This window comes from Taudactylus pleione, unplaced genomic scaffold (assembly GCF_031769625.1).
Source record: "Taudactylus pleione unplaced genomic scaffold, aTauple2 ptg000671l, whole genome shotgun sequence".
Classification (NCBI taxonomy): Eukaryota; Metazoa; Chordata; class Amphibia; order Anura; family Myobatrachidae; genus Taudactylus; species Taudactylus pleione.
In genome coordinates this window covers 9510246-9646316 of record NW_028285073.1, presented here as the reverse complement: position 1 = coordinate 9646316, position 136071 = coordinate 9510246, and the positions used below count along the sequence as shown (strand labels likewise).

At 46.2% G+C, this 136071-nt stretch overlaps 2 protein-coding genes across 3 annotated transcripts; both read left to right on the top strand.

The window, feature by feature from the left end:
* The first annotated feature begins 38733 nt into the window (after nucleotides 1-38733).
* Nucleotides 38734-72711, top strand: RCN2 (reticulocalbin 2). 2 transcript variants are annotated; one of them, XM_088455747.1, is made up of 8 exons: nucleotides 38734-38919; nucleotides 60708-60886; nucleotides 61385-61490; nucleotides 63035-63231; nucleotides 66699-66812; nucleotides 67512-67608; nucleotides 69081-69214; nucleotides 71677-72711. In XM_088455747.1, exons 1-8 carry the CDS (start codon nucleotides 38910-38912, stop codon nucleotides 71827-71829), a joined length of 990 nt encoding a protein of 329 aa, XP_088311873.1. In that variant the 5' UTR covers nucleotides 38734-38909; the 3' UTR covers nucleotides 71830-72711. The 2 variants fall into 2 exon arrangements, with proteins under 2 accessions (XP_088311873.1, XP_088311872.1); XM_088455746.1 differs by having other exon boundaries at nucleotides 69072-69214.
* A 9504-nt stretch (nucleotides 72712-82215) lies between these two features.
* Nucleotides 82216-97562, top strand: PARK7 (Parkinsonism associated deglycase). Its single transcript, XM_088455772.1, has 6 exons — nucleotides 82216-82413; nucleotides 84324-84425; nucleotides 88690-88749; nucleotides 90854-90923; nucleotides 94271-94357; nucleotides 97191-97562. Exons 1-6 carry the CDS (start codon nucleotides 82324-82326, stop codon nucleotides 97349-97351), a joined length of 570 nt encoding a protein of 189 aa, XP_088311898.1. The 5' UTR covers nucleotides 82216-82323; the 3' UTR covers nucleotides 97352-97562.
* The last annotated feature ends 38509 nt before the right edge of the window (nucleotides 97563-136071 follow it).

The following is a 136071-nucleotide window of genomic DNA, read 5'->3' as shown; positions in this document are numbered from 1 at the left end:
TGCTGCTGCTCGGCGGGAGACGCGGGACCAGAGAGGCTGAGCACTGGGGAGTGGCGGGGTTGTTGTCTGATGACTCCTCGATCTCTCAGCCAGTGATCCGGGAACTTATTCCAGACTCCTCGGATCACTGGCTGTGAGATCCGAGGAGTCATCAGACAGCAACCCCGTCCCCACCCCAGTTCTTCCACTGGGACTTCGGACAGCTGCCACCAGTGACAGGTTTTTTTTTGTTACTCTGAATCAGGGCTTTTTTTAATTTTTATTTTATTTTTGGGAGCCGGTCTCCTGGCCGCTCGCTAAGCTGTGGGTGGACACCCACAGATTTTGCGAGCAGCCAGGTGATGGTCGCGACCATCGGGCTTGCAACGAGACCCTTGTGGTAGGGTCTTGTCTGCCGCAAACCCCAGTGAGCTTTCGGCTCTAATAAAGCCGGAAGCTCACTACTGACATCACCCACACATAGCCACGATAATCCCACGTTCATGACTGAATGGAACAGTATACTTCATGACTGCTCCAAATCATTGATCAACTTAATCATTAGACATCATAAAATAGACCTAGCCCTCTGAGACAACCAAATAAACACGCTTGACAAAGACCTGGATCCATACAAAGGAGAGGAAGAATTTAAAAACCTTGTGACACTAACACGAACCAAACTAAACAAAACAGAGGAAGCCATAATCGAGAAAAAGATAGCCAAAATCACACGGGATAAACCAGGTAACCACCACCACCCCAACGCTCACAATCCAAACATAGACAAACATCACAGCTACAAAACCTCCAGTCTCACCACCACAAAGATACACGCTTACACCGCACCAACATCACACCACCAACAGACAACCGACCATACCACCCCAGGCACCCCGATATACAAAAAACTAGGCTTAACGTGCCAGCAATACATGTCCAAGATCCACAACACAAAGAACCCATCAAACACACATAACAAAGATAACGACACAAACGACCAGGAACAAGACTCAGACTGCAACACATCATTTAGCATTTACGAAATAGAAGACCCATCCGAGTCGGAACACTACGAACAGCTAGCAAGACAATCGCTCAACCAAGGGTGGGTCAACACACTCAGAGGGACACCAGACCAAACAGTAACACAAACAGACAATACACAAGACACAACCCGACCACCACAACCACCACTGCCACCTCCATGTACACCCATCCACACAGACAAACAATGGTCACAGCATTTTATAGATCTGGAGGCAGGCAACCGCGCCTGCCTACCACGTACCCTAACACACACCCCAACAAGGCCAAAACGCAAGCTAGAGCAACAAGACGAGGATGCAGAGGCGGACAAACCACCAAAACCCAAACACTGACCAATCCCACACCACCCAACAGTACAGGTATCTTCAATCTAAGCAGTCGCACCCTCACACCGAATGACATCACCGTACTAAACAAAGGACTTAAATTCGCCCCACATAACCCTCTGAACAAATTCGAAGCTTACCTTGATTTAAACAGATTCATCCGGAAAACTCACCCTCAAAAAATACTTCATGTCCAACCCCATCACAAAAGAACCCATTTATAACCAATACAAACACACTACACTCAAACCCCCATCCAGCTTCTTCCCCAGTCACCTAAAAGGCCACCTCATACACACCTTCGAACATCTGGTAACAGAGGACATCAACAAACTCAATACCCCTAACAAACGGCACAACCCAAATCTCACCACTAACTAAAAAAGTGCACTGAACAATCGGACAGAAACCTGATAATCAAACCAGCAGACAAGGGGGGCATAGTGCTCCTGGACAAACCCGACTAATCGCAGAATCACACCACATCCTTCAAGACAGAGACACATATGAGACACTCAATTCTGACCCGACACTCAAGTTCAACCAAGCACTCAAACGAATACTACTGACCGGTTTAGACACAGGCATCCTCAATAAGCAGGAATATAACTTCATCCATAACCCAAACCCGGTCATATCCGTATTCTATTATCTCCCCAAGATACACAAAAGCACGACACACCCTCCAGGTAGACCCATCATTTCCGGCATCAATTCCATCTCATCTAATCTATCACAATACATCGACCACTATCTTCAACCATACGTCAAACGTCAACGCTCACACTTACAGGACACAACACACATACTGAAAATACTCGAGGACACCACCTGGGGGGATGACCACTGGTTAGTCACCAACGACGTCACATTCCTATACACGATCATCAATCACGAACAGGGTCTCGACAGCATCAAACACCATCTCAATCACGATGATACACTGGAACCAGAACAGATCGCATTCATCCTCCAGGGCACTGAATACATTCTCTCACACAATTACTTTTGGTTCGATGGGGACTTCCACCTGCAGAGGACTGGCACCGCTATGGGGACCAAGTTCGCGCCCAGTTATGCTAACCTGTTCATGAGCAGTTGGGAGGACTCCCACATATGGACGGGTCACGACTGGGATGCGAATTTGGTCCTATGGACCAGATACATAGACGACGTCCTCTGCATCTGGAAGGGTCCCCTACACACACTGCTTGACTTCATTCAATACATCAACAATGACAGGAACCTCAAATTCACGACCAACTACAGCCAATCCTCCGTCAACTTCTTAGACCTAGAAATATACATTGATAATCACCAGATACAGACCAAGACTTTCCAAAAACCCATAGACATTAACAGTTACATTCTCTCCAGTAGTGGTCATCACCCCTCCTGGCTCAGCAATATCCCCACAGGACAGTTCAAGCGGATCAGACGCAACTGCACAAAACTCACGGACTATCACGAACAAGCCACGACACTTAAACAACAATTCACGGACAAAGCATACAAACTGGACACATTAGAAGCCACACTCCCCCGAATAGGAATGGAAGATAGGAAACCACTTCTGGAATACAAACAACAACCACAAAACACAGACAACCACGTTCCCTTCATCACACAATTCAACACCCAGGCAACACAAATAAAAAGAATTATCAACAAACACTGGCACTTACTTAAGGAATATGCACAACTGACAAGCATCCTACCCAAAGTGATCTACCGCAAGGCCCCCAACATCCATAACAAACTCGTATTCAACCACATTCCCCCCACCCCCCCATCCGAACACAAAGCACTCTAGACAACTCCAAACTCACAGGGGGTTTCTTCCACTGCGGCTCATGTACCAACTGTACCAACTGATTCACACTAAAATATAGAAGCACCACACCCATCTACAACATTCTCATCCACACAGACAAACACCACGTATAAAATTAAAGAACACATTTCATGCAACACTAACAACGTAGTCTACCTCATACAATGCCCATGCAATCAACAATACATAGGCAGGACCACTAGACCGCTAAAAACCAGAATTGCCGAACATCTGAGAAACATCACCAAACAAACAGAGAACCATAACATACCCGTACACTACAAAGAAACCACCATAGCAGCATACAAGGCACCACTTTCATAGGAATCAAACACATGCAAAAAAAAACTGGAGAGGCGGAGACCATAACAAAATCCTCAACAAGGAGGAACTTAGATGGATATTCATGCTGAAAACATTAACCCCCAGGGGACTTCGCTGATTTTTGGGGAAATCACCCTAACACCCACAAAAAGATGCTGACATGGGGGATCACTCTGGATACCCCCGATTAGCCCTGCTGAAGGTTTTTGGGGTCTTAAAACGGGCTTGATAGCTGCTAACTTGGGAATTTGGGAAGGTGGTGAAGAATAGTATTTAGAAGGTTTTTTTGCAGAAAATAAGTAGTCCCAGCAAATTTTGGGTATTTGAAAATGGGGGTGAGCATATTTAAAAGTTGTTAAAGTGAAGTTTAAAAAAATGTGAAAAATCCACCTGCCGCAAGCACCTGCAATTAAAAAAACACCTGGGGCATACTTGGGGACCCTCCCAGATTGTAGTTCGCTAGTTTTAACTTTGTACCCCACAATTTTTTTTTTTGCCCCCAAAATTAAAGTGCTTTTTTTGGGTTCTTCTGAGGTATTTTTTTTTTTTTTTTTGACACAGTTTATCTTTGGTGGACTGTCTAAAGGTTGCAGGATGGTTTCCGAAATGTTGCACCCCAAAACCCCAATTCTGCACTTTTTTTCGCCACCCATTTCTTGGTGATACTTTTTCGCAGGGCCGAATGCAATATAATTTTCACACCGGCGAAAGGTTTTCAAATTGAATACGATGTAAAAGTAAAAGGGGCGAAAATGACGTCATCCGAGCGAAAACGTCGCAGAAACTGAGTTTTCGCCCCATATTGAATACCCCTAATAATATATATATATACACATACATACACACACACACACTGCCTTTGTCTTCGTCCCCTACACTACAGGCCTGGGGGTCTCCGTAAATGTAATGCATAGTGTTTTTTTACATATTATTGCTTGGAGGGGTGTTTGTCTATTTGACAGCAGTGGTTGTGCAACTGGGTACACACTAGCCAACATATCAGCCGTTCAATTGGTCGATATATCGTATGCATGTCAGCCAGAGTGTACAGACGATATGTCTGTGAACGTCGCTCACAGACATATCGTGGCGGCTGTGCTGCACAGCTGATGGCAGATATATCTGCTCATTGTGCTGCGTACACTTGCTGCAGTGGCCGATGGGGAGAAGGGTTGTGGCGCAACCCCCAGGCTAGCAGGACCTGTGGCCAGAGGCAGTGATGGTGATTCTCAGTGAGTATGAACAATCATCTGCTGATATATCTGCAGGTATATTGTTCCAGTGTGTACCCACCTTACGACACCACCTCCACACTTTCACTTTAGGGTCCGAAAAGTAGGTATGGGAAGGGGGGGGAACGTAGGTAAACGTTTTGCCTAGGGTGCTGAGAAACCTTGCACCGGCCCTGGAGGCGAGGTCAGGATTATGCCATTCACAGAGATTTGCGTCATCATGGCTCTGCTCACCCGCTTCACTGCAGAAGTAGATGGGATGTGGGAGTGTTGTCTACTCTCTGGGGCTTCCAGACAGAAGGCAAGTAGGACGCTGCATTTGCTGCATATAGCAGACAGTGCAAACGCAGAGATCCAGGCACAGTGCCACTGATAGACAGGGGTGGAACATGGCAATACTGGGCCCCATGGACAAGGGGGAATGGTCTGTTTATGCCCTCAAACAGTGCACATGCATCAGGCCTGTGTATGTACAGAACAGGCCCCAGGTCTGCTCTTTTAAGACCATAGCAATGGCCTCAGCATTGCCTGGCCAGACTCACCTCTGTGCCCCATTGTAGCCATACCCTCTACTGATACCCTCTATGAACATTGCAGGCATATGTAAGGGACCCAGGAGTGGCTAACTGTAGGCACTTTTAATAGTCCTAAAGACAGGAAACATGGTATGCATATGACAAAGTCTTCCACCACAATCACTGCCTTATGTCACATATTATAATTTGTGAGGTGCCCCCGAGATATATTTCATAGATATGTAATTGCAAACGTTACTATTAGTTGCCTTATGTAATGCAGCAAGTGAGCTGTAGTGGCCCTTTAAGGCTGGTGGTCGCCATGGTAATGTCAGTTTGTTTTCAAACCGGCCGTGAGCTCTGATGCCTGATGGTGACGCATCTGCCTGACCACTGAGGAGCTGCACTACTGGCTAATTATCTCCATTTATTACTATATTTATCAATTTTTCTTATCTATTTTCATTATATAACTTTTTATTACACAACTAATTATTAATATAACACTTGCATATAACATATTATACATATATATAGCTGTTTGGTGGGGGTATAATATATATATTTCTAAATTTTACTAAGTTTACCAGCTAAACAGCTTCTATTTATAATGTAGTTTTGCTAATATAAGATTTAAGTAAATTACAGTGTACAGTGTAAATCAATTTAAAATATTGAGATTTACACTCTATTTGTTGATTTAAAATTTTCTTCTCTATTTATTGTATATTGTTAAATAGGCCTTTTTTTAAATACATTTCTTGTTTGGAGTCGTTCTCTGTTAGGTGTCAGGGAGGACAGTAGCAGAGAACTGGACAGTGGGTGAGTGCAATAAGCCAGTCACTAAGTATAGTAGGTTATAGGGTTATAGGAAGAGTTATGGAGGGGGTAACGCGTGGAAGGGGCTAAGGGGTTTGTTTACTAAGCCTTGGATGGAGATAAAGTGAACGGAGATAAAGTACCAGCCAACCAGCTCCTGTCATTTTTCAAATACAGCCTGTGACAAGGAAGTTAGGAGCCGATTGGCTGGTACTTTATCTCTGTTCACTTTATCTCCATCTAAGGCTTAGTAAATAGACCCAATATATCACTAACTAGGGAAATATAGCACTTGATTACGAGATTTACGCAGTGGCGATATTTAGGCAGATTAACCACAGAGGATTCACTCGCAAAGTCAGTGATAGGAAATCAGCTTCTGGGCGAGGTAACAGGGGTTGGCTCGGCAAACACAGGTGTGTCGGGACCGTTTAAACTCCGCTCATGGGTGCATATACTGTATAAGCAATTGCCATCTCCTTCACAGCATGAGAGCTGCCTGCGTGTATGAGGCAGGTCAGACGTGACTTACAAGCTGCAAGGCTGGCCGATCTGCATCACTGTTACCGATGTTTGCACTATGTTCGGCTAAGCTTTGGAAGGCATTAGCCTGTTATAGCAACTGCGATCCGTAAGAAGATGCAATTGCATTAGCCTAAATCTCGGAATTAGGCCAATAATGTATAGATTTGGACCTAACCTTGTTATAGATATATATCTAACACGGATGCTTTATGTTTGTTTAGTGAGGCGGTTTCTGGCCAGATGATGATGGGTGGGTTTTTGGGAACTGGGACATCCCCCTACCAGTAGGTGCGCCACTGGCATTATAAAAATAATCACACAAGAGATAGAGGACACACGATGTAAACAGTCTGCTGCCCTCTCATTCTCATAATCACTGTAACACATAAATCAGGCTGGGGCATGTTTTGGGAGGAAAAGATAATGAGAAGTAGATGCTATAAAGTGTTAGGAGGATATTGAAGTTACATTAATACTCTCTTCCACCTGCGCGTAGTCAGTTCGGCTTGTAGTCCTACAAACATAGCTGCATCCCCATTTTGTAGCAGCAATTCCCCCTGCAGTATGTGGCACTCATGTGCTAGGAGAACATATCGCTGCATTTTCACACTAGACTATGAATTGCAGGCGTACATTTATGGATGACAGATCACTTGTCTAATCTTTCATTTATAAATAAGTATTCAGTATTACCATATATAAAAGAGAATAATTTATCACCGTAGGACGAGCGCAGAGATGAATCCAGCAAAGAGAAGCCTAGACGTCGGTGGAGAGGACGACCAAGGCCGACAGTTTCCTAGGCCAACACCAGAGGAGAAAGCGGCCTTTTATGAACTGCTGGGTACGGCTTATTGCTTTACCATTTATTCGGACCAAAAACAATGCCTACTGTATAAAAGACCCTACTGTTACAGTGACTTTACTAATCACCGCTGTACAGATGTAGGAGCCCCCCTCATACCTGCACCCCCACATCTCAGCCAGAGTGTCCAGGATTGGGGCTAGGGAAAAGTTTGTCCTGTTCCTGGCCCTGTGGTCTGTACAAATAGCATTCCCATGTGAGTGTTGTATCTACAGCACACAAGCATCAGGCCCTATAACTCATGGGGGCAGAGTATGCCCATCCCAGCACAATACGATTTCACCTTTAATATGATACAATTCCATTGTATAATTCTGCCTAATATGCTACATTACTACATTTAGGGTATAAGGAATAATACTCTATGTGTAACTGTGTACAAATATCAGTGTCCATTTCATCCAATGAGATTCTATCATTTTCTAGTAGTATATAAATGAAAGCAAATGTCTGATTGGCTGCTGTGGGCAACATCAACTCTTCTTCACAGTTACCTGCAGAAAAGTCTATATAATTATTGCCCACTATATCATATAACATGGCACCATTACTGCTTCTCATTGCAGAGGAAGATTGCACCAAGAGGTTCCTGGAGTTAGACAGCTGCAAGGAAATGTCAGACAAGGTATTTATGTTACTGTTACTATTGAGTCTCCCATATCCAAAATGCTTGGGACCAGGGTTATTTTGGATAACAGAATATTCCGTATTTTGTAATATTTGCATATCATAATGAGATATCTTGGGAATGGGACCCCAATATATGCACAGAATGCATTTATGTGTTATATACACCTTATACACACAGCCTACAGGTCATTTTATACAATATTTTTAATAATGTGTGCCTTAGACAAAGTTTGTGTACATTGAACCATCAAAAATCAAAGGTTTCATTATAGTCATGCCAAAATTATTCAGTTTTTCGGAATATTTGGATATGGGAGACTCAACCTGTATTTCCTCATATTCATACTCAGTAGTGTGTAATAGGTGGGAAATAGGACTGCTGAGGTATGTACATACACACGTTTCTCCATTCTGACTATATAACTGCTAATTCTATCCTAGTACCTGCTGGCAACGGCGTTGGTGTATTTCCTGAGATCCGGCCTGACTGTCAGTGAATACACCTGGCTCAATTTTTACAGCGCACTGTAAGTATTTCCCTCTGTGATTAGTCAGATACAGCTGGAGATATATCCCCGAAGAACTTATTAGCTAAGTTATAGGTTAATTACTCACATAAATACTAGTGACTGTCCACATAATAAAGGAGACAGGGCCAAATGTAATAGGATGTGATTTGTTGATATATGCAATTGGATTTAAAGCAGAGATTCATTAGTAAAAACCTATTCCAGGTTGTTTGTGCATTTAAGAAAATTTCCACTTTAAGTCTACTGCAAAATCAATGAAGAATCTGCACTTTTGATAAATTACAGACTATTACATTTAGCCCAATGTGTACAAATGATATATCCCACATTATACAGAAGCTATGAGTGAGAAACTTTCCGCAGCTCCTGCATGATAGTCAGTACATTCTGTAGGTGGTATTGCCTATAGCAGCCTATGGGAACCAAAGGCTGATTACACAAGCTCAGGCCCCCGGTCACACATGCACAATAGGACTCGTGGGTCATAAACCCAGAAGTCAGCACTTTGCCGGGACAGCTGTACATCAGAAGAGCTGTCCTGGGAGATAAGTAATGATGCATACCGGTGTTACTAAATGTCAGTATGCATATTATAGGGAGCAAGTATGTAATACTTGGTACATCCCATCCTATGAGAGATGTATCAAACCTTCTAAAGACTGTAGGAGTGCAGAAGTGGAGAAGTTGCCCATGGCAACCAATTAGCTCGTACCTATCATTTTATTGAAAGTACTTAATAAATGCTAGCTAGAAGCTGATTGGTTTCTATGGTCAACTTCTCCACTCTTTAGAAGGTTTAATACATGGGAGAAATATTTCATCCCTTCTCTCCCCAAAAGCACATGTTGTACAATGAGGTATATGTATCACTGAGAAACTGCCCACAGCCATACCTCTCATGTTTATCACTGTTTATCATGGCAGTAATGATGTTCTTATTACACTGATGCCCCGATTCAGAGCCGGACGCTCCGACAGAGCGCTCGCTCTGAATCAGGGCCGGGCTTTTTTTTTTTTTAGAACGGCCTCCTGGCCGCTCGCATAGCTGTGGGTGACCACCCACAGCTTTAGCAAGCGGCCAGGAAGATGGTCGCGATGGTCAAGACCATCGGGCTTGCGACGAGACCCTTGTGGTAGGGTCTCGTTGCTGCAAGCCCTAGAGAGATTTCGGCTCTAACAGAGCCGAAATCTCTCCCACTGACATCACTCGGCCGGTCCCAAACGGTAAGCGTTCACATAGGAACGCCTCCGTTTGGGCAGCCACCCCCCCCCGGCCCGCCCACCAAAGGGGGCGTGCTGTCGATGTTTGGTACGAGACCCAGAGTGACAGAATGCCCGTCGCTATCCGAGGTCTCGCGCATGCGCACGACGGAGGCGGCTCTGTCGTGCGCATGCGCTCTGGGCCACCATCGACCTGGTTGCGAGCGCTCAGCACTTGCGACTGGGTCTGAATCAGGCCCTGACTCCTCACTCATTTGTCACAGTGACAGCTGGGCAATACCCAGCCGCCATGGAAATAACAAGAGATATGGTAAGAACTTACCTTTGTTATCTCTGTTTCTACGAAGTCCATAGGGTCCACAGGGTTGACCTTGGGGTATAGCTTGGATCTGGATCCACGGGCACCATACAGTTAAAGCTTTAGCTCCCAGGATGCACTTGGGTCCTCCTCTATACCCTGCCCCCGAGCCACAGGCACCTCAGTTGGTAAGTAGCCTAGGCCGAAGGAGGAGACTAAACAGAGAGAAGGAAGACTGGAACACACAAGAAACCATACTCACAGAAATGGGAGACGGAAACACCGGTGACCAGTACCACAGCCCATTTGAAGCCAGGTGCATCAGGGCGGGCGCCCTGTGGACCCTATGGACTTCGTAGAAACAGAGATAACAAAGGTAAGTTCTTACCATATCTCTTGTTTTCTGCTTCAGGGTCCATAGGGGGTCCACAGGGTTGACCTTGGGGATGTCCCAAAGCAGTTCAACTAAGGGCGGGGACGCTCCTGAGCAGAAAGGAGAGTCCTGCGCCCGAAGGATGCATCCTGAGAGGCAAAGGTGTCAAACGCATAAAACCTCAAAAATGTCTGAATTGAAGACCAAGTGGCCGCCTTACACAGCTGAACAGCGGAGGCACCACGTCTAGCAGCCCAAGAAGGGCCTACAGACCGAGTGGAATGAGCCTTAACCGAGGCTGAAACAGGCAAAGGTTCCTGTATATAAGCCTCCCCAATAACAGAACAAAGCCAACGGGCTAAAGTTTGTTTGTTGGCAGGCCAACCCCTCTTATGGAAACCAAAGAAGATGAACAACGAATCGGACTTCCTAACAGAGGCCGTCTGTTCAACATAAATTCTGAAAGCCCGGACCACGTCCGGCGAAGCCTCGCCAGCCGTAAGACCCGGAGCCTGAAAAGCTGGTACCACAAGTTCCTGATTTATGTGGAACTTAGAAACCACTTTAGGCAAAAACTCAGGACGGGTGCGAAGCACAGCCCTGTCCTGATAAAAAATCCGGAAGGGGGGGCTACAGGAAAGTGCCCCCAACTCGGATACCCCCCTGGCCGAAGCAAGAGCCAGGAGAAACACAGTCTTAAGTGTTAACCACTTGAGGTCAACCAACTCAAGAGGCTCAAAAGGAGGTCCCTGCAGGACCCGAAGAACCACCGCCAAGTCCCACGGAGCCACTGGAGGCACAAAGGGAGGCTGGATCCTCAGCACACCTTGGAACAAGGTGTGAACGTCAGGCAGTGAGGCAATCCTTCGTTGGAACCACACTGACAGGGCCGATACATGAACTTTTAGGGAAGCAAGCTGTAAGCCCAGGTCAAGACCTGACTGCAGAAATGCCAAGATCCTAGAAACTCTGAACACCTGAGGGTCATAGCTTCTAGACTCGCACCATTGAAAGTAAGTGTACCACACTCTGTGGTAAATCCGTGCAGAGGCAGGTTTACATGCCCTAAGCATGGTACTGTTGACAGAGCTTGAAAAGCCCCGGGACCTTAAGACGGCTGTCTCAAGAGCCACGCCGTCAAAGACAGTCGACCCAGATCCGGGTAAAGGCAGGGACCCTGAGACAGCAGATCCCGACGTTGAAGCAGAAGGTACGGAGCGTCTACAGACAGGCCCCAGAGATCAGAGTACCAAGGACGTCTGGGCCACGCTGGAGCCACCAGCAGAAACGTGCCTCCGTCCCGTTTGATCTTTCTGAGTACCCGAGGGAGCAGGGAGATTGAAGGAAACAGATACGCTAGGTGAAATGACCATTTCACTGACAATGCATCCACTAGGCTTGTGCCCGCGTCCCTTGTCCTTGAGCCGTATATGGGCAACTTGTAATTGTAACGAGAGGCCATCAGGTCCAATTCCGGCAGTCCCCACTTGTCCACGAGAAGTTGAAACACCTCTGGTTGAAGCAACCATTCCCCGGGATGCACGTCGTGACGGCTGAGGAAGTCTGCCTCCCAATTGAGGACTCCCGGGATGAAGACTGCCGATATTGCTGGAAGGTGGCACTCCGCCCAAGTCAGGATTTGGGACACTTCCGACATCACAGCTCAACTGCGAGTTCCTCCTTGGTGATTTATGTATGCCACCGTGGTGGCGTTTTCTGATCGCACCTGAACTGCTCTTCCGAGAACGGTGCCTGACGCCAGAAGAGCACGGTACACTGCCCGTAGCTCTAGAATGTTTATGGGAAGGACGGCCTCCTCCGCCGACCAACGGCCCTGAAGAGACAACGAGCCGGTCACTGCCCCTCAACCCCGGAGACTGGCATCTGTCGTGATCAGAACCCAGTCCGGAATCCAAAAGGGGCGACCCTGGCTGAGATGAGCTGACTGCAGCCACCACGTCAAGGACCGACGCACTTCCAGGGACAATACCAGCATCTGGGATCGGATCCGGCGGGACAACGCGTTCCATTCCACAAGAATCTGCCCCTGCAGGGGTCTGGAATGGAACTGGGCGAACTCCACCATGTCATTTGCCGACACCAAGGACCCCAGGACTCATTGCCGAATGTATTGACACCCTGCCACTGCTTAGGCAACCGTGTATCCTCAGTTGTAGGGAGGATACCTTTTCCAGAGTCAAGAAAATCCTTTGTTGACTGGAGTCCAGAAGTGCTCCCAGATGGACCATCCGTTGAGATGGGATCAGAGACGACTTCTTCCAATTTATTAACCACCCATGTGCTTGAAGACAAGCAAATGTCAGGTGTAGATGATGAAGAAGCACCTCCGGGGAACTCGCCAGCAGCAGCAGATCGTCCAGGTACTGTAGCAGCCGTATACCCTGACCCCGAAGGTGGGCAGCCATGACTGCCATCACCTTGGTGAAAACCCTCGGAGCCGTGGAAAGACCGAAAGGCAACGCCCGAAATTGGTAGTGATGGTTTAGGATAGCAAACCTCAGGTACCGCTGATGTGCCGGTGCCACGGGCACATGGAGATAGGCGTCCTGGATATCGAGGGAGACCATGAAGTCCCCTGGTTCCATCGCCAGGATGATGGACCGCAATGTTTCCATCCTGAACCTGGGAACTCTGAGGTACTTGTTCAGAGACCTTAAATTCAGAATAGGGCAATGAAACCCATTGGGTCTCTGCACCAGAAACAGAGATGCGAAGCTTTGGACTCGTCCAGCGAAGGAATCGTGCAAAAAAATTGGTGGGGCGGCCTGCACCGAAACGACAGGGCGTACCCCTGAGAGACTACTTCTCGAACCCAAGCATCTGTGGTGGTACTGAACCAACACTGGGCGAATCTGAGAAGTCGGCCTCCCACTCTGGGGACCCCCAGGGAGAGGCCCGTCCTGTCAGGCAGCAGGTTTATCCTCCTGTTTGGAAGAGGGGCGCCAAGCATTCCATATGCTTCTTGTGTTTGGATGAGGCTTTGGTCGCTGAATGTCTCGGGAAGGACTGGCCCTTGGCCTTACCCTGAACCCGAAAGGACCGAACGGCAGTGCTCCTCACCCTAGCCGGCGCAGAAGCCGAAGGGAGGAAAGACGACTTGGACTTAGCCAAGGTATCCACTATTTTGTCCAAATCCGGACCAAATAGGAAATCTCCATTAAAGGGGAGAGCCTCCAGACCCTTTTTAGAGTCCGCATCAGCCCTCCATGACTGCAGCCACAAGGATCTCCGAGCAGACACAGCCGCAACTCTAGAGGTTAACATGCTTGCGTCCAATGTCGCTTCCCCAATATAGGAAGCGGCATCCCTCATTTGTGCCACTAATGCTCTCTGAACATCCGGAACATCGTCCATAAGAGAATCCTCCAAGGCATTGGCCCAGTTCTCAATGGCTTTAGCCACCCAGGACATGGCCATGGACGGGCGCGCCACCGCTCCGGAGAGCGAGTAAATGGACTTCTAACAAATCTCCACTTTCCTGTCCGTTGGATCCTTTAAAGAGGAAATAGACGGCAATGGTAGCGTAGCGTTTTTAACCAAGCGAGTGACATGTGAATCCACCGCCGGTGGAGTCTCCCATTTCCTGCAATGATCCTCAGGAAAGGGATAATGAGAAGCCAACCTTTTCTGCGGTTGGAATCTCTTGCTGGGTAATTGCCAGGCCGCCGCCATATGATCCGCCAACTGATTGGACAGAGGGAACACATTAGAAGTAACCTTTGCTATCTTGAAGTCAGGGAACTTCGACTTAGGGACCGGTGCCTCCTCTTCTATATTGAGAATAGCCCGCACCGCCCTAACTAATGCTGGAACATTAATGGAGGACCTAGGCTCAACCTCCTGTCCCACAGCATCCAAATCAGAATCCTCATGGACCTCTCCATCATCTGAAGAGGGATCCGATTCTGATACCTGCGCAGTGAGTAAACTCACAACCGCCTTCTGTGGCACATCACCCTGCAAAAATGACTGAAAAGCCGAGGATGAGGCCGCCAAACTCTGTACCGAGTTGGAGAGAACATCCACCCAAGGCGGAGGAGCCGACTGAGGGAAGCTCTGAAAGGGCACTACAGACTGTTGTGATACAGGGAGAGGCTGGACATACACAGGCAGCCCCGAATACTGTCTCACAGTCTGGGCCCCGGAGGGAGACCGCAATACCTGTGGAATATCCGGGGAATGGGAGATAGAGTGCTGGGACAATGCCCCAGAAGGGGTCACTGTAGGGATCGACATCTGCAATAGATGTCAGTACTTGTGAAAACATCGCCCAAGGGGGGTCCTGCTGCATAGGGGGTATAGAGGGGCCTGGTGCCAGCTGGCACTGCCCGCAAAGACCATCCTGAGATAAATCCCCCCCTATTAACACCAGCAGAACAGCGTCTGCAGGAAAGCAACACAGGAGCCCCGGAGTGCTCAGTCTCCTCATCAGACATGATACAGTAATTATGCAATAAATACTTATCAGCAGAGGACATACGGCGTTAACACCCCCGCACTCACCAGCATGCAACACAAACAGGCCCAAAAATATGGTACTGTGTAACACACAACAGTATGTGACTGACCTCACAAATACATGATTTATAAAAGTGAGGTTAATAGAAAAACGCCCCTCCCCCACACACCTTCGGGCTGTAGGAGAAGCAAAGGGATAGATATAAGCTGACAGCAATTAGAGAATAAGTACAGACAGCAGCACTAGCAAAGTCACATACAATTCAGGAAGATTGCACTTACTGCACCAATCGCTACCCTCAACCACCCAGATTCAGTGTCTGGGGGGAGTTATAGCGCTGTGTACACTGTTCTTTAGGTAGGGGAGAGGTACACAGGGGGACCTGACCATGCACCTGCCTGGGAGCCTGCGTTATAGCCTTCTAAAGATAGCCGTTGGAGAGCTCTGAGGAGTGGCCAGCAGAGGAGCAGCTCAGTGACGCCAGTACACATGAGAAAAGGCGCACTGAGCTGAGGGGAGGAGCCGCTAAACCAGGGAAGGCTGCCTCCCCTGGCTAGTATTTAACTCCAGGGATGCCGGTTCCCCTCCGGAACTTATACCCTGGTGGTCCAGCGGAGCGCGGGGTATGCCTGCATGAGGGGGAGCCCGGCGCCGCTACTAGCGCCGCCGGTCTGTCCCCAGAGACCGGCGGCAACTGACTGCATTTATCCCCGCGAGCGGCGCTAAGAGCGCTGCTCGCGGCTTACCTGTTCCCCGTAGAGTCCGGCAGCAGTCAGAGGGAGGTCCCGGAGCCATGCTAGGACTTACTCCGGGGTCCCGCTGCGATCGCCAGATCAGTACTGGCGTCGCAGCGCCAGCGGGGTGTTGGAGCGGCAACGTGGACGTCCAGAAGGACAGTCCTATGCTGCCGCATTAAGTGTAAAACAAGAGAAAAAATAAAAAACCTTTCTTATGTAAAAATAAAGCTTAGGGGCTGCTCCTGCAGCCCCACTGCACAGTGCAACCGACTTCGGCCGGCACCAAACTGAAACTGACGTGCCTGTGGCTCGGGGGCGGGGTATAGAGGAGGACCCAAGTGCATCCTGTGAGCTAAAGCTTTAACTGTATGGTGCCCGTGGATCCAGATCCAAGCTATACCCCAAGGTCTACCCTGTGGACCCCCTATGGACCCTGAAGTAGAAAACATCCTGAGCTGTCACACGGTCACATTTTTCTTCAGATCTGAACGATAACGATTTAAAAAATCTTTCAATCGTTCATATCTGAAGGAAAATCTGACATGTTTGAACGATGCACGTTTACGATGGTCAGGTAACAATATCTGACATCTGATGTGTTTGCAGTCAGTTTTGGACGATTTCAGTCATTTTAATGCAGTCAAAAATCGTTCATAGTTCAAATCGTTGGTCAAATCGTTCAGATTGCTCAACTGACAAATCTGACCGTGTGTATGCACCTTAATTGTTACTGACCAATCTAGAGGCCCCCATTCTTCTCTGAGCATGTACTGGGCGTGGTGCACACATGTACAGATGCATCCTCATACATCTACCTCAATATGCCACGCAGCGTGACTAACCTGGCGTAAGTGAGCCACCACATCCCGTGCAACTCTGCTAGCGTCTAGTCTTTTTTTGCTGAAAATGTGTCTAAACTGTAATGAGACTAGGACGCACTAGACTGTGCTGATTAATTTGATATGTGACACTTGTATATCTGTGTGCTACTGAGTGTGTATATGGAGCACAGCCAAACTTGGAATGAAAAAAGCTGCGGCTGTATGGGGACAGCGGGCCATTCCGCCAGTGGAAGGTAAGCAGGAGATATCTGTGATACTAGTGTATACTAGTGTATGGGGACAGCGGCCATTCCGCCAGTGGAAGGTAAGCAGGAGATATCTGTGATACTAGTGTATACTAGTGTATGGGGACAGCGGGCCATTCCGCCAGTGGAAGGTAAGCAGGAGATATCTGTGATATCTCCTGCTTTACTTTCTTGATGAATGGCCCGAGTGCTTAATTTTTACAATTGCAGGTGAAAATGTTCATTGATACCTGCTTTTGTAAAAATTAAGTGACGGTGAATAGACCCCTATATATAGCTTTGTATGTTACAAAACAGGAGCTGTGAAAGGTCCTCTTTAATAATGATACATAGAACATGTTATGTAAAGTTGGTGACTATACGACACTAACCTTACTCCTCATGGTCTGTTTCTGTAGGTATCTTGCAAACCAGATGGAGGAGGATCACCAGCAAATGGAACGCCAGATTGTCCGGTTTAGACCACTCATCAAGAGGTTCTGGAAGGTGAAGGACGCCCTGTGGCACAGAATGCAGTACTGAACATTTGTGACTCAGGAAGAACTGGACGAGGTGTGTGACACGGTACAATGAGTGTTGGAGATATGTGTGTACAGGTGCAGTGTATGGCAGAGTTATCATTTATTACCAGTTATTTATATAGCGCACACATATTCCACAGCGCTTTACAGAGAGTTCTAGAGCATCTGGGAATAACATAATAATTGTGCTTTGTGCAGGTTATAGATTCACTGCATCAGCTGCAACATTAAAAAAACATGTTTTCACTCTTTTCAGTCCCTGCTAGTTACAGTACGCTAATACCCTGTGGATGAATTGTTTATGGGAAAGCCATTTATATGGCCAATGCTCTACCCACAGGGTATTCAGAGTACGCTGAAGAGCTGAGACAGAATCCTACTTACAGATAGGCTGTGCTTCCTTGTTTTATACTCATCAGTGTAAGGTGGGGAATTCTATGCATGTGACCTGGGCAGCAAAATAGCACAGTGGTCAGCATTATTGTCTCACACCTCTGGGGATATTAGTTTGATTCCTGACCAGCTCCCTGTCTGTGCAGAGTTTGTATGTTCTTTGGTAGCTTGTATGGGTTCCTTCCAGGTACTTGTGTTACCCTCTACACTCCAAAAAAGTACTGGTAGTGTAATTGGCTGCCAACTCTGTAAGCTCTGATGGGACAGGTAGCGTTCCCGCTAGGCTGTTTTAGCGGGGCGCGGCGCCCTGCCCTCCTTCTGGAGGGCAAAAAGCGCCCTGCCCTCCAGGAGGAGGGCAAAAAGCGCCCTGCCCTCACAGCCTGCGGGAGCCGTTCTCACCTGCGGGACGCAGTGTCCCGCGGGTGGAGAAACATGCGGTGACCCGGTCACCGCCGGAGAATAGACGCCGGGCGCATGCGCCCGGCATCTATTCTCCCTGTCTGCAGGGCTTGGGGGCTGCCCGGCGTGTCCGTAAGTGCCAGGCACGCCCCCAAGAGTTACGAAAAGGGGACGCGTCTTATAGACACACCCCCTTTTCCGATGACCACGACCCCCTTCTCGGTCGCACGCCCTCTCTAGCTCTGGCGCCCTGCCTCCCGCCGGAGCTAAAGGGAACACTAGACAGGGATGATGTGAATGACAAATACTCTCTGTACAACGCTGCGTAATTGGTGGTGCTATATAAATAAATGATTATAACTATTAAGAAGACAAGGGACCTCATTCAGAGCCGCTCGCTATTTGCGGTCGTTCGTTCAAAAACAAGGGGTGGCTATTCAAATGAACCGTTCGCTCATTGCGGTCTGTTCACGCCTCTAAGTCTGAGCGAGCAAAAGATGCGGTCGAAATTTTGAAAAATACGCCCCCTTGCCGCTCGCACCATACGTCATGTCCGCTATTTATTAGATTAATCGAGTACATCGAACAGCGTATGAACTGCTCGCTATTCTTGTGGCTGGTTTTTCCTACCACTATATTGCGAGCAGTTCTGACTATAAAACAACCAAGTGACGTGGTCAATGATGCTGCTGTTTTAATTATGCACACCCATAAAACGCCCGTTTTGACCTTTAAGCACGCCTGCGTTCTGAATTCCACTCACCGTTTTCAAGCACCTTCCCCAGTTACCACCCACATACGCCTCCTCCTGTCACTCAAAGTAGCAGGCATTCGCTATATAGCGAACAAACGATTTTCGGCCGCACTGACTGGTTCGCGCATGCGTATTACATCCGTACGCATGCGCAGTTGTGCGAACATCGCTCAGTGCGAACGAGCGTCCGCTTACGAGCGGCTCTGAATCAGGCCCAAAGTCAGTAAAACAATGAACCTCTACCCAACATTGAGGAACATTAAACAAAACAACACTGTCCCTCTGTAGATGGGGATCTCTCCAAAGGCCCATTTATTATTTAACTGGTTTTAATTATAATTTCTTATCATGGCAATAAGTAATGATGTACCAGGATGCATTACATACACATGCAGGGACATGGGCCTGGTAGGTGTCTGTTCCGATGATGTGTAAAAGTAAAATGATTGCAAATGGGACCTTCTCCTGATACATTGTTCTTTTCCCCAGGGGATATCCTGCAAATATTCTTTGATAAATAGGCTCCTTATTATTTGCAAACATCATGCTCTGAATGTCTATAGAGTAAAGCATTGGCTTACAGGGCTGGGCATATTGTCACTGGGGAATACTGTAGGTCACATGTGTGTCAGTGAGGTTACATGTATTTTCCTTATTATGCATGGTAACAAATTCCCAGCATTTCCCTATTGGCAATAGGGACAATTGCAGAGCGCTGGCGCTGACCTTTTCTAGCTGGTGCAGGCCCTTTGTCACCATGCGGTATGGTGATATGGGATTCAGTATGATTTCTAATCCCGACAGCAGCAGCCCGACAGAGGAGGAAATCCCGGTCGTGCTTAGGGTAAGTATAACTAACCTAATTCTCGCCCCCCTAACCCACACTTAGGGGTGCCTAACCCAACCCCCCCCCCCCCTCCCAAGTGCCTAAACCTAACCCCCACTTCCACGCAGCCTAAATCCCATGGAGGGGGAAACAAATTCATGGCCCCACAAGATGTGTATCATTATTCTACAGCGGATCTGGCCAACCTGTGGCTCTCCAGCTGTTGTGAAACTACAAGTCCCAGCATGCCTTGCCACAGTTTTGCTATTAGGGAATGCTAAAACTCTGGCAAGGCATACTGGGACTTGTAGTATTCACAACAGCTGGAGAGCCACAGGTTGGCCAGGCCTGATCTAGAGCATCTAACCGCACAAACGGTGTAATAGCGCTACTGCCTCACAGCGCGAGGTCATGGGTTCGATTCCCACCACGGCCCTACCTGTGCGGAGTTTGTATATTCTCCCTGTGCTTGCATGGGTTTCCTCCGGCTTCCTCCCACACTCCAAAAATATACTGGTAGTTTCATTGGCTCCCAACACAAAATTAACCCTAGTGTGCATGTGATAGGGAATATAGAGTGTAAGCTCCACTGGGGCAGGGACTTATGTGAATGGCCAAATATAATATTCTCTGTAAAGCGCTGTGGAATATGTGTGCGCTATATAAATAACTGGTAATAATAATAATCTAACAAGCTGTCAGCTGATTATGACACTCAAAATCACTTGTGTGGCCTCATTTGAATTACAGGTGTGTTTTTTTTAAACTAGGTGATGAGAGACGACAGAGAAAAATCCACCATGGCTGGGCGATTAGAAAATATCCTGGGCGTCCAATCCCAGCTTGTCAGCTGTGTGACCCTCCTCAGCAGCCCAGAGTCCCCTCCTGCTCACTGCTCTAATGTGACCACATCTAGAGGAGGAAGAAAACATCCTAAGAGCAACACAGGGAGAAGTAGAGTGTGACGGGGAGTGGCAGAGAGCGATGTGGTGAGGCAAAGGGTGGCAGGTGGTGACAATGAGTGGCAGAGGGTGACAGTTGGTGACTAGAGAGGCAGAGGGTGGCAATGCTAGGTAGTGGGTGGATGTGAGAGGCAGTCGGTGTTAGGTGGTAACTGGGGAGGCAGTGGGTGACAGTGAGAGGCAGAGGGTGTTAGTGAGAGGCAGAGGGTGGCAGGGGGTGATAATGAGTGGCAGAGGGTGACAGTGAGAGGGTGACAGTTGGTGACTAGAGAGGCAGAGGGTGGCAATGCTAGGTAGTGGGTGGATGTGAGAGGCAGTGGGTGTTAGGTGGTAACTGGGGAGGCAGTGGGTGACAGTGAGAGGCAGAGGGTGTCAGGTGGTGATTGGGGAAACAGGGAGTGGAAGGGGGAGGCTGTGAGTGACAGGGAGAGGCAGTGGGGGCAGGGAAAGAGGGAGAGGCAGAGGGTGACAGGGAGAGGCAGTGGGTGGTAGGGAGAGGCAGTGAGTAGTAGGGAGAGGTAGAGGATGACCGAGGGAGGCAGTGGGTGGTAGGGAGAGGTAGAGGATGACAGGGAGAGTTGGAGAGTGGTAGGGAGAGGCTATAGGTAGCAGGGAGAGGGTGACAGGGAATGGCAGTGGGTGACATGGATAGGAAGAGGACGGCAGGCAGAGGCAGGGAAAGTCAGTGGGGGATAGGGAGAGGTACAGGGTGACCGGGAGAGGCAATGGGCGATTACTATGTCTTTGTTGTCTTGTGTGTCTCGTTCCCCCTTGTCTACCCTACTCGGGGACTAGCTACTTGCCGTTGTTGGCAGCGGAAGTCTGGAGGGATTTGGCCTTTTTTTTGCCTGAACTGACGGACTTAGGCCCTCATTCAGAGCCGCTCGTTAGCGGCAGTACGCTCGTTCCGAGCGATGTTTGCACATCTGCGCATGCGTACGGTTTTTAGTACGCATGCGCGAACCAGTCAGTGCGGCCGAAAATCGTTGGTACGCAATATAGCGAGGGCCTGCTATTTTGAGTGACAGAATGAGGCGTATGTGGGTGGTAACAGGGGAAGGTGCTTGAAAATGGGGAGTGGAGATCCGAACGCAGGCGTGCTTAAAGGTCAAAACGGGCGTTTTATGGGTGTGTATATTTAAAACAGCAGCGTCATTGTTCACGTCACTGGGTTATTTTATAGCCAGAACTGCTCGCAAATTTGTGGTAGCAAACACCAACCACAAGAATAGCGAGCAGTTCATACGCTGGTCGATGTACTCGATTAATCTAATAAATAGCGGACATGACGTAGGATGCGAGCGGCCAGGGGGCGTTTTTAACAAATAAACGAGCGTATGTTTTGCTCGCTCGTTCAGACTTAGAGGTGTGAACAGACTGCAATGTGCGTACGGATCATTTGAATAGCCACCCCTTGTTTTTAAACGAACGACCACAAATAGCGAACGGCTCTGAATCAGGCCCTTAATTCGGTTAATTGGCAATAATAATTATAATTCTTTTGTCCCTCAGCAGGTTTTTGGTTTTACCTCCGGTCGAGTTTACTTGTCTTATCCTTGCTTTTCTCTCATAGCCACCCCTCCCCCACTCTCCTACTATTTCCCCCTCCTTATTCCTCCTTTACCCTCATGTGTCTTTATGTTGCTTCTAATTGGCACTGAAGCTTGTCTTGATTAGGGTTGGCATTTCATTACACAATTGTTTGTTTGTTTTTGGCAGACCCTCCTTTTCATTAAGTTTTAATTTAAAAATGATTAAAATGTTTTATTATTTCTCTCCCTCCTTATAGGGTTTAAGTTTGACTATACTCATATGTTGTCTGTGGTGTAGCCAATTGTTGGAGTGGCAGATTCTGGACATCGTTTCTTTACCTCCATACTTTCTATCATTTAAGCTTTTTTAAATGGGATGTAGTTATGTAACCGCCGCACGGTTGAAATCCCGGCGCCGGAATTCCAACTGTGGTCAGAACACGGATATTGTAATACTAACGTCTGTTGAGATGCAGACACCGGAATCCTGACAGCCAGCATCCCGATAGTAAGTATAGCGGGTCGTGTTAGCTGTGAGGGTAGGGGCTAGGTTTAGGCACCATGGGGGGGAGGGGGGTAGGGTGAGGGAGGGGGAAGGTTAGGGTTAGGCTGCGGACAGGGGGGGCTAGGTTTAGGCACCACCAGGGATGGGTTAGGGTTAGATTTAGGCACTAAGGGGAAATGGTTAAGTTTAGGCACTAACGGGGAGTTTTAGGGTTAGGATGCAGGAAGGGAGGGTTAGGGTTAAGGGGGGGAGGGTTAGAAAATACTTACTCAGCCCGTGTCAGGATTCTGAGTATCAGGATGCCTCGGTCTGTATTTTTACAGTCAGCATCCCGACTGTCGGTCTCCCATACACAACCCATTTAAATATTCCTTATGTGTTTAATAAATAGCTAACAAATTATTCTGCCAAATTTATGTCTCTGAGTCTTTATATTATGGTTCACTTTTGAATGCTTTATAATTATATGGTGTATGCACAGGACAGCCTCAGATGATTGAAGGTTTATAAGAACTCAGGTGGTAAAACAGAATGTCATGTGAGAGGACAAGACCCTTGTCTGTTCATAGTGGGGTCTCTGGAACAATGCAGAATAACTGCTAATGTGTGATTTTAATTACATGTCCCATATCAAAGCTATTTTGGGCAGAGAGATTTTCCAATCAAGCACCTAATAATTTTGCCTTGGAAAATGTGCTTCATATGCATAGATTGGATGTAGAATCTGCCACCAGGTCTGCAGTAGGAGTGTATAAACAGTCCTATCTCCTGAAGATTGGACAAGTGTGTACCCAGCTTTAGAAGCTGTCAGTAACACTTCATTACACCACTCGGGTTATCTCACTATAATGCAGGGATGGCCAACCCAGAGATCCCATATCCATATTCTGGAGTGATGTGGGATTGACAATATCATGGGAATAATATTTATATTTTTAATACCATGATATTAATGCAATGACATCACCGCCCAGCCTAAGCAGGAAACAACAAACGCTGGTTTCTCAACATTATGGACTTAATCAATGATCAATTTATAAGCAAATTAAACGGTCCATGAATTTCTGATGTGTATAATCTACAGGGATTGACTGAATTATTTTGGAGTTTGGTACTATAAAAGTTAAAGGCAATTAAATAGCAATACCTGCAATAAATACCTAAAGCATGTATAGGCATTTTTAATAAAGGAATCAATATTTTCTCCAGCATAAATATTATTTGCAATGAAGGACAATCCGCACCAGGATGTGAATTTGCACAAATAAAATATACATTGTTTATTCACAATCCACAGTACCATACCCTGTAACAAATGACACCTCGGTAATCTACAGTAAACAATCGATTTAACACATTACAGAAACAGGGTTAACTTATTTTGGAAGAGAAAACAGGACAAATTGCAGTATGCAACAAGCGTGATGCACATCCAATGCAGCTATGCCAAGCCAAGTCACCACTGAGCCAATGGTTATTTGTATATTAATATACAAGCTTGATACAGGTGTATAGAAACAGGTCAGAGAAATAGTATAATAACCACTATAATATTCAGTATAATAAGCAGGAAATGCACGATTTGTAGAACTGGCCGATTATATGCCATTATGCAAAACGTCAACTTGCTCCCCTCCCCTGTAGCTTTTCAATGGTGGGGGAAAGGAGGGGTTGGTCATAGTAACATGCACTTGCATAGGGCACTATAGTTCCTTGCTACACCGCTATATTTAGGAGCAGCACAGATTATATGCTACTATTTTATGGGGAACGTGTGATACATAACTTGGAATGGAAATAAGAGTAACATTAAACAGATTATGGAGGATAGGGATAAGCCTTTGAGGAGCATATATTTTAAAAATCAGGGTATCAAATTCCCTATATGGGTTTCTGTGCTGGAGAAGTCTTGTATCTGTGCATGGCATGAGGTTATGAGAAAGGATAACATTAGAACTTGAGGTGCGTATCCACTAATAGATGGAGAAACAAGAGCATGATTACGACATTGTAATCGTGCTGTCGTTTCACAGTCTGTGATGTGCCTATATTGAACGTTCAGTGTAGGCACATCCATCATCCCCGTACATGCTGAACCTGACATGATCGTCAGGTTGACCTGCATTTACGGGCGATGATAGATGTCTAAAACGACCAGCGGGCACGCGCATCGCTGGTCGTTTTTGACATTGAAATGCCCGATTTGCGTCCGATTACACGATTACGATGTCAAAATCTTGAAATCGCTCAGTAAAGTCGCGTAGTGGATACGCACCTTTACGGTATGTCACTGAAGATGCGCAAAGTGCAACTTGGAGAATATTTATGGCTAAGGTGAGAAATAAAGGTGGGGCAGGGGAAGGATTGGAAGTGTGTGGGGAGCCAATATAGAGACAGGCAGCTAGGGATTGAAGAATTTGGGGGTGAGCCTTGCAGGAGCAATCATTGTAGGTTCCAGAGGTGATGGCCCACACAAGCATTATTCTGACATCTCTGTATCAAACACATTGTAACTATAGCTTTCTGCATTGAGCATTGGAAGCTCCATTAAAATGGGCAGAATACTGTACTTGGTTGGAGGCAGCTTCTATATATCCATTTCCCCGATGTCCAACTACTATAGCTGCTCAGGGAAACCATAGAAATTATCATGAAGTATATTTGGTGCAAGTGACTGGATCACTGTCCAATTGGTCACACACTGGAAGCCAAGAATCCAGTTTAATTTATTCATGGCTGGGGCCTGTTGGTGCAGTTTGTAGATGGACAAACACACAGGCCTGTAACTGTCACCTGGAGTCATCTTACAGCAATACTGGGGGTAAATAGAGCCAACTATTGTTATTCATTTCGATAATGACATTGCTCTCATTTTCGGCCTGCGCACACGGCAATATTAGGCCAGCTGGCCGTTATTGGTTGCAATATTGCAGCATCTGTGGCCACCATTACCATAGTACAGGTTGAGTCTCCCATATCCAAATATTTTGAAATACGGAATCTTCTGAAATACAGAATTTGAATTTTGATGGTTCAATGCACACAAACTTTGTTTAAGGCAATAGTTCCCAATCTGTGGGCAGGGGTGCCGCGGCCGGGGGCTGGCCAGAAGCTGCCTGTTTTGTTTGTCTGTTTGGTTTTTACACAGCCGGAGAGAGTCTGGGAGTGGAGGTGGGCGGGAGGGGGGTAAAGGTGCGCACACACTAGGCGATCAGGAAAGACAGTACAATTACGACATCGTAATCGTACCGTCGTTCCTGATCCCCTGTAGTGTCTACACTGAACGATCAGTCATTCAGTGCAGGCGCTGTCCATCATTCCAGAACATGCAAATCTGTCGTTATCGTCAGATTGTGCTGCATGTTCAGGCGATGGAAAATGTCGGAAACGACCAGCGGGAGTGCGCATCGCTGGTCGTTTCCGACATAAATGTGCACGATTACTGAGCGATTGCACGATTGCGATGTCGTAATCGTGCAGTCGCTCAGTAATATCGCCCAGTGTGTACCCACCATTAGAGTTGGGTATGTGCACGGGAACTGTCAGTGCCTGGAATGCAACATGCAGTAGGGTGGGCTGCCTGTTGCTACATGGGGTCTGACGGAACGGCCGCAGCGCTGGATCTTATCTGAGAAGCTGAAGTAAGGCCGCAGTGCTGGCAATCTGTAATAAAGGTAAGTAAGAGGGGCTGCATTGGAAACAATAGGGGGGCAGATAGCTACAGTATGAGAAGTGAGAAATAACTATACGGAGGGGGCCACATAGGAAACTATAGGGGGAGGGGCTGCAATGAGACATGGAGGAGGGGTCTGCAAAGGGAGACTGGAGACACATGCAGGGGGCTGCAAAGTGAGACACATGGGGGGGCTGCAAATGGAGACACATGGGGCTTGCAAAGGGAAACATATGGAGGGGGCTCCAAATGTAGTTCAAGGGTGGGTTTGGGTAATGAATGCACCTTTCTGGGGACCCAAGATTTGCAGCCAGCTGATTGGGGAGAAAGAGATTGTACCCACTGGCGTAGACATACTAATTACGTAATTTTGACCCGACCACTTGGTAATTATTTTGGCTTAGGGGTACCTGGAAAAAATCATGGAGACCATAAGGGTGCCTCGAACTGAAAAAGTTTGGGAACCGCTGGTTTAACGCACAAAATTATTAAGAATATTGTATAAAATTACCTTCAGGCTCTGTGTATAAGGTGTATATGAAACTTAAATTAATTTTATGTACACAGATTTTCTTTGAGCCACAAAATTATTAAAAATATTGTATACAATGACCTGCAGGCTGTGTGTATATGAAACATAAATGCATTCTGTGTTTAGATTTGGGTCCCATTCACAAGTTATTTCACTATGGTATGAAATATTCCAAAATACGGACTATTCTGATATCCAAAATAACCTTGGTCCCAAGCAACCTGTAAATAGCAGGTAATTCATTAATCTGTACCTATAGATCCGTACAGTTCCGTATCATCTGTAATTGCTTTAGGATGAGTATGCATACCAGTGTTCTCCCCAGGCTGTTTGTAGCGGGCGCAACGCCTAGCAAGAAACAGCTACCGCCCGGCACTTCGCACTCACCCACCCCCCTGCCCCAGTGCGTCGTGTCCCCTGGTCACCCTTAATATGTTGTTGTTGCCTCCAACATGGAAGTGGATAGATCCCCTTCTGTAAATGTACCCCACTGACGTCATCGCGAGTAGGCAGAGCATGTGAATATACCACGTCACTGCAGCTGCACAGAGAGTCACATGCTGTATTTATTGCAGGCTTTGCTGCAGTTAGCGTGGTGCCGTGCTCTACTTTTCGCAGGCGGCTAGTGCAGGGCAGGTGTTCCCGTGCTAGTGATTGATGAATACACAACCACCGCAGAGATGGGAGAAAGTGGGCGGAATTCAATTGATTATGCGGTCCAGGTCTCCCGTATAAAGTGACAGGAGATCGCGGGCCGCTATTCAATTGATGCCGTTTTTCGCGCTGATCGCGCCCATAGAGGTCAGGTTTAGCCGCGTAAAGCAGCTAAATCCAACCAAAGTGCTGGGCGCGATCGTGAAAAGTGATGTTTGGGCGCCCAAACAGGTCACTTTTCAGCTCTCATCCCCCTGGGGCTGCGAGCTGAAATGTAGTGCTGGCAGCTGATCGCACCCGACAGGAGCAAGAATTGAATAGCTCCGTCGGGCGCGATAGGGGCTGGAATCAATTGAATTCCGCCCACTGTGTCATGTGAGGAATGCAGGCTGCAGAGAGACGCTGGGAGCAATTGAGCACACTGAGGGAAACAGGCTGCAGGAGTGGGGCAGGTCAGGGAGACGCTGAGGGCAATTCGGCACAAGGGAGCATGTGTGGGAGGCAGGCTGCAGGGGGGTGGCAGGTCAGGGAGACGCTGAGGGCAATTGGGCACAACTAGGGAGCATGTGTGGGAAGTATGCTGCAGGGGGGGCAGGTCAGGGAGATGCTGGGGGCAATTGGGCACACTGGTTGCTATTGGGCACACTGAGGAAGCATCAGGAAGACACTGGGGGCAATTGGGCGCACTGAGGGAGCAGGTGTGAGAAGCAGGCTGCAGGCAGCTGGGATGGGGGCAGGTCAGCCAGAGTTTCTTTACTTACCCTTTCACACCGACAGGTGGACCTGGGTTATTCCAGAGTCATTCACTGTTGTGTGGCCACTCCCCATCCATGTGAAGTCACACCCCTTTTTGCATGAAGGCCCCCACCCGGGTGCTAGTTGATGCCACCAGGCTGGCAACATTTTCTGGAGAGAACACTGCGTACCCTGATGCTAAAAAATTGCAAAGTCCGTACACAGTTGGAATGGCGAGCACCTCAGATGCCCTGCATTTGCGGATGAAAATTATTTCTCTACATCATGAAATTGTAGAGTGTTGTGTGCACCGGGTGATCCAATTGAGCAATGTGGTTGGTTTGCACTAATAAAGACATTTGGGGTCTACATTTCAAAGGCCACCCCAAAATAAATGAAATATTCCTGCCTCAGATGTCCTGGTATGAGCATACGGTGAGGCCCTTCAGCCTCCCAGCTGTATTGTGTATGGAGAATTGTGTCGTTTATATTTTGGTTACTGTATTGTAATGTTCTGTGCACCCTGTCCTGTATGTATGGCGCTGCTAACCACTTGTGACGCCCTATAAATAAAATGTAATAATATCTGAGAAACATTGATGGTTTGCATCCATCAACAGCTGTGGGTAAGGATGGACATCGGAAGACCACCATCAAATGATGGCTGGGCTTCCACTATTGATACTTTCGATGTGATGTTAACTAACCATCGCATCAAAAAAAGCGACAGAAAAAAAAAATTCATATTAGTGCATGCACGAAAAAACTGTTTACACATGCACACTAGCACCCCGCGGCCATTCCTAGCGTTCCCGCTAGGCTGTTTTAGCGGGGAGCGGCGCCCTGCCCTCCTTCTGGAGGGCAAAAAGCGCCCTGCCCTCACAGCCTGCGGGTACCATCTTCACCCGCGGGTGGAGAAATGTGCGATGACCCGGTCGCCGCCGGTGAATAGACGCCGGGCGCATGCGCCCGGCATCTATTCTCACTGTCTGCAGCGCTTGGGGCACGCCCCCAAGTATGACGAAAAAGGGGACGCGTCTTATAGACACGCCCCCTTTTCATTGCCACGCCCCCTTTTCGGGCGCGCACACAAAGTTGCCCTCTCTAGCTCCGGCGCCCTGCCTGCCGCCGGAGCTAGAGTGAACACTACATTCCCGATATTAAACAGTTGAATTCAACTGTATTTTAGCATCAGATGGCTATCGCTTCCACACTATTTGAAGGTGGCCAACATCTGAAAGCCACCATCGAATGGTGAAAACACTACCATCAAAAGGAAAACATCAATTGTTGTGAAACATTGGAAACACAATGTCCATCCCTAAAGCTGGGTACACACAATAGACAAAATAATGGACGATTTGTCGCTTTGGATCGAATTTGAACATCAAATCGACTACATTGTTCTGTGTGCGCCTGCTCCCATACGTCATTATTATTATCTATTACCAGTTATTTATGTAGCGCACACATATTCCGCATCGCTTCAAAGAGAATATTTTGGCCATTTGCATCAGTCCCTGCCCCAGTGGAGCATCCCTACCGCATGCTCACACACATAACACTAGGATTAATTTTTGTTGGAAGCCAATTAACCTACCAGTATATTTTGGAGTCATTTGTTGCATCTTCAGATCTGCCTGCAGCGCAGGGCAATCTGAAGAACTGACGGCCGACAACCGTGGTTCTGGATGCGGCGGGGGAACGACACATCAGTCGGTCGTACACTGGATCGTGCAGTGTGCACCAAGCATAACAGTGGGCCAATCAGGGTGGTGCCAGGGTTAGCCCCCTGCAGCCGGGGCTAAACTCCATCCCTTGTGCAGAGGAAAAACAAAATAAAAATCCATCCCTGCCTCACATTGGCAAATCAGCCGACCATCGACGGCAAATCGACAATGGCCATATTCCCTAGTTGTTGTTTTTTTTTTAATGCTGCGTGCTGTGCATACACTTGCCTTTACAGTCCTCAACAAGCAGGACTGTCATGCCAAAAACAAATTCTGATTTACAACTTGAATAAGTGCAGAAGACAAGCAGGATTTACTGAACACTGGCGGTGAGGATTAACAGATAGACAGTAAAGGGGCCTATCCATTAGCAGATAGATTGAACGACTGAAACGATATATAGTTCAATTTATCTGCTATGAATAGGCCCTGGACGATGAAAGGTGCGCACTGCCGTGGCCGATAGACTGAATCTTTCATCTCTCCAACATGTTGGTCAATTATCGCATATCGCTGCCAGATATTAGAAATATCTGGCAGTTTATATGCAGTAAACGTCGAAAGATATTAGCAGCAGCTACAGAGAAAAAAAATCCACTCCCTGAATGAGGTCATGCGATATCGTTCATCTTAGATATCTTTCTACACAGCCACCGAAATTTTCAATAGATATCTTTTGTCTTTCATCTTTCAGAAAAACATCTGCTAATGGATAGGCCACTTAAAAAGGTTGACAGGGTCTGGATAGACACCAATGTTAGACATTCAATAGGTCGACATGTAAGGCCGACAGGTACAAATGGTCGACAGGGTCAACATGAAAATGGTCCACACAAATATTTTTTAGCCCTAATCTTCACCCTAACCCTCCTCTTGGTCCCTAACCGTCAGGGTAAGAGCCTAAACCTAACAAACAAAACCATGTTGACCATTTTTGGAGCGACCTTTTGACCATCAAACATTTATACCTGTCAACCTTCTTTCATAGCGACCTTTAGTCCCAGTCGACCTATTGTCTAATGCGACCCATACACGGTGCGATTTTTTTTGTACGATGTGGACGATTTCGATCAATCGTGCACATCGTGTGTTGATTCTGTATGTTTACAATGCCGATGCGCGTCACCGCTGTCGTATAGCTGGATCGTAGATCTTACGGCAAAACCGTAAGATTGCGATCTATTGTATATTATTATTAACAGTTTCTTATATAGCGCAGCATATTCCGTTGCGCTTTACAATTGTCAACATTGATAGAACAAAACTGGGTAATAACAGACAGATAAATACGTAGGAAGGCCCTGCTCACAAGCTTACAATCTATAGGATAATATGAGATATGGTAAGAACTTACCCTTGTTATCTCTATTTCTACGAAGTCCATAGGGTTCCACAGGATACCTTGGGGTATAGGTGATGACGTCAGTCTTCAGGCACCACAGAGTTAAAGTTTTCAGCCTCCCAGGATGCATCTGGGTCCCTCTCCTATACCCCGCCCCCGGGCCAAGGCATCTCAGTTACGTCACAAGCCATAGGCCGGAGGAGGAGAAGAAAGAGAGAGAAGAAAAAAATCTAGACACTCACAAGAATCACATTCTCACCATAGGGAGACGGAAAAAACGGTGACCAGAATAAAGCCCATCTGCAGTACAGGTGTGACAGGGCGGGAGTCCTGTGGAACCCTATGGACTTCGTAGAAATAGAGATAACAAGGGTAAGTTCTTACCATATCTCATATTTTCTACTTCAGGGTCCATAGGGTATCCACAGGATACCTTGGGGATGTCCCAAAGCAGTATCCTTTAAGGGTGGGGACGCTCCTGTGCTGAGAGGAGAATCCGCCGCCCGAAGGAAGCATCCTGAGAGGCAAAGATGTCAAAAGCGTAATACCTCACAAAGGTATTGACAGAAGACTACGTAGCAGCCTTGCAGATCTGAACTGCAGAGGCACCACGTCTAGCTGCAAACGAAGGACCCACAGACCTAGAGGAATGAGCCCTCACCAAGGAGGGAACTGGAAGACCTTCATGAAGATAAGCTTCTGAAATTGCCATACGAATCCAGCCTGCCAAAGTCTACTTTGAAGCAGGCCAACCCTTTTTACGGAAGCCATAGAGGACAAACAAGGCGTCCGACTTCCTAAAAGAAGAAGTGCGATCAACATAAATTCTCAATGCCCGCACAACATCCCAAGTGGCGTCACCCACTGAAAGTCCAGGTGAATTGAAAGCCGGCACAACAATTTCTTCATTGATGTGAAAACTGGATACCACTTCGGGAAGGAATCCCGGACGAGTGCGAAGCACCGCTCTATTCCTATGAAAATTCAGAAAAGGGGGTCTACAAGAGAGAACCCCTAAATCCGACATCCGTCTGGCTGAGGCAATGGCCAGAAGGAATATGGTTTCAGCTGTAAGCCATTTAAAGTCCACTGAGTCCAGTGGTTCAAACGGCGGTCCCTAGAGAACTCTCAGGACCACAGCCCAATTCCAAGGCGCCACCGGTGGAACAAAAGGTGGCTGAATGCGAAGAACACCTCGCATAAAGGTGTGCACATCAGAGAGCGCAGCAATCCTACGATGAAACCAGACTGACAGGGCAGACACCTGCACTTTCAGAGAAGCCAGGTGAAGCTGAATCCAGTCCAGCCTGTAGGAAAGCCAACACCCTAGACAGGCGGAACTCCCTAAGGGAATAACCTCTAGGTCTACATCACCGGAAGAAAGTATGCCACACACGATGGTAGATTCTTGCCGAGGAAGGTTTACAAGCTCTTAGTATGGTTTGCACCACGGAGCTAGAAAAACCCTCTGGACCTTAGCATGACCGTTTCAACAGCCACACCGAGTCAGGTCCGGGTGAAGACAAGGACCCTATGACAGCAGATTCGGTCGTAATGGTAACCTCAGAGGAACGTCTACTGACAGACTCTGGAGGTCGGAGAACCAGTGCCGTCTGGGCCACTCGGAAGCTATCAACAGTAGCGTACCTCCTTCTTGATTTGAATTTCCGTAATACCCGCGGAAGAAGGGAAAACGGAGGGAAAAGGTAGGCAAACTGGAACATCTACTAGACGGACAGGGCATACACCAGAGACGCCTTTTCGTCTCATGTTCGAGACCCGTACACCGGCAACTTGTTGTTGTGCCGGGACGCCATGAGGTCTATCTCTGGAAGACCCCACTTGTCCACCAGACTCCGAAAGACGTCCTGGTATAAAGACCACTCTCCCGGTTCCTCCTTGCTGGTTTAAATAGGCCACCGTGGTGGCGTTGTCCGACGGGACCTGCACAGGGTGACCCTGGAGAACCGGCTGTGCCCGCTGGAGAGCTCTTGACACCGCATGGAGCTCCAGAATGTTTATTGGAAGCTCCGCTACCGCCCGAGTCCACCTGCCCTGAAACAAGTGTGGACCCGTGACAGCTCCCCAGCACCGGAGACTGGCGTCCGTTGTTAACAGGACCCAGTTCGCCACCCAGAACGGGCGTCTGCAAACACCAGGTTAGAGACAGGCGAACATCCGGAGTGAGCCCCATCGTCTGGGACTTGAGACACTGAGGCAATCCATTCCATCTGGACCGGATCAATAGCAGCAGAGGTTTGGAGTGAAATTGGGCGTACTCCACCATGTCGAATACCGACACCATTGAGCCCAATAATCTCTTTGCCAAGTGTGTCGACACTCGACGACACTGCAGACAACTGCGCACCCTCAACTACAAAGCAAGGATCTTTTCCTCCGTCACAAAGATCCACTGCTGCCTGGAGTCCAATAAGGCCCCGAGGTGCAGGATCCTCTGAGACGGTGTGAGAGTGGACCTCTGCCAGTTTGTCAACCAGCCGTGACGTTGCAGTACCGCAATCGTCAGATCCAGATGGTGTAAAAGAAACTCTGGAGACCCCGCTATCAACAGGAGGTCGTCCAGATAAGGCAACAGTCGGACTCCCTGCGTCCGCAGGAGAGCCGCCATGACCGCCATGACCTTGGTGAATACCCGTGGAGCAGTCACCAGGCCAAAAGGCAGTGCCCGGAACTGGAAATGTTCGTTGCAGATTGCCAATCTGAGGGACTGCTGATGGCGCAAAAAATAGGGACATGCAGGTAAGCGTCCTGGATGTCCAATGACACCATGTAGTCCCCTGAATAATGGACCGCAGGGTCTCCATCCGAAACAGAGGCACCCTCAAGGACTTGCTGAGGGCCTTTAGATTTAGTATTGAACGGTAAGACCCATTGGGTTTCTGCACCAAAAATAGAATGGAATAGAAACCCAGGCCCCTCTGCGAAATTGGAACATGCACTGCGACCAGCATCGGGCGAACTGAAGCAGGCGCCCCCCACTTTGGGGTCCCCCAAAAGGAGGCCTGGACCGTCAGGCCGCAGGTTTGTTATCTGACCTAGGAGCCGGACATCTGGTACTCCAGACCTGATTCTTGGGCTTGGACAATTTCTTGGCCCCAGCCTGCCGTGGACAGGACTGTACTTTAGGCCTACCTTGGGCCCTGTGAGGCCAAAAGGACGACCCACCAGCACTAGAAAGAATCGTAGCAGACAGAAGACATGCAGATTTTGCTGCTGCCAACGTAACTACAATTTTGTCCAGATCTGGACCAAATAGTACCTGTCCAGACCTTCTAATCCCTTTTTGGAATCTGCGTCCGCTTTCCAAGAACGCAACCATAAGGTGCGACGAGCAGCCACGGCTGCAGAGGAGATCCTAGAGGTGAGCATACAAATATCTAAGGCCGCTTCATTAATGTAAGTGGCCGAGTCTCGGAGATTGCCCACCAACTCGGTCTGTTCAGCCGAACAGTCAGAGTCCAAAGACGCCTCCAAATTATCCGCCCAGCGCTCCATAGCTCTGGCTACCCAACACACGGCCAGAGCCGGTCTGGATGCTTCCCTGCAAGGGAATAAACGGCTTTGAGGCAGATCTCCACCTTGCGGTCAGTGACATCCTTCAAGGATGACATCGAAGGCATAGGCAATGTGGCACTTTTGACTAGGCGTGTGACATGTGAATCCACTTGCGTAGGGGATTCCCGCTTAGAAAAATAATTGACCGCAAACGGATAAGCCACGGCTAAGCGTCTCTGGGGCTGAAACCGTTTACCTGGATTTTTCCACGCCTCCTCTAAATGATCCACTAATTGATCAGAAAGAGGGAACACCGTAGCCTCACCCTTAATATCCTTAAAAAGGCATATATGAATGTGGCCACCAAAGGATCAATATCCTCAATAACTAAAGCCGAGCGGACCGCTCGAATAAGACCAGGGATATACACCTTGGACTTAGCGTCCGGCTCTTTGGTACGGAGAGGTTCTTGGTCAGATAGATCCAGAATCTCCCCATGATCTGACGTCTCATCGTCATCCCCATAAGGAGCAGATAAAGACGCCACCGGCCGTTATGAGGCCGCAACACAGACTCCCCCTGTAAAACATCGGACAAATGCTGAACCGATGTAGTTAAGAGTATTAACCCACGCAGGCTCCGGAGAAACCTGGGAAGGGACAGGGAGACTGTGGGGTACCATCAATTGTCTCGGGAACTCCCGCATGGGTGACGACACCACTGACTGCTGGGACAAACCCGTCTGGGTAAACGCAGGTGGCGGAGCTAGCTGGCCCACAAGGGTTGTAAGCGCCTTAGCGAAACAAGCCCAGGGAGTTTCCTGTACCGGGACCGTGACCATAATCGGCCGTGACAGTGCCAGGCACTGGGGGCATAACCCCTCCGCGTTACCCTCTCCCTCCGCTATTGGTACCTTACATTTAGTACACATGAGCTGGAGAGGAAAATCAGTCTCAGACATGATGGTAAGTATGTGACACTCACACCTATACGTATTGGTATAGTGTGAATAACACCCTGCACACCGCGCACCGCAAGGGCTTTGAGCAGAGCAAGATCAGGGACAGTAATAAAGCTGACAGTAGAAAGTGAAAGTACAGACAGCAGGCTAGCAGTTCAGTCACATACAATGCAGAAGAAACAAATCCCTGCACTATTAGCGCTGATTCTCAACTACTCAGACCCTCAGGCTGGTAGGACTCAGTGCTGCATACACTGACCTGTGACAAACAGAGGAGAGGTATGCTGGGGGACCCAGACCGCAATGCCACCGCTCACAGGCTTCCAGCAGTGTTCACCATGCTTTAAAGATGGCCACCGAGGAGCAGAAGATGAAGGAGGCCGGCCTGGGGAGGACAGCTGACACACTGTGGCCAATCAGGCAGAGCAGAGAGGCTGTGTGCAGCAGGGGAGGCGCCGGCTGTGAGACAGGGAAAGTGCGCTCCCCTGGCATGCATTTAACCCCTGGGACGCCGCAGCGCATGCCGCTCAGCAGCGGCCCGCTGTCCCAGGGGGTAGTGGAAGCGCAGGTTGGTCGCCTGGCTCCACGCTGCAGCCAGTCCCCAGGGAGCCCCCTGCCTGGGGACTCAGGACCATGTGACCAGCAGGGACCCACCGCGGGACCCCGCTGCTTACCTGCATCCCCTTGGATCCGGCCATGGTCCAAAACATCTGGGGACACCGCTAGCCGTGACCCCAGATGTCTACCAGCATCCCCAGATCAGTACCGGCGTTCTGGTACCGGCGGGGTGTAGGGGAGACGGCATGGACGTCAGTACTGACTGTCCATGCTGTACTCCCAGATGTGCAGCCAGCGCTGCCTTTAAAAGAAACTTCAGGGGCTCTTCATAGCCCGCCTCTGCACAGTGCCTCCGACTCCGGCCAGGCACCGACGAAACTGAGATGCCTTGGCCCGGGGGCGGGGTATAGGAGAGGGACCCAGATGCATCCTGGGAGGCTGAAAACTTTAACTCTGTGGTGCCTGAAGACTGACGTCATCACCTATACCCCAAGGTATCCTGTGGATACCCTATGGACCCTGAAGTAGAAACAATGTGATACACGGTGTCGGAACTCCCGGAGACAATGGAGTCATTTGCCGCTCCGGGGACAATGGCAGGTGGGGAGTTTGACTGGGGCGGTACACCTGTCAAACCGTAACACAGGTGTCCTAAGGCGAGCTCAGGGAGGACAGAAACCTCCCGTGGAGCAGAAGGGCACTGCATGGAAGAGCGCCGCTGATAAGCGGTCCACCTCCATTGGCGTAACTACGGGCCGTGCAGGGGGTGCACCCCCCATATGCCGGGCGCCCGCTGAGTGTGTTACCAGCGGGCGCCCAGCTCCTTCTCTCCCGACCCCCCCGGCACCAGTCGGAGCTCACTCCTGAGCTCTGGCTGCTGGGTCCCGCAATGCACTATGGGAGTGACGTCATTCCCATAGTTCCGAGGAGAGGGAGCCGGGGACGGACGGCAGCAGCACTGGAGCGGGGTTCAAGGTAAGTATTGTTTTTTTTGTTGTGTGCGTATATGCGCGAGCGGGTGGTGCTCACTACAGGGGGCACTTCAAGGGGCATTACTACTGGGGGCACTACAGGGGCCCTTACTACCAGGGGCACAACTACTGGAGGTACTGCATAGGGGAACCATTACTGGGGGGCACTGCATTGGGGGACCACTACTGGGGGAACTGCATAGGGGGGCGACGGCAGATGGGGCTGGCATAGGTGCTGGGGGGGATGGTTAATTTAAAAAAAAAATTGGGGGGGGGGCACCAAGATTTATCTTGCCTCCGGGCACCTGGAATGAAGTTACGCCACTGGTGACACACATGTATGCATCGTATTGTAGGATCATAACGATCAATCGTACACCATTTGACCAAATCGTATGGAGAAATCGTACAACACATCGTGACGTTTCTAAATCGCACCGCGTATAGCCGGCTCTACATCCGGCGTCTATCTATTGTTGACCTTTTTACTATCTCTACAGTCCAGTACCCAACACTGGCCAATATCAATAACAATGACAACTGAACGTCACCTTTTAAGGCTGATTCATTTTATGGGCAGCACAGACGGTGTAATGGTTAGCGTTACTGCCTCACAGCACTGAGGTCATGGGTTCAATTCCCACCATGGCCCTACCTGTGTGGAGTTTGTATATTCTCCCTGTGCTTGCGTGGGTTTCCACCGGGTGCTCCGGTTTCCTCCCACACTCCAAAAATATACTGGTAGGTTAATTGGCTCCCAACACAAATTAACCCCAGTGTGTATGTGTGTGTACATGTGATAGGGAACATAGATTGTAAGCTCCACAGGGGCAGGGACTGACGTGAATGGCCAAATATTCTCTGTAAAGCGCTGCGGAATACGTGTGCGCTATATAAATAACTGGTAATTTTAATTCTCACTAAACATGGTGCTCATATCCGCCCTCAGTCCCGGGCTTGTCCCCGCCGCCCGTCTCTCTGTCTCTGAGGCAATGACATCACCACAGGCGCCACACACAGAAGAACAAAGAAAGCGCGAGAACAGAAATAACAGAGACTGGGGGGGGAAGGGGAGGCGCGGCCACGCGAGCTCACCCCGTCCTTCGGGAACGCGCTCCGTCAAGAGCCGGAGTACGCGCCGCTGGGCGCGCCACTACTGTGTCCCCGCCCACTGCGAGTAACACCCGTCCAATCAGCTCGGCGGACGTCACTAGTGCAGAGTGAAGAGAAAGCGCCTTGCTCTCTGGAAATCAGTCTCTGTTGTTCTACTAGGCCGCCGCCGCTGGGGTAGATGCGCGCTCCCGCTCGTCTCGTCGTCATGAGAGCAGTTGGGTGTGTCAGGGACGTGGGAGCTGGGCGTGATGGCGTATGGCAGCGGGTTATTAGCTCGGTCTGTGTGGTAGAGCCGAGACACGGCGCTGTGCGATGCGTCACTAGAGCCGCCCTGATGTGGGTGACTAGTGTGAGAGAGCGCTGAGGGGGAGTAACTAGGATGGACTAAAAGAGGCACTCTCTGAGATATGGCTGACGGTAGGGATACCAACCAGCGCCATCTTATGACTGCTGAGTCACGTTTCCCCGCACACCGTCCGTTTTCACTCACACAGCCCGGCCACGGCACCCCGTCCTTCACCGTCACAGGGATTGTCATTATCACTGTAGCTGCACACAGGAGTAGTGAAGCTTTCTCTGTGCTTCTGCCTTGTGTGGAACTACAAGTCCCAGTTTTTTTTTTTGTTTTTTTTTTAGTTTTATATTTTAAGTGTTACTCCACAAAAAACTGTAGTACTGTTGGGTCTTCAACCTTTGGCCCTTCAGCTGCTGTGGAACTACAGATCCCAGGATGCCCTGCCGCAGTTTTAGCATGCTGTTCTATCAAAACAGTGGCAGGGCATGCTGAGATTTGTAGTTCCACAGCAGCTGGCGGGCCAACGGTTGAAGACCATGTGAAAAAGTGGTCCTTAGTATACGTTAGCTGGGTGCACTATATACTGTGACTGTAAGAAGGATATGGTAGTGCTCGTAGTGCACCAACAGCTGCATTACCACATTCTATCTAATCTCACTCTATGGAAAAGATTAGAGATGTAATAGAACTCAGATGGATGCAAAAATGTGTATACTCATACTTTATCTACCCCCGGAGGAGTGGGGGAGGGATACAATTTGTCACGATGTGCCTCTAGGCATCAATGCAAATTCCCAGCTTGATCCAATGTGTAGGCCAACGCAATGTGCAGTGTCATATGTCTGGTCCAGCCATTGAATCATCCCCTATTATAGGATTGGGGACCATAGCAATCAGTGTGTGTATATACTCTGGCTGTGAAGCTGGGTTCACATTAAAGCCCCCATACATCAGAGATGGATTGCAGCAATCGTGCAATTTGCAATCGATTGGAAAAGGGAAAGATTTTTTATACACAATCGATTGCAAATTGCACGATTGCTGCAATCCATCTCTGATGAATGGGGGCCTTTAGACAATGTGTACCCAGTGATGCGGCCGGTACACACTAGACGATCCGGCTCCCGATATGTCTGCACCAGCCGCATCCTGCTGCAAGGGGTTGTCGGTCGTATTGTTATGTTGAGCTGCACGTAGGGCCAACCTGACAATGTGACTGGCGACCAAACGGGAGTGTACATGGCCTGACATGGAGCGTAGAATTGCAATTTTTGCAATATATTGGACAGATCCGTTAGATCGGCTGAAATATCGTCTACGGTTTACCCAACCTAAGGATATGGTGGTACTTGTTGTTTCTCAATAGCTACAAAATTATGGTGCGCACACACGGTACGATTAAAATGGATATGAACGATATCGATCGTATAGTTATCGTTCATATTGTGCATTTTTCAGTGCCCACCTGCGATGCGCGTGATCGTTTGGACGATATTGATATTGTCCATGCATGCCAACCTGCTCGATATCGAGAAGGTTACTATAGGGATTGTTGATCGCGGGTCGCTATAATCATTGGTAAGTTGATGGTGTGCTGGATGATCAATATAGATCATCCAGCACACCAGGGAGGGTGCAGGATGATCAGCCAGCTATATTGTATTGCTGGATGATCGCTCCGTGTGTACGGAGCTTTACATCTTCCCATATCCTCTTTCGGTAAGATTAGGGACTTCCTAGAACTGGAAGTTAACATGTAAGGCTATGGTGGTACTTGCAGTTCAACATCTGCAGAATCAAATCACATTTTACCAAAGATCGGACACTTTGATTAATAAGTTGGTTGCACTGTGTATACTATCTCTTTAAGGGTATGGTTGTACTTGTAGTTCACCAACTGCTGCAGAATTACATCTGGACTAATCCCAATATATGGTAAATGTGGAAACGTCTAGAAATCAGCTGAGCGCACTATGTTTAAACTGCAATTTAATACACTATATAAAGGAGCATGAAGAGTATAAACAGGCTTTCCTAGAGGAATTCCAGAATAGAGCACACATAAATTTAACAGCTAGAACATGTAATTAAAATGATGCATTACAGGGATGTAATTTTCCTGTTTTTGATTTAATGATTTAGATTACATGAATGCCAGAAAGTACTACAAACTGTATTGCTGCTTTTGCTTTTTACTGACAAAATCTGGCGCATACAGTATTGTGTATATTTTTAATGCCTGTTTTTTTTTTTGTTTTTTTTTGGGGGGGGGATGGGGGGATAAATTTACATGTTTATTTTTCAGCTGCATATTTGCTACATTTGGTCCCTGTGTGATACAATTGTACTCTTTGTAGTACATTAAATGGAATGCCAGTAACGGGGATCATGAATGAACTGTGGTCACCTTAAAAGCTTATCTTTGGATACTGCCTGTTCCCAAAGGCTCCTGAGATTTGTTTGGCAGAGTTAAAAATTACTTTATGTAATAAATGCAAAATGGGCAGAAAAAACATAATTTTCAAAGATGAGTCGCTGCAACCTGCTGTGCCATTTTGTTTTTGACCCCCTTGCGTGTACAAATCGTCAGATGTAATAAATTGCAATTGTACAAATCACTGCAAGGGGTGTCTGTGACCAGAGTGATAGCTGCAATCACTGCTACAGTAAAAAAACAAACAAAAAAAAACATTCTCCTTCTTGACCGGGCCTAGACCGCTAAGGGACCTCCTTAGAAGTTCAGGGGGGGTCTGGATATTGGTTTGGATCCCCACACCTAGGGATTCCTGCGCCAGTACTAAGTAGCATCGGTCCCACTCTGGTACTCATGGCTGAAAAAGGTGTATGTCTCTCCTAATCAATAAAATCTTTGTCTTTAAAATAATAATCATGCCCCCTTATCTATGTCTCTGTGCCCTTGTTACTCATAAAATGAGTCTCTGCCCCCTTTTTTTTCATAAATACTATTTTGCCACCTTACTGTCTGAGAATGCCAGTTCTCGTAACTTTAACGTGTGTTTTGAAGTGAGAACCTGCATTCTCCGACTAAAGTAGCGGCCTCGAGGCTGTTAGTGCCACGCGAGAACTGGCATTCTCCGACTTAACTGCTTCCTATCGGAGTAAACATTGCGGTGAATTGAATTTCCCCCAATGGCTACAGTGCACAGGTCAAATGTCAACAATAGAAGTTTTAGGCTTAAAATTGGTTGTTGACTTTATGTACCTGTCAATATTTCGTCAGCGTTGACATTCTGAATATGTTGACATTATTGTGTCATATATATATTTTTTTTTTTATCGTGTAGTGGATATGCACCTGAGTAAACCTAAACTGAACAAATGACATAAAAATAGAAAATAACACATAAATATATATATAATTGACTGTCAACATATCATACTGAAACTGGCTTGACCAATATACAACCTGTGGCACTTAAGCTGGGTACACACTTAGCGCCAGATTTGGTAAGCTATACACACACACACACACACACACCAATCGGACACCATTCAATGATGGAAGACACCTAGTGCTCTCTAGATAAGGGTACTAAGTAGGCAGCAAAAATGCAGATGAAGGAACCCTAGTATGCTTCAATATACTGAATAAACAAATGATAGAAATTGCACCTCTGAAACTGATGTGGATGGATCTAGTTCATCATACTGTGCAGTGGATATTGTGCCCTCACTGAACGACATCCCTCATCCCTGAACATGCACAACCTGTCAATATCGGCAGGTTGGCCTGCATTTTCAGGCGATGACAGATGCCAGTAACGGCCAGCGGGACCGTGCATCGCTGGTCGTTGCCGGCATATTCACTGCACGATTAATGAACGATGGCGATGTTGTAATCGTTCATTTTTAGCGTGTAGTGAATATGCACCTAGGTAAACCTAATCTGAACAAATGACATAAAAATAGAAAATAACACAAATAAATAAAAGAAAACATGCATACAAATTTACTTCCAGTTGAAAACTAATAGAATCTTATTGATAATTTCATGAGGTAGTAGTCATTGTCAAAAATTTTAAATACAGGTTGAGTCTCCCATATCCAAATATTCCGAAATACGGAATATTCCGAATTACGGAATAATTTTGGCATGACTGAGATAATAAAACCTTTGATTTTTGATGGTTCAATGTACACAAACTTTGTCTAAGGCACAAATTATTAAAAATATGGTATAAAATTACCTTCAGGCTGTGTGTATAGGGTGTAAATGAAACATAAAATTATTTCATGTATGTACACAAACTTTGCTTGAGCCACAAAATTATTGAAAATATTGTATAAAATGAGCTGCAGGCTATGTGTATAAGGTGCATATAACACATATATGCATTCTGTGTGTATATTGGGGTCCCATTCCCAAGATATTTCATTATGATATGCAATTATTCCAAAATACGGAATATTCTGTTATCCAAAATACCCTTGGTCCCAAGCATTTTGGATATGGGAGACTCAACCTGTATATATGAATGGGTAGCCAATTAGAGAGTGGCGTCCCACAATTCTAATGCAGAAGATGTCTGTCGGTAAATGATTTGCAGAGGATCTTCAAAAGGTGGTAGTTCTTTCTGCAGCTGAGTAGATTTTGATGTGGGTACCCCTAGAGTGCACAGGCCAATGGACTAGTGTACGGGCGGGGGGGACTGACCGAGGGGTACCGGTGTCAGGACCCTGCACTGTCTATCTAGAGGACAGGTAATCAATGATATGCCTATGTGTAAGCCTCACCCTGATCCAAAACCTCTAAAACGTAGTATCAGTCTGGGGAGGGGATGTCCCTAGTTTTTAAACCCTACAAGGGCTATCCGCCAGGCACTTCCTCCTAAACTGCGTCTTACCTTGGTTCACCCACGGGCGTCCCGACCTCCGTCTCTTTCCATTGCCAATATATTTATAGTACATCGGTGGGTGTGTACATCCGATGTGTCTGCAAACGACGTTGTTCACATACATATTGGATTGGCCCTGCAGCGCAGCAGATGGGTGATATATCTGAAAGATATCGGTCATCTCCTGGTAAGTACGTGCACCCCGCCGATCACCCTTACACATGCTGCATGGACCTGCCGATGAGTGACATGTCAACTGGGCAGGCATTTTAAATGCCTGCCCAGTGATGACGTCAAGCCCTGGCACATTGGGCAGACGATTGTAAGTGTGTATGCACAAACCAATCGTCCGTCGACCTAGTGTGTACCCAGCTTTACCCTGTCAAGGATGTATGATAATGTGATAGATGTGACGTTGCATGCTTGGTTGGGATAGATTAAAAATTTTAGTATATCCATTTCTTTAGCTTCCTCCTTTGCTTTAATACAATGTCTACGCTGTCCCCAATTGCAAAATAAGAATATAATTTTAAAACATTATTTATTTTTTATTACCAGTTATTTATATAACTCACACATATTTCGCAGCGCTTTACAGAGAATATTTGTCCATTCATATCAGTCCCTGCCCCAGTGGAGCTTACACTCTGTATTCCCTACCACATACACACTAGGGTTAACATTTGTGTTTGGGGCCAATTAACCTACAAATATATTTTTTGAGTGTGGGAGGAAACCGGAGTACCCGGAGGAAACCCACGCAAGCACAGGGAGAATATACAAACTTCACACAATTAGGGCCGTGGTGGGAATCGAACCCACGACCTCAGTGCTGTAAGGCAGTAATGCTAACCATTACACCGTATGTGCTGCCCAACTTATCAATGTCAAGCACAAAACAAAACTTCTGGAAATGTGGCTTAAATGATCAGACTAAAGTCGGGACAGGGCAGACACAAAGCATAGTAAATCCGTGTTAAGCTGGCCATCCATTATATACAATTTTCTGTCAGATATCTGTCCAATCTGGCAGGTTGGAATGAAAACCTGGTAATGTATGGGAGCAAATGACAATCGTCCATTTGCTCACAAACACTGGAAAATATCCCAAAATGGGTGTTCAGACAAATAGGTTAAAACACACCAATTTGAAAAAAAAATTTGTCCTTTTTTCAGTGTTTAAAACCATATGATCGACACTCATTTGCTCCCATACATTACCAGGTTTTCATTCCAACCAGCCAGATTAGACCGATATCTGACAGAAAACTGTATAGTGGATGGCCAGCTTAAGGCTTTAATTGGGATAGGCAATAAAAACCTGGTCTTTGGGGGCGATTCAACTCTGTGTGCTGTAAATACCGCCGGGAAGTTCTGGGAGCCAGTCGATTCAGCGTGCTGTTAAGTCCGACTAAAGCCTCTTAAGTCAAAGAATGACGGTTAGCGCAACTAAAGCTGGGTATTTAGTTGCGCTAACCGGCATTCTCCGACTATATTCCCGGCCGCAAGGCTGTTAGCACCGTGCTGAGCCGAAAAACAGCCTCGCGGCCGGCACATTAGTATGATTTCTGTTGCACCCTCAGGAGAGGGTGCAAGAAGAAATCTTTTAGTCGGACTTAACTGCGCTAAATTGAATAGCTCTGGGAACTCCTTACCGGCGCCATTAGCAACGAGCTGAATGAAATCGGCCTTTTAGTATTTCCAACATACAGCATACTATATTATAATGGTGAGGCACATCCATTCAGCTATGTACCTAAAAGTGCTCAATTCAACCATGTGAAACACTATAGCTATAAAAATGAAACTTTCACATTTTGTAATTTTATCTCATGTAATTAATATTGATTTATTCAGCAATCTTACCACTGATCAACACAAATTAAAATAACTTGATAATACAAAGCAGAACGTAATTAATTGCAAAAGTTTTACACTCTTCGGGCCAAATTGAATAGCCCACAATTTGTGAGAGCTGGCATGATTCTGGTTAGTTAGTCGCTAGATTTAAAGCGGCAGTTTAAAGGCAAACCAACCTGGTTATACCTTTATACTATTTGCCGTTTTTAATCTAGTGACTATCTCACTTGCTCCCGCAAATTGTGGGCTATTATTATTTTGCCCTTTGTTTTAATGACTGTTAGCAGTAGCTGAAGTTACAGCTGTGAGTCTCTTTGGATCTCTATTAGCATGCCGGGCTTTGCACTTAATATTCGTGCCACTTAAAATTTTGAGCTTAAACCTGCTAGCAAGCGGCTGTTTCGTATATATACCCCTAAGGGGCATATTCAATTATAGTGTTCACTCTGCCTCCGGCGCGAGGCAGGGCGCTGGAGCTAGAGAGGGCACGTTCGTGCGTGCGCGCGACCGAGAAGGAGGCGTGGTCATCGAAAAGGGGGCGTGTCTATAAGACGCGTCCCCTTTTCGTCACTCTTGGGGACGTGCCCGTCACTCTTACGGAGACGCCGGGCAGCCCCCAAGCCCTGCAGAGAGGGAGAATAGATGCCGGGCGCATGCGCCCAGCGTCTATTCTCCGGCGGTGACCGAGTCACCGCACATTTCTTCACCCGCGGGACACTGCAACCCCCGGGTGAAGACGGTTCCCACAGGCTGTTAGGGCAGGGCGCCGCGCCCCGCTAAAACAGCCTAGTGGGAACGCTAAATTAGAAGTGAAAACTCAGTTGCCAGACTTTTCGCCGTCGTCGGAGGTTTTGGCTGCGATAAAGTATAATGCTCGTCCCCGCGTATCCCCGTATTCAATTTTAAATCGTCGGAAAGGTAATCAGCGAAAAGTGCTGTCATTTATGGGGAAATCAGCCTGACAGTCCCCCAAAAGATGCTCTGACATGGGGGTTCACTATGGGTACCCCCAAATAGCCCTGCTAAAGGTATTTGGGGGTCTTTAAATGGTCTCAATAGGTGCTATTTAGCGTCTTTGGGAAAGTGGTGAAGAATAGCATTTAGCAACTTAAAAAAAAAACCAAGTAGTCCCATCAAATTTGGGTACATGAAAATGGGTACTAGCATATTTTAAAGTTGCTAATGTGAAGTTTTAAAAATCCACCTTCCGCAACCACCTGCAAACAAGAAAATACCTGGGGCATAATTGGGGACCCGGCCTCAGTCTATTTCGCTAGTTTTAAAGTTTGTCCCCCATCTTTTTTTCACCCCCAAAATGAAAGTACTGTTTTTGGGGTGTCCTGTGGAACAACTTTTTTTTTTTCAATTTTGTCACTGATTACCTTTGGGGGACTGTCCAAGGTGTGCAGGGTGGTTTTTGGAAGTTTGTACCCCAAAACCCCAATTCTGCAGGGTTTTTTTTGCCACCTATTCGTAGGTGATACTTTTTCGCAGGGTCTGATGCACTGACTTTTGGCACCGGCGAAAAGTCGAACAAATTGAATACAGGGATAAGCGAAAATGATGTTATCGGTGATAAAGTATCCCCAGTAACTGCATTTCGCAGCCTAATTGAATATGGACCTAAGTGTTGAAAGGTGTGATATTTTAAGGTAATTTCCCCATTAAGTATAATACATTGACCATTCTAGTCTCTCCACTGATCTTTAAGTAAAAATAGCGTAGACTTTGCACCTAATGGGATAGACACCAAAGTGTGGCCATACTGCTTGCAAAGGGGACGAGTTGCCAGCAGCGGTCACAACTCAGCCTTTTCTCTCTGCGGACTTGCAGATTTTTGTACACAGACCTGTCAGACAGACAGATGTCAGGAGTGTTTTATGCATGATCTGTGTGAAGCCATGGTTAGTAAGTTTAGGAGTTGATGGTCCCTTTTAAATGGGTTTCCTATAAAATGATTGTGATCTTTTCTTATGGGCTCCTCTTAGGAATATTTTGCCCTTTCACATTGTCCAATATAAGGTTTGCTCATAGTCACCATTAGTGAATAGAATTAGTGACTGAAGATGGTGAAAACGGCCATTTGGTTAGGTTGAGATGTGGTAAGGACCATTATCATTTCCATTATAACCTTATGGGAAAATAGGTGGTAAGGGCCATTACCATTATATATAATCAGTAATTTGGAGTTGTGCACCTGTGATTTATCTGTTTCTATGCCATTACCATTATACCCTTATGGGAAAATAGGAGTTTGATACATGGTACTATACACTGAAATGCCAAAAGCCATGTGATAGATGCCTAGTATAGTTTAGGAACCCCTCTAGACTGGGGAAGTGCAGCAACTTGACGTGGTATTGATTCCACAAGTGGATGGGAGACCTTTGGAGAGATGTTGACCCATACCGTCTTGCTAACTTCCCACAACTCTGATATTTGTAGATGCAGGATCTTGGGTGCAAATTGACCTCTCCACCACTTCCCATAAATGCTCCATTGAGTTCATGTTAGATGAATGTGGTGGCCACACCATTTGTGGGAACCCTCCAGAATGCTCCTCGAACCAATTTTAGGCAACTTGGGATTGATCACATGGTGCATTATCCTGTTGGAATATTCCATTGTTGTGGTGGTACATGAAGTCCCTGAAGAGCTGCAAATGGTCATCAAGCAATGCAACATATCAATATTGGTTACCTGTTAATGACATGTTCAAGCGGACCCAACCCATGCCACGTGAACACATCCCACACCATTATGGAACCGCCATCAGTCTGCATGGTCACTTGTTGACAACTGGGGTCCGTGACCCATCGGACCATGTCGCAAGTTACCAGTCCTCCAGGGTCCAATTAGCGATGTTGCAAGCCCAGGTGAGGCACAATGTCCGGTGCCGTAGCTTTAACAGGGGCACTCTGGTGGGTCTTCTGCTCCCATATCCCATGGAAGCTAAAGAACGTTGCACTGACCTGCTGGATGCGTCTGGCACCTCCTGTGTTGAATTTGGATGTGATTTCATCTCTTGTGGCTTGTCTGTTACCACGGACAATTCTGGCCAGATGCCGCTGGTCACGATCATTAAGCACCTGTGGTCGGCCACTGCGCTGTCCACAGTGGGTGGTGGTACCTTCCATGAGGAATTTATTCCTGGTACAACTGTAACCCTGTCTGCACAACTTTGGAAATGGAATGTCCTATCCATCGGACACCCACTATCATGCACCGTTTGAACTCCGATAATTCATATCGCCTTGCCATGAGCAGCCTCGCTGGTGTTCAAACTGACTCACGAGATGTCAGATTACAAATGATGCAGGTCTGGGCATTTCCAAGATGTCACAGCAAGGTGAAGCCACCTACCATTACCTTTTACATACTGCTATCGCAAGACTTTTGGCACTTCAGTGTACACTGTCTTAATTCTCGTCTTACATTTGCGAAGGCTAATGCTCATGAAGCCGGGCATAACAAAAGCTTTGCTCATCTCAGCCTCCACAGAAATCCGATGTAACAGTCCAAAGTCAAGGTTTTAAGGATATCCATGCTTTACCATAGGTGACTTAATTAAAACCTCAGTCAATTTGATTTAACCACCTGTGGTCAACCATGGATATCTCTATAACCTGAACTGTTGGGGTGCCTCGAGGACCGCGTTTGGGAACCACAACAACCTCTTATTTCACTGGTGTTAGCTTTATTTTTGTGTTCTATTAAAGACCTCTATGGGTCATCAGACACTCCAATAGATCTGCCTTACTTTTATTACTAATACATCTGTTGTAAACTGGATTTTCTTGGTTGCTGCAATAGGGATCATTATTAGATTGACCAGATATATCTGTGACCGGCTACTATGAGGAAAAACCCTAGGGTCAGCACAGTCCTTTCCATGACTGTTTGTTGGGTCTAACTGGGCCATAGAGCAAAAGCAGCTCTTTCAGGCACCATTGCTGCCTTACAATGATAGTTGGGTAGGATGATGGGGGAGCAGCTCAGTCTCCTCACAACCTGCATTTCTATTATGATTTGAGAGATTAAATTTTTCAGCTGAAATCTCAATTTATTGCAACCAGGGAAATAAGTCACCTGCGAACACTGAATTAGGTGCTATTAAATGAACATAACGTATTGTGAAGAAAGCAAGTTTTATCTATGGCGTAGTTCCCTTTAATTTGCTGTAACACAGTTAGGAATGTCTGAACTGGGTCCAATGTATTGTGTCCTGTCATTGAACCTGATGGGTGCATATAAAACTCTCCACGACACTGCCTACAGAGCACTGGAAGTGTATAGTAAGTAGTGATTTCATCTGCTACTTCTATACTTGGATGTACTATCTCCTCTATGCACATTTATAGTTTCCCAGGCTGTATCTTCTATTGATTTTACCTTCTTGCCTCTTTGTCTTATTTCTCTGTGTTGGTTTTTTTTGTACTTTTTTGTTCACAAAAGTAAAGGGCAATAGAATATGTCGGTGTTGGGTATATAATTAAATGTTAGCAATAAATTATTTTATATTTCTATCCCCATGTTTTTAATTGTTTGCTCTGATTATATTCTTGGGTGCTGGTTATAAATGTTTTCACTTTATGGAGGCTATTTATTAAACAGTGTAAACCCATAAATGACTTGGTATGAAGTTACAGATGAAGCATGGCGCGGATCACTTGTATCGGACCTCCGTGTCTCGCCTTTTTACACAGGTTAGCGTCCTGAGCCACCAGCAGCTGCATGCAATGCCAGTATTCGGCGGGGTACCCGTACATTGTAGTTTTGTCACATTTGCGATGTGATTAAGACATATATTGTGAAAAAGTCTCTGGCGGAACAGGGCAAAACACAGAAAACCATAAGATGACCCAATCTGTCTTACTATAATATTTACATAACTTTGCATAACTATAGTTGGCTCAGAGAATTGGCAGCCGTCCCTCCCAGGGTAATATGTATTTGCTACTCCCAGGAGAGCAGGTTTAGAGCTGTGTAATAGGTGGCACCATTGTAGGGGCGGCTTACCCCCAAATTCCTGGTTAGTGCTACCAAACAGTAGTTTTGGTAGCCAAAAACTCAACTTTTCATGGATTTCTTGTCGCCATCTCAGGAGGGTGGGAGCAGAAATCTGGGCGCCCGCTGCACTCGCGTCCGATCGGAGCAACAATTGAATAGCTACATTGGGCACCCAATACTAACTGCCGCCTAAAAAACAATTGAATCTCCCCCTTATAGTTTTTACTTTCATGTGGCAAGATTTTGACTGCATATCAATCAGATTTCTTACGTAAAGTTCCAAATATTACGCTGTTCGTGTACACAGATTTTGGACAGCCAATTTTCTATTTTTAGACTAACTTGGCCACAAATTGTGGGTGAGCTCCAAAGTGACCAGCAGACGGCATTTGGTTGGCTGATGACCATTAACTGCCTATGTGCAATATTTGAGTGACTATATTTCTTCGGTCATGTAGTAGGCTGAATCAGCCAGTGAATGAACGGTTAAGGGAATTCTCAAATTTAAGGGCATGGTGTATGTAGAGCATACTTGCCTACTTTTGAAACGGATCTGGTCAGAATGCCGGCAGACGGAATACCGGACGTCGATATACCGACGCCAGAATCCCGAACACGATCAAGATACCGACACCACTATGGCGAAGAGGATGAAGATACCACTTAGGGGGGACAGAGGGAGGGTAAGTGTACATACCAGCCCCTGTCAGGATTTTGCAGATCGGGATGCGGCTGTTGGTCTTCTGACCGCCAGTCATCCATACCCATTCCTTTGGAAAAAGAATTTCAGGGAGATTGTAAAAGCAGCACCTATGAGCGGGCGGTAAAGTGGACGTGTACTGCTACATCTGAGAGGTGTGCCATAAAGTTTACTTACATCCAAATGTCAACGAGACCCAAAGCAGTCCGTAAGATCTACTTGTTGATTGAAAACACTCTAATACTTTTCAAGTCTTGTTCACGTATTGTGTTTTACAAGGGGTTCCATATAAGTATCCAAGAGAAACTTTATATGAAAATGCATGTAGCCATAGGGGTCATTGTGCCTTATAAACAATGCAGGGAAATGGCACTGATAAAACCAAATGAATGTATATATGTTCGATATATTTGTTTCCAAGTTTATAACAGCTATATAATGGGGGTAAAGGTGCCCATCCACTAACAGACATGAAAACGACTGCACGATTACGACATTGTAATCGTGCAGTCGTTTGCAGATGATTGATGAGCCTGCACTGAACGACTGCTCATTCAGTGCAGGCTCATCACAGACTTTCAAACATGCTCAACCTGACGTTATCGTCAGGTTGACCAGCATGTTTGCACGATGATGGATGTCTAAACGACCAGTGGGCACCCACATCTCTGGTCATTTTAGACATTTTTCCAAACGATTTATAAACGATCGTTATCGTTCAATCACTCAACTTAATCGTCTCGTGGATGGGCACCTTAAGGTGCAATCAGGGAGATTGCTAGACTCTTTAGGGAAGCTGGGAAATTGCTACTACGTATTTCAGGGAGTCTCCCTGACAATCAGGGAGAGGTGGCAAGTATGATGTAGAAGATATAACATAAAAACTATTTTGAGGCATGTGCCATCATTATTACTATGTATACTTTTGAAATACATTTTTGGTTTAAAGATTGAAGGAATAGTTAGAGTTTCACAATAAAAAAACAGGAGAGGTGTAGAAATTACCAGCAAATTAATCCTAGCAATTGAACTGATTAGCACAGAAAATGAATATGATTTACATCAATAAAACAGTCAATAGATCTAATCTAAGATTGTGTGTACTAAAATTTAAAGCCGTGTATCCACTAGTAGACATGGAAACAGCACGATTACGACATTGTAATTGTTCTGTCGTTTCCATGTCTAGTGATGTGCCTACACTGAACGTTCACTCGTTCAGTCTAGGCACATCAATCATCCCCGCACATTAAGGACCTGATGGGATCGTCAGATTGACCAGCATGTACGGGCGATGATAGATGTCGGAAACGACCAGCGTGCACGCGCATCAATGGTGGTTTCTAACCAAAATATGCGCGATGCATGCGCAATTTGCAAGCGATTGCACGATAACGACGTCGTTATCGTGCAATCGCTTGGTAAAATCGCTAAGTGGGTACCCTCCTTAAGATTACTATATTAAACCTGAAAAATGTTCATTCACTGGTAGTATTCAGATTCAACCTATCTGATCCTTCATTCAGAGTTTTCATCCCTCTTAATACTGCAGGCAGAGAAGCTTCTATTTCTGTTATACACATGGTTCAAGAATTTCCTATTTTAGACCTGTTATTTGGAGCTGATGTAAGTCTCCAAAGTGGACACGTCCAGGTCCATAATAGACAAATTAGCTGCTAATATAAGTGGCATTTGTTTTATAGAGCAACAAATGTCAACCCAACTGCATCAGAAATGTGTACATCCTATGTGCCAATCCTAGTAGCTCGTACACTTAAGGAACTGTTGTTAATTTCAGTACTGTCAGTAGCTGGTAACAGTGAGGTTTATATGTGGAGTAATTTTCCCCTCCTCTCCGATGTTATCTTCAAAAAAAAAAAAAAAAAATGACACTGGCCAATGATATCGTTCATCTGCTTTGACCTCATGTTACCCAGTGATTGAAGTTAGTTAAAATGCTGTTAATGATTGAAATAAACCAGTTTTGTATAGTGTTTTAGTACAAGACAACTAAACTAAAAAAATGGCATTTATATATCTGTAAAACTATGAAGGTACAGTACATTGTCAACCTGGTTTTTCAACGCACCTTGTTGAAATGTCTAATATGCCGTGTTATTATTATCCTACATTTATATGGTGCCACAAGGGACCTGCCGTGCCTTACAAAGTACATACCGTATATACTCGAGTATAAGTCGACCCGAATATAAGCCGAGGTACCTAATTTTACCACAAAAAACTGGGAAAACTTATTGACTCGAGTATAAGCCTAGGGTGGGAAATGCAGCAGCTACTGGTAGTAATAACCCCCCCCCCCCGGTAGTGCGGCCACTAGTAAACCCCCCCCCCCCTGGTAGTGCCCCCAGTAGTAATACCCCCCCCTGGTAGTGCCCCCAGTAGTAATACCCCCCCCCTGGTAGTGCCCCCAGTAGTAATACCCCCCCCTGGTAGTGCCCCCAGTACTAATACCCACCACTTGGTAGTGCCCCCAGTACTAATACCCACCACTTGGTGGTGCCCCCAGTAGTAATACCCCCCCTGGTAGTGCCCCCAGTAGTAATACCCCCCCCTGGTAGGGCCCCTGGTAGTGCCCCCAGTAGTAATACCCCCCCCTGGTAGTGCCCCCAGTAGTAATACCCCCCTGGTAGTGCCCCCAGTAGTAATACCCCCCCCTGGTAGTGCCCCCAGTAGTAATACCCCCCCCTGGTAGTGCCCCCAGTAGTAATACCCCCCCCTGGTAGTGCCCCCAGTAGTAATACCCCCCCTGGTAGTGCCCCCAGTACTAATACCCCCCCCTGGTAGTGCCCCCAGTACTAATACCCACCACTTGGTAGTGCCCCCAGTACTAATACCCACCACTTGGTGGTGCCCCCAGTAGTAATACCCCCCCTGGTAGTGCCCCCAGTAGTAATACCCCCTCCCTGGTAGTGCCCCCAGTAGTAATACCCCCTCCCTGGTAGTGCCCCCAGTAGTAATACCGCCTCCCTGGTAGTGCCCCCAGTAGTAATACCCCCTCCCTGGTAGTGCCCCCAGTAGTAATACCCCCTCCCTGGTAGTGCCCCCAGTAGTAATACCCCCTCCCTGGTAGTGCCCCCAGTAGTAATACCCCCACCCTGGTAATGCCCCCAGTAGTAATACCCCCTCCCTGGTAGTGCCCCCTGTAGTAATACCCCCCCCCGATAGTGCCCCCTGTAGTAATATACCCACCTCCCTGATAGTGCCCCCTGTAGTAATATACCCACCTCCCTGATAGTGCCCCCTGTAGTAATATACCCACCCCCCTGATAGTGCCCCCTGTAGTAATATACCCACCCCCCTGATAGTGCCCCCTGTAGTAATATACCCACCCCCTTGATAGTGCCCCCAGTAGTAATATCCCCCCCCCCTGGTAGTGCCCCAGTAGTAATATCCCCCCCCCCCTGGTAGTGCCCCCAGTAGCAACCCCCCCCAGTAGAGAGAGACGTAATAACAAAAAAAACACTTACCTGAAACCCCGCTCCTGGTCCTGACGCTGCTACCGGCTCCTCCGGCCGCTTTGCATTATGGGAGAGACGTCATTACATCATGACGTCTCTCCCATTACCCACTGCGAAAGCCGGAAGATGGCTCCCGCAGTGGGAGCAGCAGCAGCCGATGAGAGTCTGACAGACTCTCATAGGCTGCTAATTACAACAAACACACAGCTGCCAGAGCCGGCGGCTGTGTGTTTGGCACTGTGTAGTGCTGACCGAACTCCGTCCGGTCAGCACTACACACGCGGTGCAGCTGTGTCACACACACACATGGGGTCATTCAGACCCGCTCGCGAGCGAAGGTCTCTCGCAAGCGGGTCGATGTTGGGCGCATGCGCACGACGGAGGGAGCTCCGTCGTGCGCATGCGCGAGACCCGGCAAGCGATGAGAAATACGTCGCTCGGGGTCTCGCACCAAAGGGGGCGTGCTGTTGATGGTGAGTGACAGCACGCCCCCTTTGGTGGACGTGCCGGGGGCGTGGCTGCCAGACGGAGGCGTTCCCATGGGAATGCCTACCGTCTGGGTCCGGCCCCACTGACATCACTAGTGATGTCAGTGGGAGTGCTTTTGGCTCTGATAGAGCCAAAATCACTCCAGGGCTTGCGGTCACCGAGACCCTACCGCGGGGTCTCGTCGCAAGCCCGATGGTCGCGATGGTCTTGACCATTGCGACCATCATCATGGACGCTCGCTATAGCTGTGGGTGGTAACCCACAGCTACGCGAGCGTCCATGGGGCCGCTCCAAAAACGGGTAGGAGGGCCCTGATTCAGAGCGAGCGCTCTGGTCAGAGCATTCAGCTCTGAATCAGGCCACAGTCTGCACCGCGGCCCACATGGTACGCAGCTGAGTGAGGCGCCCTCCAATATGTGGCGCCCTACTCAGCTGCGTAACGGGAGAACCGGAGCATCACTCGAGTATAAGCCGAGGGGGGGCTTTTTCAGCAAAAAAATGTGCTGAAGAACTCGGCTTGTACTCTAGTATATACGGTAAACAAAATGAGCAAGGTAAAAAACAAGTAACTAATGGTGCCCATTGTAGGGCGACTACCCCCTCCATCTTAATGGGATTGTACATTGCATCCCAGATCAGATGAACCTGCGGGAAGATCTGGGGATGCGATGTACGATCCCGCGGGAGCGTGCAGCACGATATCCGGTACGATATTGTGCCCATACACGGTACGATATAGCACCTATATCGTGCTGTGTATGGCCAGCATTACAAGTACAGTACAGTACAAAACATTGCAGGACATGGTTTATAAACATTGCTGCATAATATTCAAGCACCAGGGTGACCGAAACCGAGGGCTAGGTGTAGGCAGCATGGAGTAGATGATAGTATAAGTAATGGAAGGGAAAGCACATGAGGGAAGAGGTCCCTGCTTGTGAGAGCTTACATTCTGAAGAGGAGGGGCAGACAGACAGGGGTGGCACAGATGGAGACCGTGAGCATGGAACAGCGGGTTAGGATGAGAGCTGGAAGCCTTTGATGGAAATAGTGGGTCTTGAGAGCCTGTTTGAAGTTTAGTAGAGAGGAGGAGAGTCTGATAGTAAGAAAGTTCCATAGGTGGGGAGCAGCAAGGGCAAAATCTTGGATGCAGGAGTGGAGAAAGTAATCAGTTGGCGATATTAATATGTGGAGTGAGGCTAGTGGGAGTGTGAAGGGAGATAAGGTCAGAGATGTAAATAGGAGATATCTGAAGTGCTCCCCACACCTTTAGGGCAAATGAGGATATGTATGACCCGGTGTTATGGGGTTCAGTGGTATCCGCGCACGTTATTTGCAGTTATACCGCTTCTCTCCAATATTAATGTGGGGTTGGGTGGTAAATGACGGGCACTATGTGCCCCTGTTATTATCGCTGCTGCTATCTACAAGAGAGCGCGCCAATGTGCCATCCAATGAATGAACGGTCAGTGGCTCTGACCATTCCGACAGCTACAGCTGTCGTTCCCCTATCACCACAGCAAGGACAGCACTGTCCCTGGCTGTGGCGGCTTCGGGCTGCACGTGAGATCTCGCGCATTCCCAGTGGAGCTGGCCGGGAAGGGAGACACTAGGCTGTGGGCTCTGGCGGGGATCGCCCAGTCCAGCAGACGAGATGTTAATACATCTTGTCGGTACTTCTTCCTGCTTCTCCTCCGCAAAGAGGCGAAGCAGGAAGAGTTATAGCGGCACAATCCGCTATAATACATCTCCCCCAGTGTCCTAATGAGTTTTGATACAGGTCAAACATCTGCATGCCAGTTGAGATCATGTAACATGAAAGCCTCTGCTATTCTATGAATGAATCTCTCTATGGCTAACATCGTGTCATGCTGTAGAGGGGTGATATAGAGCGCTATAGACATATTTATGTATTGACATCTTTGTTATTTCCTGTATAGTATTCACAGCATAAAAGTATATCAGACAAATTCACATACAGTACAAGCTTTACTAGGAAATGGCCATACTTATGTAACCTCTATAAGATGATCAAATCGATATTATTAGGTGCACTGCGTCTTCATCTGATATACAGTACAGCATTTTTGGAGCATTGGTATCAAGTTGAATGTGACAGAGAATTGAATTAGAATATTACCATTTGTTATTATATTAACAAATATGTACACGCAACAGTGATCCATATAGGGTTTGTTATTGAAAAATACAGGGTCTGTTTTCACTTGGCTTTGGTAGGAGAGATTAGGAAAGATCTGGGAACAAGCCTTTACACAGATTGATTTGATTTCTTATGGTAATAATTAACAGAGATTTGAAAATGTAGTAATTGTTTCTTGTGTTATTTATTACCAATGGATTTTAGGTCATGTCACATGATTCCTTTCAAACAATAGCAGTACAGGTTGAGTCTCCCATATCCGAAATGCTCGGGACTAGGAGCATTTCAGATTTTGCATTATTTTGGTTTTCAGAATACCTGGAGGGAGGGGGAAAATCTTGTGGGTGCTACGGCAGGCCCTGCATGTGCTGCGGGGGGGGGGGATCTAGTGGGTGTCGCGGGTGGTCCGGCGGTTGACTCGGGAAGGGGGGGGGGGGGTGCTGCGCAACTAGTTATTGGCCATTGATACTAATGACATCAGGTCATGTCATGACGTCACAGCTGGTGTACTCACTAATGTGCTTGGAAAAAAAATATATAAAGTGGACCCGTACCAATTTATAAAGAATACACAAATTATCTGAGATGTATGTGTATATATATATATATATATATATATTTATATATTAGTGTTTGTGTTGAGTTTGAGGAACCAACAATTTCAGCCAAAGTCATAGGTTATCACGATCACTAGAATAAAAGACAAAAATAAGCAGATTGTAATACCGTCAAGGTGCAGGTTGAGTCTCCAATATCCAAAATGCTTGGGACCAGGGGTATTTTGGAGAACGGAATATTCCGTATTTTGGAATATTTGCATATCATAATGAGATATCTTGGGAATGGGACCCAAATATACACACAGAATGCATTTATGTGTTATATACACCTTATACACACAGCCTGCAGGTCATTTTATACAATATTTTCAATAATTTGGGCTCAAACAAAGTTTGTGTACATACATAAAATTCAGTTATGTTTCATATACACTTTATACACACAGCCTAAAGGTAATTTTATACAATATTTATAATATCTGTATTAGACAAAGTTTGTGTACATTGAACTACCACAAATAAAATCAAAGGTTTTATTTTCTCAGTCAAGCCAAAAAAATTCTGTATTTCGGAATATTCCGTGTTTCGGAATATTTGGATATGGGAGACTCAACCTGTATAATACATACCAATAGCAAGTAATAAGTTATTTGTACATTTAAAAATAACAATTTGCACTTATCTGAATTATATACAGGAACTCAGCCAAATAGACCAGGTCCAGTCCCCAACGCGTATCATCATGGCACTGTGTATAATGTCACCAAGACATTATCAGGGGCACATGTACAGAAAGAGACTGAGCCAGGTTTCTATAGCAGCTTTAATCCCATTCAGTAGTGATTAGTAAAACAACCTTCACCTGTGAATCGGAGAATAAAAATGGTGGACACCAGATATCTGTGCAGTCTGCTGAGTGATGCAAGTTGCTCTTCTTTTGTTTACCACAGAAATCACACTGCAGCATTTACTCCTCAGCGACAGAGGGAGGCAGTCGGGAAGCCGACTGCCTAAATACCGGCAGCCGGCTTCCCGACTGTCTTCTCCCGGCATGGGTGAAATGCCGGGCGTCTACATATAGACGCCTGCATTTCCCCGGCGCCCGGCATCACGATCGTACTGATGCCGGGCGCCGCGAGCGGACAGCCGCGGGGGGGGAGGGTTAGGTTTAGGGCTCCCGCGGGGGACTTAGGGTTAGGTACCCCCCCGGGAGGGTTAGGGTTAGGCTAGGGGGAGGGAGGGTTAGGGTTAGGCACCCCCGGGGGTTAGGCACCCCCCCGGGGGACTTAGGTTTAGGCAGCGGGGAAGGGGGTGGTTAGGGTTAGGCACTTGGGGGGGAAGTTAGGGTTAGGCACCCCTAAGAAGGGTTAGGGTTAGGGGGGTTAGGTTAGTGGATACTTACCTATCCACGATCGGGATTTCCAGCGCTGTCGGGCTTCCGCTGCGTCGCACTCTGCTCCTGTCGGGCTGCCGCTGACGGGAATCGAACCGCCGGCCATGCGGCTGACGGTATTTCATACCAATTCCGCGACAGATGGAGGAGACTGAGCATCGACGGTCAGGAAGCGTTTATTTTAGTTAGTATGAGAAGCAGAGAGGAAACCCACACAAATATACACTGAAGTGCCAAGGCCTAGTATTGTGTAGGACCCCCTCTTTCCCGGCAAAGTGCATCAACTCGACTTGGCATCAATTCCCCAAGTGGATGGAAGACCTCTGGAGAGATGTTGACCCATGCTGTCTGGGTAGCTTACCACAGTTCCCTGATATTTGTAAGTGCAAGTCTTGGGTGCGAATGGACCTCTCCACCACGTCCCATAAATGCTTAATTGGGTTCATATCGGGCGAACATGGTAGCCACACCATTCGCTGGAACTTTCCAGAATGCTCCTCAAACTAATTCTGGGCAACTTTGGCACAATGACAGAGTGCATTATCCTGCTGGAATATTTCATCGTATCATTGTGGGGATACACGAAGGGCTGCAAATGGACATCAAGTAATGCAACATAACAGTTACCGGTCAATGATGTGTTCAGACGGACCCAGCCGATGCCACTTGAACACACCCCACACCATTGTTTTATCACCACCAGCCTGCACGGTGCCATGTTGGCAACTGGGGTCCATGGCTTCATGGGGTCTGCGCCACAACCGAACACTATTAGCACAAATCCACTGTAGTTTTAACAGGGGGTCTCTACTGGGTGTTCTGCTTCCAAATCCCATGGAAGTTAAAGAACGTTGCACTGACCTGCTGGATATGCATCTGGTGCCTCCTGAATTGAATGTGGATGTGATTTGAGCCAGTGTTACAGTGACACCGTAGATCGAGGAATGTTGAATGTTCGCACAACTTCGGAAATGGAATGTCCCATCCGTCGGGCGCCCATTATCATGTCCCGTTCGAACGCCGATAAATCACGTTGCTTTGCCGTGAGCAGCCTAGCATGTTTGCTAACTGACTCACAAGATGTCAGATTACAACTGATGCAGGTCTGGGCATTTCGAAAAAAAAAGTCACAGTACAGTGACGCCACCTACCGTTACCTTCAGGTACTGCTATCCAATGAGTTTTGGCACTTCAGTGTACATACAGATAGAGCTCAGGTTGCAATCATGACCCCAATGCTCTGAGGCAGCTAACCACTGTGTTACTGTGCACTTCCAGGCACAGTGAGGCCGCAAGGGTGTAACACAAACAACTATCTTCTATTGTCCTGTAAGGTGACACCACAATGAATATAACTTTGACCTTCATTGTAATGGTTTTTTTGTTTTTGTTTTTCTTACAGTGATTCCATCAAGAGTGAAGATGCATTATTACATGACTACATTAGTGGTTTTCCTGTCTGTGTGCCTGACTCTCAGTAAGTCACACCTGCACAGATCCTCCAATCTTCCAGCCGATGACCACTATGAGAACGAGGAACACAATAGTGACTATGACAAGAAGATGTTCCTGGGAGGAGAGGTACAGTGAGACAGAGCAATGCTTTTGTTTGGGCCACTTGTTACATGTGAAGAGCTTGTTACATTGGGGAAGATGTATCCAGCCTTCTAAAGAGTGAAGAAGTTGCCCATACCAACCAATTAGGTTCTATTAATCATATACTTGATAAATGCTACCTCAAATGTGAAGAGTGGTTGCTATGGGTAATTTTTCCACTTGTCCACTTCTACACTCTAGAACAGGGGGTCCTCAAGGTACACTAACAGTCCAGGTTTTAAGTATAGCCATACTTGAGCACGGGTGTCTTATTTTGATTTAACCATCTGTGCTCAAGCATGGACATCACTATAACCTGCACTGTTAGTGTGCCTTGAGGACCGAGTTCGGGAAACACTGTTCTAGAAGGCGTGATACATCTCCCCACTATATATCTGTGTTGGAATGTTATCCAGGCAGTTTAGGTTTATGGTGATCTGGTTTACAGAGAGTCTCAGTCTTGTACTGTTTGTCTGTATTTAGGAGGAAGCAGAAGAGTTTGCGGAGTTAAATCCTGAAGAACAGCAGAAAAGGCTGAAATCTATCATTAAAAAAATTGATATTAATGCAGATGGCTATCTCACCGAAGGTAAGGTCAATTTCTGTTTGTATATAGCATTTATAACCTTAAAGGGGTTGTCCAGGTGTGGGTGCCCTCCCCAACCACCTCATGGTGCAGTAAGCTACCTTTGCACTTGACAGTCACCTTGCATCACATTTCATTACACTGGAGCAATCCATGTTCTGTTTGTAGTGGTTGCAGTGTGTGTGGGTTATGTACGAGCCAAGTATAATAGTGAGATGCTGCAAAGCTACTCCTGAAAAAAATTTTCTTTTTACTGAATTTTCAGTGGACTTTTTTTTATTTCAATTTTTTTGCATCATCATCGTCACACGCCTGAAGGACAGATTGTAATAGTGTGAGCCTAGACTACTGCCTATTATAGTTTCCTAGAGTTGTATAAGAGGACCATCACGGTTAAAGCTTTTTATCAAAAGTGCTTACATCCATTGTTTAACACCTCTGTTTTCTGGAAAAGTGTATACTTCTGTTATATAGAATGTGTTTGATATATAAGATATGGGGGCTTATTTATTTTAAATACGATTTGCGGGATATCTCCCGAAGACACAAGTTTTCAGGGGGTACCTGCAAATGTTAAGAATCCCCCAGATCTCCAATATCTGATGTGACCCCTCCATTTCCAACCATAAAGTCGATGCGATAGCTACCTCCATCTGAAGATGGCATTATACTATAGTAGCCTGTGGGTAACGTTCCCGCTAGGCTGTCTTAGTGAGGCGCTGCCCTCTGCCCTATTTTAAAAGGGCTGAATGCACCCTGCCCATTTTCGCGACGCCCTGTTAAAACAGCCTGCTGGAGCCATCCCCACCCGCAGGCCATAGTGTCCCGCGGGTGGGGAAAACTGCGGTGTAGCGATCACCGCCGGTGAATAAATGAGAAGGGAGAGCTTGGGGGCAGCCCGGCATGTATAGAAGTGCCGAGCACGCCCCCAAGGGTGATGAAAAGAGAGCGCTTCTTAAAGACACGTCCCCTTTTCTCGTGGCCATGCGTCCTTTTCGGACGCGTGGGCCGGAGTGCCCTTTCTCTAGGTCCTGCACCCTGCCCGACGCTGGACCTAGAGTGAACACTATATGGGCTACTGTATCGGGTTTCCTTTATAGAGGGATCCTCAGGATCCCGTTCTGTCGCCTTCCACTGACTCGTGCTCCTACTGTTGGCTGCACAAGGTCCCGAACCAAGAAGCAGAGTGATGGCATAAGCTGTCACTCAGACTCCAGATGTTCTCCGGGACGGGCTCTTATCGGAGGCTGTCTCCTGGCAAGAGGTTGAAGCTAAATTCAAATAAAAATTACATTTCAATTTTGTGAATTTAGGTGTAAAATATTTATCATATCAGCATTAGAAATACAGATTGTGATAAATGTCCCATGATCCTTATAACTGCCCTGCATTCGAGTGTATGTATATCTGTGCATTTAATCAACAGGTTTGCGTAGTAAACAATTAGCTCTCTGCACACTTGTATAACTTATCTTACCAACATATGTGGATGCCCTGTATGTCATTGGTGTACTCACTGATGTACTCTTTCTTACCTGTGGCCTAAGAGGAGCTCAGCCTGTGGATCCAGAATTCCTTCAAGCATTATGTCCTAGAAGACACCAAGGAGCAGTTTGCAGAAGTTGACATGGATGGTGATGGAATAGTTACCTGGGAGGAATACAATATGCATATGTATGATAGGATAATTGACTATTCTGAAGATACTGTTCTTGAAGATGTCGAGGAAGAATCATTCCGTCAGGTAAGGAACAGAAGAGGTGGGCAATATTACAAGATAGCAATTTAGAACTGTATGTTTAATGATTGTAACTGCTCATCATGTGGGTAACCCTACTAGATATATTGTTCGATCGAATGATAAACTATTTATTGGTAGCGAATGAGCGAGTGTCTACACCCGATATGTCTGTGAACTACATCGTTCACAGACATATCAGGTTGGCCTTCCTGCACAGCTGAAGCAGATATAGTGGTGCATCTGCATGTATGTACAAGCGATTTGCCTACCACCTGTACACTGGCTGCAGGGACCGCCAACACTAGCATCACAACTGCGTGCCCAGTTGTGATGTTAGGACAGACATATTGAGCGGCCGATAAGTGTGTACGGCCGATTGGTAAGCTGTTAGGTTGGGTAAGTGTGTACCCAGCTTATGCAATGTAACTAAATCCCTGTGATATTTTTATATCTTCTTGGCAGTTGAGCAAAAATAAATGTTTGTATTAATTTTTATTCTACTTGTCTAGATCTTAAGTAAATGTTTTTATATACTCTATTATCCCGATAATAGGCAGCATGCTAATCTAAATAGGCTTTTCATATAGCTATTGGAAACTAAAAGGCCCACTCTTTATTTTCATTGTAATTCTCCAATTCTGTATATATACCAATCACCAGTGTGTACTCTCCCCGTGTCACACTATGACACCAGTGTGCACTCTCCCCATGTCACACTGACACTAGTGTGCACTCTCCCCATGTCACACTATGACACCAGTGTGCACTCTCCCCATGTCACACTATGACACCAATGTGCACTCTCCCCATGTCACACTATGACACCAGTGTGCACTCTCCCCATGTCACACTATGACACCAGTGTGCACTCTCCCCATGTCACACTATGACATCAGTGTGCACTCTCCCCATGTCACACTATGACACCAGTGTGCACTCTCCCCATGTCACACTATGACACCAGTGTGCACTCTCCCCATGTCACACTGACACCAGTGTGCACTCTCCCCATGTCACACTATGACACCAGTGTGCACTCTCCCCATGTCACACTATGACACCAGTGTGCACTCTCAGCATATCCCACTTACACCAGTGTGCACTCTCCCCATGTCACACTATGACACTAGTGTGCACTCTCCCCATGTGCACTGTTCCCATGTCACACTATGACACTAGTGTGCACTCTCCCCATGTCACACTATGACACTAGTGTGCACTCTCCCCATGTCACACTGACACCAGTGTGCACTCTCAGCATGTCACACTATGACACCAGTGTGCACTCTCCCCATGTCACACTATGGCACTAGTGTGCACTCTCCCCATGTGCACTGTCCCCATGTCACACTATGACACTAGTGTGCACTCTCCTCATGTCACACTATGCCACTAGTGTGCACTCTCCCCATGTGCACTGTCCCCATGTCACACTATGACACTAGTGTGCACTCTCCCCATGTCACACTGACACTAGTGTGCACTCTCCCCATGTCACACTGACACTAGTGTGCACTCTCATGTCACACTATGGCACTAGTGTGCACTCTCCCCATGTCACACTGACACCAGTGTGCACTCTCCCCATGTCACACTGACACCAGTGTGCACTCTCCCCATGTCACACTATGACACCAGTGTGCACTCTCCCCATGTCACACTGACACCAGTGTGCACTCTCCCCATGTCACACTATGACACTAGTGTGCACTCTGCCCATGTCACACTATTCAGTTGTCACGCCCCTTTATGCGCCCGACAGGAGCTATTTAATTGTTGCTCCTGTCGGATGCGATCAGCTGCCAGCGCACCATTTCAGCTTGCAGCTCCAAAGGGGTGGGAGCTGAAATGGGTGAAAAGTGACCTGTTTGGGCGCCGAAACGGCACTTTTCACGATTGCGCCCAGCACTTTGGTCGGCGGAAGTTGGTTTACGCTGCTAAACCCGACCACTTCGGGCGTGATCAGTGCGAAAAACAGCAACAATTGAATAGCGCCCCGCGATCTCCCGTCACTTTAGACGGGAGATCGGGCGCGCTATAACAATTGAATACCCCCTATGACATCAGTGTGCACTTTAACCATATCAAACTATGACACCAGTGTGCACGCTTACCATATCACACTATGGGAGCGATTAATCTTGGGACGGAATTGCAAAGCTGCACGCAAGCAGCTTTGCAATTCCGTCCTTGTAGATATGGTAATGCAGCAGGAGGCGTCGCGCCTCCTGCATGCATTATTTATCCGAGCCGTGTTGTAGAACGCACTATCGGATAATCTGCGCTAACTTTGGCCGACTAAGTGACCTATGGAGTCACGCTAGCCGGCCGCTGCAGGTGAAAGAAAGAGGCCAGGAAATCTCCCTCAGCCGACGAAGATCCTGGCCTCTTCCATCCCAATCATATTACACCGACACCACTGTGCACTCTACCCATATCACACTATACCAGTGTGCAGTCTACCCATATTACACTATGACACGTCACCATATCACTATGACACCAGTGTGCACTCTCACCATATCACACTAGGACACCAGTGTGCACTCTCACCATATCACCCTAGGACACAAGTGTGCACTCTCACCATATCACCCTATGACACAAGTGTGCACTCTCACCATATCACCCTATGACACAAGTGTGCACGCTCACCATATCACCCTATGACACAAGTGTGCACTCTCACCATATCACCCTATGACACCAGTGTGCACTCTCCCCATATCATTGACGCCAGTGTGCACTCTCCCCATATCACACTAGGACACCAGTGTGTACTCTCACCATATCCCACTAGGACACCAGTGTGCACTCTACCCATTTTGCGCTATGACATCAGTGTACACTCTACCCATATTACACCAGTGTGCACTCTCACAATATTGCACTATGACACCAGTGTGCACTCTACCCATATTACACCAGTGTGCACTCTACCCATATTGCACTAACACCAGTGTACACTTTACCCATATTACACCAGTGTGCACTCTCACAATATTGCACTATGACACCAGTGTGCACTCTCCCCATGTCACACTATGACACCAGTGTGCACTCTCCCCATATCATTATGACACCACTGTGCACTCTCGCTACATCACACTAATGAAATTAAAGATTTTCCTATCATTGGAGAATGATTCATGTCCAAGCATGGTCCTTTGATAGCAGTTGCTGTGAGGCGGCGTGGGATAAGATGCTGTAGTGTTCCAGCTTTTTACTTGATGGTATATATGCATTGACCAGCAGAAATTCTTGAAATTAATTTGTGTGCAAATGCGACCTGTTTTATTAAGTCTGTGTGGTTAGTGGTATGCCTGACATTTTTTTTATGCATACAACATTATTTCTATATAGATTGAGTGAGTGTACATGGGCACGTCTGTTGGAAACCTGGATTACTATGCCTTAGCAGTAACTGAACAGCCTTGCGAAATTCATTTAATTTGTATTTCTTTGTAAAGATCCACTTGAAGGACAAGAAACGATTTGACCACGCTGACCGAGATAACATCTCTGGATTGAATCTGAATGAATTTACAGATTTCGAGCATCCCGAAGAAACTGATCATATGTTGGTAAGATCCAAAGTTGTGATAGAATGGGAGCTGCTCAGAATCCGTTTATTGGCCCATCGCATGTGCATGCAAGGGAGGGGTTAGTCTAGACAAGAAAATTCCCCCAGCACTCTGTAATGGGCCAGCAAAAGAGACGGGCATCCTACGTCACAATGAAATGCAGGGGACTCCATTACACACATTTTCAAACATATGATAAGCCACCAGCCGTGTCAAGGCGTCTCTGTTAAGGTGATCCAATATGGGTCACATATTCATATGCTTCTAAATTAAGACTACTCACCTGGAGGCACCCCAATATCCTCCAATATGGCACTACAAGGATCAGCATTCCCTTTAGTTACTGATCCCATACATTCCCTTCTGTGTATCACTGTTCTGGGAGGCATGTATGAGATCAGTGGCTGAGAGGGAAAGCTGATCCATGTATTGCCATATGGGATAATCCTATGGTGCCTCCAGGTAACTTGGCTCTGAATTAAGAAACTGGTGTTCTAAAATGATGATACGGAGAATGGGAAACACTGTTACACCAAGGAGATTCCCCTGTCAGAATGTTGTTGGTTTCAGTGGGAAGAGCCTTTACCATTCAAGTCCCTTCTCCCTCTGGCTGAGCGCACAGTCACTATAGTCACCTTTCTCGGGACACGTGTAAGTAGATTGCTTTCTTACTGTATGGCAATATTTTCATTATTTCAGGAGTTTGTTATCGAAGGGGCATTGGAAGAACATGACAAGGATGGGGATAATTTTGTCAGTTTAGAGGAATACCTTGGCGAATACACAAAAGATGCAGGTATGTTTACAGCCCTTAAAATGAACATGTCATCCCCATTTAGGGTTTATCTAATCCAGAGACCACCTACGACTGGTCACCTGCTGTGGAACTAGAAGTCACAGCATGCCCGGCCAGAATAAGATCTATTTGTCCCTCTTTTCCTGCTGACCTAGGGACATTCGCCAGCCTGGCGTAAGTACATAAAGCAGGGGTGGGGAACCTTTTTCTTTTTTCTGCCGAGGGCCATTTTGATATAACATTATTTGCGGGCCTGGCGCAGGCCACGCCCCCTCTATGTGATGTCACACAGGGCGGGGTCACAATTGCTGGTGATTACAGCAATGCCCGGAGCATTCTGAGGATGCTTCGGGGAGCTGTAAGGGCAGCGGTGTGACCGTCTGAAGCATCCTAAGGACGCTCCAGGCAGTACTACTGCATAGATTCTGGCCGCAGGGTACCATTATAGGCACCCTGCTATCCAGATGAGGTTAGCAAAAAAAAGCTCTGAGGGCCAGAGCAAATGACTCCAGGGGCCTGAGGTTCCCCATCCCTGACATAAAGTATCAATAGAGGCTATCTTAAATCTCACTGTGTCTAAGGTAGTAGTAATATAATCACTCAAACGGAGGAACATAATATAACTAAATCGCTTGTACTCAGGGCTAACGCTCAGTGTTTCGGTGACACGGATGAAGGAAGCGTCCTAAAGGACGTCTGAACCTCAAAATGTACATTTTCAGATAGGAACCATGAAGAGGAAATTCCTTGTTCTGTTTTGGTTTTTTTTAATCGCTCTTAGAAACCTTTTTGCTACGCCATAAATGCTATGGGTCCTAATACAGGTGCACGCCATGGCGATAAGCACGCCAACTGCATGCAATGCCGATATGCGCGCAGTCGGCCAATGTTGGAAGTACAGCGCATGTGTCCGAGTTGCACTATGAGAAAAGCACCTGCCGTGGGGCTGATACAAGCTCTGATGGTGCATCTCCTGGTGCAGCATGAGAGATTACCGCCACTGCAAGTGGGCATCGCAGTATGCTCAGCATCCGTCATTACATCATGGCAGTCATCTACAGAAATCTAGTTCCAGTTCCCCTCCATCTTGTGAGGTGCTGAACGTTGGCTCTAAGCGATTGGTGCCCCTTTGGGCTTTTGGCAAAGCATGCAAGAAAGTAAGAGAACCTGCCTCCTACTATCTTAGCCGTTCCTTTATTGTGGAAGCATCTTGCTCACATTATATATCTTCCATGGAGACCTTTAAGCAGTGGCCAGATATCACAATAAGGAATAATGTACTGTTAGAAGTAAAAGGAGGCAGGAGGGTGAGTGAAGAGCCGGTGCCAGACATCAAACACGTGTCCTTCTACTGTTTAGCTTTTCTTAAACACAGAGCCGTTTCCTTCTCCTAACAATACTTTCCTTTAGCACTGCTGTTAGGGAAGTTGTGGTGTTTTAATTGTTTTTCCTTGTTCGTTGAGATGCTGCAGAAGATCCGCAGTGGGTGGTTGTTGAGAGAGACCGATTTGAGAATGATTATGACAAGGATGGCGATGGAAAGCTCAACCCTACAGAATTGCTGTCTTGGATTGTTCCAAACAATATCGGAGTCTCGCAGGAAGAGGTAATGTGTTTATTTAGCTTTTGTATTTCAAGACTCCCACAATGCTTTCTAGGGATTCTATCAAATAAGGACTGGTATCGGGTATGTTGGTAACAGGGCCGTAACTAGATGTATGGGAGCGGTGCCACCATACAGAGCGCAGAGCCATGTGGGCGGCACTGTTGCTGCCCCACGGCCCCTGCGTCAGGCTAACCGGTGCCTAGAACGCCACCCCACAGCCAGTGTTGCTGCTTCAGTGCCGCCCGGCGAGGACGTCATGCTTGGGCCATGCCCTGTTACAGCGCTGATTGGTAAATTAGGTGAAAAGATGGCCGCTATCGCCTTGTGTGCGCAGTAGTCTTATTACCACACTAGCAAGGCTGTAAAGAAGCTGAAAACAATCCAGCCGCTCAGCCTGAGCATCCAGTTTGTCCACCTATATCAATATCAACATCTTGATGCTCAGATCGACCAGTGGGATCGGCCTATTTGTGGCCCCCTTACAGCTCATGCTAGTTTTAATTAGTTGGGTATTTATTCAACAAAACCTGGAATTTTTCAACTCCAAACATGTATGTTCTTTGGTCCAGAGCTCTGGTAAGCTAAGTACACACTTGAGCAATCATACTTTCCGATTTTACTTACGATTACACTTTAGTTTGAAAGTCCCGTCCCAACTGCTAATTCATTTCTGCTCCCCTTTACAATCTAACTTGCCATCCAGGAAACTCAACTGCCGAAAATATCTGCTGAAAACACGCAATGGGTGCTGCTGCTGGTGCTGGTGGAGCATCGGGGGGAATCCAGTTAGGTGTGGGTTTGCAAAAGGCGTTAAACTCGCACACTTCGCCTTCATGCGAGCACCCGAGATACGTACAATTCAATTATAAATGCTAATTCGCAGCGAGAGTGTGCAAATCATTTACCAAAAATGCGAACAGGGAAAGTAGCATAAAATATGGGGAGACCTTTCTGGACCCCAAAAAAGTGACAACTTCATTAGCAAAATCATATAGAAGACTGTAAGTGGGCATATAGAAAGTTCTGTTCGCTTTTAAAAGATTTCAAATTGCTGATTTGTGCATTTTCATAAAAAAGTAAAATAATATAAAAAGCTGTAGAATTTAATTCAAATACAATGAGATTAAACAGAAAATGCAAAAAAATGTTAGAAAACCCCCAAAAATGACACGTAATTATTGGCTCAATTAAGCTAAAAACGTAAAAATGTCTAACTAGTGATTAGGGGGCGTCCAAGGGGTTCTGAAGCAGGTCCCTACATTTTTACCTTCAAATAAAGATTTTCCCTACTTTCTCACCTGCTCAGGGGGTAGCGAACAAAACAGGTGAATTTACTCTGAAAAAGAAATGCGAGTTTGGAATTGAATTGCAAATCTATATTTCGCAATGCAAATTTGCCTTGCGGGACCAAACTCACACCTAATAGAATTCCTCCCTTTGGGCCGTATTCAATTTGCGGCGATATCGGCTGATTTTGAGGATTTTTGCGCTACACTATTGACGATTCCAGCATGCGCGCTCCCATTTTTCGCCAGAAAACAGGTGCAATGATTTATCCTCCGAAAACGGACAAAAATTTGGAAGTGTATTATTGGCCGTAATAAACGTATTCCGGGTACTTAAATTGCGTCGGACAGCTGTAATTTGCGTATATATGAAAAAAAAAAATTATAGAAAGCTATTTTTTTTTTCAGGAAATTACTGCTGCACTTAAATTGGGGGTACGTTAAAATGGGTGCAAGTATATTTTGATGGCGTACAAGGATTCAAACATTACCCTGAAATCGCACCTGTTCATTAAAACTCACTAGCCCTCTTCATAATCTTCGCAAATGCCCTCTCTGCCTGTCCTTCCTCTTCATCTCTACCCAATTCATCTCTCTGATTTAGCCTCCGTACTTTTAGGGCACGATTCAATTCAGCGCTGTTAGGTCGGGGAAGGCTCGTTATCGCGCCTTAAACAGGGTGTTTAGGCGCGATAACGGGCATTCCCCGACCTAACTTCCCGGCGCGAGGCTGTTTTCCCGGCGCTAAGGGCAGAAAACAGCCTCGCGCCGGGACTTTTGTCGGATTTCTTTTCTCATCCCCGGAGGGATGAGAGAAGAAATCATTAGTCGGACTTGTCAGCGCAGTGTATTGAATAGCTCCGGGAGCTCACTCCCGGAGCTATTTACATCGCACTGAATAGAATCGAACCCAAAGATTGCAAACGCTCATATGCAGGGCCCTCCACCCTCTTGCTTCTCTTGTTTTGTTCTATCATTATCTCGCTGTTTTATATTTTGCCCCTTTTTTTATGTTTGTTTTTACTATTGTATTACTCCCCGTACGGCACTGTAGTGTGTGTGTGTGTGTGTGTGTGTGTGTTAATATAACATGTCCATGCTTCTGTCCAGCAAGTCATTTTCTTCATGTGCCCCCTGTAGAATAGTAATAAAGATCTTGTTTGGATTTTCTTACAGGCGAATCACTTAGTAGAATCCATTGACCAGAATGGAGACGGGAAACTGAGTGAAGATGAAATACTACAAAACAGAGACATATTCCTCACCAGCGAAGCCACAGACTATGGGCGCCAGCTGCAGGACGAGCACTTCTACCACGATGAACTGTAGTCCCGTCCTATGAGGAACTTTTAGTTTGTTTTATCTTTATTTATAGCCCCTCCTGAAGAACTAAAGGACTACTTTTGCTTTTGTTTCATTCTATTTGAAGCGGTTGTCTATTCATTACACGCAGCAAAGCTTAATATGTTTTAGAACCCGAGCTTTATAGATCTTGATTCCTAAAAGTCCTTAAATTATGGACCAAGTTATAGAGACATAATAAGTATTTCATTTGTGAGCAAACAAAATTGCCAAGTCAGTGTAAAAGACGTTTTCAGCTGGTCGTATTGTTACCATGTGCATTTGTCATGCTCCTAAATATTAGTTCCGAGTTTACTTTGTACGGAATTAGTGTATTAGTTTTCTGTTCTGGATAAAATATAGAGACCAAATGGATAATTTAACAGACGAGATAATGTTTTCTTGCTAGCTTTACAGAAGTTTGAGAAAGATGAGACATGACACGAACACGTTGCTTTTTGCTGAATATTTTCCTATGTTTTTTGTTTTTTCTTAAAGCTCAGATTCACATTAAAGAAACAGAAATGAAACGCTAATTATAGAGGAGGCTGCAACAGAAATAGTGTGTACTGCACCATAGGCTAATGTGTGATGTGGGCACATTGCATTATAAACAAAAGCATGAAAAGCTGATGAAAAACGTACTTTGGTACCGGAGCCTAAAGTCATAAGATTACATAATAAAGGAAAGCCATTGGGGAATCTCTTGCAAGTGTTCTGTGAGGTTTCTTACCAGTGCTCAATCCGTCCCCACTAAATCTACCTCTCTAGCGCCATCTAGTGTCTAGATGTATAGAACATACTTGGGATGCACACGATATTTGTTTTTTTTTTTTTGTTTAATAAATGTGCCTCTAATCTAAACTCCGATCTGTGTAAGAAGGATTGGTTTTCAATTGTTTAGAACTGTGTGAACATTGGATGCACATACTCCCTGCCGTTAGAGGGAGCAGGCAACTGGAACCACAGTGGTCATCCAAACTGTCTAAAACAGCCTTAGATGCTTATGGCTTTCTAGAGGTGGTAGTCTGCAAGCCCCATGTCCTGCCAACCTTTCTGCAACTCAGCACATACACTGTCTGTGTGTATACAGGTGGAGTTTATAAGAGTAAATACATATAAAGCATCATTAGACTCATTGAAATCATGTTTAGGAGTTAAAACAAGTAACTCGTATGATTAGGGTTTTTTTTTTTTTTCTTTAGTACATTTGGGTAGGGCAGGGCACCTATAGTATCGTACTCATTCTGGGGATACATGCCAGCTGCTCCCAGAGGCTATATATAAAGGAAGAGAGAGTTTTTGAAATAACCTGATATAATTAATGTACATTTTTGTTTACATTTTTAAAAAGTGAGGAAGATCACCCTAGTTGGGTTCTAGATGTACAGCTGGGCGATGCTTTTACGATCAGCCTACCCCTGTCCTGTATCTCCTCTAAAGTGCAGGTAGAAGGCTTTTAGGCTGTCCCTCTTTTGTGGAACTACAAGTTCCAGCTTGTCTGTCTTGGCAAGATTGCTGCATGTAATCTCTCCCAAGTAAATCCTAACTGTCCCACTGCTGGATGCAAAGGGTAAAGACTACGCCCATTCCCGTATTTATGTATATTGTACAGTGTTTATACTGGGGCAAGAGTCCTATATACAGCATAACTAGAGGTCAGCTTGGAGGGAGGTGGAAGTGTGCTGTGGTGGTGATCACTAGCAGCACACGCATACACCTAGAGTTTGGGAACCTTGTACACAATGAGGTGCACACACTTCTTCATACCGGTGAATACTTGCAATTTGTTTTTATGTTCGCTCTTTTTTTTTTTTTTTTGTTCAACATACACCGGATTTACTACCAACTCTGTATCTGGCCCAATTTGTTTGCCCATGTAAAGTATGTAGTGTACTTCTGCGTTATAGTATCCGGATGGTAGGTCTACACTAAAAAGGTCAATAGATCGACGGGGTTCAAAGGCTGACATTCAAATGGTCAACACCTGGTTTTTCATGATTGTTAAGTTTAGGGCTAAGCTACGTTAATGAAGAAAATGTGTCAAGCTTTTTTGTGTTGACTAATTTAATGTCGACCTATTGACTGTCGATCTTCAGGTGTTGGTCTATTTGATTGTCTACCTTTTTATTATAGACCTATGAATCCAGTCCCCTATGTCATACACCTCCTCCTGTAGAGCATGGGCGTTGCCTGCTCGCCTTGAATATTTATTTTTTCTCCCCTGAAGTTTTGTTTGTTATTTTCTGCCCCGATTCCTTATGGTCTTTGAAGGATCTTGTGAACGCTGCTAAATCGATTATGCCCCTGATGTGTAAACTAGAGTTTCCCCAAGATGAACACCCACAAAACCATCTTGGGGACCTAAGCTTTCTCACCAATAGGATTCACTTCAGGAACCTCCTCCCCATGACACACCCTCATCCCTTCCGTCCTTTAGTACAGGTTGAGTCTCCCATATCCAAAATGCTTGGGACCAGGGGTATTTTGAATATCGGAATATTCCGTATTTTGGAATATTTGCATATTATAATGAAATATCTTGGGAATAGGACCCAAATATACACACAGAATGCATTTATGTATTATATACACCTTATACACACAGCCTCCAGGTCATTTTATACAATATTTTTAATAATTTTGTGGCTCAAACAAAGTTTGTGTACAGAAATTAAATTAATTGATGTTTCTTATACACCTTATACACAGCCTGGAGGTAATTTTATACAATCTTTTTAATAATTTTGTGCCTTAGACAGTTTGTGTACATTGAACCATCAAAAATCAAAGGTTTCATTATCTCAGTCATGGCAAAAAAAATATGGATATGGGAGACTCGACCTGTACTTTCGTCTGTTAGGCCCTTGGCCCTGCTATTAAGTATGTTAATCATTGTGTATTTAAACAAAACCAAAAAATTATTGGCTTGAAATCTATCACTCTGTCAACATTTTTGATTAAGATTCCTTTTAAGTGTGATGTCTCGTAGCCTTCTGTACAAGTTTACAGCAATTACAGTACGGAAAACGCTGTAAATGAGCAATGTTTAGTACTACAAGCAGCCGGTGAATACACAACATTCAAAAAAAGTGCAAGTATTTACATTGTAATTTAAGGGGCAATCTCTCTTCAGTGGTTGGAAAATAGTAGCTTTCTAAAGAAGTTTGACAGGTGCGGGTAAAAGCCGGAATAGTAAATGCATGAAAAAAGCCGGAAAGTGTATTGAAAAAGCCGGAAATCTTATTAAATGTATTGACAAAATCTGGAAATCATATTAAGGGCCATATCCAATTAGCTGTGAAATGCTGTGGTTTGGTGAAAAGTTTACACTTGTGCAAACTTTTCACCAAAAATGCGCATCGTACTATCCTGTTAGCCGGGGCTTTTCGCACATGTGAATTTTGTGCAGCTAAAAGCGGAAAATAGTTTTCAGCAAACAATGTACAAAACTCTATTTTGGACTAAAAATGTGGGGGCTTGGTTCAGAACCATTTGCACCTAATCCCCCCCCCCCCCCCCAATGAGTAATTAAGCAAAACCTTTTTTTAATTAACTTAATTCCCCATATTAATTACATGTCATTTTGGGGGTCCAAATATAAGCAGTGTTAGAAAATGGGTTTTAAGTAGTGTGGTAAGTATTTTGGGGGCTATATGAATGGGAAAAGTGTTTTTGGGATTACAGGTGGCTACAGCAGGTGTATTTTTAACTTTTTGTACCGTACAATGACAAAATAAATATACTAGCACCCAGTTTTATGTACTATGTACCCCTAATTGACCTGCAGGATTTATTTTGTCCAAAAAATTTGCTTTCCATAATTTTTCCACTGTTAAAGAAATATTAATAAATAACAGCCATTTGACACAATTTAAAACTAAACTATTACCCAATGTTAGTTTACCTTTTTGGGGGGTACAGGCACATTTCCCAATTTTCAGGCGCACTTTTTGCTGTATCTTTTTTAAGGAAAATGCTGCATCGCGTTTTTTTGTAATAGGATTGCCCGAAAACCCGCATATGCGATCGTGGCGAAAAGTGACACATTTGAGCGAAGGTGCAAAGAGTTTGCACATGCGAAAACGTAGCCTAATATGATTTCCGGCTTTTCCAATACATTTACTATGGATTTCCAGCTTTTCCAATACATTTACTATGGGTTTCCAGCTTTTCTATTACACTCTACATTGTTTCCGGCTTTTACCCTCTTCCAAGTTTGACAACACTGTTTTAAAACTATATCAGCGATACGGAACTTCTGACCCCAAGATCATTTTGTCCGGTGTGACTCTCTCCCTCAGCCAGCAGACCTCTTGGGCCGGCTGACACTGCCTGCTGTGCCGGCTGACACCCCAGGCCAAATACTATGTGCCAACTGCCACGCTTCCTGGATTTGCGCTCCCCTGTGGAACGCAAACAGGAAGCTGTCAGCTGCTCTGGCTCCCGGGCACTCAGGATGCCGTTAGTCAGGAGCAGCGGTGGCGCAGAGGAGTGTATGGTGCTTGTGCTCCAGTCAATGAACCACTGTGTGGGCAGTCTGGTTGTTTTAGCAGGAGCCGTGCGAAACCAAGGGGTGGTCCGTTTGTGCACAAGACCATCCCTTAGCAGTGCACAGGCAGTGGGCAACGCGACGCCGGTCATAAGTCAGACGCTGAGCAGGTCAGTTATCCTCAGCGGCCAGCATGGTCTGATTCAGACATACAGTCAACCATAAGCGTCTTTATAATGGGTGCAGAGGGGCCCACACTGCACAACCTGCACCCATAGTTGTTAATATCTCTCTACAGATTCCGATGTGCTGCTCTGCAGCATCGGCGCTGCAGAGTAGCAAAATTCACTGGGAAAATGGCGGTGGCCATTTTCCCGGAGACCCGCGCATGCGCAGGAGATTCTGGCATGAAGCATGCTGCAACTCCCACAGATGTTTCCCTCGTGCCAGAGGTACATGGATGAGTAGTGAGATAAAAAAAAGATACAGCCTCTAATCGTGTGGTATTCCGGAAAACACACACTCTAATAAATATAACCACAACACTAAAGACCAGTACAATGAAGAAGAAAATAATCATCTTATCTGTCTCAAATGTAGGAGGTGACCACAGGAACACCCAATGCGTTTTGTCCCACTGTAATCTCTGGGGACTTCTTCAGGGGTATAGCAATTTATATATATATATTATATATATCAGGCAAATTTTTTAGTTAATAATTTTGTATGGCCCACGAATGATTTTATAAATATCCGAATGGCCCTTGGCAGAAAAATGGTTCCCCGCCCCTGATTTTATATATATATATATATATATATACATGAGATATATAATGTTTAATCTTTATTGAGGCAGGACTATGTGTATGGACGTATTCACTCTAACAACAATCCTAATATTTGTTTGTACAAAATTCCAAATTGAGAGGAGGGTATTGTGGGGCTTGATGAAGTAGCTGCAGAACCGTCCACCCGTATGTTATGGGAAGTGAGCTATTATGTGTACTGTCTGCACTGACTCTGGGACAGCGGATGGAAGGAGCATATAATGGGGCTGATTCTCAGTCGCATGCAGCAACACCCGTGTCTGCCACTTCCTGCTAATACCACTACAAAGCACTTCCCCGGTGTACAGCCATGCGCCCAAATGTGCAAGTACTGAGATGCCCGCTTTGAGCGTCTTTAGATGCCACTATTGGCTGCACCATCGAAGCTTGCGCCAGCCCTATGCTAGGTGCAGATTTTCCATCTGCGTATGGCCTCCAATGTGAGCGATGAAGCGTCTTTGTACGCAAACACTTCCCGCGACACTTCTATAAGACATCTTTAGAATGTAAGCTCTCACGAGCAGGGACCTCTTCCCTCAGGTGCTTCTCTTTACATTTTCTTCTACTCCTTACTCCCCATAAGGGGACCTAACACGTCTCTGCCAACTCCCGGCTGCTTATTGTGAGTGTTTAATCGCTATCGCAGCTACGTATCTAAATCGTGTCCTTGTCCTGCACTGTATTGAATTGTAAGTTACTCGATTCTTGTTCACCTATTAGTTTTATGTACTATGGACCTGATTCAGAGCCGCTCGTTCGTTCCGACCGATGTTCGCACAACTGCGCATGCGTACGGATTTTAATACGCATGCGCGAACCAGTCAGTGCGGCCGAAAATCGTGTGCTCGCTAAATAGCGAATGCCTGCTATTTTGAGTGAGCTATTTTGTGGGTGGTAACAGAGGAAGGTGCTTGAAAACGGGGAGTGGAGATCAGAACGCAGGCGTGCCAAAACGGGCGTTTTAAGGGTGTGCATAATTAACAAAGCAGCGTCATTGCCCACGTCACTGGGTTGTTTTATAGTTAGAACTGCTCGCATGATTGTGGTAGGAAAAACCAACCACAAGAATAGCGAGCAGTTCATACGCCGTCCGATGTATTCGATTAATCTAATAAATAGCGGACATGACGTATGGTGCGAGCGGCCAGGGGCCGTTTTTTTCAAAATTACGTTCGCATGTTTCGTTCGCTCGTTCAGACATAGAGGCGTGAACAGACCGCAAAGAGCGAATGGTTAATTTAAATACCCAGCCCCTTTTTCTGGACGAGCGAGCGCAAATAGCGTCCGGCTCTGAATCAGGCCCAATGTAAGGTGCTGCAGAACACTTGTGGCGCTATACAAAATAAAGGATAATAATAATAAGACCCAGCGTCTCTGTGAGTCCGATTAGCCACCGCCCTAGAACGCCCAATACATTTCTTATACATTTCAGAAACCGTGTATCTCATTCAGTACTGTAATTCTGTGCGCTAACAATCGGGATGCATGCGTTGTGCGACTTAGTCGTATGAGCAGTAGAAAAAACGCTCCACTGCGTCCGACAACGGCAGTGCGTGTGACCCAAAATCAGGTTTAGGCTGCAGAGGGGGTTAGGGTTAGGCACTAGAGGAAGGGATCAGGTAGATCTGACCCGGAAATCACGGTCACATGACCGCCGGGACCTGGAAGACGCCGCTACAGCTGTTGGGAGCAAGTAAGTCACCGCCAGGCTATACCAGGGGGAAATTGGTGACTAGTCGGGGGGGGGGGGGGGGGAAGGTTTGTCGCACACCCCTTGCCCAGAGGCTGCACACACCCATGCCTACAGTATATGAGAATGTCTCTTCTGCTTTCTGAGCATGTGCAACGTGAGTCACACAAGATACGTTCCCAAAGCGCCTTTATCAAATCCGTGAAAACGGCACTAGTGAGGAGGTGGCAGTCCATAAAAGTAGAGATGTCATTGGTATCTTTTATAATATTTCTTGTTGCTTTTTCTTATAATGCGATGACAAAATAAAGCAGTAAGGCAGCATTGAGTCAGTGCATTGAGAGATGATTGTTCTCTATAGCAAATTCCCAAATGCATAATAGATAATGACCAAAGCAACATATAGCATTCATGGTCCATCAGTCGCTCTTGAGAGTTTGTACTGATTTATTGATCAGTTTGCTGTATTGCACAGTTGGTTAGCCGGGGGCGAAGTGAGCGTTCTAATGGGCGCAAAAACAGGTGTTCCTGTATAGGCGTCCTTACACAAAGTACCTATATATCTGTCTGTTATTACCCAGTTTTGTTCTATTAATGTTTACAATTGTAAAGCAGAACGGAATATGCTGCGCTATATAAGAAACTTAATAAATAAATAAACACTAAGGGCCTGATTCAGAGCCGCTCGCTCTGAAGCAGGGCTAGGCTTTTTTTTTTTAGAACGGCCTCCTGGCCGCTCACATAGCTGTAGGTCACCACCCACAGCTATAGCGAGCGGCCATGATGATGGTCGCGATGGTCAAGACCATCGCGACTATCGGGCATGCGACGAGACCCTTGTGGTAGGGTCTCGTGGCCGCAAGCCCCAGAGAGCTGTGATGTCAGTGGGGCTGCCCCAAACGACAGGCATTCTCATGGGAATGTCTCCGTTTGGGCAGCCACCCCCCCCGGCCCGCCCACCAAAGGGGGCGAGCTGTCACTCAACATCGACAACTCGCCCCCTTTGTTGCGAGACCCGGAGCGACGGAGTGCCCGTCGCTAGCCGGGTCTCGCGCATGCGCACGACGGCGCTGGCTCCATCCTGCGCATGTGCTGTGGGCCACCATCGACCCGGTTGCGAACGCACAGCGCTTGCGACCGGGTCTGAATCAAGCCCTAAGATCTATATCAGCCCAGGCTCAAAAAATACAGAAATGTTTTTTTTTTTTTTTAAAAGCCACTGAACCAGGTGTACAATGTCTCCTTTCTCTCCATTTTACCACTGAAATTCTAGCAGTATTTAAATGAAGGTTATGAGACTTAAAAGGATAGAGATAGCTAGATAGAGATAGGTAGAGTAGATGTAACATTCATTTAGAGTCACTTAGGTATTTATCTCTATTTCTTACTAAGAGCCCCATTTAACAACGAGACATAACCCTTCTAGCACTCGCTAAAGCAGGAGTGGGGAACCTTTTTTCTTCCGAGGGCCATTTTGATATACAGTCAGGTGCATAAATATTGGGACATTGACAGAATTTTCATATTTTGACCTCTATTCACCACCACATATAGAAACCGTTGTAATTCCTACACCGTTCACCTGATTTGGATGTAATTACCCTCAAATTAAATCTGAAAGTCTGCAGTTAAAGCACATCTTGTTTGTTTCATTTAAAAGCCATTGTGGTGGTGAATAAAGGCCAAAATATGAAAATTCTGTCAATGTCCCAATATTTATGCACCTGACTGTATATAACATTATTTGGGGGCCCAGTGCAGGCCACGACCCTCCCTGTGACATCACATGGGGGCAGGGCCACAATCGCCGGTGATTACAATGCCTGGAGCATCCTGAGGATGCTCTGGGGAGCTGTAAGGGCAGCGGTGTGACCATTTGAAGCGTCCTAAGGACGCCCCAGGCGGCGCTGCTGCATATATTCTGGCTGCAGGATGCCATTCTAGGTACCCTGCTGGCCAGATGAGGCTAGCACAGAAAAGCTCTGAGGGCCATATCAAATGATTCCGGGGGCCTTATACCGTCCCCGGGCCTGAGGTTCCCCATCCCTGCGCTAAAGGGTTATGTCCTTTAAATTTTTAACAAACAGCAGTAAGGGATACGGTCGCAGCAGCCTTTTTCCTGTGTCCCTGCCGGGTAAAAGAACAGCAACCAATTGCTCGCAGCGATAGGCTGCCAGCAACAGGGCGGAGGAGGCTCGTCAGAGAGGTAAGTAATGATGAGTACCAGTGGCATTTTCATTAATTCATTCATCACTGTGATACTAAACGAAATATGTCGCTGTATGTTCTTAAATGGGGCCCTAACTTTTCCTTTCATTAAAATAGGTTTAAAGCAAGGCAGGGCCGTAGCTAGGGTAGTGCGGCCAGTGCCATCGCACACGGCACCACAGATCAGGGGGCGCTGTTTGGGCCTGTCAAATTTCTGTTTATTATCATTCTTGCTTGTAGCTTCCTCTTATTTCATCTCCAGCATCTCCTGGCCTCCTCTATTTCTTCCTTGGCCCTTCCCCATGAAGCCATGGCCCTTTTTTGGGTGCATTATGTCCCATTGAAAAATGAGGGGGGCGCCAATGCTCTTTCTGGCACAGGGCACCAAAAAGTCTAGTTATGGTTCTGATACAAGTTTTCTCAAACTTGATCCTCAAGGCACCCTAACAGTCTAGTTTTTAAGGATATCCATACTTAAGCACAGATGGTTGAATCAAGCTTACTAAGGGCCTGACTCAGAGATAAACAGTATTGCACAGGCGCAAGAAAGCGGCTGTACAATACCGTCCAACTAAAATGCAGATGCAGGAGGTGTCTGTAGGAAAAAGCCACCGCCTGCATGCATCTGCGATCAAGTGCAGCGTCCATAGATGCTGTCTCGGATCACCATTGCAGCTATCGCATGCAATGGTAGCGATGGTTGCTCCTTTAGCCAGGCTAAGACTTACTCAGCCTGGACGGTTCTTGGTAGCTTCGAGGCCAGGAAATCCACGTCCACTGACGCAGACCCTGGCCTTGCCCCTCCCTGAAAACAGGGCAACACCCCCCAATTTCCATAAATGCTGTCCAAGAACGCCTTTGCTCCAAGAACCCTTCAAATGCTCACCCTGTCAATCAGGCTGCGGCATGGAGACTGCAAGCAAACTCACAGATGGAGATCCACACATGCGCAGTACACTACACATCCTGTGCATGCAGCGTACAACTCTGAATCAGGCCTTAAGTCACCTGTGCCACATGCATGATATCCTTAAAACCTGGACTGTACGGTGCCTTGAGGACTGGTAAAGAAATAACCTAGACAGCAGTTATAGCTGAAGGTGTGATATTTGGAAATAAGCAGCAGGTGGCGCTGTAACAGTCACACATAAATCGCGCTTGGGAAAGTTTGGCCCGCGTGTCGTCCCGTCCGGCTCTGCACTGTCTGTGGCGCTGCTGACATCCCAGCTGCAGAAGGAGGAATCTGTACCCACTTCTCTGACACTATGGCCGCCAAGAGAGCCCTGGTGATCCTGGCCAAAGGCGCCGAGGAGATGGAGACGGTGATACCTACTGATGTGATGAGAAGAGCAGGAGTGAGTATAACCTCTGCTGTATACAAAGCGCGGCAGGTGTCATTGCTGTGTAATGTGTGCAGGGAGCTCTGCCATGGGGAGAGAGTGCAGGGTAGTTAGTGTTACACAGGGATGGCTGGTACCTGTGCTGAGTGGCAGTGGGGTACTGCATTTTTTTTGAGCCGCTCATGTTATTCCCCCTCCTCCCCATACTGTCCCTTTAAACTGGGTCCTAATGAAGTAAAAAAAGTTCTGTGGCTTTAATGAGTATGATCAATAGGAATATGACTAATATATGGGATGTGGCTAATACTAGAATATATATTTTTGGGATATTCTGCCTTTAATTGATCTGTGAAAAGATCTATAACTTGTTGAGGAAAAACTCATTTAGAAAGAGATATACAAAGGTGAGTAAGACAACTTTATGGTGATCAAGGTTTCAGACTAATGATATTGAGATAGTAAAAACTCTATAGCGACACCCTGGTGGCAGTTAGGAGGGTCCCGGTGGGGTAGGCTGTATTTTCCCTTCGCGCTAGGGACCTGGAAGTGATGTGAGTGAGGGCGGAAGTGCAGTTCCAGTCCATGACAGCCAGATACAGAAGAACTTTGTCCCCACTTACACAAGTTTGTTGTCCCCTCGTGGGCTTGCTGCGCTCGCCATGCTTCGGGCACGATGGCTCGCTGCGCTCGCCACATGGTTATATTCCCCCTCTATGCCCACTTGGATGGCAGGGAATGACGCTGGACACTGGCTGATGACGTCAGGGTCCTCTCGGTGAAGGGGATTTAGACATTACCGTCCCGGTGGCTGGCTGTGTGGGGGGCCGTTGCTGGGTGGCTGGCTGTGTGGGGGGCCGTTGCTGGGTGGCTGGCTGTGTGGGGAGGGGGCCTTGCTGGGTGGCTGGCTGTGTGGGGGGCCGTGGCTGGCTGTGTGGGGGGGGGCCTTGCTGGGTGGCTGGCTGTGTGGGGGGGGGGCCTTGCTGGGTGGCTGGCTGTGTGGGGGGGGGGCCTTGCTGGGTGGCTGGCTGTGTGTGGGGGGGGGGGCCTTGCTGGGTGGCTGGCTGTGTGTGGGGGGGGGGGGGCCTTGCTGGGTGGCTGGCTGTGTGGGGGGGGCCTTGCTGGGTGGCTGGCTGTGTGGGGGGGGGCCTTGCTGGGTGGCTGGCTGTGTGGGGGGCCGTTGCTGGGTGGCTGGCTGTGTGGGGGGCCGTTGCTGGGTGGCTGGCTGTGTGGGGAGGGGGCCTTGCTGGGTGGCTGGCTGTGTGGGACGTTGTTGACCACTTACTATGAACATTTGTCTATTGATAAAATATGTTAAATGTGCTGATGAATCCATTTATTATCTAGTTGTCAGTTTATAACCTTCCTATGATGTAGGCACATGGAATCCTCCTACATGGCTCTCGCAGTACTAAGGGGTAAATATATTGCACGTTGCAAGTTTCCAAAATTGTTGATTTTTGCCGGCGGCTAGCATTTCTGTCTCAAAAACAGCCGCCTGAAAGTTCGTAAATTAGAATAGTGCAGCTCACTACGCTTACCCCTAAATGTAAGGTGTTCGGCATATTTTTCGCAAGCATGGAAAGTGATAGAGCAGTGTTTAGAGAGCCTCCAATGTGTTTCAGTCTTTTTGCAAATTATATTTTAAGAGCTGGTAGAAGTTAATGAAAACAACACTTTATCTTGCAGTTTATGCAACTTCAGCTGATCTTTTGCTTGTTGGTAATGTCCTTATTACGGTCGTCTTTCAATAACTACGAAGGTTCGATTTTTGTTGTCACAGCATTCATGTGGGTACTACACTTGTGGCTTTGCCAGTTGCCCTGAATCGTGTGGCAAGTGCCATCCTCTTTTTATTATTTTGCATGGCCGCTATATGTATGTGGTGGGATTATTTTGATAACCCCCCTCTCCTGTTTCTTTATCAGATCAAAGTGACTGTTGCCGGACTAACTGGCAAGGATCCAGTTCAGTGCAGCCGAGATGTAGTGATCTGTCCTGACACCAGCCTGGAGGAAGCCCGGGCACAGGTAAGATGGTGTATTTGGGTGGGCATCCATTATTTCGTAGCAGTGAGTCACTTCAGCAAGATGGAACTTTGTATTTTTATTTACTGTTTGTGTGGTCGGCCGGCGTTCCTGGAAACGGGGGCGTGTTAGGCTTACTCAGCTGGCCATTGGCCCGGCACCTTCCATTATCGCAACCACCGATGGTCGCGATGGTGATTCCAGCCTGCGACCTCTGTCGCAGTGGTGGGATCGCAAATGCAGCAGGGGGTGTCCTACACCTCCTCCTGCATTTGCATAATAGCAAGGATCACAATTGCAAAGCTGCCTGCATGCACTACACACTACAGTATATGCCTGCGTGCATAAATCATATATCTGTAGCCTGCATGCAGCTTTGCAATTGCGATCCTTGCTGAATCGGGACCTTGATCCGGGTATGCAGTTGGTCTGTGTGTCTGGTAATCTTATATGTGACCAATTATACGTTTATGCTGATACTTGTTAATGGAACTTTTTTATATGGCAATTTGTGTTTTACTATCATGCAACCTGATTACCAAAAAAAAAGTGGATAGGCTATTTTATTATTTCATTATTATCAACACTCAGAGAGACCTGACCAATTTTTTTTGAAGATTACCAAAATGGGCTACCAGATCTGCCGGTGTGTGATTAGCCTGACTTCCTCCTAAACGTTTAAAGCTCTGGACATTGCCGAATGCTGTTCTGTGACCTCAGCCAGGCAGAGCATTGCAGCAGTAAAGGTCACATAATCTGGCCATTGCTCAGTCTAATTTAGGAATTACTCCTCTGCTAATTCTACTTCCATCTGCAGCTTAGCTCTCATACGTGCTGCTGTTTTGTCAACTTTACAGAGGAGAGGGGATTTTATGAAGCCATATTTGTGGTGATTTAACTTATTTTACAAGGTCAAATTTTTTTTGTTTATTTATTTTTTTCTTTCTTTCTTTCATGCAACAGTTCAAAACCAATCCACACACCCACACCGTGATCTGTGCTGCAACGGTCCCATGTCTTGCCATTTAAACTGTATATTACAGAGAAAATGATCATACTTCTATTTCATTCCTACATTGATTCACATAGTGATAGATGAGATCTTTCGAATGGTGAAATTTCATGGGTTGGCTTTCTGGTGATGTCATTAAGCCGCTTTTCCAGTGATTATTTCACTATTTGACAGCCCTCTGTACCTGGTGAGTGCAGACAGACTGCAGGATTAAGGCTGGGTACACACACTAAGTGACTCGGCAATGCAATACCCGATGGTACCGGTTAATGATATATCAGACGGTTGGTACACCCTGCACGATCCAGTGAATGACCGCACGATATGTCACGCATCGGCACCATTGACCTTGTCGGAAGCTGAGTCGCTCCATCGGTTGTGCATGCAGGCCGATGGAACGACCCGTGGGAACACACTAGGCTGGCCAATATATTGGCCCGTCCGCGCGATCGGACGACACATTATCTAGTGTGTACCCAACATAAGATGGTAGATCCCTGGGATGGAGATAGGGCAAAGGTTTCAGTAGAATGAGGTGCATGTAAGGATTGCTCCCAAGTACCATTGGCTTTAATAGCAACTGCTGCAACCCCTGTTTCTACATAGTTTATGCTCCATACTGTGTGTAAGGAATCCACCTGCCCTTTAAGGAAATAACTTTAATTGATCTGAAACAAGCACAGAAGTCTGTAGCTCAGTGTAACCAGTGGGTCGTGTTTTGTTTCATGTAGGAAAAAAATAAATAAATTAATATAAAAAAAATAAAATGGAATAATAAGCTGAAATGTATAATCTTAAAATGAATACATCAAAATGTAAATGTTTTTAGGACCCACAAGTCTAAAAGCAGAACAGCAAATAACTGGTGATGTAGTGTTGTCAGTAACCGGGGAAAGAGACTTTGGTGTTACGGTTTCGGACAATAAGATGATAGAGTGGAAGGAGCCAGTAGAATACTTCTTCATACATGAAGAGTCTGTCATTGTTCCTGTAGAGGGCACTGTTTTTGTTTATTAAAAGCAGATTGCAACAATATTACATAAATTAGAATACATACATTGCACATTGTTGCATAATAATTTATAACTTCTTATTTCTTCACACGTCGCCTCACACCCTACCCCTTTAACAGACCCCCACAACAATAACAAAAGAACACCCCTCCCCCTCACACTCCTAACCTAGCCCTAAGTAGCGGAAACTTAAGTACAGTCATCTAGGTGTATGTACAGCATTCCTCTAAATTTTACTCAACACCATTCCTGTGACAGGACAGAAAGCCTTTAAGAATTGACAAGAAATAAGATTTTTGCTACCCAATCAAGGGGGCCTCAGATGGCGCCACAACCGGGACCAACTGACCGCGTTCATCCTCTCCTTGTCAATGTTTGTTATCCTTCTCACCTCATACAGAATCTCAACTACCACCGTCTCAAAGGGAAGGACTTTACCCTGATTCGTAATCTAACTGCTACGCTAACTAAAAAAATAGTGCACAAATCAAACCTACCGTATCTCTTGAATGCCCCATAAGCTCATTCAGGGTAACTCCCCAAAAAGGCACGGGAAGCGCAGAGCTCTTGAAACCTTTTTATACACATTTATGTTAAAGGGACACCCACAGAAAAAGTGGTCCATGGTCTCCTCCTCCCTGTGACACTCCTCCCAGTGGGCAACCACGATCATCTGCACTTTTCCATACGAAATTCCCTCTCACATAAAGCCTTCCATGGAAGGAGAGCCAGGCGATTTCTCTAAACTAACAAAAAATGGCAGCTGCTCAATCAATCTAGCAGATCAGGTGCATGAAAGGGAGGAGTCATACTAAGTAGAAAAAGGAGGGGGGTTTAACCCCCTATTGTTCCTCAGCACACTGAATAGTACCTGCAACAATATATGAAAACTATATGGTCATAGAAATCAGAGATATTAGTTGCATGCAGTTGCAAATACATGGGAAGCTGCTAGGCCACGTCACTGCTTCTCTGTCTCTAACAGTCCCTAACACTAAGGGGTTCACATCTGGGGCGCAGTGCACCCCGAAAAATGTCCAGCCCAGGACCCTCCCAGGGCATCACATGAAAAATGGAAAAAGAGTGACAGTGCAGTGTAAAGTATAGGTGTGTAAGACTAATTAAGGAGTGTTGGAAAAAGGGGTTAAAATATATGTGAATTATTACATGAAAAAAATACAAACATAATATGTGATGTAAGAAGCAACTATGTGTATTAAGTGGTGATGCCGTGAGGGGGCCCAGCCAGACCAGCCCCGGGGGCCTTACACCCGAACGCTCACCCCAAATGTAAAATATACCAATTATAAGGGCTCATGATAAAGGTACATATAAATTTTGTCAAATGTAAGGCCTCCTGATAAAGGCACATGCATAAATGCATCCACATTGAGAGCCAGCTTACCTGAGAGTCACCCCTGGGAACTCCAACTAGCACTACTAGAACCAGCATGCCCTACTAATGCTGTCTCTAAACTTCAGGGGGATCCTCTGAGAGTTAATAAGAATCAAAACCTCTGAACAAATCTCACCCAGGCAGTCTTTTAGCGACAGCGGGACATAAAAATAGGCATGCAGAATACTCAACTCCCAACTCCCTCCTGGTTGAGTTTCTCACATCAACCATGTCCAGTCCAAACAGTCTTATCACTTTCAGGCACAGGATCACATAGATCGGGAGGTATCCATGCTGGACTCGATGTGAGGACACTGGTAATGCTTCACCTGCATACACTGTATATAGTTATGGAGGCCCTATTTCCAAAAACATAGTTAAAATCGAACAACTTCATAGGAGAGCTACTAAAACTGTTGTGGGCATATGGCAAATATGGTATTACGTCTCAAATTCATTATAAGCAATTCAAGAATGCATGAAACAAAGGTATTGGGAAGACTTTGAAAACATTTCTGGTAGAACCTATAGCTTCTTTTCTGGCATATATAACATTGTGATAGTGAGTGGTTGGCTGTCACTGCCAGTCTGTAGGTGAGGAATACATCTGTGGGCAGTCTGGCAGTACAGGGCGACAATAAATCTGCTTAATGCCTTGTGTCAGATAAATGACAAGTTTTGCAGCCCACTGTATTGTGTCTGTACCGATCTAACACCTGAGGAACATGGACTCACAAGTGTACAGTAGCCCTTAGATGTGGGGTGATGGGCTACAGGGTGTCTCACACTGAACTTGTTACATATCAACAGTCTGCCACTTCTATATTGGTTTGTTTCTTCCTTCAGGGCCCGTATGATGTTGTGGTGCTTCCTGGGGGTAACCTCGGCGCTCAGAATCTGTCAGAGGTAAGCCAGCTTTACTGAAGAGACTTATATGAAGTTACATTTCATAGTGAAGTGTACAAAAGTCAATCAACCAACTCATTGGGGTCCTGTTATTGGTCCATTAATGACTTTGCTTGGTTCCTGTTTCATTAAGCATTGCACCGTGCTAATTGTGATTCATGCGGAAGTGATATGTGCTTTCGGTCAGATCTGTGGCACAATCTTACAATGTGTGTGCACCGTACAATACGTCTGTCTGTACTTAGATCGCCCTATAAACCTCGGCCCTTCCCCTGCCGGCAGAACCGGGCTACATACCTCTGCAATGTCAGTGTGGTTAAGAAGACATTAATTTAGTGGAGTAACATAGTATTAGGCTGTAGAATATAAGAAATGGTTTAAGACTTAAAACTTGATGTGTATTGTGATAATGTATAACTTCTTGAGTGAGAATACAAGCTGTTTGTTCTGTATTCTTACATCTGAAGGCCATGTGGTGTCATGTGGGCATTCTGAAGTCTATAGTGCTAGAAAGACTTCTCTACATGGTAAGAGACCTAAGGATTGGGATGGGCTAATGATAAAACGTGGATCCCATTTTCAGCATCAAGGAGCCTCCACTATGTCAGTCTTACTGTTCTGTAATACAAGTGTGACCTTTCCATTGTAGCAGATCGTCCTATTTTATTGGCTAGAACGAGATGCCTTGTTGTATTATATATGGTACATTACATTGTTGTGATGCTTCATGGTGATTGACTAACGCAGCTATTCTTTGTCACCATGCTAGGAGGATGGTAGAGTATTAGATGTAGTAATACACTAACACTAGGGATAAAGTGGGGGAACTGCTTTCAGGGTTAGTGGGTCTAGTTATGAGGTTCTTTTTTTAATCTGCAGGTTTTGGTACATTTTCAATGTCCTTCTAAAGCAGGGATGGGGAACCTCCTGCCCGGGGGCTTTATAAGGCCCTCGAAATCATGGCCCTCAGAGCTTTTTTCTGCTAGCCTCATCTGACTAGCAGGGTTCCTAGAATGGCATCCTGCAGCCAGAATCTATGCAGCAGTGCCGCATGGAGCATCCTTACGGTGCTACAGATGGTCACTCCGCTGAGGATGTTCCGGGCATTGCTGTAATCACCGGCTATTGTGGCACCGCCCCATGTGATGTCACATGGAGGGGACGTGGCCTGCCTGTTCTATATATCAAAATGGCCCTCGGCAGAAAAAAGGTTCCCCACCCCTGTTCTAAAGGATCAATGTGCCTTTATCTCCAACTTTGGAATACATATTGCCTGTTTAGGCTGCAGTCCTCTTACTTTCTACTGACCTATAAATATATTTAAGGCTATATACAAAGAGGATGGGACCCTTAACAGCCCAGAATCCAGAAAATCCTATGACACCAGGCTAGGGCCTTTACACTGGAATCCACCTGAGCACAAAGCGGGAATATTTTGCTCCTCCTAAGGTGTATTGTGGGGGATCACACCACTCCCTCTCCTACATTCTGGGTAAGGGGATCCCAATACCACAGCAGTCTGTGTATCCATTTTTGTTTTGTTTTTGGTCATCAAAAGTAATAAATAGTTGCCCTCAAACCTTCAGCCTGCGTCATAAAAGTTCTTTTCCACATCAACCAAAAGGCCAAGAAGCAATGGAAGGATCTCCACAAAATGTCTGATAGCTCCCCATGGTTTCCCCTGACAGTGGAATATGTATTATGTCTTTGAGAGAGAAAGTACCAACCAATCCGCTCTGGGTACCACAATTTCTATGGCTGCCGCGCTCTGTTTGGGGTTTGGAGCTGCCATATGTCACCACCACAGTTATTTGTATTTTCCAAGAGGTGGATACATCAATGTAAGAACCCTTCCCATAATCGCCAATTATTTCATTTAACGCCTTCTTACCCCCAAGTATTTTCATAACCTCCGTGACCAGACTCCATTTTGTTCTGTTCTTGATTAAAATGAGGAATGTATTTTCTACTTTGAGTAGTCAACTGAACGTTCCTTTGTGTTTAGGAATGATTGGCCTCTTTGGTAGGCTATTGGGCTAAAGCTTTACTTTAGGAGGATTCTTTAGGGGTGAAATAATGGACTAAACATGCATATTTTCTCCAGTCTGCTGCAGTAAAGGAAGTGCTGCAGGAACAGGATGCCAAGAAAGGCCTAATCGCTGCCATATGTGCAGGTAGGGACCTGCTATTATTTCCTATGTAATAATATTGATGTACGTCCTAAGACTTATTTGTTCTAATCTAGATGTAACCACAATTCGGATATTTGCTCTCACTTGTTTTAACTGGAACTACATTAGTGGAAGGGAATATTTGTTGTTGGCTGGATACCGTACGTGCTACTCTTCTACACCATCTATACATGTTCTAAAGTTGTAGATAGAACTGTAACCATACGTTTTATCCAGTCACTCAGTGTGCGCTAACGGGCGGCTGTATATTCGCCTGCGGTGCCTTGCCATAAGTTATTCCGGTCGGCGCATGAGACACTATGGAAATGGGGGTTTATGTATTACTATGAAGACCCCAGTGCTAGTTGTCCGTGCGGTAATCAGAGGCTAAGCATACATTACATAGTTGGAGCCAGTGTTTTGACACATTGGCTCTGTTGTAGCGTTAAATGTAAAATTGTGGCTTTTGTGTACATGCAAAAGTGTGCACTGTATTTCGAGCTGCACATAAGGACATTAATCTTTCATCTTGCCGTACAGGTAATCCTGGTGAGACTCGCGCACAAGCCTTATGAACTAGGCATGGATTACGCCCCCTACAAGGAGTTTTGACGCTCGATATAATTTGATGTGTCTACTTTAGTAACGTTTCCAGCACAAGTGGGTGTGCGTATAATACCCCTTTCAGACAGACTACCTGGGTAATACACGGGTTTATCAACCTGTGACTTTCCTGGGTCTCTGTCCCCAGCCCTGGTACAGAGCAGGGTTGTGGACACAGGACTTCGACCCGGGTCGTTTGCATTCACACCGAGTTTTTGCCTTATGTGTGAAAGGGTTATAATAGAGGCTCTGCTCCATGTACAGACACGAGTTATGTGTATTTTACATTCACCTTAAACAAGTCTCATTTTCACATGGTGCAAATCTTTACATGAGGCCCATTTACTTGATTGTGGATTGATTGCTTCACCCACTCACACCTGAAGTGTTCACCCTACCTGGGAGAGCAGGCATTGCTTAAGGCAGTAGTTTGCACACTGGGTGCTGCAGGGCACTTGCAGGGGTGGTACAGGAACAAGTGAAATTATATATGGACAGTGCTGGTGGCTGCCATTCATAATAGAAGTGGACAAACACGCTGATACTCTAGTGCACAGTAATACAAGGAAGATTGGGAACCACTGGCTTAAGAGCTTGTTAACACATACAAATAAATCAGATGTATTTCTTTCACTATGTATGGAACAGAGGCGTGTCACTATGTATGGAACAGAGGCGTGTCATTTGTTTAAATTTGACATTGCGGAGTATTTTTGTGGCTCGGGCAATGGGACAGCATGGGGGGGTAATAAAGGAATCTTATTGCTGAACTCAGAGCGCATCTATGGTAACTGAAACATAACAAAGTGAAAACTATTCTGCCGCGTATCCACTAGCAGATATTAATGAGTGATTGCACAATTCCGACATCGTAATCGTGCACTATAATGTCGGAAACGACCAGCGACGCGCGCTCCTACTGCTTGTTTCCGATATCCATCGGCTGAACGTACCAGTCAGTCTGCCGATAACGACAGATTGGCCATGTTCGGGGATGATGGAGGGTGCCTACACTGAATGACTGATCGTCACTGCAGGGGATGGGGAACGATAGTACGATTACGATGTCTTAATCGTACCGTCCCACTATCTATTACTGGATACGCACCTTTTTAGATGTGTATTGTGCCGTCCGGCTTGTTGCAGGCTGTCCTTGTTTTCTTGAGGCTAGTTGACCTTATACTGTTACAATTCATTGCTTCCTTTTGGGTGCCCTTGGCAACAGCCATTTTATAATACCCCCTGCAAGCTGTCAATCAACTTTTGTTCCCTCACCCTTATAAACACTAAGCGTCTCCTAATTATACATTCCTGGTAGCTTTCTCTCACAAGAATGCAGCATGCCACAAGGTGCGCTAGCCATTGAATGGCTTATAGGGATCCTTTTAGATAAATGATGCCGCGGTGTACATGTTGGGATGATCGGGGTTATGAAACCTCTGTAACAGAAAAGCACAGACTGTGGGCAACTTGAAGACCTCATCACTGATTTGTGTCAGTGACATTTGCAGCTTCATGGCTGAGCGAGAAATACGTCTGCGAGCTAGGTAGTGTCTGTATGGGATGTAGTTAATAGACCAGCAGACTGCATGCCGCCGGTCTGTATTCCGACAACTAAAGCCCAACAGGGGACTTAAGAAAGGCGTTGGAATATCAATGCCTATCTTAACCCCGACACCAGAATACAGAAAGACGTTGGACTGATCGAGGGAAGTCCGGGCGCTTTAGCACTTGGCCGCGGGGGATGGTTAGGTTTTAGGGACTCCTGGGGTGGGTTAGGATAGGGGGAGGGGGGGTTAGGCCCCACTTGGGGGAAGTTAGGGTTAGGCACCACCCCAGGAGTCTTAGGGTTAGGCACCACTAAAAGGGGGAGGGGGGGGGGGTTCATACCCATTCCGTCTGTATGGCTGCTACCTGTAGAAGATGATGCCAAATACTAAGGTCCTTATCCTGTATGTTCTTCCTAGAAATGTTTACACAGTAATCCTCAGCAACTGCAGTGACACACAGGTGATGCTGGTGGGGGGCTGTTACAGTACGTAGGTGGGATCTTCTATAGGTCAATTTGTAGAAAGGGTGATGAAAATCACTTTAATCAATTTTAACTTGGAAATCGCCAAAGGTCATTCGGTTTCAGACTTTCAGGGGTCAATTTACTAACTGGTCGACTTTTAGATCTATTTAAATCTTATAAACCTCAATGGCCCAAAATCTGCATATTAATCATCTGTAGTGTTTTTTTTAACTTCAATTGATGTTGAAACACTACGGATGATAAATATATGTATTTTTGCATTTGGAAAGCCCATTGATGACTACATGAGGGGTCAGGGAAATCGGAGACATTTGGGATTCACAATGCTAGAAGTTAAGGCTATTCTATCACTATTCGGGGGTGGCTGATGATAGGCCACAGACTGAGCTGTACCCACCAATTTCCATGTGCCCATTTGTTTTACTGAAGTTTTTAGTAGATTTTAAGACTTTTTATATTAGCCGTCCCCACTGTTTTACCCTTTATGGTGACATCTCCAGGATGTTTGAAGTTTGTTAGTGCAGCTAAATTGCACAAAACCATTTTAAATGTATCTAGAAGAGAATGTACTGGGGCAGGAACTGCGAGGCAATGAGGACAGATGGAAGGACTAGTACGGCTTGCATATTATTTGTGTATCCAGACTAGAAATTACTGTGCTGGGAACCCTATGCTAATTGATGGCTCTGACTGTACATTTTGCTGATTGTAGGCCCCACTGCACTGCTGGCTCATGGAATAGGATATGGACGATCTGTCACTACTCATCCCCTAGCGAAGGATAAAATGATGACTGGAGGTGAGTGGCCATAACTATGGATATAATATGATGGGAGGGTGGTGTAAAGACATGGTATAATAAATACTATTACTGCCTCACAGCACTGATGTCGTGGGTTTGATTCCCACCATAGCCCTAACTGTGTGGAGTTTGCATATTCTTACCGTGTTTTGCTTGGGCTTTCCTCCCAAAAATATACTGATGGGTTAATTGGCTCCCAACAAGAATTTAATTCCTGTGTCTGAGTACATGTGATAAGGATTATAGATTGTAACATTCACTGGACTGATGTGACCCATACCTCATGCCGGCACTCTAAGCCAGTGGTTCTCAAACTCTGTCCTCAGGACCCCTCACAGGTCATGTTTTCAAGGTCACCCAGCAGGTGCACAGGTGCATTCATTACTCACTGACACATTTTAAAAGATCCACAGGTGAAGCAAATTATTTCACTTGTGATTCTGTGAGGAGACATGGAAAACATGCACTGTTTGTGGTCCTGAGGACCGAGTTTGAGAACTTGTACTCTAAAGCTGCATACACTGTAGGATCTGCACAACCAATGATATTGCTGAACTATTTCCCTTGAACTTTCTGTAGTGCAGGACAAACGATATTGGGTGTACACACTGATAGATATCTATGATAGAGACGTTTCAGTGAAGTAATCCTGCCACATCTCTGAACATGCAAATCTTGATGAAATGGTCCAAGTTGGCCTGCATGTACGTACGACCATATATATCGTTATCGTCTGACAGAGTACGGTATTGCACAGCCTCTGCGACTTTGTCCTTTGTACTCTTGTCTAATTAGATGTCCTTTGTACTCTTGTCTAATTAGATGCCGGCTGCTATGATCCGCTGCCGTGCCCGAGGACCCAGCCATCGTATTACTTGCGTGAGCATCGGCCATCTGAGTAACTCTCGATTACTTATGATGGCCATGAAATTCACACCTCCGGGGCCAGTGAATCTGCGTCAGAAGACCCTGACGCCGGCCTAGGCACAAATTGAAAACTGGGTTGACTCCCCCTGCCCCCTCCCCCCTGTTTTCTTGAACTTTGGCGGTCGCAGCTCCCAAATGGCTGCAGCATTAGTGACTGGGAACACTGTGACCATTGCTGCAGATACAGATCATGCGCCGACCGGCAACTTTCGGCGATGTACATGGACCATCGGGTTCGCATGCAACTCTGAATCTGGCTGTAAACTACACAATACTGTCAATCTCTCCCCTGCGATATGTCACAGGATACCAAACATTAAATGTTGCAGGCAGCTTGGTAGTAAGTTAACACCTGCAGATAAGAGAACCCAAAATAGAGTTTGAAGTGGGCAAAGGTTGGCAGGCAGAGAACCTACACTAAATATGTACATACCTGTATATTTGTAGATCTACACTGAAGTGCCAATCTACACTGAAGTGCCAATAGTCATGGGATAGACAGGTACCTATTATAGTATAGAACCCCCAATAGCTCAGTGAAGTGCAGCAACTCAACTGGCATTGATTCCACAAGTGGATGGAAGGCTCTGAAGAGATATTGACCCATGCTGCCTGGATAGCTTCCCACAGCTCCCTGATGGTGCCAGATCTTGGGTGTGAATGGGCCTCTCCACCATGTCCCATAAATGCTCGATTGGGTTCATGTCCGCCAAACGTGGTGGCCACACCATTCATCAAAACTCTCCAGAATGCTCCTCAAACCAATTCTGGAGAACTTGAGACCAGTGACACAGTGCATTATTCTGCTGGAATATTCCATCATTGTGGGAGTACATGAAGTCCATGAAGGGCTGCAAATGGTCATCAACCAATGCAACGTAGCTGTTACTGGTCAATGACAACTTGTTCAGGCGAACCAGCAGACCCAACTTGTGCCACGTGAACACACCCCACCATTATGCATAAGCCATCACCAGCCTGCACTTATGCCATATTTACAACTGGGGTCCATGGACTCATGGGGTCTGCGCCACACCTGAACCCTACCATAAGCCTGAAACAACTGGTAATGTGACTCATAGGACCACGCCAAATGTTGCCAGTCCTCTAGGGTCCAATTAGCGACGTCACAAGCCCAGGTGAGGCGCTATGTCCGGTGTCGTAGTGTTAACGGACACTCTCTCTGGTGGGCCTTCTGCTGCCATGGAAGCTAAAGAACGCTGCACTGACCTGCTGTATGTGTGTCTGGTACCTCCTGAATTGAAAGTGGATGTGATTTGAGCCAGTGTCACTGGTCTGTTACCACGGACAATTCTGGCCAGGCGCCGCTGGTAATATGATCATTAAGCACCCATGGTCGGGCCATTGCGCTGTCCACGGTGGGTGGTGATGCCTTCCATGAGGTATTCCGGTACACATGTGACGCAGTAGATTTAGGAATGTTGAATGTGTCCTGTCCGTCAGGCAGCCACCATCATGCCCCGTTTTGAACACCCAATAATTCAAGATGCCATGAGCAGCCTAGCCAGTGTTCAGACTGACTTGCAAGATGTCAGATTATAACTGATGCAGGTCTGGGCATCTCCAAGACTTCAAAGTACAGTGAGGCCACCTACCAATACCTTTACATAAAGTTATCCCTTGACTTTTGGCACTTCAGTGTATAGATAGCACAGGCTGCATGTATTGCATACACATCTAATAGTTAGTATTGGAGATCTAATAGTTGCCCTGTTCAGTCAGCACAAGCCAATGACATCACAGACGTCTGAAGCATGCGCTTTACAGTTTGAAAGATTTTTATACATCTTAAAGTAGTGTTTATTAACCAGTGTTGGGTCCATCTTTCCTTTTCTCTTCGAAACATGCCCAAGTCACTCTTGTGTCTCCGATGTCTTTCCAGATCACTACAAGTATTCGGACAATCGAGTGGAGAAGGATGGACATTTCCTCACCAGCCGCGGACCCGGCACCAGCTTCGAGTTTGGGCTTGCTATTGTGGAGTATGTGGCTGGGAAAGAAGTGGCTGATCAAGTAAAGGCACCACTTGTTCTAAAAGATTAAGACCACCATGGGCAATAGGTGCCCACCTTGCACTTTAAAAGTAATTCTTAAATATTCATGCCTTCTAAAGCTGTGGTGTCAAGAATTTTCTGAAGGTCCCTTCATTATCAGTAATACTGCACTTCGTACATGTAAGACCTATTCTGGTTGATACAGTAATGGTGATACATGTGACTTGGCTGATTTACAATAAACCCTTTTTTGAAGTTTATTTTTATTCTTCTCTAATAATAAAATTTATAATAGTCAGGAATGTGGTGGTAGAGATGTGCCTCACCCACTGATTCTTTTTAGCTAATATGGCGCGATTCCCATGCTGTGCGCATTTTGCGTTTTAGGCTGGGTACAGTCTAAACGACCGGCAATGTTGCAGATGTTCGGGGCTATTTTCTAGTGTGTAACGGCAATCTTGCATGGTCCAGGGCGAAGGGTAGATTTAATGAGACTGAATGATCACTTGTTTCGTCTTTCATTAAACTGCACAGTTCCACATGTGGTATCGCGTGATATTTTGTGTACTGTGCAGTACGGCGAATGTGCCGATATATGTTTCTGATCCGCCTCAAAATTATATATTGTCTAATGTGTACCCAGCCTAAATTGGCATATTGGGCCTGAATCAGTTGTACGGTATTGTACAGCCACTAGCAGGAGACTGTGCAATACTGTACACCTGATATGCTAATACCTCAGGTGGCATCTGAGGAGAAAACTCCTCCTGCCGATATTGCAGATCCGAATGCTGCGTCCTGAGATGCATCATCGGATCTTGTGCGATACCATCGACCATCTGGTTAATCCTGTGCGTTACTCAGGTTGCCCCTCCCAGCTACGTTGCCGGGAAGTCTGCTAGCTGCTTATGATTGTTTTTTTCTGTAGCAAGGAGCTAGTATAAAGTTGCGGATGAAGCATTAGGATGCATGGGAAGGGGTCCTTCATATCGAGCCTGTCTTTTGCCTTTTTACCCTAGATTGTGTATTTTTTTTTTTTTTTTTTTCCCCTCAGTACTCTATAAGCCAACAAAGACACAAAACTAGGTAGTTGGAATTAGTATTTGGCGCAGCAAATTCTGTGGCTCGCTAAATTGGGAGGATGTGCGGACAACTCTGTTTATATTCAACATCCAATAGGACGTTCAAATATGGGGGGGGGGGGGGTTAGGGATAGCAGAGAAATACTTACCGACATGTCGGAGGACTGTCTCTCTCACCTGGAAGCAATGGTCACATGACTGTTGGGACCTGGGAGCAGGTACGTCACTGTTGGCCCTCCAGGACAAAGTGTTGACTTTCTAACATGTCGACACTTCATCACTGTCTACATGATGAATGTCGAGATGGTCAACGATAACATTACCACCATGTCGACATGATGAATGTCGAAATTATGGCTGTCAACATTTCTTACCCAACCCACTTGATAGATGCTTCCTTGAAGCTGATTGGTTGCTATGGGCAGCTGGTCCACTTTTCCACTCCTGTAACTATGCAGTTGGCTGTGTAACCATGTACTGTCTGTCCACCTTTCATGTTGCATTGGTATTTCAGGGACGCAGCAGTGTTCCTAGTCCACCCTTTTATTGCATTTTAAGATAAATGGAACTATAACATAGTACATGGGGAGGTAGACCATGAGTTAACACTGAAGCTGCGTGTACACACACACACACACACAACGATGTTAGTAATCAACGATTTTAATGAATGATTTTTGTTCAGATTTTCCCTTGAAAAAGTGAACGAAAATCGTTTTACTAAAATAATTACCGATTTTCAAAAACTATGAACTATTTTTGCAAAGCGGGGGACGTGAACTTACCCCTGCAAGTCTCCAGCAGAGATGACAGATGTCATAGTAAACGCAATCCATGACTGCAGCAGGGTTCCACAATGTAAGAATGAACCGTTGCAAAATGAGATCTATCCATGAGTGGGGATTTTGGGGTGTTGAGAATCACATGTATTTATGCTTTTGTGGAGGTAAAACCCTTCATGCAGTAAATGGGACATTTTGTTTTCAAGATGCTTTAGCAAAGTTTTGCGGAGAGCAGGTGACTTAATATGGACATTCTGTGAGCGATCACATTTGGGATCAGGTACTGGACAGAAGTAGTCTCTGACTGCAATGTGGTGTTTTGCAAATGTTTCCAGACGTCTAATAGTAATGTACCCTTTCCCTCGCTGAGTGTATACTGGGGCCACTGTGAGGAAGGAGTAATGGTATTGTGCTTCAGTAATAATGAACTAACCATATGGATTGGTGAAGAAACCCTCTAACTTTATAGATGCACTAATACTATGGACCCGGCCTATGCTGGGTCCACTCATCTTACCCCTGCACCGACTATACGTAACCTGTGGCAGTAAGAGCTGTTGGTGAGGGGATAAGCTGTCCCATGTCCATTTTGGAATGTGCTTTGTAGAATTTTATTATAGATTGTTGCAAACGATACAGCCGTACTTCAATGTTTATTTATTTTTGCTGCTGAGGTACACAGTATACTACTTACAGAAATCTGTCCAGGATGACGCTTTCGTTATTCTGACCATCTGAATCCTCTACCCAACCCATTTTGAAAACTCAACCTGAGACCACACTCCCAGTCATAGTTCAGCTGCATCTACTCTAATCTCCTCCTGCAAATCCTTCACTCCCTCTGTGATACTGCCCTCTCCTGGCTGTCCTCCTACCTCTGTCTCCTCTCATGATTCAACTTCCACTACCGGTAGGTGACCACCAAGCTTCTGTTCTTGGACCTCTTCTATTTCCTTTTATACATCCTCCTTAGGTGAGCTCATCAGCACTTTCTTAAACTTAGAATGACTGAGCTGATCATCTTCCCAAATAACCTCACCTCCCATAATTTCATTATCTGTTAACAGCACCACCATCTCCTCTAGCCCCCAAATGCGCTGTCTTGGAATTGTCCTCAACTCCTCCCTTTCCTTCAAACCACACATTCACTACCTTTTGCAGTCCTGCTGTTTCCATCTCAAAAATATTTCCTGAAGCAGGTTCTCTCACCCTTGAGGCAACTTAGACCCTCATCCACTCGCTGGTCATCTCCAAACTGTGGACTACTGCAACCTCTTCTTATCTGGCCTCCCTGTCGTCTACCTCTCTCCAACCCAATTTGTCCTCAATGCTGCTGCCCGGCTCATCTTCCTGTTCAAACGCACTACATCTGCCTCCCCTCTCTTACAAGCCCCACCCCGGCTCTTCTCCCCCACCCCCTTCAGAACCCAAATCTGACTCCTCACACTCAAAAACCCTCACCCAATCCTCTCCTCTTTATATCTCCTGACCATATTTAAGATGTTGTCAGTGTAGCTCCCACCCTCCCCCTAGTTAGGACTGCTGAGAGCTGAGCTGGACCCAGGTACTGTATATTGGCTGTGTATCCCTCACAATACACCAGTACTGGTGCTACGTAGAATGAAGCCGCAAAGATGCCCATTGTTTTACACCAATAGGCTTCCTGGTCATATTAATCATGAAGGGGTATGCCTGCCTCATATTGAGCCAATACAGATTTAGATCACATATCAACAGAGATAACCAATACTGCTAGAGAGCCCAATAACGTGACTGTGGTAACGTGAGAAAAGCAGACATGAAGGGGGACTTTTCTAAAAGCTGCTCGTGCCCATTCTGGGGGAGCCAGAGCTTGCAGGCAAAGCCTACCCTGATATCTTTGTTCCATTGCTGAAATGTCTTGGTGGAATCGCTCACTATGCTTGTCACTCAGTGCACCACCGTTATCTTGTGGGGGTAATCCCATGAATCACATATATTTGAATAGGGGAGGGGACAAATAACTGATCCATTTAATTGGGTCATTAGGCCCTGCCCCTCTGTGCGGAACGCAGATTGCTGGTAAGATTCTCTCCATTCTGCCCACTTCACTAGGAATACCCCTACATCGTCATAAATGGGCTATATTTCGGAACTTAGAGCTAACAGTTTTAAATGTCATTCATTCTTTGCATGCTGAAATCAATTAGAAGTAACTATTTTCACATCGGAAACATTTTCATTGTTGTGCAGTGTTGTTTGTTGTGCTCTAAAATTCTTCCCAGTGAGAAGGAGATTTAATCATACTACTAAACAATATAGAAGGGGTGCACAATGTCACAGGCAGCAATGAGAAATGCCACAGATAAGCCATAGAGGCTGCATTTTTCTTAAGCAGCCAGAAGGTGGCAGCAGAACACAGAGAATTGTCAAAAGTCTATACTGTAAGTAAGGAATCTGACTAGTTGTGAATGCAGACTGGCTGAGCTGGTGCCTGCAGAGCCTCGAGAATTCCCTCTGGCGTGCAGGTAGGTAGTTATTGCACTGTCCTGTGGTAGATGTTTATATGGGATGTAGTTACCATCCCAGCAGTAGGGATGCGGGTGTTCAGAATACTGGTGCCAGAATCTCGACAGCAGCCAGTATCCCGACAGTGAGTATTAGGGTTAAGGTGGGTACACACCGGAAAGACATATCTGCAGATGATGGCTGTTCATACACCCTGAGTAACCATCACTGCGGTCCTGCTGGCCGGGGATCGCATTGCGACCCACTCACCAGTGGCCTCTGCAGCAAGTTGCCTGACCGCCCGTAGACACTGCACGATGAGCTGATATATCTGTGACTGATGTCGTTCAGACCTATCGTCTAGACACACTGGCCGACGTGCACACGATATATCGGCCCTTCAATTGAATGGCCGATATGTCAGCCATTGTTATCCAGCATTAAGGGTAGGTTTAGGATGTGGGGTGGAAGGGTTAGGACACTTGCGTAATTGGGTCAGGATTCTGCTGTCGGTATTCTGGCCAACAGCATCCTGTACCCAACCCCGTTTATACAGGATCCCCACATGGATGAAGACTGGAGGGTGGGTGACTTGTGATTGAGATGGGCACTTGTGGCTGCTATAATCGGGTCTAAGAGCGAGTCTACACAAGTAGGTTTCCCAGTATGCGGCCCTGTCCTTTAGGAGTCAATGGAGCCCACAACCTTGTGGTGGGAAAGCTGGGTGGGTTGGTAGATTCGTCTTGAGAGGGCCAACCCAGCCTTTATTAGGCTCAAAGTGAATCTCCTCCCTTCCTGGGTGCAAACAGTTAGATATCAGTTAGGAAGAGTGAAGAATATTTCTAGATTATCGTGAATAGAATGCAGCGCGTGTCACCTGACGGTCAGCTGACCAGACGTTCTGGTGCATGTCACTCCAGTCCCTTCCGGAACTTACCTTCCTGGACTTCTGCTTGCTGCTCATCTTCTCTTTGTGGCTCCTCAGCTGCCATCCTGCAGCGCAACATCATAACACACGATGCGCCAATCAGAGAAAATACTTTATTGTACTGCCACTCGGTGATGAAAAGACTCCTCACACTGTCACCAGGCCTGACCAGGAGCCGAGCGCTGCAGACTCTGCTTCTGTCATTTTAGTGTTACCCCCATGGATGGTGTAACCCGGTGCGGTCCGTACCCCCCCCTAGTGATGCCACTGCCTAACCCCACTTCTCCCTGCAGCCTAAACCCAGCCCCCTAGTGCCTAATACCCTCCCAGTGGTCCTTAACTTCACGTATATTCGTGTAAACCAGGATATATTTTTTAATTATGTTCTCGGCCTCTTGTTGCCCGTCAGTCACTTTCTCTTCATTCCTGTGTTGACCCTTATTTTTCTCCCCCATGTATCATTTACTGTACATTATTCCCCCTCCAGTCCTCCTCTACGTGTCACAAGGTTTTCAGGCTCCTCTTCAGATCCTGAAAGAAAATTCCTGGTCCTGTTTTGGCCAGTCACCAGCAGAGTGTCATCGGTGTGGTGGGTGCACAGCAGTCTCTCCAATCCCTGCAGTACTGCACAAACCATAAGGCTTCTCCCCTGAACATCACCTGTCCCCAGACTATAGCAAAAAGAGGCTTTCTACTGTCTAAAGCAGTGATTTTCAACTCGAGGCACAAGGCACACCTTCTGGTGATACGGCATGTGCGACAAATGAAAAAACAATACACATTGGCTCCCACAGAAAAACAAAACGCACTCACTTCCCTCCACAGGAATAAAACACACTACATTAACTCCAGAGAAATAAAACACAGATACATTGGCCCCCACAGGAATAAAGCACACTACATTGGCCTCCACAGAAATAAAGCACACTACATTGGCCTCCACAGGAATAAAGCACACTACATTGACCCCAGAGAAATAAAACACACATACATTGGCCCCCACAGGAATAAAACACACTACATTGACCCCAGAGAAATAAAACACACTACATTGGCCTCCACAGGAATAAAACACACTACATTGGCCTCCACAGGAATAAAACACACTACATTGGCCTCCACAGGAATAAAACACACTACATTGGCCTCCACAGGAATAAAACACACTACATTGGCCTCCACAGGAATAAAACACACTACATTGGCCTCCACGGGAATAAAACACACTACATTGACCCCAGAGAAATAAAACACATACATTGGCCCCCACAGGAATAAAACACACTACATTGGCCTCCACAGGAATAAAACACACTACATTGACCCCAGAGAAATAAAACACATACATTGGCCCCCACAGGAATAAAACACACTACATTGGCCTCCACAGGAATAATACACACTACATTCACCCCAGAGAAATGAAACGCACATACATTGGCCCCCACAGGAATAAAACACACTACATTGGCCTCCATAGGAATAAAACGCACTATATTGGCCTCCACAGGAATAAAACGCACTACATTGGCCCCCACAGGAATAAAACACACTACATTGGCCCCCATAGGAATAAAACACACTACATTGGCCTCCATAGGAAGAAAACACACTACATTGGCCTCCATAGGATTAAAACGCATTACATTGGCCTCCTCAGGAATAAAACACACTACATTGGCCTCCATAGAAATAAAACCCACATACATTGGCCTCCACAGAAATAAAACATACTACATTGGCCTCCATAGGAATAAAACACACTACATTGCCCCCCCCAGGAAGAAAACACACTACATTGGCCCCCATAGGAATAAAACACACTACATTGGCCTCCACAGGAATAAAACACATACATTGGCCCCCACAGAAAAAAAAAATAACATTGACTGGCCCCCACAGAAACACATTTGCTCCCCACAGGAAAAAAAACAAAACATTGGCTGGCCACACAGAATAAATATATACCACGTTTATATATTATATACCATGTTTCTTATTCACTTATTAGTTCTATGTACGGCGCTGCGGAACACTTGTGGCAATATATAAATAATGGATAATAATAATAATACCACATTGCTCTGCACACAAAAAAAAATGCTCCCCCAAAAAACAACAATCACACTGGCTCCCACATTAAGAATAAATATAATATTTTTTTGGCACCTACCTGTGCCTCATCGGCTGACACAGTGCAGAGCTGTCAGCACAGCAGAGTGCAGGTGGGCTGGCTGGCTGAGCGGGAGAGCTTGACCTGTGATGTCACGCTGCCACGTCTCCACAGGTCACGGCCAAGAAAAGATCAGCGGCAGCGCTGCCCGGTCCACACTGACTGCAGTACTTAATCTGACTGCCGGCTCTGACGACGCTGCGGCACTCGGCACTTCGGTTGTAAACCGCTGGTCTAAAGCATTGCAGATGTATCGTGGAGCAAGTTGCTGCCGGGACACTTAAGGCAGCAATCTTGGCACCACCCCCTGAGGATACAATGCGGGCACTCAGGCTTAGTGGGGCCCACAGAAGATTTCTCCCGATATCCCAGGAGCCAGTCTGACACTGATTAAAATGTATCAGTTGAAAATAGCGAATTTTATTCTACATTTCAAGGCAGTAAAACATTTACATTAGTGCACTGTGAATGCTATTATAAGTTCAAGAAACTGAGACATCTATGAAAGTCCATTGTGGTGTTTTTACATAGTGATTTACATACTAGTCATAAAGAAGATCACCAACCAAATTTAATTGGGCTCCATATTATGCACGAGCGCGATGGCCAATTTGCATAGTCGCATAGGGCCTTATTCAGATGTGGTCGGTATTTACAGATGCAAGGAGGCAGCTGTCCAATACTGTCCAGCAAATATTTACATACTGCAGGAGGCATCTATAGGAAGCAGAGGCCTCCTGACAGCTATTGCGGTCTGAATGCAGTGTCCGTAGACGCTGCATTTGATCACTGGTCGGGATGGCATCAGAACCTGCCAGTCTGAGTAAGCTTCAGTTTATTCAGACTGGCAGCCTGTGAGCCAGGAAATCTGCATTCGTCAACACAGACCCTGGTCTTGGCGTCCCGGAAAACCGGATGATATGCACCTATTTCCAGGACCACAGCTCAGACACCCCCCCGCTCCACCCCCAAACACTTGGGGGATCCGCGATCGAGATCGCAGGACCCGTTCTGCACATTCACAAACCCCAAACAATCGGATTAGTATGTAAAACATTGGGTTCACGTATTACTGTGAATCAGGCCCATACTACTGTAACCCAGCAGAAACAGGCTTTGGTGGCTCCCTATTTCCAGCAAAGGGGACCGTACCGCTAACACCATCTATATATGACGTAAGCTGTAAAGTCATAAAAAGTTGTAAGCTGAGCTTTCGCTGTTTGATAAATACTGCACGGGTGTCATAACCCTTTCGGCAAGTGCTAAATGGGTTATGAATCATTCTTGCATGGATATATCTATGATACCACAGATATATGGTATCTATCTATGGATATATCTGCAGATATACAGTATTGGGCATCGGCTGTGCAGCACAGCCGACGCGATATGTCTGTTAACAACATCGTTCGCAAACATATCGCTGGTACACACTGGCCGACACGCACACACGATATATCTGTTGTTCCATTGAACGGCCGATATGTCAGACTGTGTGTACCCAGCATTAGAGAAATGGGACCAATCCATTTTTGCTGAACAGGCAGAGAATGAGTCCCACTTAGCGGGCTAAAGAGAGAATTTTTTTTTTTTTCCCCCCAAACAAACTTCATAATAGGAGCGAAGTAGTTATCCTTCTAGACTGGGCAATTATTAGTTAACACAGATTTTTCGATTTTATGAATTTTTTTTATTCTAATAATTCAGAAGTGATAATGTGAAAAAAATATTTAAATGTCAATCATCCCCCTTTCGGACAGAAAGGGGGATGATTGACGCCGGAGCCAGCAGCTGTGTGTTTGTTGTAATCAGCAGCCGATGAGAATCTGTCAGACTCTCATCGGCTGCTGCTCCCGCTGTGGGAGCCATCTTTCGGCTCCCGCAGTGGGTAATGGGAGAGACGTCATGACGACGTCTCTCCCATAATGCAAAGCGGCCGGAGGAGCTGATAGCAGCGGCGGGACCAGGAGCGGGGTTTCAGGTAAGTGTTTATTTTTATTAGGACTACTGGGGGCACTACCAGGGGGGGATTGCTTCTGGGGGCACTACCAGGGGGGGATTACTTCTGGGGACACTACCAGGGGGAGATTACTACTGGGGGCACTGCGAGGGGGAGATTACTTCTGGGGGCACTACCAGGGGGGGGATTACTACTGGGGGCACTACCAGGGGGAATTAATTCTGGGGGCACTACCAGGGGGGGATTACTTCTGGGGACACTACCAGGGGGGGGATTACTACTGGGGGCACTACCAGGGGGAATTAATTCTGGGGGCACTACCAGGGGGGATTACTACTGGGGGCACTACCAGGGGGAATTAATTCTGGGGGCACTACCAGGGGGGAATTACTACTGGGGGCACAACCAGCTGCTGCATTTCCCACCCTAGGCTTATACTCGAGTCAATCAGTTTTCCCAGTTTTTTGGGGTAAAATTAGGTACCTCGGCTTAAATTCGGGTCGACTTATACTCGAGTATATACGGTAACCCGGCACACAAATGCCGTGTAGAAACCGTGATTTCGTCTTTTTATTATCTGACAGTGGTATTAGAGATGTGAGCAGACCCCCATGTTTTGGTTATAATTCATCATAGGGTTTTGGTCTTGGCCAAACCACCTTTGAGTATTTTTGTTTCGGATTTGGTTTGGTTTTGGAATCCTTAAACAAAATCAATAAAAACGGCTAAAATCATGTAATTTGGACCTATTTACATTAGGGATGTGCGCCGGACCATTTTTGCCGGATTTGGATTTGGTTCTAATTCGTCGTCCGGCTTTGGATTTGGATTTGGATTTGCCAAACTGCGGTGACTGGCTTTGGATTTGGATTTGGATTTGGATTTTTTTACAAAAATTGACAAAAAAAGCTAAAATCACATAAATTGGTCTTTTTTTTCTTCCTAGAGTATTATTAACCTCAATAACATTAATTTCCAGTCAATTTAGACCATATCACAGCTTATAATATTGTTTTCAACATTATTGGCCAAAGGTTGCAGTGAGCTGACTGGTTACTAAGCGACAAAGCAGCGGCACAACGACACAGACACCACAGTATAAAGCACATCTATGACACATTGCCACACAGCAGTGGCAGAAATGAAAAGTAGTGCACCCACCCAGTGGGGTACGGCCAGCAGAGTCACAGTACTTGTTTACAAAGTGGGCTACGGCCCTAGGAGTCACAGTGCACAATCTTATTAGCATTACACCGCACATAGGGCCTGATTCACATTACACCATAAAGTAGTGTCTCTTATTTATGTTACGACACACAGTAGTGCCCCTTTTACACAATGCCCACAGTAGTGACCCTTTTACACAATGCCCACAGTAGCGGTGTCCCTTACACAATGTCCCCCAGCAGTGGTGCCCCCTATGCAGTCCCCTTAGTAGTACGGTCCACTATGCAGTGCCCCCAGTTGAATGCTCCCCAGTAGTATGCCCCCCATTAGCAGGCCCCCCCAGTAGTATGTCCCCCATTAGCAGGCCCCCCCAGTAGTATGCCCCCCATTAGCATGCCACCCAGTAGTATGCCCCCCCAGTAGTATGGCTCCCCCAGTAGTAGGCTGCCCCAGTAGCAGGCCCCCCCAGTAGTAGGCTGCTCCAGTAGTAGCCCCCCCTGTAGTATGGGCCCCCCCTGTAGTATGGCCCCCCTGTAGTAGGCCCCCCCAGTAGTATGGCCCCCCCAGTAGCAGGCCCCTCAGTAGTATGGCCCCCCCAGTAGCAGACCCCCCCCAGTAGTATAGCCCCCCCCAGTAGCAGGCCCCTCTGTAGTATGGCCCCCCCAGTAGTATAGCCCTGCCCAGTAGCAGACCCCCCCCAGTAGTGCAGACCCCCCCCAGTAGCAGGCCCCTCTGTAGTATGGCCCCCCAATAGTGCAGATCCCCCCCAGTAGTATGGCCCCCCCAGTAGCAGACCCCCCCCCAGTAGTATAGCCCCCCCCAGTAGCAGGCCCCTCTGTAGTATGGCCCCCCCAGTAGTATTGCCTCCCCCAGTAGCAGACCCCCCCCCAGTAGTGCAGACCCCCCCCCAGTAGTATAGCCCCCCCAGTAGCAGGCCCCTCTGTAGTATGGCCCCCCCAGTAGTATAGCCCCCCCCCAGTAGCAGACCCCCCCAGTAGTGCAGACCCCCCCCCCAGTAGCGCCCCCGGACCTTTGACAAGTAAAAAAATAAAAAAAATAAAACTTACCTGTATCCCCGCTCCAGCGCCGTCCGCTCTGTCACACGCTGAGGAGGGAGCCGGAAGACGGAGCTCATGTGTGAGCTCCAGCCGGCTCCCTCCGTGCAGCAGCCAATGAGAGTCTGTGTGACTCTCATTGGCTGCTGTAACAAACACACAGCTGCCGCTGGCGGCTGTGTGTCTGTGTCTGTGTAGGGCAGAGCGCTATCACTGCGCTCTGCCCTACACGCGAGGAGACCTGATGTCGGATTCTCTAGTGAGAATCCGACATCAGGCGGCCGCCGTTCGGCCCCGAACGGGGATCCGAGTCAGGCGGTGAACACCCGAACAGGGTTCGGGTGGACTCGGATCCCCAATGTTCGGAGCGGTTCGGATTCCACAGAATCCGAACCGCTCATCTCTAATTTACATGCAATCCAAAACCTGAGTTCAGTATTTAAATTAGAGATGAGCGGTTCGGATTCTGTGGAATCCGAACCGCTCCGAACATTGGGGATCCGAGTCCACCCGAACCCTGTTCGGGTGTTCACCGCCTGACTCGGATCCCCGTTCGGGGCCGAACGGCGGCCGCCTGATGTCGGATTCTCACTAGAGAATCCGACATCAGGTCTCCTCGCGTGTAGGGCAGAGCGCAGTGATAGCGCTCTGCCCTACACAGACACAGACACACAGCCGCCAGCGGCAGCTGTGTGTTTGTTACAGCAGCCAATGAGAGTCACACAGACTCTCATTGGCTGCTGCACGGAGGGAGCCGGCTGGAGCTCACACATGAGCTCCGTCTTCCGGCTCCCTCCTCAGCGTGTGACAGAGCGGACGGCGCGGGAGCGGGGATACAGGTAAGTTTTATTTTTTTTATTTTTTTACTTGTCAAAGGTCCGGGGGCGCTACTGGGGGGGGGGTCTGCACTACTGGGGGGGTCTGCTACTGGGGGGGGGCTATACTACTGGGGGGGCCATACTACAGAGGGGCCTGCTACTGGGGGGGCTATACTACTGGGGGGGGGTCTGCACTACTGGGGGGGGTCTGCTACTGGGGGAGGCAATACTACTGGGGGGGCCTGCTACTGGGGGGGGCTATACTACTGGGGGGGGGTCTGCTACTGGGGGGGCCATACTACTGGGGGGGATCTGCACTATTGGGGGGCCATACTACAGAGGGGCCTGCTACTGGGGGGGGGGCTATACTACTGGGGGGGTCTGCACTACTGGGGGGGGTCTGCTACTGGGCAGGGCTATACTACTGGGGGGGCCATACTACAGAGGGGCCTGCTACTGGGGGGGGCTATACTACTGGGGGGGGTCTGCTACTGGGGGGGCCATACTACTGAGGGGCCTGCTACTGGGGGGGGGCATACTACTGGGGGGGCCTACTACAGGGGGGGCCATACTACAGGGGGGGCCCATACTACAGGGGGGGCTACTACTGGAGCAGCCTACTACTGGGGGGGCCTGCTACTGGGGCAGCCTACTACTGGGGGAGCCATACTACTGGGGGGGCATACTACTGGGTGGCATGCTAATGGGGGGCATACTACTGGGGGGGCCTGCTAATGGGGGACATACTACTGGGGGGGCCTGCTAATGGGGGGCATACTACTGGGGAGCATTCAACTGGGGGCACTGCATAGTGGACCGTACTACTAAGGGGACTGCATAGGGGGCACCACTGCTGGGGGACATTGTGTAAGGGACACCGCTACTGTGGGCATTGTGTAAAAGGGTCACTACTGTGGGCATTGTGTAAAAGGGGCACTACTGTGTGTCGTAACATAAATAAGAGACACTACTTTATGGTGTAATGTGAATCAGGCCCTATGTGCGGTGTAATGCTAATAAGATTGTGCACTGTGACTCCTAGGGCCGTAGCCCACTTTGTAAACAAGTACTGTGACTCTGCTGGCCGTACCCCACTGGGTGGGTGCACTACTTTTCATTTCTGCCACTGCTGTGTGGCAATGTGTCATAGATGTGCTTTATACTGTGGTGTCTGTGTCGTTGTGCCGCTGCTTTGTCGCTTAGTAACCAGTCAGCTCACTGCAACCTTTGGCCAATAATGTTGAAAACAATATTATAAGCTGTGATATGGTCTAAATTGACTGGAAATTAATGTTATTGAGGTTAATAATACTCTAGGAAGAAAAAAAAGACCAATTTATGTGATTTTAGCTTTTTTTGTCAATTTTTGTAAAAAAATCCAAATCCAAATCCAAATCCAAAGCCAGTCACCGCAGTTTGGCAAATCCAAATCCAAATCCAAAGCCGGACGACGAATTAGAACCAAATCCAAATCCAAATCCGGCAAAAATGGTCCGGCGCACATCCCTAATTTAAATACTAGCTCCGTACTGACAGCAGGCCCGTACCGGGACTCTGTTTTACCCGGAACACCAAAATGATTCTGAACTGGTGACTCCATTCGACTTGGAACCCCTAAGTTTGGGTGTGTTTGTATTTCAGGAAAACCGAACCGTACATCTCTAAAGGCTTTAGCAGCTGATCCTATAGATTGCAAGCTTGTGAGCAGCACCCTCTTACCACTTTGTCATGCGTGTTAGTAACCAGTTTGTCCCTAATTGTAAAACGCTGTGAGACCTGCTGATGGTATATAAATATCATTGGGACACTCTTCTGTGTCACTTCATACAATGGCAGAACCCCGTAGAATTTTTTTTTTGCACTTCATGTGTTATTAGCCTTACATTTTTTTGAGATCTCATTCCAAAACTAAAAAAGGTAAATATAATAACCAGCAGACTATAGAGAGCATATATGAGGTTGACCGTGATTTAGTCTGTAAAGCTGGCCACACACTAGACCAACTTACATCCAACCAGCCAACTAGTTGATTGGTTGGAATGAAAATCTGGTAAGGAATACAATCAGCAATTTGCTCCCAAACGCTGGAAAATGGACCAAAACTGTTGTTTGAACAAATAGTTTAGATCAAACATTTAACAAACTTGTCTGACGACCATTTTCATCTGTTTCTGGCATTTAGGAGCAAATTGCTGATCATCAGTTACTCCCATACATTACCAGATTTTCATTCCAACCAATCAACTGGTTGGATGTAAGTTGATCTAGTGTGTGGCCAGAGAGAGGAGGGTTTATGAAGTTAATGAAAGTAAGTGATTATCTAGAAGTAATCGGTGCAGATAATGTCCTAATCTCGCTGGGGAAGAGCTCCTTGTATTATCATTGGCTGCCACTTATCATGGAGTGCTAAGGTTTAGCTGCCTTATCTCCCATTGATGTAAATTGCAGTTATAAAGAGATAAACCTTAGCAACTGTAATAAAGGAAACCTATGGCTGCCTTGCAATGCAGGCACAATTACATTCGTTCCAAATGAGGACCACTTATATTTCTGGATTTAAGATTCTTTTTTTTTATTTTATGTTTTTATTGCACTTTGTCACCAAGAAATAAGCATTTTTTAATTAAATTTTTTTTATTTTTATACCTTTTTAAATGAAAATAGATTTTTCTCCAGGAGGGTCTCCTCTTATTTTGAATTTATTTATTACCAGTTACTTATGTAGCGCACACGGGATACTTTTTAATATCCAGACAGCGGGGATTCCGGCGGTCACAATTCTGACACCGGAATCCCGACAATTATCGGAATATCGGCGCCGGCATCCCGACCACTGGAATCTCGAAGGTAGGGGTTGGAGGAGGGTTAGGCACTAAGGGGGAAGGGGTTAGGTTTAGGCAATAGGGGGGGAGGGGCACCTTAGGTTTAGGCACTGGGGAGGGAGGGGTAGGGTTAGGTTACGAATACTTGCCTTCAGCTGTCGGAATGCTAACCCAGTCGGGATGTTGGCATCAGGATTCTGACCACCGGGATTCCGAATCCTGGCATCCCATACCCAACCCACGCACACATATTGCACAGTGCTTTACAGAGAATATTTCAGTTCTTCACATCAGTTCCTGCCCAATTTTAGCTTACACCAATCTATATTCCCTACCACATGGAACACATGCATCCTAAGGCCCATATTTTTTGTCCACACTTAATTAACCTACCTTTATGTTTTTGGAGTGTGGGAGAAAACCTATGCAAACATGGTGGGGAGGACATACCAACACCACACAGATCTAAATGGTAACTAAAATATAATACAATAAGTTGTTATTCACATATAACTTAATTTAAAAAAAGTACATTTTGAAATTTACATTAAGGGCCTCATTCAGAGGTGGGCGCGGTGTTGATGTCGGGTGCAAGCACCTGATGTTTTAAGTCTGCTACTGCGTCCGGGTCACACTGTGCATGGGTCCTGTTGGGAACCGGCCAAAGCCGCAGAATGAATTTGGATGCAGAGAGAGGTGATTTCAGTGGGCACTTTTGGGTAGTAACGGGGGAAGGGGGTGGCCGGGTGGCTAGCCAGACACGGGCATGTCGTGTTCAGTGGCTGCGGGTTTTGCCTCAGTTGCATTATTTCAGCAGCCATGTTCAACTGGAGATTCTGCACCTCTGTAGGAATGGTGCAGTGTTCGTTGGTGTGGCCAATGGTGCCTCTTAGAACGCACAGCAGCCGATTAGTGCCACACCCGGTGGGCATCTCTGCATGAATCCCATCGGCTGTGGCATTGGCATAAAGACACAGTCGCGGCTACAATATCGTCCATCTCGAAATCGGGCCGTAAATCTCCTTCATTAATTTCTCTGTTGAATTAAATCACATTGAAATGGAAGACCTCTGAAAAGGGACGCTTGTGAGGAGTGGTCCACATTACACTTCTCTACTCTCCCGTAATCCGTGGGATTTTCCAAATAATTGTGCACCCTACCAGATTGTGATGCATCCCTATTTAAGTGGTTAGGGCAGTGGTTCCCAAACTCTGCGCCGTAGCACCCTAGGGTGCCTCGGGACACTTGCAGGGGTGCCTCAGGTTGGTGATCCAGCACCACATCATATTATTTATGCTCAATGTAATGTAAATATATGGACAAACAGAAGCACAAACCTGTCCCCCACCACATATGATGATAGGATGATAGCTGAGCACAATTTACTTTACTACTTCGCTACATTTTTTTTCTGAATTTCTCAATAACAAACTTTTGGCTTAAGGTGCCCACACATATACCGATGTGCTCACGATACGATTTTATGGCCAATTTCCTCATGAACTTTCACGGGAGCTCCATTGCCGTCGTGATCACGATTTTGGAAAAAAGATACCCAATCTGTCTTACGATCTCATGATCTATCGGATTGTACGTATTGTGAGATTGGCCATAACAAATCATGAGTTGAAAAAAAAAATAAAACAGGCTCTTGACTATTGGAGGGAAATTTAAATAGCCATAACAATGGGAGGGGCTATCTAGGGAGTATAAATAGCAGGCACCCTTTAAACTCTGTGTACATTCTGCTCTGCTACTAGATGAGGCTAGGTGTATTCCTGCTGAATCCTGTACATTGCTACTGTGCTCTTTGTATTTGGCTTGCCTTATACAAAGTTTATTCTACCTGCAAGTGTGTGCTACCTACCTGCATTCTATCCTGTTCCTGAATTCTGTACTGATGCGTCCCTATCAGTATAGAGTGTTGGTCGCTGAAGCTGGGGTCCGGGAGATTAGGAAGAGGGCCCAGCGAAGAAGGACGAGAGCATGCTGGACCAAGGAGTGGCTGCTACAAAGGGATACCCGCTCTCACATGTCCCTGCTGATGGAGATCAAGGAGAACAACCCGGACGACTATCGGAACTACCTGAAAATGGATGACGCCAGCTTCCAAGAATTGCTGCATCTGGTGACCCCCCACATCAAGAGACAGGACACAAGGTGGCGGAGGGCAATCCCTGCTGAAGACAGACTGGTGGCTACCCTAAGGTACCTGGCTACAGGAAGGTCACTGGAAGACCTAAAGTTTGGGACACTCATCTCACCTCAGTCCTTGGGCGCCATCCTTCCGGAGACCTGCAAAGCCATCGTAAAAGTTCTACAGTACCAGTATTGCAAGGTAAGTTAAAAAAACACCACACATTGGTTTCTTGTGCAAAGAAAAATGTTTTTGTTTTTTTTTACTCAACATAAAGCAAAAAATTGCCTTCTTTTAGTACAATGTGCACTGACCTGCAGGCAACTGAAAGTGTGCACTAAACTGTGTGCAAAATACTTTTTTTGTAACAAGTTCACAAAAGAACATTATCATCAAATTTTATGAATCCCAATAGGTAGCTGGCTGTATGTGATAGGGTGGGTCAGACGCCAGTTTGAACAGGCCAATACACACGTGGCACAAGTACACATTGTGGCCCCGGCTTCCAGCAATGTGTACTTGTGCCATGTGCGTAGTGAGTGTGACCTTGTCCAAATGGCGTCATCACCACCCTATCCCATGCAGCAAGCACCTATTAGAATTCATAAAATTTGGTGATATTAAAATCAAGAAAAAATTTACATCTCTGTATATTGGGGCGACTCATCTGCTGCATCCAGCAGAGCATTATACAAGGTGGTGCTGGTGCTTGGGGTGCTTGGTGGGGGAGTAATATCTAACTGGGCAGGGGGGGGGCGGACATATCTATTTGGGGCAGGGGAAAATAGCATTGGATCTGCAATGTATGTTGAATTTTAGATATTTTTGCTCATACAGCGACTCAAGAGGTCGTAGTTTAACCTTAAAAAATTTCTTTGGATATCTGCATCCAGATTTCTCAATGTGCTGTTCACATGAGCTGTGAAATCATCTATTGCATTTGGGGGTTTCTGCAGCAGCCGTTCTGTGTTTTGTAAAAAATGGTCCTCTCGTTCTGTAAAATTCTCCTTTCTGCCTTTTTTTTTCTTTTTTTGGGGTTGTTGAGCAGATGAGGGTCCAGGTGGAACTTGAGTTTCCACTTGTGTGCTATTCTCCGGATCACTGTCGCCACCGAGCAGACTGAGGTCCGGTGTGGATGTTAAATCAGGGTCTTGGGTGGGAGTCTATATAGGGTAAAAAGATATAAAAAATATTATAGTCATGTTTTAACATCTTTTTTACTATTTTTACAGTTTCCTAACACCGTGGAGAAGTGGACCAGCATCGCGGAAGATTTTGAACAACGTTGGAATTTCCCTAACTGCGGAGGAGCCATCGATGGGAAACACATCCGCATCAACCCACCTGCCAACACCGGATCATATTACTACAACTACAAAGGATTCTTCAGCATCGTTCTCATTGCAGTGGTGAATGCCAACTACGAATTTCTGTTTGTGGATGTCGGCAAGAATGGGCGTGCTTCGGATGGTGGGTCCTTCAAAAAGACGGTTTTCTACCAGAGACTCGCCAACAAAACCCTCAACCTGCCCTCACTGGACCAGACAAAGCACGGCCTAAATTACGTTTTCGTTGCAGATGAGGCTTTTGCATTACATGAACATGTGATGACGCCATTTGCACACAGGGGCCTGACCAGAGAGAAAAGGATCTACAACTACCGTCTATCCCGGGCACGGCGCATTGTGGAAAATGCGTTTGGAATAATGAGCAACCGCTTCCGCATTTTCCACACCACCATCAATCTACATGTGGAGAAGATAGACTGGGTCGTGATGGCGTGCTGTGTGCTGCACAACTTTCTGCGAAGAAAATCTACTCAACGAGGACCAGTCCCTGCTAGACCAGAAGATGTAGGACCCCTGGAGGACATTGAACATTTGACATCTGTGTCTGCACCACCAACTACAACAACATCCACGCACGTGCCAAAGAAGTGAGGGAGGAGTACATGACCTATTTCAATGGACCAGGTGCTGTACCATGGCAGGAGGACTGTCTGTGAACTACTGACTAAATTGGACATTTGAGATTTAACAACAAAAACATTAAGGATTTTGCTTTAAACTGTGTCACTACTTACCAAGACTTCTGCAACCTCCTCATCTCCCTCACGCTCAGACATCAAGGTGATTGATTCCCTTTGAGGCTCTTGTTCACTGATGAATGACATCATTTGGTAGTACCACAGCGCAGGAGTATATATTTCATCTGTAGCCGCTCCTGATTTTTTGGAGTCATCCACCTTCTTTTTTTCTTTGATGTACACTGTCCTGAGATTTTGAATCTTTTGCCGTACAGTTTTCAGGTCTGCATCAGATATGTATTTTTTCGTATACGCCAACAGTTCCTCGTGTGCGGACAACTTTTGCGACTTATTGTGGTACTTCCGAGAACTGATCTTCCACAGACAGTCTTTCGAGTGCAGGATTTCAATGAATCCTGTAACGAATTCACGTTCTGAATCCATGGACATTATCTATGAATAAGAAAAAAAAGGACATTTAAATATTTGTGTATATAGTTTTGTAAAATGTAATGTTGTTATAGTTCACATTTTTAATGTTTTAATATTTTCTTTTTTACAGGTTTTTAAAGGTTTGTTATGGTATTCTAATCATGTTTTCTTTTACAGGAATGTTATGTGTTTATTGCTTGGTAATATAATGTTTTTCTTTGTTTGACAGTATGGGTTTTCCACCTTTGGGCCTGTCGTTGTGGTAGAACTACAGATCCCAGGATGCCCTAAAAACAGTTTCAAAGGTGGGTGGCAGGTCATCCTGGGATCTGTAGTTCCACAACAGCTGGAGACCGAAAGGTAGAAGACCCCCAGCTTTAAATAATGTGTGTTTTTAAATGTAATGTATGGTGATTTTTTTGTAAAATACGTGTTTATTTATTTATTTTTTGGATGTATTACACACATTGGTGGGCAGTGGGAGCTTAATGCATGACCCAGCCACCGCCCGCCTCAATACGGCGGGCGGTGGCTGGGTTATGCATTTATTACCTGGGGGCACACATTGGTGGGCAGTGGGAGCTTAATGCATGACCCAGCCACCGCCCGCCTCAATACGGCGGGCGGTGGCTGGGTCATGCATTTATTACCTGGGGGCACACATTGGTGGGCAGTGGGGAGAACATATTGGTGGTCAGTGTGCTTGTATTTAAACTGTACCAATACTCACCAAAAATGATCCAAAACAAGAATCCAGTATGCAGGCTCCTCAATGTGCGACTGTCTTGCTCCATACACGATGCTGCACAAGATGGCGATGGGGCGTGTCATTGTGTGATGAATCGTAAGATTCATCGTGAGGAAAAAAACCCTCACGATCGGCTTCCATCGTGTTCATGGTTGGCTAATCTGCCCTACAGCACGGCACGGCAGATCAGAAGATGCAATATACGACAAGCGGGGACGCGCATCGGCATCGTGCTCATGAGTATAAACTCACGATTTGTACTTTTTTTACCCGATTCGTCGCCGCGATTCGTCGAAATCGGCCCACTCGTGAAAAATGTTGCTATATGTGTGGGCATCTTTAGGGGTGCCGTGAAAACAATGCTGATACTCTAGGGCGCCATGATTCAAAAAAGTTTGGGAACCACTGGGTTAGGGGCTTTATGATGCCATTGGCGGCAGTGTGACGGGGCACCATACCATACACCCTACACTTGACTCTGGGATATCCTTAGGAGGGAGGCTTCCAAATTATCCAATCACATAATTGTGAACAGAAGTTGGATTTGCCAATAGTTACCTTCCAGATTTTTTTGCTATTATTTTCCAATGCAGGTTTGAATATAAAAGAAAACATGGAGATGCTATGGGTTACCACACATTTTTTTTTTCAGTTATCAGTTTCCAAGATAGTTTTCCCGTAGCAATCACACCCTCTGCAATTCCTATAGTTCCGTAGGGCCAAAAGCAGGGCCCAGACTCCAGATTTCTTGGTTATATACTGCCTCCACCCTAATAAAAAAAAATCACAAGACCACTGGTCTACAGTGACATTATAATACATCTCCCCTCCCACCCACTGTATCTTGGCACAAAGACGTTTGACAGCTTCCTGTTCTCTGAACGGTATAGTTCTAGTCAATCAGCAATCGGTATTTACAGATCACCCACCACTCAGATTGGTGTCTAACCAGTGCCATCCACCAATCAGCATGCTTGGAGACATCTACTAGGAATCGTGGCCTTCGACAGGCTGCACAACTTAAAACAGAATCAGAGTGGCTGGTAGCTGGTAGCATCCTCTGTTGGCTACAGGATGCAGCAGAGAGTTTTGAAGTAGGCACGGTCATCCATAGTCAGTGGTTAAAAAACATTTATGGTTGAACCATCGATGGTCTCTGGTTGTGCTTGTGTGTTCCGCGGCCACCTTCGAACCTCTGCCGCTGATGCTCACCATCAGTGAACATCCATTCATGCCGAAACTATCTGCCATTGGTGACAGGCCATCGATGGTCGTTGGCCATCCCTACTGTGCAGCCACAACTGGCCCCAAAGATTGTAATTGTAGCAGCCAGGGGGGGGGCAGATGCACAGCAAACACTCCTGGTGATGACTTAATATATCCCTTATTGTTAATTATTAGGAAACTCTATGTGATAAATAATGTACAAATATAACTGTATGGCAGATGTGCACAGCTCATATGCGTCAGCTGGCTGTTGAATAATAATAATATGAATAAATAATAACATGAATATTAGCAAAATATTGGATATATAATCAGACTAGGGCAGTGCCTAACGACATATTATATATTTTATTTCTCATACATTACACTATACAGTAGATCTGCTCTGGCACAATTTGTTACTCGCTTATATGTGTAACCCGTCTGTAAACCCACACATCAGAACCGCAGTTGGATAACAGGAAACACTGAACAGAACATTTAAACATAACATTTATTTCCTTCCTTAGCTATGTTATGAGTAACATTATAATATTAGGGGTAGTTGACTATTCGTCACTGCTTTGCTTTCTCTCATTAGGATTTGGATGGCTGGTAGCTGAGTGTGTGGGTGGCACAGACTGGATTTCACCGTCTGGCTCACTCACCAAGCCGTCCTATTTCTCCTTCACTCGTTGTCAGCCAACCTTGCACCCGCCAAACTATTGCTGCCATGTTTCCTCTTCTGAGATTCTGCTCACACAACAAAAACATGCTTCCTATGGCTCAGATCATCCAAGAGCGGCTATGACAGCCAACCAACACATGCACCCCTGACACAGACACACGTGTGTGGACCGAATCAGAAACACGGACCCAACCACACGTCGCTGCACTACGGGTCCTCACCGTTCAGTATCTAGGGTCATCCTGTGTGTTAATACATATATTAGTGATATGGCATATTTAATAAATATATACTGTGTGTATATATATATATATATATATATATATATCTGTGTATGGTATACTTCTTATACATGTATTGCATATTTTAATTCTCAATTGAAGGCAAACTATAATTTAATTATTTTTGTATTATCTGTATTTTGTTGAGTAAAATTAGGAATAATTGAATAATGTACCTTATCAGCACCCTTTTGCATGGTTGTGTTTTCGTCGCAATCTGCGTCAATCAATACGCCAGGGCCTCAGACTCATGCGTATAATGTCAAGCAGTGGCGTAAGTTCATCCCAGACACCCGGAAGCAAGTTATAATATGGCGCCCCCCCTTCACAGCCGCTGACACTGCAATGTAGCATTTCGCAAGCAGATACACCCGCAGTTACACACAGACTATAGGCATGCCATGGAGGAGTGAGACAGAGTTGTGGGTGAGGGGGACGCCGGACGTGTCATACTGACAACTGAAGCTGCTGAGTAGCAATAACACCAATGAGTAGGGACAGGCTATAGACAGACGGAGGCAGCAGATGATGGTCTGACACAGAACTCTCCACTAGTGTATGGTGGCTTCTAAGGTGCCAGGAAGAGGTCTCCTGTATTGGGCGGCTGTAATGGTACACTCCGGGCAGTGGCGGAACTAGCAACTGTGCAGACTGTGGCTTGCACCGGGGCCCGCTGTGGTGCAGGAGCCAATAGCCACTGCACCTGCCGCCAGCCAGTGTCCCCCGGGCCCCACAATATTTAAGTGTAGTGAGAGCAGTCCGCACTACACAGTAACAAACACGACGCTGCCAGCGGCTGCTGTGTGTTTGTTATAGCAGCCAATGAGAGTCAGACAGATTCTCATTGGCTGCTGAGTCCATGGAGGGAGCCGGTTGGAGCTCACTCAGGAGCTTCGCCTTCCGGCTCCCACCGCAGCTGGTTATGGGAGAGACGTCATGATGTCTATCCCATAATGCACAGCGGGCATTCAGGTAAGTTGTGTGTGTGGTTTTTTTCGTGTGTGTAAGGGGCACTGGAACTGCATAGGGGGGTGGCCGCTAATGGGGGAAATGCATAGGGGGGGACTACTACTGGAGGCAATGCATAGGGGGGACTACAACTGGGGGAACTGCATAGGGGGGACTACTGGGGGCAATGCATACGGGGACTACTGGAGGCAATGCATAGGGGGGACTACAACTGGGGGAACTGCATAGGGGGGACTACTACTGGGGGCAATGTATACGGGGACTACTACTGGAGGCAATGCATAGGGGGGACTACAACTGGGGGGACCAGGGCCGTAGCTAGGGTAGCGCGGCCGGTGCCATCGCACAGGGCACCACAGAGCAGGGGGTGCTGTTTGGGCCTGTCAAATTTCTGTTTATTATCATTCTCACTTGTAGCTTCCTCTTATTTCATCCCCAGTATCTCCTGGTCTCCCCTGTCTCTTCCCTGGCCCTTCCCCATGAATCCATGGCCCTTTTTTGGGTGTATTATGTCCCTTTCAAAAATGAGGGGGGCACCAATGCTCTTTCTGGCACAGGGCACCAAAAAGTCTAGTTACGGCTCTGGGGGGGGGACTACTGGGGGCAGTGCGTAGGGGGGACCACTGTTTGTGGGGCACTGCATATTCTTGCATCCACTCTCCTGTTCTGCCACTGACTCCGGGTACATAGTTACAGCCCTAAGAGGGGTGAATATATTGTGGGCAATGGAGGAGGTGCCCCTTCAGTGCTGAAGCCCAGCGACAGGTGCCTCCATTGTCTCCCATAGTTCTGCCCCTGATGTCAAGTCCATAGTCTCAATAAACACCTGGCAAGCAGATATATGGCTCTCTGACCTTTGGTAAACCAGCCTTTAGTCTCTGTCATAGGAGAACAGTACTCCGAAACCTGCAGGTGTTAGTGTTCCTGACCACGCACACGCACAGGAAGTCACTGTTATCTCCCTGGGTATGACGTCATCCCCAGTGCATGCCACACGCATAGGAGCCAGACTTTCTATAACAGAAAGTCAGTTAGCAATATACTCTGCTAGGTAATTGTGTCAGATATCCTGCACTTTGGCCCTGCTCTACTGTTCTCTGGGCATGCATGGGCCCAACGCATGTGCAGTGAATCCTGCTTGGGCTGTGCTGGTGGTAGTTCTGCCCTTTTAGAAATATTTTTTTGCATCTATTTTGCTGCCAACAGATGTAAAATAAAATTGCATACATTCCAAAAGTTAGAGACGTGAATTAACCCCCTGACTCCTATCTGCCCAAACTTGGCCCAATATGCACAAACATTGCTCCTTTCCGTGGTGCGGATTCAGAGATGGACGCTTATGCCGCAGCGGCTGCGAATTTCTACGCATCCGCTCTGCAAAAGTATGTAAATGTTTCAGCCACCAGGATTTATATTGAAACGCCCACCGGCTGGGGTGATTTAACACAACATCGAATTTGAAATCAATTGAAATCGATCTTTAGTATATTTACCCCTTATTATCTGTAGCAATGGTAAATAAAAAGCTCAACATAACTTAACAATAATCAATATTGCACAAAAAAAATATGTTGGAATAAATTCAGATGACATTTGCAAAGTCCAACAGTTTTAATTTGACCATCAATGGGAATAATACTTTCATGATCGTTCTACATTAAGTCTGTCGCAGAACAGCGCTGCCTATGTGGGACTTACTGTTATGTTTGAGATGATATTGCCGGACTGCTTAGAACAGGAATTTGAATCATTGTGGAAAAAGTTGAAATAGCCAAATACAGCTATCAGTTGATAGAAAAATCCAAGGACTGTACATGAATAGTCAGGACTCACATGACCACAGGATAGCCCCCTCACAGGACCACAGGATAGCCCCCTCACAGGACCACAGGATAGCCCCCTCACAGGTCCACAGCATAGCCCCCTCACAGGACCACAGGATAGCCCTCTCACAGGACCACAGGATAGCCCCCTCACAGGACCACAGGATAGCCCCCTCACAGGATAGCCCCCTCACAGGTCCACAGCATAGCCCCCTCACAGGACCACAGGATAGCCCTCTCACAGGACCACAGGATAGCCCCCTCACAGGACCACAGGATAGCCCCCTCACAGGACCACAGGATAGCCCCCTTACAGTACCACAGGATAGCCCCCTCACAGGACCACAGCATAGCCCCCTCACAGGACCACAGCATAGCCCCCTCACAGGACCACAGGATAGCCCTCTCACAGGACCACAGGATAGCCCTCTCAAAGGACCACAGGATAGCCCCCTCACAGGACCACAGGATAGCCCCCTCACAAGGCTGTGCCCCCTCACAGGACCACAGGATAGCCCCCTCACAGGACCACAGCATAGCCCCCTCACAGGACTGTGTCCCCTCAGGCACAAATGGGATGTTTGCTATTATCTTTATTGTACAGCTTGTAATAAGCACAGCTAAGGCAATAAAATGGAAATGTTACATAAGTGCATCAACTACACACCAAGGTGAATTGCAAGGCAAGTCATAAAATACAGGATTAATTAGCAGCAGGCCTACACCCTAAATAGTATGAGTGTCATGTGTATATATTGTTACTATATTTTAATTTATAATTATACTTAGACAAAAGTACACAAGACAATTATTTTCTCTGAGGCGCTGGAGCTTTGTGGAAGGGCTCGAAATAAAGCTGTCAGGTCACTGTCCTTCCTGGCACTGTTTCCGGTGGCGCAATCATTAGAGCCGTATACTGGTCTCCTTACACCAAGACCTGTGGGATGTAGAGGGCAGCAAATATCATTAATATAATCAGAGGTAACGCAAAGGGGATAGGCCACCTTCTACTTGTTGCATCATAGACCACCAGCCACATGTGGAATGGCTTAAAGTACAGGCAGCGTGCTGCACTGTTCCCAGGGGGTCGCCGGGGCCCTCATAAAGGACAAGGCACATGCAAAAGGACTATTCTTAATGGTTCCCATCTACTGTAAAATGGGATGTACCCAGAGGATGGGGACTTCTGTAGTGATGGGAGAAGAGGGTACAACAAAGCCAGCCAGCTAGCGTCTTCGGACGCTGCACTCAGATCGCAATTGCTGTCGGGAGGCGTCTGCTTCTCCTATAGACTCCTTCTGCAGCTTTTAAATATTTCCTGGATGGCTGTGCAGGATTCGGTATGTAATGCCGGCTGTCTGGATGTCTCCTGTCAAAATACAGACAGCGGCATCCCGATGGTTGGTTCCCGACAGTGGTCGGGTAAGTATACTTACCCTTTTCCCTTCTCCCCCAAACCCTCCCTTCTTGTAGCCTAACCCTCTCTGTTAGTGGCAAAACCTAAGTCTCTCCCTTTGTGCCTAAACCTAACCCTCCTTAAGTGGTGCCTAACTCTTCCCCCCTAGGGGTGCCTAGCCATAACCTTCCCCTCCAAAACCTAACCCTAACCCGGCTACACTGCCTAAACCCCCCCATGGCTAACCGCTAAGGGTGCCAACCACTTACCTTGTTCGGGCTGTTAATTCGACGCCCATGTCGGACTTTCAGCGTCGCGATTCAGACCGGCGGCATACCGTCTGCCAGTCTGATAACTACATCCCGGCTGTGCATTACCGTCCATGTTGGCATCAGGCCCTCTATTAATAAAAGCTTGCCAAGGTTAGGCACTTAGTATCCCCGCATGCAGGCTTTAAGTTAATTCAGTAAACATAAATAAAACAGTTACAAATCATTTAAAAACAAAAAATGATATATTAAAAAAACTGTTTGCCAATGAAAAATGGTGTTTACAAAGAAGAAAGCATTTATCATTCATTCTGTTAGCTCCATCATAAGTTGGCTATAACCTTTCCGGTTATCATTAGTGATAGAAATTTTATTGTATAGGGCAAAGTCATATCATCTTTTATAATTAGACCCCTATTGGTGCATACACACGGTTAGAAATGCCAGATGAACGATTGACCAACGATTTGAATGATTTTTGCCTGTATTAAAATGAATGAAATCTGACTGCAAACACATCAGAAGTCAGATATCGTTATCTGACAAACGGGAACGCGAATCGTTCATCTGACAAACATGTCAGATATGTCAGATTTTCCTTCAGATATGAACGAGTGAACAATTTTTAAAATCTTTATTGTACAGATCTAAAGAAAAGTCTGACCGTGTGTATGCACCATTAGAGTTGTAACTATAACATTGCCCATAGCTGCTAGACATAAATCTTGCTGGAGGATTCCATCTATAATAAGTGAGCCATACAAAATGACCTAAAGAATAGAAAAAAATGAAAACACTGACTATTGTTACATGTACTTTATCGGGAGCTGACAAATCACCTCATCGATTTCCATTTACTAATACAATAGATTGTACTGAACTTTTATTACTACCAGTGAAGATTACAATTTTCATTTGCAGTTGGCCTTTTGTCACTGGTTTCTATTTGGTAACGAAGGGCGACTTTGTTCATAATATATACAAAACTAGGAACGAACGACGTCACAAATTCAAAGTCCATCTAGAACAGTACGATAATGTGTTTTAGTATGTTTACAAACGTTGCTGCTCTCATTAAACAGCTGTCGGTGTGAAAATTGAAGTTCAACAGGAGATGCATAGAAATGATATTGGATCAGGGACATCGGTGACTAGTTACACCTCTGTATTGGGAACAAAGTCAGGGGAAGACTAAAGGGGCCTATCCATTAGCAGATAAATTGAACGACTGAACAATACATCGTTCAGTCATTCAATTTATCTGCTATGGATAGGCCCTGAACGATGACAGAGGCGCACTCCCGCGGCCGATAAATTGAATCTTTCATCTCTCCAACATGTTGGTCAATTATCGCATATCGCTGACAGATATTAGAAATATCTGGCAGTTTATATGAGGTAAACGACGAAAGATATTAGCAGCAGCTACAGAGAAAAAAAATCCACTCCCTGAATGAGGTCATGCGATATTGTTTATATATTGCCAAAATCTGTCATGTACATGACAGATATCTCTCAGCACAGCCACCGGAATTTTCAATAGACATCTTTTGTCTTTCATCTTTGAGAAAAACATCTGCTAATGGATAGGCCCCTTTAGGTTTGATTCTCTAATCTGTTTTACATCCATCAAAAAGTGCTATAACTCACCTGACCATCTTTTCATTTTCTTATCCATGAAGCAGCGACTTAAAGGCTGTGAGTTCATGAGAAATGTTTAGATATTTCCCATGCTAGTTAACAAAACATTTGGGCCATAATGGTGCCTGGCCATTACCATCACCCAGGGCACTGTCGCTGCCCCAGTGGCACCCTTCTCTGGCTTGTGGGATGCCTAGAATGGCATCGAGGGTGTTCCCACCTGATCCTCTTTTCATGGCATCACATATGGGTGTTGAGGACGGAGGTTGCTAACTTAGAGCATGGCAGTGCCCTGCTTAGAACCCTGAATGGGGTAACATAAGTATTCCATTTTATTTTGTCAATGCCCGGCAGCATAAATGGGCTTTGCCATCACAACTATAGAGATTCTGAAACCTCTACGTAAATTGTTAATTAATCAATGTGTTAATATGTTGAATGCGGGAAGCTCCCACTGCTGTTATACATTTCAATCTTCAGCATTACCAAAGTAATAACAAATTAAATAAGCATTAATGTACCTTTGAATCTCTATTGAGGAAGATAAAAGCAATATTACTGGTAATTTTTCTGGGGAACTCTGGTCACGTTATATAAAATTGATCTGACAACGCCAGATGGATGTCCGACGATTCTAGAACTAGCCTGTTTGCCTAGTAATGAAAACCTCAATAGACAGAGGTTTTCCCATTTATGTCAATGAACCTATTCATGTCAATGGGGTTATTATTGCACCTTTAGGAAACAACACTGGAATGAATGTGCCCAGTCATCTCAATGCTAGTACGTGTAGAAAAGTTTGTTTTTTCCTTCTCACTGGTTTTGAACAGATCTCCAGTGTTGGAAACCAGTGAAAACATTTATATTCATTTACAAGATTCATTTACTAAATGAAACTTTCATAGATTCACCTGATATGATTAAAAGTCAATAGAAAAAGTCTAAGGGCCTGATTCAGGGGTGCACGTTATTTCAGCCATGACTGCGTTTTTATGCTAATGCTGAAGCCGATGGTATTCGTGCAGAGACTTCGGCTGCAGTGCTAATCCAACGCTGTGCGTATTAAGAAGCACCATCGGATGCATCAGTTGTACCATCGAACATTTCACCAACCCTATGGAGGCGTACATCGGCTGTGTGACTGGCCACCTGTGTCAGTGCAACTGCATCTTAAGTCACAGTTACTGACCGCAACATGCCCACGTCTGGATAACCCCCATCTGTTGCCACTCAGAAATGCCCACCGAAATTTCCTCTCCATGCATCCAATTTCATTCTGCATCTTAGAGCCTTAACCATCATGATGCGGGCACAATTTGACTTGGACACATGCTCAGACTGAAACATCGCCCACTTGCAGGCGACATCGAAACTTTGTGCACCTCTTAATCAGGCCCTAAGGGAGGAATTCCCCATATAAATATCTGTAAAGTACATGTGAATAAACCTATAGGGTCTGCTTTTGCTATTGAAAATGGGGATCACAGAAGCAGTTGCGTATCTATAATGGGTGCAGGGTGTGCGGTGCACAAGGGCCCCTGGGTCCAGGGGGCCCACAGCGCACAACCTGCACCCACGTTCTTCAATACTCACCTCTCCAGAGTCCTGCATGGGCAGCGCTCCAGCTGCATAAATAGCTGCCATCCCATTTTCTTGGACACCTGCGCCTGCTCGCTAGACTGTGGCACAGCGCCAGAGTCTACTCACTTGCGGCTAGAGAGGAGTGGGCCGAACGGAGAGTGCACACGGGCCCGCTCCTCTCTTAATATACCCCTGCGCAAAAGATATATCCTATCTTTGCTGCAATCTCCCATATATACACTTAGGGGATCCTTAATATTTGTGGGTACCCCCTGAGATCCTGCAAATACTCTTTAATAAATTAGCCCCATAGTCCTTATGAAAAAGGCATAAGATAATAGAAATATGGTTTGAGAAAAAAAATAAACTGAAAATATTCTAGAGATATATATGGACATTCTTTTTTTTTGGGGGGGGGGGGAATGTTAGTGTTGTGAGTCTGGATAAAACTCTATTTGCATATTAATAGGATATATGTATAATAAAATAAAAAGCTTTAGCAGAATCCATTAAAGCATGCAGAACATGCTTGAATGAATTATGAATTAAGACAGCTCAAAGACTATAAAAGGCTTATTGCACTGTACAGGAAATTAATGGAATATCTGGAAAATAAATGTGGGCTGACAGCAAAGTATAAACATAGCTCACCGAACTGGGTGGAGGCTCCATTAGTTGCTCAGAAATCCTACACACAGGAGAGTGTCATGCAATAGCAGGTGAACACACCCAAGGTCAAAAAACACAACCTAAGACCAGAGCGTGTATTAAAAACATTTGCAGTTCGCATTATCCAACCACACAGAACCATTTAATTAAGAATGCAATAAATTATCTTCAGATGTACCTATACTGTAGATCCCAAGGGAAGAATATTAGGGGTACAAGGGTTCACCCTGTGGCTTTCTATTTCTCTAGTGCAGTGGTTCTCAAACGCGGTCCTCTGGACTCCACACAGTTCACATTTTCCAGGTCATCCAGTAGGTGCACAGGTGTATTAATTACTCACTAACACATTTTAAAAGATCCACAGGTGGAGCTAATTATTTCGCTTGCGTTTCTGTGAGGAGACCTGGAAAAGATGCACTGTGGGGTCCTGAGGATCGAGTTTGAGAACCTGTGCGCTAGTGGCTGAGAGATGGGCACTGCACTCATTCAGTATTTCATTTAGTGGGGCAGTGTTGCTTTTACTGTACAAACCAGCTCATACAAATTTTCCCACAATCTGTGACTATAGTATAGGTATAACACCCTTTTCAAAGACTATAGTAGTGAATATGTAACTGGTATATCTGTGTTACCGGATGTTGGAGTGGGCACAGGTAAGTAAGGTTTAGATGGTATCTTACAGCTGATACGCCAGCTCTAGCTGATCTTCTTTTTGCTTCGACAGCCTTGGTAAATAAAATAATCAAGTCGATTTATTAAAGGGGGGAGTAAGAGGATGTGAGTCGAGGGAGGGTCACTGCATGACGAAAATACTAATCACCGTACAAATGACAGTTAATTGCAGCACATAAGGGATATATCATATATAACAATGTAGCTTGCAATACAGTGGCAATTAGGCAATAGACAATAACTCTATTAGTGAAATAGACTTCTTTATCTTAACTGCTGCAGCACCTCTTTGTCTATGACTAGGGAGAATGCAGTTTCTCAATGGTTTACTATACTATAATATAAATACAATAACCTTTACTAAACACAGATAAAAGGTAATACAGTGGAAAAACTCAGCAAAATTTGCAAAAAAACGCAAACTGATCAGTAATTTATGTTAAAGTTTAGTCGTACTCTGTTGCTGGACAGTCACTGTCCTATAACATGCATGTACTGGTAATCCATAACAGGCAAAATTAGTAAGTATAGCATCTAATGCTGGTCTTTCCTGATTCCAGAGAACCAATTACTTTGGTTTTCAATAAGGCATAATAAACACAGTTCCCTTTTCAATAGCACAATTATCTTCAGCACTTCACAGTATCAACAGCTCAGCCCCAAAATGCTCTTTAATCAGCTTAATATTCTAAAACAAAATGGCTTCCACTCTCTACACTGATTCAGTAGCAGCTCAAACAAGGTATATATAATGATTTAAGCACACTCAGATCTTTAGCTCAGTTTCTTGCAAGTTAGGGTTACACAGTACTTTCATATCACTCAGTATATTCCCAATCACTCTCTATAGTTCCCCATGGTTCTCAGTATCTCTCAACAGTACTTAGTATCTCTCAGTAGCTCTTAGCATATCTCACGGATATAAAGCCTGGTACACACTACATGATTAGTTGTTCAATCACCACGTAATCAGTGTGACCACTGTGCACGAGCATCATGTAGTGTGTACACACTATTCACAGTTGGATGAATAATGTGGTTGCGCCACTCTATCTGATGTGCTGCACATCAGATGGGACAATATGGGAATAGTGCAGTGTCTATAAGGATGCAATATATTGATAGATCGCGTTGTCATAACGCTGGAAGCTGTATTGCTGACTTGTGTACCCAGCTTTAGCTGTGACTCCCAATGCTGACACACTGTCTCCAGATCTCAGCCTCACTCTGCTGGTGCTCTGCAGCGGTACCAGTGCAGCATCAGCTGGTATTCAGTGGCACTTTTCACTTCAGCATTGTCGCTTTCCCTATCTCTCTCTTCAGACTCGCGGCACCTCACCCTGCTCTCCACGGCATCTCTCTAAAGGTGCATATCCACTACACGATTAAAATGAACGATAACGACATCGTTATCATTCAATTGTTCATTAATTGTGCAGTAATTATGCCGGCAATGAGATCGTCAGGTTGTGCATGTTCGGGGATGAGAGAGGGTGCCCACACTGAACGACATAACGTTCAGTGTGGGCACATTATCTACTGCACAGTATGATGAACGATTACGATGTTGTAATCGTACACTCTGGTGTAGTGGATATGCCTGCGAATGTGCAACCAGTAACTTACTATTCTGTTCCTGGTTTGTCTCTTTTTGTCTCAATACAGCCCCACCTAGTGGCAGCCTCCTAAACTACAATGATCATTGGATCCTATCCCATATCTCTCACCTTTCTCGGTTCCTGGCAGTGCCTCCACCTGAATCTTGACAGGCTATGAGGCAGAGAACTTATTCATACTTACCGACTTTTAATATCTCCTCTCCGGGAGATGCCCGAAGAATAGACACAGCTTGGACACTTTGGGCGGCAGGGACGGGTTCCTATGTCAATAGGCCCCATGCCCATCATGGCAAACAGGTGCAAATTGCAGGACCGCTATGAGGGGGCTGTGTCATTTAGCCCTGCCCCCTCCATACAGAGCAGCGATTCCTAGCAATTATCTCCCCATCCTGCACAGTTCACTAGGAAGTGGGTGGGATGTGGGGGATCCGGACACTCTTACGGGGTTGCGGGAGGCTACCCAAAAATTTGTGAGCCTACTGCAAAAACCAGGAGAGTAGGTGAGTATGCGTATTTTCATTGACCAAAGATCCATTCAGGTAACCTTGGTCCGACACCTCACAACCCCAATTACCCAGTGAATATGAGACACACGGGGTTTGCTGCTAAAATCACCACAGCACATTTATTTAATGGTTGACCACGCAGCTGTTAGTGGATGCAGTTGTTCAAAAGTAATTAAATTATAAATGTATGAATAGTTATGTATAAAACTGTATTATATATAACTATATACGATATAAAACTATATACCGCTCCGAACTTGTTAATCAGAGCCGAATCGGAGTTAGGGCTCGGAGTTGCCCGCCAAGCTCGGATGTCAGATCGAGGCCGAATGCCATCCTCTGGCGTGGGATTCTCATGGGTTTTGGATTCCATATAAGGAGCCGCGGCCGGGACTCAGTGCCCTTTCACTTCAGTCCAGACATGCTTCTGCATGCTGCGTTCTGTGGTGTCCATCTATAAGGGGCTGTGCTGCTGGGGGTGTGTCCATCTCTAAGGGGCTGTGCTGCTGGGGCTGTGTCCATCTCTAAGGGGCTGTGTCCATCTCTAAGGGGCTGTGCTGCTGTGTGTCCATCTCTAAGGGGCTATGCTGCTGGGGCTGTGTCCATCTCTAAGGGGCTGTGCTGCTGGGGCTGTGTCCATCTCTAAGGGGCTGTGTCCACCTCTAAGGGGTTGTGCTGCTGGGGCTGTGTCCATCTCTAAGGGGCTGTGTCCACCTCTAAGGGGTTGTGCTGCTGGGGCAGTGTCCAATATCTAAGGGGCTGTGCTGTGTCCATTCACAAGCTGTGTCCAGTCCCTTTAGTCTAATTAGTCTAATTCCATCACAGTGGTGCTGCACTGAATCCGTAGGCCCCACCCACAGCGTTCATCGTGTAACTCCATATTTGTCAGTAAAAAAAATATGTGAAAAAAATAAAAATAAAACTTATTTGTTGTATTTGTACTGTTCTGCGCACTGCACCCCAGTATGTTGTAGTACCTAAAGTGTGTGTGCAAAAGCGGTCTGACGCCACGCAGCTGTGAGGTTTCAAAATTGACTGGAAATTACTGTTATTGAGGTTAATAAGACTCTAGGAACAAAAAAAAGCCCAAATTATGTAATTTTAGCTATTTTTGTAAATTAAAAAAAAAATTAAATCCAAAACCGGATGACAAATCAGAGCCATATCCAAATCCAGCAGAAATGGTCCAGCGCACATCTCTAATGCAAATGTCTACGAATAGCATTACTCACAACTTCAAAGGTAATTGAATATGTACTCGTGAAAACAGTCCTGGTTTCTGTCACAGGTTTAAGTTTAGGTTTCAGTAATTCATCTCTGTTTAAACTTAGGCACTTTTTGATGGCACTTAATACTTCTTTCCGATCATAACCACGTTCTATGAATTTTTGACGCATTATTTCAAGTGCATTAAACAACTCCGATTTCTCTGAGGTGATACGCACCACTGTGATGGGTTGTGGGAAAGGTAGTAATGTGTTTTTGGCAAAAACAGTAACAAACTGTCCATTGGATATCTTGATGGCGACATCCAAAAATATCAATCTCAAATGGACTGCTCTTGCAAGTGAATCTGATGGAGCCAGGAATTGAATTGAGGTCACCAATTTCCGGTATTATGGGGCGTGGCTTTGGCGCGACTCTTCCGGGATGTGTTCCACTGTGATCGAATGGATGAATCTGGATGACAATTTGGTTTAATATGTACAATAAATTTGTTGATTTATATGTAATTTTATGGTGTGTTACATATTTATATGCACTAGTGTGATTTGTATTGTGTTTAATATGATGCAATTCGTAATTTAGATTAGCCAACTTTTAATTGACACATATATAAAGCCTGAGTTTGGCCAGTATAGTTGAGCAGTCCTTGAGGAAGGTGCAGTAGCACCGAAACGGTATCTTTGGACAGTCTCACATTACCCAGGATGAACTAATCCCTGGTGGATGCTATGTATACTGATGACTGTAATGCCCACTGTAGTCGTGCCCCTTATGCAATGTGCTCAATAGTAGTGCCCCTCATGCAATGCCCACTGTAGTAGTTCCCCTTATGCAATGTCCCCAGTAGTAGTTGCCCTTATGCAATGTTCCCAGTAGTAGTGCCCCTTATGCAATGCCCCCTGTTGTAGTGTACATTATGCAGTGCCCCCAGTAGTAGTGCCCCTTAAGCAATACACCTTGTTGTAGAGCAGATTATGCAGTGCCCCCATTAATGCCCAATATATAGTGTCCCTTATACAGTGCCCCCAGTAGTGCCCCTTATCCAGTGCCCCAGTAGTGCCTCTTATACAGTGCCCCCAATATTGCCCCTTATGCAGTGCCCAATATATAGGGCTCCTTATATAGTGCCCCCAGTAGTATACCCCTTATACAGTGCCCCTAGTAGTGCCCAATATCCAGTGCCCCTTATATAGTGCCACCAGTAATACCCCTTTTGCAGTGCCCCCAGTAGTGCCCAATATACAGTGCCCCCAGCAGTAGTACATTTACGCATAGGACACACATACAACACATGATTTACTTACTGGAATCCCCACTCCTGCGCCCGCCACCGCTGTCCGCTGCTCCTGTCTCGTTTGGCACTGTGGGAGAGACGTCTCTCCCTTCATCCAGTGCGGGAACCGGAAGGCGGAGCTCATGAGTGAGCTCCAGCCTGGCTCCAGCCTTGGGTGCAGCAGTCAATAAGAGTCTGTCTGACTCTTATTGGCTGCAGTGTTAAACAAACACACCGCCGGTGGCGTGTTTGTTTTAATGGGCAGTGCTGAGGACCGCACATGCCCTGGACTGCGGCTGGTGGCGCCGCCTGGTCCCATAGCGACAGTTCATGTGCCCTGCTCGACCACCCCCCACAGTACGCCACTGGGTGCAGTCTAATATAGCAAGTATCCCTGTAGAATTATGACTGCAGCAAAGACTTTGTAAATGCCTACTTACCTCTGCAATGTATTGGGCCAATTCCCCGATCCCCAGACTCCAGGGTCAGGGCATTGGATAAATCCAACAATGCAGAACATTGGAACAACCTTTTTTCCATGTCTCCATTTCCCTAGGAATTTTAGCCCTGGGCTGGCCAGTTTGGGGCTGGTTAACGTTATGGCAGGGGGACCGCACACTATGGGGTGTATTCAATTGGGTGCGTGAAAAGCAAAAATCCCACACCTGCAAGGTTTTTCCTGCAGGTGCGTGATTTTTGCTGTTCATTAGTTGCGCGTTTGTTTCAATTTAGAGCCCCGGGAAGTTTTTTTTCCCGCACCTCCTGAGCAAGTGTTATTTTTCCCAAAATCTATTTTTGGGGGGAAAATCACTGGGACTTGCTCTGGTACCCCGCCGGGCACCCCCCCTGAGGACGAATCATGCAATTGGAAGTTTCCAATTTGCTTAATTAGTCCTTAATTACTTACCTTCCGCAGCGCTGTCTTCTGCATCTTCTTCTGCATCCAGCGTCGGAAACCAGGTCCTCTGCTGCAGGGTGAGTATGTCATTGTGTGAGTGTTTGTTAGTGTGTGTGTGTGTGCGAGTATGAGTGTTTTGTGTGTGTGTGACCCCCGGTGTGTGTGGCCCCCCAGTGTCTGTGTGCCCCCCTGAATGGGTGCTGGGAGAACTACATCTCCCAGCAGCCCCTGGAGACTCCCAGCAGAGGGGAGACCACCGGAGACCCCCGGACAGAGCTGAAAACTCCACGACCACTTTTTTTTATTGGATACCACGGGTATCGGTAGTGCGCATACCCGCGATATTCCAAAATTGGGCACGAGGGGCGCAAGGTTTTTTACCTCGCTAAACCTCGCGCCCAATGTAATATGCCCCTATGTGTCCCCCTGCTATATCATCAACCCCCCGACTGGTTCAGCCTAGTGCTGGTTACTGGAAAATAGAGGGAACCCAATGCCATTTTCCCCTATTTTCCAAACCCAGTCTAGACTCAGAGGCCAGGGCTGGTTGTGGAGTATTACCAGCTTGAAAGATGCAGTGCCACTGCCCAGTGGACAGCTCAGAGTTTACAAGTGCAGCGCAGATGATCAGACTCCACAGCTATCTACAAAAAAAATGTATATGCCACATCATTACATGTAGTCCACATAAAGTACCAATATTTTCCTTTGATGGCCCATCTTAGCTGTATGGCTTGTGTCCCCAGCCACTAGTATATAAGTGACCGGGGACCCTTGCAAGTACGTGCCCAATAAATCGGTGGCCACCTTCTACACACAAACACACAGTCCTGCACTATGGGGGATTGATTTGGTTGCAGACTACCAGAAGGTGTCCCTGTTCTGTTTTGAGGCTAACCCTTTCCATTTTCTGAATGACAATGTGTATAAGGGCACAGCCAATAAATGAAAGTATTGTCCCTCAGTGCTTCCTCCGCACCGCGTGACATCGTAAGTGCCGCTACCGCCACCGTACCCTGCCTAAGCGCGGAGAAGGAACTTATCTTTGGGAAGGGGACTGGGCCAGCTGACCAGGTTCCTGATCCTGACTCTCCAGTGTCAATCTTGCAGTGCAGCTGAGACTCTGACTGCTGATCAGGAATGTCCTGCTGGCTGGTGATCGCCAAGTCCCAGTCAGTGCTTCTGTAAAAGAACATTATCCACCTGGCCCGTGATCTACAGCACGTAGAGCGGTAGCAGTGTTCCATCCTTCCTCTGGGATTGTGGTATTTGTATACTGTTTATGGGACTTATTTTTATTTACTTTTTTCACTAATGGTCCATACACACGGGACGATCATCAACAATAACGATATCGTTGAACGATCTCCCGGGTGTGCTGGATGATCGATATCGATCATCCAGCACACCATGAACTCACCAACGATGACAGG

Excerpts from the sequence above, each read along its gene's own strand:
- RCN2 (XM_088455746.1), top strand. Across the intron at positions 63,232-66,698 it reads AGGAAGAATCATTCCGTCAG|ATCCACTTGAAGGACAAGAA; the intron begins GTAAGGAACAGA and ends TTCTTTGTAAAG. Across the intron at positions 66,813-67,511 it reads AAGAAACTGATCATATGTTG|GAGTTTGTTATCGAAGGGGC; the intron begins GTAAGATCCAAA and ends TCATTATTTCAG.
- PARK7 (XM_088455772.1), top strand. The coding sequence starts at position 82,324 with ATGGCCGCCAAGAGAGCCCTGGTGATCCTGGCCAAAGGCGCCGAGGAG. Across the intron at positions 84,426-88,689 it reads TGGAGGAAGCCCGGGCACAG|GGCCCGTATGATGTTGTGGT; the intron begins GTAAGATGGTGT and ends TTCTTCCTTCAG. Across the intron at positions 94,358-97,190 it reads GGATAAAATGATGACTGGAG|ATCACTACAAGTATTCGGAC; the intron begins GTGAGTGGCCAT and ends ATGTCTTTCCAG.